Raw genomic sequence first — 144179 nt, 5'->3', positions numbered from 1 at the left:
TTGTAAAGATAACTGACCATTATGTAAGGTAGTGTTGGCTACTGTAGTTTGCAAACATTGCAGAATGTAGTTATTTCCGAAACATGGCATTATACATTTTTAAACTAGCTGCTACCCAGCAAATTACAGATGCAACAAATACTGACGATGACCAGCAAACATATGTGGCCTTTGAATCTCTAGAATAATACTTTTTCAGGCCAGTCTGAGTTTATCTAGTTCACCCTAGATTTTTGCATTAATTCTTTATGTAAATCACACAAACATCATACTGCCTAACATGACTAAAATCCGACATTTGATTTGCAGTTCCCAGTCTCCTTGTTTTAGTTATCGGTGCATATGTTATTTAAATGAGTCCACAAGAGACAGGAGTCCATATTACATGTACAGTACAAAGGTATGTATACTCACATGATCCACATCTCTAAAAGTCCAACATTTAAAATAAATAGTCCAAAATCCACAGCAGGAAAGAAGTAAACTCCCAAAGAAACAGCCAAAGCTTTCGCGAGCAGAGAAGCGAGAGACGAGTTCAAAAGCCTCCCTCCAGAAGCGGGCCTACCCGCTAATCACGTACATGGGAGGCTAAGGATAGAACGAAAAGCCCTGCTAATCACTCTGAGATTGGACTGAAATCTGCTGAGGCTTTGGACACATGACTTGGACTTCACCATTGCATAAAGGGAGTTTGACACGCTTTAAGGAAGCATTTGAAATCTCATTGACGATATATGACCAGGCATAATGGTCCCTCTTTAACCATTCATTATATGGCTGCTATTTCTCATGGGTTTTATCTTAAAAAAAACACAAAGACATGATTCTACTTGTTTATACGTTATACCTGATCAAATAGAACATGCACAATATGTGTATAGTGAGAATGAAGAAAATACAGCTCTTGACTTTAAATTGAGCTTTTATCGTCTGAAATGATATGTGTCATGCACCGGATGGTTTTATTTAATTATTCAATGTTTTGCGCTTTATACATTTTAATTGTTATTCTTGTATTAAACAAAATGGACACTGTTTAAAGCAACATTACCTTTTGCTATTTAAGAATTTAAAGAGTCAGTTGGTTAATTTCTTCCTACACTCCCTCAGTTTCGCTTATTTAAACCTGCCATCTTGTTTTCTGTGACATTTCCCTGAACTACGACAGAGCCTTCCGTTTTTTGCAGTGATTTGCAGCCAGAATATCCCTCGGCCCATTTCACACCCCTCCTTATTGTTGCTTCATGTCATGAAATCAACAAATAGGCTACTTAACAAAGAGTGGTCCAAAGGGTCAAAGCCAGATGAATGGGGAAATATGGCAGCATTTAAATTATCCATTTATTTTCCATGTCAATGTGATACTGATGGCAGAGGCACTCCCCCTGGCTGATGGGCCTGCATCCTCCTAGCCGCCTGGTTGGCAGTCTCCATTCGTGTAATCACGTGTTTCACCTGCATGTGTTGACATTTTTTTAAACTTTACTTTCCTCATTTAAATATTGCTCGGGTCAGCTAGATCTTCTCAAGGACAAAGCAACTTCCCCAGAGCACACGAGAGGTTACCCTTATCTGAGGCTCCCAGACGGCATGCCGATCCCTCCCTGTGATGCCGGGAGTTTCAAGAAGTGCTTCATCACAGGAGCACCCACTCCCACAAAGCCTACACAATCACACGCTCAGCGGGGGGCTGCCCCCGTGCTGCCATCTGTCTTCAGTCTTAAGGAGCTTGATGTGTCATGGTGGGGTGGAGCTGACTCGAGGAGGGCAGATTTATGTGTCCTGACTCATGGGAAGAAAATAGCAGAAAGACCCCCCCCCCGCTGAGTCATGACGGTAAGTGCTGAGAACACGGTTTTGTCCTCTCACTGCAGGCTTTCCTGTGCAAGGAAGACACCTCCCCTCACTCCTTCAAGTCAAGTGAAAGACTTGGCAGCACGAGTCATCATGATACATTTTGTTATCAAATGTCTGAATTCTGGAAACATTTTTCTTTCCCTTTTAAAGACTTTCCCCACGTCATTAATTAAATCTACAACTTACACCAAACATGCTCTCAGAGTAAATGAGAACCTGTAGTCCGCATTAAATTAATTGAACTTGATAAACAGGTACTTCAGTTGCCAGTCAGCTGTCCAGCCTCCACCCTGCCAATACAGTTTTGGAGGGATCACAGGTCGTCCAGAAGCTAATCCGTCAACACGTGAGCACCGATGCACAGGTTTAGCAGTCTTAACATGGAAAAAGAAAACTAGACATGGACCTTTTAACCCAAATGCAAGGTTATTTAAAGAAAATACTGTCACTTTAATGGTATAGTTGGTGGTCAAAAAAATAGAAGATGTAATGTAAAAATATGTGTTTTATGTATTGTGTTTTAATGCTGTATTGCATGTCTGTTGTTCATAATATTGCCCCTATTTTTTTTAACCTTATTTATTATATCATCAATATGGAAGTTGCTAAGTTTCTCTCATGTACTTATCGGTTACATAAACATATACCATTTTATTCTGTAAATGCATTTATTAAAAGCAAACTACAACAAAACTACACATCAAAAGATACAAATATATGCATTATTTGTTTAAGTTATGACGTACAAGTACACACAAAATATTAGCAACTTTGATTGTTACAGCAGAAAGAAGTACAAACAACACAGTTCTAGGATTACATCAAGTGTATTTCGTATTGATCGTGGTTAGGTATGTTTTTGTTGACTGCAGTTGCCTATCCTGAGCATGGATTTGAAATCATGAACCAATGTGCAACGTGCCGATATGAAAGCTGTCCCTCCATCCGTTGTTAATCTATCCTGAAGAAACGCCCTGAATAGATCAACTGTCAGCCTGTTGAGGATGAGAAGTACATTAAGGCACACCACAAGAAACAAAATCATTTGTTTAGGCTGTAGAGTTTATTCTAAACATTTAAGAACCTGTGCAAACCTCATGTTAATGAGTTCGCAGACAGACGTTATCTGTTAACACTTTACATGTCACAGCCAGGTCAGGGTGAGGATTGAAGGGAGGTAATGTAAAAATAACACAGAGGAGAAGCCTTGCCCACACACTTACACAATCGTACAGTAGCAGGCTCACACTCTGGGCAAATCCTATTATCCTTACAGAAAACCTCTGGAGAACACCAACTCAAGTGTCCTCCAATATTCATACATTTGGCTTGTTTTAAGTAAGCAGAACATTATATATATATGTATGTGTGTGTGTGTGTGTGTGTGTGTGTGTGTGTGTGTGTGTGTGTGTGTGTGTGTGGTGTGTGTGTGTGTGTGTGTGTGTGTGTGTGTGTGTGTGTGTGTGTGTGTGTGTGTGTGTGTGTGTGTGTGTGTGTGTGTGTGTGTGTGTGTGTGTGTGTGTGTGTGTGTGTGTGTGTGTGTGTGTGTGTGTGTGTGTGTGTGTGTTACAACCTGCCTTCATAAGACATGAGAGTTGACAATCCTATTAGTGAAAGCTAAAAGTACTCAAACATCCTCTTCTACAGCTTAATCAAACCAGGTAGTTACCTAATTATTATGCAATAAAAATATAGTAGTAAAGCTCTTTTTTAATTCTGTATATCTACTTTTTTCTGCACTTAATGACAAGAATGTGTTACCAGATGATAATTATTTCACCATTACTATATAGCTGCAGCTTCTCTCATAGCCACTAGATGCTAACTCACGGCATCAAGTTAGCGGAAGAATCTTAACATTTCTCTCAAATGTTGCCCATAGAGGACAAGCCAAACTAACTTCCTGAACTAAATCAATATTGTAAGCTTTCTAAATCAGTATACAGCTGTTGCTACGAGTATGATAGCAATCTGCTTGCAGCCAATCCTAAAAAAATGATTATACATATTATCATGAACTGGGTTTGAGAAGTTCCCCCCGGGCTTAGGTTTGGGTCTGACCTATGTCCTGTTCCCCTTTTTATTTTGATCTTCACTTTGCTTTCAAATAAGGAGAAAACAAAAAGTTTAATCATTCAAAGACTAGATAGAATAAATATAATTAAGTAAATCAATTATAAATATAATTGGTTTATTGAATTAAAGAAGAAATAGTTGTTCTCTTAAATGTTCACATGCCAGATGGTTGTAGTATAATCTGAAAGCTACATCATATGCTTATATGTAATTGTCTGTAGGCCTGCTCTTCTCTGTAGAATTATTATCCCACTACTAAGCAGAAATTGGTCGGTTTAGAGGTAGCATAAGTTGGCCAATAAGGTCATGGGCTATTGTAATGAATGGGGTTTTGTAGATCCTTAGTTCCAAACACATTGGGGAATCAGCACTGTGAAAGTGCAGACTAAACATTTTGCAAAAGCAACATTTAGAAAACTAAAGGGTCAGGTCTTGCACAGTGTGCTTCAAAAGTTGTGATTTCCGAAAAAGCCCAATAATACATGTATTTACCCCATATGCTGCTGTTTTTATATATGGAGCATTTCAAGTGCCAGGGAGCTTAAACGTGATATAACTGTAGCACATAATACTATTATTTGATATTTTTGTAAAATAAGCCTAATTCACTAGAAATTAGAAAAATATCAGAAAAAACAACATGGTATAGTACGTCCAAAACATCAGAAAAAACAACATAGAAAGTACGTCCAAAATATGCAAAAAACAACATGGTATAGTACGTCCAAAATATGCAAAAAACAACATGGTATAGTACGTCCAAAATATGCAAAAAATACATAGTATAGTATGTCTAAAACATCTATATAAACTATGACTTTTGAATGTAAGTGTATTAAATGGTAGCCTCTGTTTTGAAAATAATTAGTGCTCACACTCTAATGGCGCATTTCCACTACACGGTCGGCCTCGGCCACGCTCGGTACGGCTCGGTACGGCTTGGCCTTAACAGGGCCGACTCACTTCATGCTGCGCTTCCATTACAGTTTAGGAACTGGGGTAGTTACTATCGTAACGCAGTGTAGGCGGAGCCGTGACGTCATCTTCAATGAGAACTCCAGAAACACAACACAGCCGTTAGCTGTTAGCACTCAGAGCTCACAGCTCCTTATATATGTTCAGAAACTCGACAAAAGTTAAACAAGTACACACCACAGACTGCCTGTGTCATGGTGAATACAGTCGCTGCTTTATTTATGTCTGTATAGGCCGTTGTTGTGAGTGTGGACGGTCGGAGCATATACTGCGTTAGCTTAGCCAATCTCCATCTAGAAAAACACGCATTTTAAAAGGTTTTTCGCCTGCCGTCTGTCTGCAGACTTGACAAAGCATTAATTCATGGTTTTTACTAACCGGTATCAGTATGTTGTTACTTCGGCATCATTTTGAAACGTGTATTACAATTAAATCACGGTCAAATATGTCCATCTTGTTGTAGTTGTAGCCCCCTTGCCAGCGCTCCTCTCTCTAGTTTAGCATACTCAGCCCGACTCAGCCCTGTTTGTTGGCCTCGATAGAACCACAATTTTCTCGGGCCAGAAAAGACGTGAAAAAGTGGCCCCGGGCCGGGCCGGGCCGGGCCGGAACTAGGCCTAGTGGAAGCGCAACCAAAAACGGGCACGGCACGACACGGCACGCTTAAAGCGAGCTCCGCGCTGTAGTGGAACTGCGCCATAAGTGGAGGCCAATGGTCAGCGAGTTCAGGCTTTGTGCCCACTATAGGTCAGTGGATACGTGACTGTAGCTGCTTTATTTGCTTATCAGAGCTTTCAGCTATCTCTGCTCTTAAGTATTCCGCCATCTGTAATAAACATAGACCTCTACCGCTCATATCCTGTTTTGAAGCTGTCAACATATTACTGAACTCTGGGGACAACTGAGTGAGTCATTTCCATGTGTCTCATTTTTGATGTTGAGTCTTTAAGGAAGCTAGGCTGAGCATCCAGCAGGAAGGGATTCCTCCGAGCTCAGACATCAACAACATCCCGAATATTGCATCCCTAACGTAAAGGTTGGAGGAATGGGAGTGAGCGTGGAAATGATGCCAAAGTGACCTGTTGTCAAGGTCAGTCAGGAGAGCTCTTCAGCAGAACTTCTGAGTGTAAACAGCACACATCAAGGCAGCGGAAATGCTTAGAGTCATGCCTGACGTACTTTATCTCTGAATAAGCAGCTGTAATGGGGTTTGTTGTTCCAGTATGTAGGAACTTGCATCACTGATCAGTCATCTTCCATGACTACACTTACACATGTTTTCTGGCACCTGGTCGACAGAGACTTCAGTTGTAGTTCCAGAGATGTGGGCAGGATGTCTTCGTGCATTATGTGGCTCTTACCTCTTTCAGGTCAGATAAAAACGAATAAATAACAAGTTGATTCAAATGCTTTTATTGTCTGACTTACAGTCCAACACCCAAAGATATTCAGTGTTTCAAGCCAGCACATTTCTTTCTTTCTCACATTTAAGAAGCTGGAATCACCAAATGTTTGCTTAGAAAAAAACCTTATCGCTTAAGGTTTTGTGGTCATTTCCAACATACACATTATAATGCTAAGAAAAGAATCCACTGAAATAAGAAATACAGAGAGCAAATGCACAGTGTGTGTCCTGAAATCAGATCCACATGAGATAAACATGAAATCGTGTTTAAATGTCACCTTTAACATTTTCAAATATGTTAGAAAGCTGTTTTTTGAGAGCTTTTCAGTTCATGATTTAATTTATAATAAATATGCATTTTAAATGTATAGCTATATCTAACCCAGATATATACGTTATATGTGTAAGAAGTAGCCAAAGCAAGGAAATATGAAACCTTCTTTTTTTGTTTACCAAAACTATAAATAAATCAGCAACAATGACATCAAGTCCACATTTTTGTTAACGATGAAGATAGGTTAATTATTATTTCTTTATGTGCTTATGCCAGCTACAAAGCACATTTTGTCCTGTAGAAAAGGTTGTTAAACTCAATTCTACTTTTATAAATAAACGGTATCCACTCTAATTTTATGAATGATATTTGTTGAAATATATGAAACTTAATTACACTCCTTGTTTCTCTCAAGCTGTCATCAGGCCACTTGGCTGTTTGCTTTGTCTATCCTCCACAGTAGCTCTCTCACACCGCTGAACTTATAACATCACTCATCTAAATCATTAGTGCGTCTGCATTTCAGGATGCACGCTGAGTAAACTCTGTTGGTGCAGGACACCGGGGCCAGAGCCGCCATTTCAGTATGTAGACGCACTAAAATGGAAAAGATGGGGAGTGACTTAAGATCAAAGACATCCCTTTGCCCTTGAAATGTAATGTTAGGACACAGCCTTAGCTCATGCTTTTCACAACATTTTAAAAGATTACCAAAGTAAGCAGGAATTAGCAATATACTCAACAGATTTAGTGTATATCTGATCCCAATCTAGACAGAAGAAAGTTGTCAGAAAAATGAAAACACTGCACAAAATGTTATAAATATCTCAATTTATGAATCAGAGATATGCAATGCCTCTCCCAGTTATTCCCACAATACGGCATCACACGCGGAACAGATAAGGATGTTCTATCTCTTAAATGGAACAACCACATTGCAATTAGGAAGCACAATAGGAACATCCTCCTCCACATTGAGGTGAAGAGTCACACCCCCCCTGGGAGAATCTGCAGCAGTCCAAAACAAGCCAGATAGCGCTGCAGCACACAGACAGTAGACCTCAGAGAGAGAAGGAGAAGGACCAATGCGGGCCAGGGCAGTAAAAATAGGACATGCACTGCAATTTCTCATCACCTTTTTTTAATAATAATACATGTCATTTAAAAGTTTTTATACATCTGAACTTGTCAGTGCTGTTGGAATGCAGTGAAATATCTGAACACACAAGCTCTTAATAAAGTGGGGAGTTTGCTGAAATGCACATAGTTTTGGAAGACATTTCTCAATCCTTTTTTTTTTTGTACATCCTGCAGCAGAAGCTTTACCGCCTGTGCCGATTTTGGTAATCAGGCCGCGCTTATGGGTAAATGGAAATCTAGCCTTCTCCTTCCCTGGGTTGGCAGCCATGTGCTGGCCTCCCTATACGCGGTTGCCGGGCGCCTGTATCTGCTTAGAACAGGTGCCGGATCCCGTTCAGCTGCAGCATTCACAGCACAGGTACGGGTGGGAGGCCCTTGGCTGCTCACACAGTCCCCCAAGTTTTCCAGGGGTCCCCATCTGTGTCCCCGCACATCCTCTGCCACATGGCACCTGTCCCTCGACGAGTCTGGTCCATTCTTCGTCCGGCAACGTACACGCCTGCCTGCCACCCCGCACGCTGCCTGTTGTTGAGCCACAATGAGATGAAGAATAGCTGCACCCATAATCCCTTGCTGTGAGAGACGCGTGTGTGTGTGTGTGTGTGTGTGTGTGTGTGTGTGTGTGTTTTCTCCCTCCTTCTTTTCCTCCTTTGGCCAGATTTAGGGCCAAGTACAAATTGTAAACAGGTTATTATGCTGCTGTAACACACTCCAGCTGGAAATGCACTCCGACAACATTTAGTGTTTTTCTGTTGTAATTGTGTCTTTATCCGTCGCACAGAGTAGTTTCATTTGGTGTAAAGTTCACTGCGTTTACTGTGATTAGGATGCTATAATGAGTTTGTTGTTCTGTATCTGTAGGGCTTGACAGGAAAGACAGGATTTTCCCTGCAGAATCACTTAGTAAATAACTTTGCCTCATCTATTTGCAAATTACTTTTGTGATTTTTGCAGCTGCATGCAAGTATTATGTTTAAGTAAGCGACATTTCTTCATCAGAATCAGAACCAGGTTTATTACCAGGTAGGTTGACACATACGAGGAATTTGACGTGGTGTTGTGGTGCATACATAAAGGTAAAACTAAAATGTAAAACACAGATAGAAAACTATTTTAAGAAAAAGTATAGTCAAATATAGCAGTATTTACTTTGAAATAGAATGGAATAAAATATGTGCATTAATAAAAAAAAACAGATATTGTGTGCATTAATGTAATGCATAGAGTCTATGATGAATAAATAAAACTCGTACACACCATGATATACAACAACTATAGAAGGCTTAGAGGGCTATCTTTAAAGGGCATCCCAGTCTCAAGATTTGATAAGCCTTAGTCACGTACTTCAAATCAGTCCCTTCCTCTTGACCTATAGTAAATAACGTCATTTAGCACATAATGCTTGACCTAAAATATGATGTGATTGGACGCTCCCTCGCCGGCTACACAATAGATGCTGGACCAACCAGACAGTCGGCCTCCTCGTGCCTCCGGAGGATGATATTTAAAGTGATCACTGCTCACCTCGGCCCCAGCAGATGGATAATACTTTACACAGCTGTGCAAACCTCTGCACCGAGCCTGACGCTGTTACCTTGACAGTTGGTGTTGAGTTAGACCGCCAAGTTGTTTGTTTGCCCAGGGAAGTGACATGACGGCAGAGGAGGAAATAGGAAACATAACAGACTACCTGACGGACTCATTCCACAGGCTTGACCTGAGACTGGAAGTGAGCCAGTCAGCAATCAGAGAGAAATAACAAGCTCTTGTTTGTTCAGCCTATATCCTTATATTCACAAATATAGTTGTAACGGAGGTGATCTCTGGGGCCATAGATCTCGGTCTCCGTTACGTATTATATAGCTTCACTATTGGCGAAGTATATTCATTTGCTCCACGGTAAAACATTGCACAGGAAGGAAGCATTTGATATAAAAGAGGACAAGAGCTTGTGTGGCGTTCAAACCCGTTTATTGAATGGTTGACGTCAGTATGAGAACACATTCATCCTTAATGTCGGGGCTGGATTGGCACGCCTATGGGTGAACAAAGTGTGATTAGCGTTTCTAGGAATTCCTTAGATGTTTGGGCTAAGCAATTTGTCCTATCATTCCTGCACTAGTTAACATCATAACACTCACCTCCACCTGCTCTCCCGTCTCCTGTCCCAAGGTCCGTCACCGTAGAGTCCCCGGGGAAACGGCGAACCCTCTTTTATCGTTCCGGATGGGGAGCAGGATGGAGGCAGGGGTGGTTTTATATCATGAACATTGATGTTGTTGGTTTATAATATTTTTATTTTCATACATGAATTAGGTATAATTTAAGTAATGGATGTTTGTTATTCTCAACTAAATGTTTATTGTTATTTAACTGGTTTCCTTATCTGAGCTTACCATCTCTGCACATGCCACCCCTTTTGATGGTACGGTCCAATTGATGGGCCTATAAAAGGTGGCATGTAAAGGCCCGGACACACCAAGCCGATGTTGGCCGTCGGTGGGCGTCAGGCCGACGATCAGCGTCGACACGCCCTACTCAGATTGGTGTGTCCCGCACCGTCGTGTCTTTTCAGCAGTGCCGACGCCTTTTCGGCCGAAAACAGCAGTCGGCCAAAGGCAGTCGGCAAAATAAATCACTCTGATTGGCTGTTCAGCTAGCGAATCAGTGCATGAGAAGCGAAACGGAAGTGAGGGACCCAAACAAACTATTAAGAAGGCAAATCTGAGATTTCATTTAACTCCAGCTCTCGACACAGGTTCGGGAAAGCCCATGAGCTTCTCGTTGTAGAGTGAAAATGGAACGCACACGCTATTTGTTGTTTGTTTATATCACGCAGTCTGTTATTCTTCTCTTGGTTATCACGCAGTCTGTCTTCCGGTTGTTGCCTCTTTTGAATGACGAATACACACTACCGCCGCCTGCTGGTAAGGAGAGTTATTGCCACTCACGCATGCGCAGTTCGTACGTGCTTCTTGGCCGTCGGCTGAAGTCTTTGCGGTGTGTTCCAGTGCGACACATGGCCAAAACCATAGACTGTATATGGCCAAAACGCAGAGACGCGAGGCAACGCAACAGTCGGGGTCCGTCTGTGTCAGTTCTTTGGTGTCAGCTTGGTGTGTCCGGGCCTTAAGGCTCATTGAGAGAAGGGATAGTGTTGGAGACAGTCATATGGGGATATTGATGTTGTCAACCATGTAAGGATGAATAAATTCCCACACCGGGTTTTATCAGGACGTTCTGCCTCCTTACTTGGTCGGGCCGCTCACTTGTCAGCCTCACAATAGTAAATCTTGTTATTCTGCAAATGTGAAACATTCAAATAGTCAAATTTAAAGAGATGCACACACAGAAGAGGGGGCTTTACACACAACACCTGCATCGGGTTGTGTATAAAGTGTACATTTCATGCGGTTCACAACAATGTCATGGCAGTTTTTGTTGACACCTTATTTTCTCTTTTCTTTCTTGTTGATTTATTGCAGCTGAAACTGCAGCGATGGCTGTCTTAGTTTTTCTGCAGAAGCTTCTGACAAAAGGTTACGATGACGATGAGTCAACTTCTTGGGAGGAAAGAATCGAGGCTGACAAGTTGAGTGTTTTGCCCTCACTTCCCGAAAAACTTAAAAGTCACAGGATTGTCAATCCTCTGATTAAAATCCTTCAGAGCTCTTCTGGGAATTTTTACAGAAGGGATTTGGTTTATCAAAGTGTTATTATCCACAGGAGATTTGAAGTGGTCAGTTTGTTGGAAATCAGTGTGATCTTAATGTGTTGGACACCAAATGTTTATTACTCATCACTGCAGAGGTACCTTAATGAGAACGTTGATCACAAAAACAACAGGACCATTATATAAAGTTTAAATGTAATATCAAATTCATATTAATTATGGTTTCTTATAGTTGTATTGTATGTATGTATTTGAATTTGATGCGTTTGCTGTCCTGTGCAAAAATGTCTCTGAACGCCAAAAGTGGAATTGTTTTTTAAAAATTGAACAAAATGTTTTTGTCTGAAAAAGATTATCTAAATGTCACTTTGATGAAAAAGGACTGTTTTCTTAGTTCATCTAATTTGCTGTAAAGATTTTCTTAGACATGTGGGACATTAAACACTTACTCTAATATCAACACATAACACCATACTACAGTAATACAAATGCATTATGTTACAATTTACGCTAAAGTACCCTTTTCTTGTGTACACTAGTCTGGCCTAATGTGATGATGCTTGAGTCCTTGTCCGTGTCACAGTGTCCTACCCTGAGGCGGTGCATGTGATTATTGAGACACTGCAGGTGTTTACCAGGGGAGTCTGCAGCAGCACCCTGAGCTGACCCTAACAACTCTGGGGCCGACGGTGCACCGAAGACCTACTTTCTCACCCCGCAGGCCTGGGGCACCACCCGTAAATGCATCCAAAATATGGTCGCACTTGAAAGGGGACCCTTTGCAGAGTTTGGACCCCTGCAGGCACAGAGGCTAATGATCTAACCCCAAAGAAAGGAGCATGAAATCGGCTGGCTACAAACACTGGTGCTTGATAAATGTTGTGGTTCTGGTCAGTTTAATCACATTGTCAGCAAGGTGTGTCAAAAGCACACAATCATAGTTGAATGTGGGTATAAAGAAGGTATTTTAGGTACATATGTTTAACACAAGTGTTGTTTTCTGATTTGAGAAACGGTGATATGTTTGTGGTTTGTCTGTGTACAACAGGCCAGGTTGACAAAGCCTCTCCTGAAATATGGTGGGTGAGTAAAGACGGGTAAGTGAGATGCTAATCAGCACGGCAGTGTTTCCTCCCGCTTGCTGAACAGCGGGTTCCCTTCCCTCACTCTGGCTCTTTAATGCAGGGCCCAGCCAGGCCCAAACATCCTGACGGAGAGAGGCTTTTCCCTTATCAGTCAGGAAACACCGCTCCTCCGCCACATCCTCTTTACAAGAAGCACGACTCAACCGTTCCCAAAAAAATGCAGGAAAACCAGCCAGACTCCAGGATTTGTCAAAAGCCCCTGAATTCCTTTTATAAAAAAAAAGAGGGTGAGGGGAGGGGTGGAGTAGGGGGGTTACAAAAGAAAAAGAAGAGAAAAATGAGCAGGGTGTAAAACAGTCAACGAAGCCCTGGGATTTATTTTTTTATTTATTCTGCACAGATTACCAAAGGTCTGCATCAGCAAGATAGAACGCAGGGTGAGGGGGTGGGGTGGAAGAAGTGGGGTCCGGAGTGCCTAAGAATGGCACCCAGAATAAGACTCCAGGAAAACAAAGGATGGTTGAGATGGAGGCGGGTGGCGACGGCTGTGCCTGTTTTACACTAATCCTCTGAACCGGGACGAAATGCAAGCGAGAGGAGACGGAGAGAAGGAGGATGTGATGGAGGGCGGTGTCAGAATGGGCCACTTGCAGCTTGGCTAAATAGAGCCCAAAATAGAAGAAATCGTGTGACCCTGAAGTCCAAGCTGGACTAATACGACCCACCACCCCTCCACTTGTGTGTGAAATCATGTAGTTACAAACAAAATACTTTTCTTTCTTTTATTTATTTAATTCAGGACATTTTTTATTACGTGATAAATATATGAGGATAAATCTGCTTCCCAACAATACCTTAAATTATACTACATATTTATTTTGGTGTATGTTTTCTGCCGACACATTTCCAAGCAGCAACTGCGTTAATATAAAAAATGGAACTTTATTTTAAATTATTGTCTTTCACAAACCTAAATCAGCATACATTTATAGTTACCATTATTATTTTTCATCGTAGAGGTTATGATTATATATTATTAAGTACTTGGGAAGAAGTATAAACGCCTTTTTTCTTCATTATACACCATTCTGTTAAATTGCATAAGAAATGGCCAACTAAAACCTCAATCAATTACAACTAGTGAGGTAAAACTCCCACGCTAATGAGAGCGAGAACATATAATACAAACATTCGAATGGAAAGCGTCGATAATAGCATTACAGTAGCATTTATGCAAAACATCAAAGGACTTAAATTAGCTACTAAAGAGCGTCTGTACATGCCACAGTGGAAACAGTAACTGGTGACATTTACAAGTGGACAAAAAGTTTTTACGATTGTTCTTCTGGTTTAGAAATGTCATGACAACTGGAGGCGGCATACTATAGTATTTTGTGTCTGCATCCCTGAGGTGTCCATCTCCCTTTTTTTCATATTCCTCTCATCGCTCTTTGTTCTTTCCTCGGCTTCAGACAATCATATTGCTCAGTGATCACTTTAGGTTTGAATCATGGTGGGATGATGTTGCTCATGGATGCTTATACAAGATTTGAAATGACAGATAAGAGCACCAAAACTGTTCTCCGACTGGCACCCAAGTGCAACATCATCCCAAATGTCTTCACCCATTTAGACCCCATAGTGTCTCTGATCAGCCCCATGTGTAATGTGAGCTTACGAGATGCCGTAGTTGTTGTAGTAGGCCGCCGTTGCGTCTGCGAGAACTGAAATGAGGCTGGATTCTGTGGAGCTGCTGGGAGGGGCAGAACCAGCACTGGGAGACGTCAGCTGGATGTGTCCTGTAACAGTCAGGCTGCTGCTCTGCTCGGGGTGGAACCCGGGCCCATTGGAGTTCAGGTACTGGTCAAACTCATCGCGGTCCACCTCACCCAGGAGCTCGGACTGGCTCAGCTGGTCCAGAGACTCCAGGTGACCCTGGGTCTCTGGTGGGGGGGACAGCTGACCCAGGTGTCCCTGGTGGAGCCCGTGGTGGATATGGTGGAAAGATGAGCTACTGTAGTAAGACAGCGGGGGGACGGGGATCAGTCCCCCACCACCTTGGGACATGAGAGAGATGTGACCCATGTGTGCGCCCCCACAGTGGATCTGGCTCTGAGAATAGTCAGTGTGGTACGGGGGCGGGCTGCCCATGTGTGTCTGACTCTGGTGGTGGTCGTCTGGGCAGGAGGAAGAGGAACTACCAGATGTGGAATAATAAGAGGGGGGGACATGCTCGTGGTCCATGGCATCTAAGGGGGACATCTCAGGGGGGGTGGGCAGGCCGTAGGGGTAGGTGTCAAAGCTACTGCTGGAGGGGGCCGGGTCTCTGAAGCTTCTGACGCCGGGCAGCGGGCTGGGGCCGGAGAAGCCGCTCCTGAGGCTGCCCTCGTCTTTGTCCAGGGGGTGACAGAGGACCCTCTGCTCGGGCAGGGCGTTCTGATCTGGGGCCAGCCCGCTCAGCAGGAAGCCGGGGTCCACCCGCTTGCAGATGCGTTTCAGCTGTTTCTTCCTGCGAGGCCGATACTTGTAGTTAGGGTAGTCCTGCATGTGCTGCACCCGGAGCCTCTCTGCCTCCTCCACATAGGGCCTCTTATCAGGGGGGGTCAGGGCCTTCCAGGACTTGCCTGCAAGAGGAAAACACAGATTTAATTTAATTTATTTGAACTGCAAATCTTGAATGAGTTTGTAATTCAGTGTTGCACTTGTCTGTTAATTGTTTAAAGTCTGTTCTAACACAATGATAAATTACAGAATACATTTTCTAAGACACACAATTTCTACAAATTGTAAAAAACCCATAAATAAGTTTTGTGTGTATGTTTGAATAAATGTTTACACTTATACTCCCTTTTTGGATAATAAAGATACGACAATCCTATTTATAATGGTGGAATTGCAACAAGATTGTCAACATTAAACATAGGTACAATAGCACTATAAAACAGGCATTCAATTAATAATAAGATTAGACTTTACTTTACTTTCAAAGGAAGACTCATAATTGCTATATTCATTTTTCATTCACTCGTAAAAGTAAAGAAAAATCATCTATTAACTTCTACTGAAAAGCTAATAATCAGCTTATTTTACTTTAAGTTATTAATTGTTTATAAAAGGGAAATAGTGCCCTTTTTTAGGATGAACACAAGTCCCTATTTTACCCTTATTTATGAAAGCATATTTTAGATGTTTTGCCGTTCTGGAATTGGCTTTAACCTGATCTCCGATTTGCCAGATTTTGAATTTGGCACTAAATACTAATCCACTACCAGCGTAAATCCAACGCAGAATCATATATTTTCTTTACTAAGTCCATAGTCTTAACGAATGTTACGGTTTAACGGGGATATTCACTTTGAGCAACGCGCTTCATAATGTCTGAAGTTACGTAATTAATTAATTTGGTCTGACAACTAAGATTAAACACGTTGCTTTGTTGTCTTTTCTTTTTAAAACACATTTACCGATAACTGTCTGTTTTTTCAGATTCTAATGTAGGCTACTTATCATTTTTGTGTTGGAAACAACTCTAAAACTTTAGGAAAAACCTCTGAGGCCTGAGGGCAATTATAAGTGTGAGGACCGTAAAAAATAGCAGTAATAATATTGACAATAATAATAGGCTATGCAAATATTACTGCTCACTTAACAAATAAAGTTGTTAATTAACAAAACTTTAAATAACTTTTTCTCACCCAACATTTTGCTGAGCTCGGCATTGTGCAGGTCTGGGTTTTGAACCGCCAGTCTCTTGCGCTCGTCTTTGGCCCAGACCATGAACGCGTTCATGGGCCGTCTGATGCGCGGCTCCGGCGCCTTGTCCGCGGGGGTCCTTTGCGGGCCGTGTCCGTCAGACGCGTCCCCGTCTCCTGGAGGACACTCGAAGGACTCCGGCCACGACGAGTACGCGCTGATGAGGGCTGCCATGTGCGCACTCTCCTGTCCAAACTTAGGATGCGCTTCTCACTCTCTCTCTCTCTGATAAGTTTTCTTCTCTGTGGAGGTTGACTAAAGGCTGATTAAAAAAACTACAGAAACTGCTTTTATAAAATCCAGCGGTGTTTAACACTGCCTGAATCACTAGAGCTACAGGCGACAGTCAGAAGTCAGGACAGGTTTGTGGAGATATGCTCAGCTGCGGCTCCTCCTCGTGAGTTATGATTCAGTCTTTCCTGGTGGATGGGGGAGCGCTTTATATTTGAGGAGCAGGTTCCAGGAGAAGCCCCCGAGGACTCTCGGCTCCTCCTTGATTGCAAGTTGAGCCCCGTGAAAAGGGAAAAGAGAGAGAGCAGCATTTCAACACCATTTACTACTTAAACTGGCCTCACAACAAAACAACACTTTCCACTGACAGAGAGCGAGAACTCAGTCACTGTGCAGGTTTATTTGATACAATTATGTTGGGTACACTTCATAAAGGACCAGGGTGAGTCAAAATGGAACAACTGAAATAATTGTTACCTAGAAAACGAATTCCTTATTCTACATACACTTCATGTTGCTGTAGGAATTTGGCAACATTGTTTTTTTTGCTTTCCAACAAGGTTACCCTCACCTGACAAACTGATCTAACCTGTCTTGCTCAACGAGTAATACTTGAAAACTGCACTGGATACAAGTGTTTATAGATTTCCACTCCTAAGCATTAAGGGTGTCATGGTCCTGGGAAACAAAACTTTTTATTTTTAAGTTTTTATAATGTGCTGCATCTTTGAATATATTTGAAACTCCTAAGGATCGATATTATACTATTTTAAAATGACTGTACTGAGTTCTCTTTGATAGTTTGGATGCAGATCAATGTGGAACCTGCGAGGAGATGAAACCAGTGAACACTACAAACAAATCAGTTTCCTTCTGTGGCCAGAGGCTCATATCAAATCCATGAGTTCCTGTTGACAGGATACTCTTGGGCTGCAGCCATGTAGAAGCTCACACTTTTACACACAAGGGCACACACACACTGCTGGAACACAGCTACTGATCACAGGTCAGATAGTATTTTGGTTTGTAATATTTATGGGGGAGGGAGTAACCTGATAACAGCTACTGGTTTAACGTTTTTCCCCTCCTAACCTCCAATCCAATCTTAAGTTGCAGTACACATATTTTGCTCCGTTGTGATTCCCTGACCATCAAACTTAAGTGTCAGCTCTAGCTGTGTGTGAACCTTGCCCCCCCCCCCCCCCCCCTCACAGGAAGAGGATACGGCACCTGAAGCCACAGATAGTGCATAGGGCAGGCACATCAGTGATATATAGAGCCATGTTGCTCTGACATGGGCCACATTGAAGTGAAGTCAGTGTGAGTAAAAGTCACAGCAGAACAAGTGTGAGAAAACAGGAGTGAGCAAGTCTGATTGACAAAGTTAGAGTTTCATATATTTGCAATTTGGAATGAAGCACATGAAAGCTCTGAGTGGTGGGTTTCTGAAATGACTAATAGCTTTATGTATGTGTGGGTGGGAGCTGCATCAGCCTGCTGTTGTTTACCCTTTCAGAGTAAAAGACATGTGGCTACTGAAGACTTGGCGAGGGGGTTTGTCTTGATGCATGTGCTGCATAAAGAATTGTCACTATGGTAACTTAAATCAAGCATCCAGTTTTAAAATAAATTCCAGTGTTTAACGTTGTTAGGCCAAACCTTTATCACTTTTATGTTTCTGCGTCATATATAATCTGCTGTATTAAAACCTCAATCTACGGTTTTAATTTAATTTCAAAATAAAAGTGAGCTGCAACATTACGTGGAAATGTCAGTAAATGTGGTGTAACACATTAACACGGTTGTGACGTTTAAAGGGAAAGGGACATGTCATTCTTTCTTCACATTAAACATGATAGCAACATGAGAGCCAAATGAATGTGAAAACAATTTATATTTGGGTAAAATAACTGCTTGTAATAAACTATCAAGTCTCATGACTCTACAGTAAATGTTGACGTAATGGAAAAAACCACTTGCACACCTGAGACGCTTACAGTAATAGTCGGGATGTTGACGAGGAATGCTGTATTCACGTGTAAAGCTGGACATTTGTAGTTTCCTTTTTCCTCCTTTGACTCATACCACCCACTCATTTCTGAACAAGTCTGGCTTGTTGAGAGTTCGTCATTCTAGTCAAAGACAAATATTTCCTAGGTTCATTAATCATATTCCGAAGTTGTGAAAGCCATATCTATGTTTGGAGGTCTAACCTGTGAACGTTCATGATCAGCTCATATAGGGTACTCACTGCACGACTATTTCTCCTCACCACTCTCCTGTTCCCTTATAAATTCATTTCACACCATCTATGAAGGAAAACACAACTCAAATCAAACATACATTGCTATTTGTATTTATTTAAAAAGTGATGTGATCCTGTCGAAGGGCTAACGTTTGTCTTTTTTCTTACAGCTCATGAATGGGTCAGACCAACATCAACATCATATTTGTCAAATCACATGAAGGAAAACAATTACGTCGGTGTGCTTCTGTTCAAATGTACAAATGTGACTGTCTCTGTGTCGCTTTCATTTAAGAACATATCCATTGTCTGAAGAAATGGCATAAGATGGTTAAAAGTAATTGCCGGCAAGAAAATGTAATTCACTGTGAATGCTAAATAGATAATGCAGATGCTTATTAATGGTGAGACAAAGGAATTTGAAAAAAAATGAAGAAAATAATTGCATATACAGTTTTCAAAAAACATAAAAATAACCATATTTTCCTGAATATTTTGTTGTCTTTATGGAATTTATTAATCTGGATATTAATACATTCCAGATTGTATTCATTACAACAATTGCCGGCATGCATTTAATTGTTTTCCAAATTTGACTCATTTAAAAAGTATGTCAGAATATGTCTGTATGAATACATTATAGACTTAGCAGAGTCAGTCAGATGTACAGAAAGGGAGTTTTTAAATACATTAAAGGAATAGTAATTTGATTCTTGCAGAGTGTTCGATAAATTCATCGTTACAGGTCTTGCATCTGTCGGTTAAATACAAAGCTACAGCCTGTAACTGGTTTATGATGATCATGTTCACGATGATACAGCAACTTGAGTACTCGGTCCCCCAGAAGCCTAAAGGACTGTTGAATCAAATCTACCTCCAACTTCATTTCCTCCTATTCTTGATGTTTCCTTTTCTTTTTCTTGTCCTTTTTAGATTTCTTCTCTACCACCTCCACCTTGTCTTCATCGTCCACCTCCTCCAAGTGTTTCTTCTTTTTGCCAACAGCCTCAGAGTCTACACTTTGATCCTCAGTTGGCTCATGTCCATTTTGAAGCTCAGTTTCCCTATGCTGTTTTTTATGCTTCTTCTTCTTCTTGGATGGAGGCAGTTCCTCGGAGTTCTGCTCAACACCGGAGGTTGAGCTACAGTTCTCATTTGTAGCTTCTTCACTTTCTACCACTTTTCTCTTCTTCTTTTTCCCTGAACTCTCCTGCTGCTGGTCCTCATCGTCCACCGTTACGACGGGAACGGGGGTACTGTTCTCTTCTACCACTTCTAGATCATCGTTTGACTTTTTGCTCTTCTTCTTCTTCTTCTTCTTCTTCTTTTTGGGTTCTTCTGAGTCGTCAGTGGGGATGAGGATGGGTTCCTCAGATTGACCTGAAGTCTCGTCTGTCTCCATCGATGGTTCTTCACTCTCGGCCTGTCCACGAGACTTCTTCAACTGAGCCATTCGCTGAGCAAAGTACTCCTGCATAGTGAGAGCACTTTTCACAGTGTTGGTGATGGTCTCTGTATCCAGTTTGAGCGCCGCAGGAGTAACATTCTTCTCAGTCTCACCCTGAGAATCGCTGCTGTTGCTCTCCTAGACCAAAAACACACATGAGAAGACAGGGTTAGGATTTAATGCAGAATTGAAACAATCAACACAGAAATAGACGGACAATGGTGGACCGAGGAGCTTAAGTGATCGTCAATCATCACGCACAGATTAACCAGACAGATTTTCTTGAGTGAAAAGAGTCCAAATAGGATGTTGAGGCAACAATAGGTGTTAAAGGATCATCTTAAAATAAGCATCCCTGGACATAATTATCACACAGTTGACATTTATCATCATCATCTTCTTCCAACACAATGTAGCTCCACACATCCAGCTGTGCTCCTTAACTGCCATCTCCACGTCTAACCACAAACACACCTTAAATATACTAAACCATTGTGACACTACAGAACATCAAATATAAAGAATATATTTCTCTTTTCATTCATTTTACAGGGTTTAGAAATATTTACATATATATTCAATTCATTATAGTAGATTGTCACACAAGTACTCGGGCATACTTCTACTTATCTTCTCTCGGTTAACACACATTCTCTATTTCATTAGACAGTTTATACTTTGATCATCGAGTGCTTTAGGGAAATGTAATATGTTTTTAAAGCTAAACTGCAAAAACACTTATTTTTATATTTGTGCACTTAGTAGCTATGGTGTTTTAATTTGTGTTGATGAAACTCAAAAAAGGTGTTGATATACTTTATCAAAAGGAACAAAAAAAGTATGACTTCTTTGGCATTCTGCTTGTAATAGATGGTGACACTATTAGACAGGAAATGCAGGGATGTCCTAAAACAAGGAGTAAAGAGCCAAACTCATTCACTAGTTGAGTAAACTGTCTCCAATCTGGGGGACATGAGTTATTACGACACTATTAAACAGGGACTACTTTACAACTATGAGGTACAACGCAGACTACATTTTAACTCTACAGCAGGAACAATTTGTCACCTCACCCCTGCGACCCATTTGTCTTCATTTTCCTAATGGCCTACTCAATGCATAATGATTGGTCCAGAAGAATACAGGAGCTCCTCCTGAGAGTCGCTCTAAACAATGCTGCCGCTCAGAGTATTGCCTCAGAGATGGCATTATTCAAACCCTACAGATTAGAGATGAATTGAATATGCAGTGCTGTGTAGAGTCACCTCATGGTGCGGCCTTTAAGCTTTTACATTCAGATTACATTACTTTGGCCCTTAACACAGATTGAGGTAGACAAGCTAACTGATGGGCTGGTAGAACAATGTGGATGCAGATCCAAACTGTTCTTTTGGGACTTACTGTGAATAGACTGAAATGCAGAGTGAAGTTACTACATTGGTTACTAACCAGGGCTTCTTGTCCCCCCTCAATGGGGGTGTCCCAGGACTTGTCTGCTTTTAGGTTGTCCATATTAGATTTTGAAAAAAAATACATAAAACCATATAAATATGTGTATAAAACGTTTTAAAACATATCTTTCCTCACTCCAAAATGGACTACTTAGTAGACAACACCTCTTTGACCCATGCTCTCAAGCTAGCAGCTCACCCTCCATTTTCCTGCAGTTGGAAAATTCATATTTAATGAATGAAACAATATGTCCAAGGGTTGATGACTCATCACTATCTATCTACTATAAAAAAGAAAGTAAGGCTGCTTTATCTCATTAGTTGCCTTAACTTTGGTTCAATTGAAAGACAGGACAAAATGTGTCATTTGTGGCACGCAACTGGCTAATGACAGCGTGAAGCCAAGCGAAACATAACACCAGCAGGAAACAAAGCACATCATTGGTAAAGGTTAGGAATTTTTGGAGAGGAAAATTCATTTGGCACATTCAAAGAAGATCCACAGACAAAGGGTGAGGGCGTCCTGAAATATGTCTGCGCTTATCTAAGATGTGGACCACTGTGTTGCTACATATGCACCAGGTTTCCACGCATTACACATCGGTATGTCTTGGGTTACAAAATGTGCCAAACTAGCCACTGGGGACTTAAGCAAAACCCTAAAGCAATGTGTCTTTACTACCTAAAAGGCTCTACAGTATATTATACATTTCCATGAGGGAATCAACCATTGTTTATTTGGTCTAATATATTGATTATTATGGTAAGAAATGATTGTCCTGCAAATATACCCTTGGTTCAATACTTGTGAAGGGCTATACATTATGCATGTCAAAATCAAGATTTGACCAGGTATAAAAATACAATATAATAATTCATCTTAAAAGTAGTGATTCCAGAGCCTCACATTAATAAAGCACAAGATTGAGGCTTAATGAAAAGCCAGGTGTTCAAATGGACCACAAAGTTTTCCGCCACCTCAGTCCTCCACTAGAAAGAACCCCAACTTCTAACAAGGGGGGGAGAAGCCCTTCAGGTGAGGTGCTATTAAACAAAACTTTCCAACTTCCCAGAGAAAATCTATACTCCCCGTTACTGCACAATGGCATCCTCTCTGCTTGGGAGAGTGGAGATGGGGCTTAGAGCTGACAGCGCCAAACAACATGTAACAGGGATTTGGGAAGATGGCTGGGGGCCACTTTAGAACTGCCTGTGAAATTACTCTCAAGAGAGGGTGAATGAGCGAGGGGGAGAACGAGAGGAGAGTGACTGAGAGAGAAACATCTCCTTCATCAGGGGAAGGGGCTGGAATGTGGTCCGTCCTCACTACCTGGGGTCTCCATTAGACCCTGATCCGGCAGGACACACATATGTACAGTGTGGATGTGAAGCTGCTGATCCAGACAGCACTACTGACAGCCCTGGAGATCTTTGTTGGCGAGTGTTAAGGGCAACATGTTACCAAGAAACAACTCTGCTGTAATGTTGGAGATCTTATTTCCAGGTGTGTGTGTGTGTGTGTGTGTGTGTGTGTGTGTGTGTGTGTGTCTTTCTATGGCCTGGTATTATCAGTCACCATTTCTGTGTCATATATCAGTACAGCAGGCATGAGACAAAATGCTGAGATTAAAATAAATGTTATCACTGCAGGAACATTGTTAGTTATTGATTTGTTGATTTGATTTGTTTCCTGATAAAAATGAAAATTACGTTTTCTGCTTAGTATTAATACATAAAACAATAGCATGTTCTTAAGCAATTTTCTACTCAAGTATGTTGGACGTATTCATTCATAAAGATACAAAGAAATGGGCACTAAAATACATTACTGAATTGAGTATTGTTTTAAGCAGCTTCATATAGTTTGAGGTTTGCAGTCCATTTCTGAATGTTCAGTATGTCAGTCACTTGTTTACGTTTTGAACTGATAAGGTGAAGCCCTGGAAACAAAAGATGAACCCTTCAAAAGAAAGTGCAGTTAAGTGAGGGTAAGTCAAATGTGTTTATACCATAAGATGCTAATGCTACAGTGATTTATTTGTTTTCTCTTATATTGCTGAGACTTAAGAGAAATGTAACATACCTCATTAACTACTTTAATTATAGACTTCCTTTTGAAGAACAATGTTTATTTTCTTTAATAGTACATTTACTTTAAAAATGTGATCAAATCAACACCTACTGCAAGAGAAGGGACACCACTAATTTACAGTTTTACAAAAATCATTTTTTGCGAAAACCATAGAAAAATGATCGAAAGAAAAAGGCAGTCCCAAGCTGCAACACAGTGGGGTTGGAGAACACACCTATATCCAGCCGTGTTTACTCCTCCTCCACCTCCTCCACCTCCTCCTCCTCCCGGGCCCAGAAACCAGGAAAAGGATGCGCTCAGTGCACTGTGTGCAGTTCTGAGATAAGGCTCCTTCGGCAGAGGAGCGGTCTGGCTGGCTATCGGGCCCTTCCTGCTCCCCTCTCTCCCCTGGCGGGGGCTGGGGCTGGGCAGGGAACACAGGGAGGGCCCGCAGAGGGTCCCAGAGAAAAGGAGAGGGTGGGAAGACATTCAACAGGCCGCCTCCTTCAAGACACTCCAGTCCTATCTCTCTCTGCTAATGTAGCCGATGGAAAGCCAACCGAAGACATGTGCCAAGGAGCCAGAACACTGAGGCCAACACATTCAGGAGAGTCAAACAAGCCAGCAGAGGGATGGTGGAAGAGGTTCACTGCAGAGGATGGGAAACTTTTCCCCAACTAAGTCGGAAGCTTTATGCATACTTATTTTAGTATACAAGACTCCAGGGTCAATACTTTTAGGATTGTCTGTTTTAAGCTCTTCATCCCAATACACACCCTATAATAATAAGTCAAATTATTTGTAATGTTTCCCCAACACTGCTCAGCTTCAGACGGCATCATGAAGTCCAAGAATTTGTATGTGCTTCATATTTTATTTGCCCTACTAAGGGGTTACAAGTGGGCGTCTTATGGCTCGACATTAATTACTTGCTAGTTACTGCTTCTCAAAGAGTTTATTATTTTCTCCGTTTCAAATCACATTATGGTTGCGTAAACTGTTAATTTTCTGTTGGACAAAATTAGGGATCAGAAGACATACATTTAACTCATGTTTGTCATTTGTCATAACCGTTTACATTCGGATAGATACATTTTTGAAGCTGTTCTCAAGTCAAACCAGTGAACATGGTAGCTAACTACATGGGTGTTAACTGGGACATCTAGCTCTGCCTGCAGTGGGGTTTTCAAGCAAAGCCCAACAGGCCGAGGTACATGAAGCGTTACTTTGTTAGTTCAACGTTTAAGTGAAAAGTATGTCGAATAAGTAATAAACATCTTGCAAATTACCCAGCCATATTAAAACAAGGAGATCTGGTAGCGGTATAAGACTTAAAAATAATATTGATAAGAAAATGAAACCCAAAAGGATGGTTGAAAAGGTCACTTGTATTACATTTATCAAAAAGTTACGTAAACGGATGAAGACGTCTTACAGCTTTTTTGAAAATGGTATAAATTCACATTCTGGCTCACATGTTAATTAGCATTTGACAGAGCTGCAGTTGCCCATTTATTTTCTTTAAGAATTGCCTGTATGCATTATTTGCTGGGGTTTTTTCTCCAATAATTTCCAGCCAATATCGGTTGTGTCTGTAATTGCATGAGTGTGCCCTCATTGTCCTGCCACAATAATAAATTTGGCGATACTCAAGGTCTATGGATCAGGCCTTGATTAGCCAGCTGTCTCTCCCTGATGAGCACACAGGTCCAGCATCCCATCTTTCATGAGCTGACGTGGGCGGACAGAAAAACAGGTGGATACCTTATTCTCTGTAAATAAGTGAACCTGGTTGACCATTTTTTTTTTTTTTTAAAGCAATATCTCTGCCTTTAAATGTGATCCTAATATTTAGCTTATTTTTCTGCAGATATTCCATATACACAAAGTTGAAAAACTTTAAATGATGCACCATAAATACATTAAATGCCACACACGGAAGCTTCCACAAGACAATACTTTTGCTAAAGGCTTTTTTTCATGTGTAGTTAAGACAAAAAAAATGGGGTTTGAAAAATTACACTTTGTGCCGGGCGCAAACACGTTTATCATAAGCAACAAATGAAGACAACATTATGCATGCAGCATGACTGCCCTGAGCTTGTTTTACATTGCAAACACTAGCCAACAATTCCCCCTCAAGAGCATAGGGTACACCCACCCCAACCACAGAGAGAAGATACAGTGATTATTTTCCCCAGATGTGATTTATTAGATTAAAGAGTCAGTGATTAAACGGTGGTCGGCGGCAGTAAACAGCCGAGAGGGCTGGAAATCTTTGGGCGGTTAGCTTCACCAGGCGGTAATTACCCTGGTCCCATGTATTCTAGCTAAGGCCCGTAACTAAGAGACAGACGCCCTCTTTTTCTTTTTTTTGTCCTGTGCTAATCTGTAAGTGTCAGCGAGCTGGCATGGCCAGGAGGGAGCAGTCCACAGAACTGCCAGGGAGGTAGGTGGTGAATGTGTGTGTGTGTTTTTGCAGCAGGGGGTGGAGTGGGGGGGGGGGGGGGTTGCTTGGCGGGTCTTGATATTTTCAGCGGTAGAAGCAAAAGGGTCTGTCAACAAACATGCTCAAGAAAGGGAGAGCTTTTTCACTCAAAGCAATTAGATGTTATCTGAGAATGAATAAGAGCTCTCCAGCTTGACAATACGCTAAGAGCATGACTGCACTGGCCCATTCAATCTGCTCCTACAACGCAGCGAAAGCGCACGTTTACACCAGCATCCCCTTTCAATAGATCAATGCTGAGGTTAACAGACAACTGAGCCAATAAGGAAGATCTCTGCTTTGGTGCTGTATTTCTATTTATACAGTTAACTGGAAAATGCAGTGGAACTTCAGTAAGTAAAGAATAATCCTGTTAATGCCAGCAGGACAGACGCTTAATCTGTAAAGACTGCAAGTTAACAACAAAACTAATCGATACAGATTCTTTCTACATATACACAGCACCTGACATGTGTAACACCATCTAAGCTGGTCTTAATTAGATGTCTAAATAACCCAACACTACCTCACGTTCCTGTTCCCAGGCCTCAGCAGCAACCTATAAAACCCGTTCTAGAGTTGAATAGAATTTCTGTAAAAAGACATTTTGCCTCTGCGCTGTCAGCAAAGTTTCACTGCTCGACTCCGCCCATCGACTCCCTGGCGCCTAGCCGACGCATCTGCCAAACGCTCGAGCCCCCAACCCGCTCCGCCCCTGCCCCATATTCCTTAAGATGCTGGTATCGGGGGAGCCCCCGCTGACGTGCGATCCTTCATGTGGACGACGCGTGGGCAGGAAAGACTTGCAACAGGTGCCACCCGATGAGGCCTGATCCTCGGCCCCTTTGTGCCTGAGCAGGAGTGGGAGTGGGAGAGGCCGCAGGGGTCATGCTGACCCGAGAGCAGGGTGAGCCATACCGACTGTCTGACTGGAGGCTCAGACGTCAAAACAAGCCATGTTCCAAATTATATTCAACCGTTTTTCCTTCGCTGACATTTTTAAGGAGTAAATAACTAATGAATGGGTCACTGTTAGGATTTTAATGTTTCTTATATCATCGGATCTGCCGACTCTAAAACTTAAATCCTAGATAAAGATATGTACTGCACTGATAATGAGGTTGTGAGCAGTGAGCAAAATATTTAATGTTGCCGATTGCATTGAGCAACAGAAACATTGTATTATAATTATCAGACTTCTTCACAAGATCAATATATAGAAGACTTGATCATAAAAAAACATTTAATTAGAAAAAGGTTTTTAAAAAGCTTGCAAGTAATACAAATTAACAAAAAAAATAAAACAGAATTTAGTCTTTTTCAAACCCCATCCCCCCCAAAACAGGACCGTGGAAGCAAATGTAGGTGGAAAAATAAAACTATGGCTTGTTTCCACCTTTCATGTGAGCTGGCGGCTTTAAAAAATGACTAACTTTTGTTGATGTATGAATCGGCGGGGAGTCTATTTATCAGCAGGCCCTCTGCGGTCGCCCGCTCGGGTCCCTCAAGTCACAAGGCGCGTCGCTCCCCTTTGACTGATTAATTAGCCAATCAGAGGACATTTTTCACTGGGCGGCAGAATGGTTTATTTCAGCTAATGCCGGGCTTTCGAGCTGAGGCCCGTTGGAGCCTCGTCGGCTCTTTCGGCCTGCCTGAGTGGCCGGGCAGAGGGGCAAGGGAGATAAATCAAGCCGGGCTGGCCCTCCATGTGGCTCCCCTAACTAAACCCCCTGAGGAGGGCATGGTGGTGGAGAAGGAGGAGGAAGAAGGGGGGGGGGACGCAGGACGGCCAGGGGCACTGTTCGCCCGCCGATAAGCACGGGGAGCACAGGGCTGCCAAAGTGCCTTCATTTAGAAGTGGCCGGGGCTTTTTGATATCTCGGCAGAGAGAGCCTGTCGTTTGTCATGCTGTGAGTAATTGTGTTGAGGGGCGCTAGAGGAAGCAGGAGATGGAGGGGGCTCGCAAGCGTGGGATGGGTGATGGATAACAGAGAGCCATGTAGATGGACAGGTGCTCCAACACAACTTGATAACTTTCACTGGTCAGGGAGTGTAAATAATGGTTGTAAGCCATCATTTTCAAGTGTCTAGATGGTTAGGTGGAATAAGGGTTTGGGGTGAAATGGTGGTCATCTATTTATGGTGTGTGTGTGTGTGTGTGTGTGTGTGTGTGTGTGTGTGTGTGTGTGTGTGTGTGTGTGTGGGTGTGTGTGTGTGCTTAACAAATGTTTTTTTTACAGAGGTCACTGGTTTTGGGGGTGTTGTACTGGACATGAATCATATTGAGATGTGTATCAACATGTTTGACCTTCCTAAATACATGAAGGCATAATATTAGGAACCCGTCTTAATATAATGCAGCCAAACACCACCGTCACTAACTAAGACCCTGATGATAAAACATAGATACTTTTAACACTACTCGTCTATGACTAATGTCAAAAGAAGAAAAACATGATAGGCATTACAAGTAGACATTACAGCAAAGAAGTATTTGAATTGCAATAGTTGCATACAAAAAGTGCAACCTCTCTAGTGAAGTGTTACGTATGCTTTTAATATTTTAGTTCTCACTTCCATTTATAAATGGGCTTGAATAAGAAATTCAAAAATGATTTAAGCCTAACAAGAACTTTTAATGTTTAATGTCAAACATCTAGTGTACTGTGGCCTTAATAAATGTGTTGTGGTTGTTTGGAAGGAATCAAACCCTCATCTTTAAATGTATATATTTTTACAATAATACTTGTTTTTCAAAAAGGAAATGTTACACATTTTAAAGTTAAAATAAAGGTGATTTTTACCCAAAATACAGCTCTGCTATACACATTATTTAGAAGACAGGTGAATCACCAAAATGAATTAAACTTATTGGATGACTGTATACAACCAATTAATGTGCATTAGGTTAGTAATCTGTCCCATGAGCTCATTAGTCCTTTCAACACGTTGCTGCCTGTAACTAAAAGAGGCATGTGGGACAGCCGAGAGTGTGCGCCTGTGTGTGTGCGCCTGCGTGTGTGTGTGTGTGTGTGTGTGTGTGTGTGTCTGCCTGTCTGCATTTCAGGGAGCGTTGTGAGAAGCGATAAGAGGCGAACAGGAAGCCCATCACTGCGTAGGAAGGAAAACCCCAGCAGCGGGGGACTGGTGTTAGGGGGGCAACAGTGGGTGGTGGGTGAGGTGCTGGAAGATTCATGAGCCGGTAGAAAGGCCGTTCTGGAGAAGCAGATTCAGATTTGGTCAGGTCTCACCTTGTTAGGATGCAGATATGTGATAACGCAACTGGTTCAAACCCCTGCCAATCCAATCCAACACTAAACCAAAGCCCCTAATGTTGATTTGGTCACTACTTAGGAGTACAACTCTTTAGGGTACTGAGATTTCTGGATGTTTGTAAATTGTAGAGCACAATTTGTGCCGTCACAGTAATGTGGACTATGGTAAGCACAGACCACGGAGCGCAGAGGGTCACTGGCAGTGTCACAGAGATCCTGCACAATGCCTACAGCTTGATTGGTCCATCACCCTCTTTACCTCTTCCCAGCAACCTCTGATGTTGCTGGGCTTCAACACAAGGCCTCATGGGATGCCATTGTAATTGTGTTCAGTGTTTTCGATATGGTCAATGGTGTCCCTCCTGGCTGAAAAATAACAACCCATAACCAAACGATTAGGGAGAAAATGATAGTGTGTATTGCTTGCATTTCCAATGTTAATCAGCTGGGGAGAAGCAGCCATTGTGATGTTATGGCTCTGTACCTGCGTGGGAATAGAAAAAGGGTTTTCTTTTGCAATTTATGGATTTTAAGATGCCAATTTCTTCAAGCCAAATGCTTGAGATAAACAGAGGAAGCCAGCAAAAGGATTTTTCTGTGTCTCTGCGTCCAAAAGCTACATTTGTTATTGTCCTTCTGTCTCTGTATGGAGTCAGCAGAACTTGTGACACCAAAAATACTTTAACAAATTATATTTTAGTGAATCATTTCAACAGTAGATTTGGTGTACAGCAAGTTCCATTGGCAGATACTTGTTTAATTTGTAATAATAACTCAGGCAATGCTTTTATTAATCAAAGGAAGACCATCCGAGACTAAACGCCTTTTGACTTTTTATTAATTGTAATCTAGTATTTTTAGTATTATTTAGTTAGCCAAAGGAACATACTGTGTCTGAAATGCAGCTTGTCTGAGCCTCTAAGCTACGTTTCAAAAGCACAAGAGCAGCATATTGCCAAATGGTAAAGTGACGTTTGAAGTGACCAACCACCAATGCCAAGAGCAGAAAGACAACTTTTTTGCAAGCGTCATCATTTCAGATTTCTGCACACCTCGCCCAAATTTGGATTTGCCTTTAATAATGCCCGCTGGCATTCTAACACCCTTATGTGAGCGCTCCAAGACAGAAGTGGAGAAAAGGGGGGAGTGCGAAGAGAAGTAGGGGGTAAGAGTGCAAATCCCTTAACTGGATTTAGGTGCTCTCGCCGCCACCGGTGGCCTTTTGGCGGTGTTAAAGTGACGTGGCTAATCTAGGGCCACAGGCTTCACAAGGATCACATGGTACTGCAGCGACTGACAGAGGCGTCAGCACCAATGGTCACCCTTAATTACCGAGGGAGATAAGCTAAAACCACCTGGCCAAAGGGAAAGCATTTCCACCCTCAGTGCACACTTGACATTGAACGAGATCAGGAAGGATCAGAGTACTGCCCACCCAATTTAGAAAACCACTGTTTCAGTGCAAACACAGTCATTCACACCGTGGATAATAAATAGTCTCTACAGATATCTTGTTACTTGAAACAGTGCCATTTGTCACAAGACTGACTGGAAGGAATAAATATGTACATGTTTTACAGGAATTAGTCATGATCATATTACCTGTTTAGGATATTATTTTAAACACAAGACAATACTAAAGACAAGTGCATCACACATAAAACCTGACTATGTAAGATAATGGAAGTCCCAACTATTGACATAGTTATTGTGAAGAAGTGTTTTATGTGTAGGTTGCTTCATGACAGAATAAAATCAAAGCCAAACATTATTTCTACATCTTTAAGAGAACTGACGGGATTGTTTTCTTGGTTTGTTAAAAATGTGTTTGCCTTTGTTATCAGGTTAAAACATAACAATAAATTCAGCCTAAATTACATTTAAAATCAAATATCAAAAGGAGTGTTTAGCGATTGTGGATTTACAAAGAAAATCATGATTTATTTCTCTTACCTTCTCTGGGTCATTGGAAGACCCTCCTCTCTTTCCAAAGATACAGTTTAGGTCAGTTTTACTGCGGGAGGACAGGTCCTTTCCTAAGAGGGGACACAAAACAAACACATTTTCTAAAAACTGCAAAGCCTATTACAACCAAGTTAGTTTTTTGTCTCTATTATTCTTGCTTTGAAATACAATTCATGGTCACATTCATCCCCAAGACACACAAAATAAATTAACAGACATATTAAGGGCAGCTATTTTTCTAAGACAACATGTAATAGTTGAGGAGGAATGAAGGGGGGGGGTCTCTTAAGGAAAGAAAAGGGGAGGTTTGCGTAGTCTGCTTCTGGATCCAGGGATAAAATGGCAAAGAAAAATAAACCGACGACAAGGTCTTCCACGCACGCCTCCGGATTCCCATTTTCAAGCCGGGCCTCAAAGACTCCTTGAGCACACAGCGGTCTGTCTCGAGCCCAGGTCCTGTTCGTACAGCTGCATCCTCTTCCTTCAGCGGGGCTCTGATAACATTTGGTTATTTATTGCTTTTAAACCTCTATCTCCCCGACTCTTGGCTTTGAAAGCCACTGCACATGCAGGTCTGAGAAGTAAAACCAAGAAAGTATGTTGAAAAGTAAAATAAATGAGGCGGGGGGGGCTGAGGTGTTTGTCTTCTAGTGAACTCGGGTCAAACGTAAAATGATGCCCAATGTGACCTTTCTGCTGTTTGGATGAGGAAGTACCTGTCAAAAATTCTCAGGCTTTGAGGTGAAAGTGCAAATAACAATGTTCTGATAAAAAGGGGCTTTAACGTTCAAAAGGTGGCTGAATGCCATCATGCAGGATGAAGCATGTGCGCTGCTGTCGTGCAGCGGAAAGTGTTAGTGAATACATGCTGGTTTCTAAGGACACGGTTGAAATGGTAACAACTATCAGTGAAGACAACTAGTCAAACCAGACCAACAGATCACTGAGGCTCTACAGGGGATGCACAAATATGAAAAATACTAAATGATGAAAAAAGCTAAATAAGGTAGTCTCCAATAAAACAATGTAATTAGTTTTAGAAACACTGAACTGCAGGTACATGTAAGGTTTCTAAGGAAACAAATAACAACTCTATCTGTGACCTGAAGCTCTTTAGCTGCATAATATGTTGTAGTTGCTTTGTTGCGTTTCCTTAAAATCTCCAATTACAGACCTATACTGACTGAAATGCAAACATTTGTTTTGATAAAAGCCCCAAGACTGCAATTAAGCCAACAACACGGAGAAATGGACAGAGAGCTTGTGGTTTCATTCTGCATCAACCACCCCTGCTGCGGTGACAGGTGATAGATGGAGGTAGCAATTAAAACTGGGTTACTGGTTTATGCTGTGAGCCCGGACCAAAGCAGCGGAGATTTTGGTGCCTTTCCCCACAAACAAAGACCATCAATCCTCAGCGCTGGCAGTGAGGGAAGCAGCCTGAACAGGATATCAATAAAAAAGCAGGAGAGAGTAAGGAGGAGGCCTGCGCTGAGACGCAGAATAAGATGTTTGGAAGGTTCCCAGATGCTTCTGTAGCCACAACATGTTTAATGCTTTAATGTTTTTACAGCTTTCCTATCAAGTTAAGCAATAAATTAATGAGAAATGACTAGATGCATTTTAGTTAATAACCAGGATTAGACCAAACAGTAATATCTCTTACAATTGTAATCAGACTGAACATGAAATCAGGTTTTAAAGGGAGCACTTTGGGGCTGGGAATTATCCTAACTTGTTTTCTTTTCATTCTGATTTTGGCTTATAATGATTATGAAAACCAAATAATCAATATAAATTATTATAATTGTGCCAGTTTCTGTATGACACTCACCTTTGTCTTGTGTTATAAATATAGCAAACCTTTTCTCTCTACAGCCGTGCACATTAAGAACAAGTAGAACAGGGACAGCCGCTATACGTTTATGTTGCTGTAAAAGTGCACCAGATTCATGTACTTTCCTTTATAAAGTGCCCTCTTTTTAATGTAAATGCATGAGGTTTCCACAATAACCAAGTAACAAATTACATAAGCGTAAGGATGATTTTGTCATAATCAAGCAGAACTGGTTGACCTAGTTGACACATGCAGAACTATGAGGAGGACCTGACTTTTCAACCTCTCATCTAACAAGCTTAGCAACCCTAAATCCATTACCAAGCCTTAACTTGGAAACAGCTTCCCGGAGAGGAGCGCTAGTGTCAGATCAGTCAGTGGTAGCATGCAAACAGGCGTGGCCGGTTATATGTTGCCAGGTAACCCTTTGTTGGCATATGCCGATTTATACCATAAGCTGGCCAAAGTGAAGCAATGCACTGGCACTTTATGCCTGTTAGACAACTTAAGGCAGGCGGATCACCCAACTCTCATGTTTCCAATCAAGTTATGGACAAACAAGTAGTGCCAGCGTCCCTTCTGTTGCACGACAACGGTTGTTGCCTTTTAATTTTTTTAAAGAAACAAGTCAAAGTGGTGTCAGGTTGCCAAAGCCACGTCTGCTGCCTACAGAGGAACAACATGTATCAAGATTGAATTCTGGTTTCCCTGTAAATGCCTCATGTTTAACAAACAGCGGCAGTGTCAGGTGCTACCTGCTCTCCAGCTCCTGTTCCCTTTAAATAGCTGCTGGTGATAATTAAAGGGATCTCCTCAAATGGATTAAAAGTCCTGCAAGGTCAGACTAGCTGATGACTGGATGGGGTACAAATGTATCCTTAAAGAGGCCCAAGTTCACAGCCAACAAACGGTGATGAACAACAGATACATGTGGCTGTCACATTGACAATAACACTTGAGCAAGGTATTGTTTTCAGTGCTTTTCATGGGGTCAATGAGGCCGTCTTGAGAGGGGGGAGTGAGGTGGATATAGCTGGGAGGATGCAGAGATTCGAACAGAAGTGTAGCATTTCAATACGTTTGATGGGACTCACAGGGCAGGGACAACAGGAAATGCCTTCAAGATACTTTTTACAAAGATTTCATTGCAGAATGGAAATATCACCATACATTCTCATTATGACTGATATATCCTCATTAAGAATAATGGAAGTTGTGATTTTATCTATGATGCCAACGCTAGAGAGGGATTAAGCAGAGGTAAAGCAAGGCTAAAAGCAGGCCAGGTCTAGGCTAAAACACAGTATTTATAGTCACTGAGGGGACACGCAGGGAGCCTACAAGAACCCTGAAGACTTTGTTTGAATGAGACTTGCCCCGTGAGGAGACATTAACACTGTTAAACAGTCACTGGTAGTCAGGATTTAATAAAAACAGAATCTAAAAATAACATAAATAACTCACCTAACATGTTTTAATGCAAATGTGGTAAACGGTGCCATGATGTTAAATTATCATTGTGAAGTGATGTTTAGAGATGGCATGGGTGCATTAATTTTCAAACTACCCAGCAGATGCAAAATCCCAGAATGAAAACCAACTGAAGCAAAAGTGCGTCTGCAAGACTCAGAAAAGACTGTTATAATCAGTTGTAGGACTTCAACAACGTATGCATAGGGACTGAGGGTAAAAGGGAGAGCACCAGATGGAACATTATTATGTTCATAGTGACGGTACTTGTTGCCTTAATTGTGCATCTGATGCACCGGGGTCTTTTTCTGGCTCCTGCCAAATTAAGATCACATAAACAGGGTGAGAGGGTCTGGCGAAGAGACTCAGGTCATACGTTATCTAGCAGGGTCATCTAATGGGTCACAAAGCCCCTGGGAGGTGTTGTTTTTAGGGGGCCAGTAAATGGACATGCCAGATGCCCCAAACAGGAAACAGGAAGTTGCTATTGAATGACGTAAAATGTAAAAGGCTCTCCCAGGTGAGGCAAAAGTTGAGATATTTTGTTTGCTCATGTATGCTGACCTCAGGATGTACATTGAACCAAATAACAAAAACTGTTATGGATTAATTACTTCAGCATGTGTTAATACTTCATGAGTTTGCAATCCTTTCAATCCAAAAGGATGAGCAAAATGAATGTTTAAAAATGTTTATTATCGTGACAATCATCTCAAAAAAGTGTAATCAGTCTATATGCTCTATGCTCAGGCTAAACCACTTTGCAGTAAAATATGGGCTTGTGGTTATTCAGTTTGGTCTCCAGTGGTCCTGAACATCAAATTCCTCCTCTTGCCTATCAGTGTTCTGGCCTTGACCAGCAAATCTTAACTTCCTGACGTGTAAAGGAGTAATGAAAGTAGAAGGAAGAGTTATTAATAACCTCCCCTAGCGCTGACCGGGCCATCTGACCCAGTACAGGCTGACAGAGCTCAGATCAGCTTCAGAGGTCCGAGCCAAGTGCACAGGCTCAACAAGGGGCTAAAGAGACTCCTCTCTGTCTGTCTGGAATGACTGTATGAAAGGTTGAAATAAAAAAAGTGGAGGCACACAATTGAGTGAGACCTAATATCAGTATACATCTACCTTAAAACCAAAAACAGAGATATTTTCACGAGGGAATTGTTTTAACGCGATTAACGGTTGATCCAGTGATACTACAGAAACTGTTTTAGGGGTAATATATATAATGGGTGCTAAGATTGAGAAGAGAAAACACCCCTTGAGCAAATAGTGCTCTCCTGAGCTATGTGTATCCCTTGGACTTGCTGCTGTACAGACCCGTCTGCTGCCAAAAGATAGACTCACCTTTAGTGAACTTCATGTAATGGACCCTCTTTTTGCCGGTCTTGGACTTCTCCTCCAAGCTGAATCCTTTCGGCTCCTCTGACGTTAGAGGTTCTAAAAATAATAAAGAAATACAAATAAATATGGTCATGTGATAAAAATGTAAGATGCATCTTTGCACCAACTTTGATAAACCAGTATTCTAGCAGTGCAGTGTGTTTACCAGAGTAACAAGATGTTTCTGTGAGAATGTATCCAAACGTTTTTTTCTCCTAAATGTTGCAGTGTGGCACCCTCTACTGTCCGACACAGGGACCAAACTAAGACATTGCTGTCTACACATTTTGTGTAGTTTCAGACAGAGCCACAACGTTGGAAAACTTAGCACTAAAAATGAGTACACATCATGCATCAACTCATGACAATACGTAGCCAGGGTATAGGATCATATCGGATACATATTGGTGGATGGAGAATTTTCACCATCTAATAAGAATCTAATCACAAATACATATGAAAAGAAAACATCCTATCGCTAGATCTCAACTTGTAATAGTTATTTCTTCTTTCTTTTACACAACCAAGGGAACACAAAGTGCTTGAACCCAATGTGTGAACTGGGATGTAATGACAATAAAGATAATTTGTTTCATTTTTTTAAATCGAAAAACAACATTTAATCCAACAAGGACAATCGGTTTGTGACAATCGGTTTGTGAAGAATAAGAGTGAGACACTGTTTTGAAGTATCACCGCCACAACTACATCATAACCCGTTTGTAGACAGTGCATTATAAACACTTTACACATCCTAATGCTGTGGATGTACATACCAGCGCTGTTGTTTTGACCATGGTGGTTGTTCAGTTGAGCTAGAAGCTCATTGAAATCATCTTGGTGGGCGATCCACTTATCCTGTGAACACAGCAGGAGTTAAATGTAGATTTAAACACTCAGTTGACAGATTATAAGAAGGTACAGCTAGCCAGCCTTAATTATTTTTAATACAACAGTTCTGGCATTAATCCTCCCTTACCTCGATTATAATGTATACTTTGTTTTAAACCCTGACAATCTTTTTATTTGCGTCATTTAAATCTGTACCATAATAGATGTAGTTTTAAATAAAAAAAAAGACTGCAAGTTGATTGAATACACCATCTCACATCACATAAACGATTTCCATGCACTACAAACTACATTAACCAATAACCATGTTACTAATGCAATCAATATGGACTCCTGATTACTTATTCTCTTTAGGTTCTCGTAAAATGTCCTTGGTTTTCAGATTCAGAGAAACAATATTCCATTTATTCCAGTATCAAATCCCAAAGTGTTGAATGTGCTCACCTCAGAGCTGGCAGTTGTTCCAAAACCTTGGTGGTTGTTTTTAACTTTCACTTTGATATGATCGGTGGAGCCCTGCTGAGCTCTTCCCAGGCCCTTCACATGAAAAGAGAAGACATTACGTTTAACACAATTGTTTCTTTACTCATCCGCTCACTGCCAGTTTAATAATAAATCACCGCTGTTGATCTAATAAGAAAGGTCCACCTCACCTTGCCCTTGGACCAGCCCATTCGCTCCAGCATCTTCTGGCCGAATTTGGATTCATCCTTGGACCAGGCGCTGTTCCTGGGGTCAATAGACCACTTCAGTTTCCTCTTGGCTGCATAGAGAGAAGCACCAACATAACAGTCATTGAACAAAATATAACATAAACGAGCATGAAAGCAACTCACACTGCAAGCTGACACCGACAAGACCTTATGCTTACAAAGACAAATGTTACTGTGCAGCATCGTGATACAACTACCCAGTTTAGTTACCCAAACCTGTATAATAATACAGTTGCCACACAGTTAGATATCACATATGTAGCCTTATATTGCGCCCGTTTTCCTTCTAATACACATCTTTCAAAATATCAAAGTATGCTGGCCCTCCCTGGTAAATAAATCAGGTTTTGTTCTGTAAAATAATGAGGACAATAAGGTGCCCTGTGCATGTAAACACACTGACATGTCAGCATTACTGGACCTAAACAAAAGCAACGTCCGACAACATTGGAGAAAACAATGTGCAATAGAGGACAACACGTTTTTTAACAAGAGAGCAGACAAATGGATAAGAATAGATGGTCATTAACGACGATATAGTTAACTAAACTGAGCCATTGACAGGTGACTGCAGAGTTACAAGAGAAAACACGTGTTGTCATATACTGCTTTTGGTGTGCTAATGCTAATGTTAGCAAGCCGAACAGTTGTAATACGTATACAATTGAATACTTTCAGAAGACTGCCTCTCAACAGCTGGTACAGTAGATGTATGTATTAGCGAAAATAAAATACAAAAAAACGGATTGTTTAATTGAAATAAAAAGGGAAATATCCGTAAAAACAATTGAAGAAATGTACATACGTTCAGCAAGCATGGACATCCTGGGGTCCTCAAACAGCTTGACGGAAGTCGCGTAGGCTTACCAGAAATTGCCTGAAGATAATATATATAAATACCACGCTGGTTGTTTGTCGGCAACATATCCTTGTAAAATATTTGCTGTGTGTCGTATTGCACACGGGTGTAAGTATATGAATTGGCCTATTGTATTTACAATTAATATTATCGTTATTTTTATTACTATCACTTCAAGTGTTTATTTTAGCCAACAGAGAGCGCCACAGCCACAAAATAAAGTATGTGCTGGGTCACTTAGGTTCAATGAACCCAAAAAACACAGCCCAATAACATTATACATAATGTGCAGTAGATCATAATACAAATCAATTGTTATGGATTCAAGAGAAATGTAGAATAACTAAAAAACTGCAGACTGGAAAATAATGTTTTACTGGAGATCTTCCAATAAGGCCAATGGCAATATGAATTTGGGATCAGCTAACATGAGCTGATATCAGCCCACCAATGTTTTGGCCAAGCTCCTTCCAAAATTAAACTATGATCTTCCCAAACTCAAACAAAACATTGCTTAATCATTCAGCAACACATCACGCCATGTGTTTTTGCTCAAATCGATTCAGATCAAATTTCTAAATGTTTTGGTGGATAGTGGATGGAAAAAGCAAGGAAGATGCTTTATAAAGAAACAGCCAAGCATAATGTTGTACTCTCTGAACAAGGTTCAACAAAATATGAATTATTTGTGTCCTTGTTCAGTCTCTTGCATGCCAACAAGAACACTTTCACTCTGAAACACGAGCTAACACACCTCAGACTGCACCGACTGCATTTCACATGCATTTTACATTTCTCTTATGTAACTTGTTATCAACATATTAGACAACAAATTAACCCTAATAATAAGTTACAAAGGCATCAACAGATATAGAGCGAACAGAGAAAAGGACAGTCATAGGATCATCATAAGCTGACAGTGGTCATAGTAGGTTAAATTGATTTATAACAAAAGCATTGTCTTAATACAACTTGTTTTGGAATGTGAAATGCTATCTTATTGGCTGTTGCATGGGTGAAAGCCTACGCAAAGTTATTCTTGATCTTTGCAGTTTCTAAGATGGAGTTTGGTAATTGCTTTGGTCTCACTTATGTCCTTGTGCTGCTTGTGAGTTATACAAGCTTTCTGGGGACATTTATCAGCCCTCCTCAAAGGAAAACCCTGAGTCTTGATATGAGGCCAGTGTTTACATTTATTGTGTGCATAAGGATACACCTGTGGGAATAATATTTAGTTGTGCTAAAAAGCCCCATGAAGATGTTTGTTTTGCAAAAAGGCTGACTCGGGGCACCTTCAGGAGATTTTTGTATTAAAGTTTGAACGGTTCTAAAGAAACTTTCTTTCCATTTGAACATAACAAATATTCTGGACTAAAAGTTATTCAAGAGATTAAAGAGAGAAACTGTGATAATACAATACAATACAAATGCAAAAAACATTAATTTGTCTCAATTCTAGTTCAGATTTCCTCTCTTACAGAGGCTGACACCAATCTAGTCTCGGTAACACCTGTCCTCTCAGGGAAGGAATTATTTTTATCTTGGCATTGCTACCCTGTACATCAACATGTGAATCATACTGTACCACTCTTAAGAAGCGTGTATATGTCAAATATGTATCTGTTTCCAATTCTAATGAACATAAAATAAATAAATTCAGTTTTTCAATCTCACCACTTTACTTTTTAATTTCAGAAATTTAAATTAAGTTTATATGGATGGTTAAAAAAATTGGTAAATATATAGTTCCCTTGAAACTAAAGCCTGTGAAATAGTGACAACTTTCATAAAGTTATAAAATGCAATTGACAGTTTCAATACTGACATATGTATGTATCGCAGCACCTTGTACTTATTGCACATCTTTGTCCAGAAGATTAAAGTAACCAGGTAATCACATCTGCTGTTCAAGAGTCAGACATCAGTTTGTTTCTATAACAGTCGAGGCGGAGTTGTGTGAAGCTCTAATCTGACCCCAAATCTGTAGTTACAGTCACCACCTCAGGTTTGGGATTAAGGTGTGGTTATGTAACTCTGTCAGAAGCTTGGCAGGGATCAGCGGGTATTGTCAACCTGACTGTGTGCTTCAAAGGAGCTGACCGGAGGAATCATGATACTGTGGTATCACTGGAGCCGAGCTTGCCTTTTCTGTTTATTCTCTTTCTTTCAGCTAACCTAGATAGAGTTCTTTGTAATTTGCAGCCCTTCAATTCTGATCCGATAAAAACAATGCTTTAGTAGGCCATTTGAAGGTCAGATAAGGTCATTTGAAACGTATAGCTCAGGGGTCATTGAATCATATTGCATTAATGTGACCATGACATGACCCCAAAGTCAGAATTGATTTATTGACTGATCATACATCAGTTGTGTTCCAGACTACTGGAGAAAAGAAAGGCCATTACAATTATTTGCAAAAGCATTTCCTATAACGGAAGTTCTTTATTGTGCCAAAAGGGGATGTGATTTAACTACAAAAAGCAAAAAAACACAAGATATTAAAACATTAAGACAATGAAACCAGAATAGACTGTAAAAAGTGCCCAAATTGTATTGCTTCTTGACAATGTCACCTCTATCTGCGTGCAACTCTGTGGCATTATAACAAAGAAGTAAGAAAGAAACCTCAACGCTTACTACATATGATTGTAAGTAGTAAGTGACATACAGTATGCCCTAACGTTTCCATTGAGAGGAAGGTGGTGGGGTCTTAGGCTTTATTACCATGGCAACAGGTCTCCCTGAGGACTAACAGCTGGGGCACAGAGTGTTATGACGTTTCTGGCCCACCGCCCAGTAACTCCCCCCCCCCCCCCCTCTTCTTCATGTCTCGTCCTTCACTTTCCCCAGGACCGACCGCCCGAAGCTGCTGCTCGCTGTGTGAATCTTATTACACGATGACAAACAAAACACTGGGGGCCGAGGCCACCATGGAAGCCTCCTGATTGGTCAAGCCTGCAGGGGTGTGTGCACAAACAGTCTTACATAAGAGGTCAGATTTCCCTTCCTAGAAAGAGAAGAAGAAGAAGTCAAAAACATGAAGACTGTAGCCTCGTCTCAATACCCCTCCTCGACTCGCGTCCCTTCCTTGCGTCTTAGCTCCGCCTCCGTAAGATGCGAGCGAGAGACACGAGGAGGAGACGCGAGGAGAGTCCTCAGGTATTAAATGGGATGTCCTCGTTCACTCAAACGTCACTCTTAAACGACGTCTGTTAATGATGACATGTGCACAGCTGTATCCCCTCTCGTCGGGCTTAACTGAATAACCCTTTAGCACCGGCCCATTTGTTGTTAAATATTTATTTAAATGAATGAATCTTTATCTTGTTAGTCAAGGAATTCAATGTATGATGGTTGGTCCTGCTTTTGTGTTCCGTTTTGGTGTAAAATGTACATTTCAATAAAATTATAATTATAGTAATGTGAAAGCCTTTACTCTGAAAATGTGTGTCCTGTAGATCCCCACATTCACCACAAACCCACATTCAGGACTGTGCATTTTAAATAATTTAACTCCTGAATATCTTAACACAAAACAAAACAAATAATTTTTATTTATCAAGATCTAGCCATTTATGAAATAGCTTTCTTAATAGCTATGTTTTAGTGACGTTCAAGATCATTAAACATGACTTAAATTGTTAGTATAACCTTAAGAAATGAATTGCACATAATAATTCCCACGGAGCTGTGAGCACTTAGACATTTATGTGACGCTTTTCCACTCATTCTTCCAGTTCTCCGTTTTCCTGTGTTGAAATCGACCAGCTGTGAAGGTGGGGGCGGGGCTTATATACGCGAGTAGTGAAAACACTTCCGCGTAGTCTGCTCTCGTGTATCCTCCCTTTCGTCTCCTCCCGCACCCCTCCTCCCTCACCCCTCCTCGACTCCTCCGTGTGCATTTCAGCTATTGGGACGTCCTTCAAAATGGCGTGTCTTGATCGATTTCCGGGTCAAGTCCCGGAGGAGGGGAAGAGAGGAGTCGAGGAGGGGTATTGGGATGAGGCTATTGCAGCTTGCTTCCTTCTTCCAACACACCAATGAAGAAGCGTTTGTCACATTCACAGCATGCAAAACAAAATGATATGTAGGAATGTGATGCCTCGGCAACAGGTCTATGTGATGCATCACATTTGCTAGCAAGTTCCTGTATGTGCTGTAAATCCTGAAAGATATGTTGATTCTCCAGCATCAGTCAACTGTATGCCACTGTTAGTTATTTAAAACAAACTCTCACATTGCAAATGTAAAAATAATGCAAAACCAGTGCAAATATTTTCAGTGCAATTCCATTTTGCCAGACAGTTTGTAAACAGAAATGTTCATACAGTGTCAAGTCTTAATTAAAAGGAATCTCTGTTGAACATTAATATTCAACATAAAACAAAATGTGCTGCTATTTACATTCAAGGGCACATGTTTGTAATTGTGCCAGTCAGTATGACTAAGGTACTTTCAAGTCTATTTAAAGGAGGTCTTAACAATGTTTTGTCTAGCACCGTTACACATTGTGAAATCATTCCTACACAGGAAATATTGGTGAGTATTTTTTCCAGAGTAATTACTATTTTGCTCTGAAATAGTGATATTTAATCATTTTGGAGTGTATTTATTACTCATAGCTTCTAGAGTGCAATCAAAAATGCAGAGTCAATTCTATTGGAGTTAAACCATGACCACGCTGTAACGGAGGTGATCTCTGGGGCCATAGATCTCGGTCTCCGTTACGGATTATATGCTTCATTATTGGTGAAGTATATTCATTTGTTCCACGCTAAAACATTGCACAGGAAGCATGTGATTATATGTCATTTATGCATATATTTGTCACAATCTGTCTATGTTTTAGTTTGTCTGTCTCTGTTTCCTGTTTTAGTTTGAAAAGTGTTCCCCCTCCCGTCTTGTCTGTTGCTGGTGATTGCGTTCACCTGGTGCCCTGTGTTTCTCCTCCCTCCTCACCTGTGTCTTGTTGGTTTGATTAGTCCTGTGTGTATTTAGGTTCTGTTTTCCTGTTAGTGTGTGTGTGTGAGAGATCCTTGGTGCTGGTGACTGTGTTCACGTGAGACAGTCATATTGAGGCTGTGTATCCTGTACCACAAAGAGGAATAAATGCCCACACCGGGTTGTATTTGAACTCTCTGCCTCTGCCTCCTTGCTTGGTTGGGCCGCTCAATGGTCAGCTTCACACACGCCCACTCATGTTCCTTAAGCACTTTGGTTTATTGACCTTTTTTATTGTAAAGATCATTATGGTTAATTTATTCTATTCTGAGTAAAATTACCTTCTATTGGGAGTAAAATTACCTTCTATTGGGAGTAAAATTACCTTCTATTGGGAGTAAAATGGCAGTAGAGTTGTTTTTAATATACACTACATAGAGTAAATAACCATTAAGCAGAGTCAAATCTAAGCACATAATAGAGTAAAATGAACTCTAAAAATACAACTCTGAACAAAGAGTACATTTACTCTATATAGGTTGGGACCAAATGTTATATTTTTAGAGTAAAATTTTCTTCAATTTGAATCAATTATACTCAGAGAAATTTACTGTGTACTTAAAAGGATGTGTGAAGAAAGCCTGCATACAGCACACTTGTGAAAGGTTAGTTAAAGTATGTGAAGAGAAAAATATAATTTTTCATTCCCAAGTGAGCTCCTGTAATGTTTTCAGTCTGAGTGGCTCTTGATTGAGACTAAACAGAAAATATGCACAACACTTAACATTTATTTCAGTTGAATGAAGCTAATCTCTCAGGCACTCAGGCAGTCTGTGTTCTATTTCGTATAAGGCTTCGCCCTCTAAGGCTATCGCTATTGGGTAATCCCACTGCGCATGCGCAGCACTGACAGACTTAATCCACGCCCACCTATGACGTGGGCCCCACCTACAGCCTCACTTCCGTATAAATAGGAAGTAGGCCCGACCAACTGCTCCCACAGACAGCGGAGAGAGGACGCTCTCGCTGCTGCGGCCAAGGATGATTAGCTAGTCCAGGAGTCTTACTCCGTGGACCAAGACCTTGATTTATGGGATCCGAGTGGCGGGCAGCAGTCAGGCGACTCTTTCCCCTCCATTCACGGATCACCATGGGGTTCCCCCGGCCCCATCCTCCCTCTCCTCCGGACAGGGGAGACAGGGCGGGGGCTCGGGGTCAGCCCGACATATGAGTTACGACCGGCTGTGGCTGGCTCGCTCCAGGGAGAAAGGAAGCGGCTTTACACAGACGATACAGGTAAGTACTGCCGGGGATGGGAGCACGCAAACGCGGCTCTCACTCCCCAGGTGTCGTGCACTCATTGTGTCCGTCTCCCTCTGGCCCACAGACAGCAGAGAGCGGACGCTCTCGCGGCTACGGCTGAGGATGATTGGCTAGTCCAGGAGTCTTACTCTGTGGATCAAGCCCTTGATTTATTGGATCCGAGTGGCGGGCAGCAGTCACGGATCACCATGTGGTTCCCCCGGCCCCATCCTCCCTCTCCTCCGAACGGGGGAGACTGTCAGCCCGACAGCCGAGCCTATGGGTTCGGCTGCCGGGCTGACACCGGGTCACCGGGTCCCTCTATCCGCCATCTCGGATCTGCCGTATAGGCGGTATTCTCCAGGAACTCCCGGAGATCATCGGAAAGGCAGCCGCCTAATGAGATCTCCCCGTTCCCCCGGTTCAGGAGAGCTCTCCTCCGGATGACATAAAAAAGCTGTATAAGCGGCTGCCTCATAGCCTATCGGTTATTAGGCAGCAGGGCTTGCGGCACAAACCGGCTGTCTTTAAAACCTGTCGGTTGATTAGACAGCACGGGCTTGTTTCCTATGTCACAGATATACCTCCACACACCTCCGCTCATTCCTCAAGCGGGTTTGAGCGTGAACGCGCCTCAATGTCCGGTTTACGAGCCTTCTCTTAAACGGAGACATGATGAGAGCCGCTGTGACAATACAACGTGTGGAGGTGCATAAGCCAGCTGGGGTTAACCGGTCGGTTAACAGACAGCGGGGCTCGCCGTTTGAGCCGGCTGTAACCTGTCCGTTAGCAGGCAGCAGGGCTCGCGGCACAAGCCATGCTGTATTTAACCAGGCGGTTATTAGATAGCAGGGCTTGACGTTTAAACCTGATGCTCCTAACCTGTCGGTTAGCAGGCAGCACGGTTTTTTCCTCTGTCACAAACCGGCTGTCTTTAAAACCTGTCGGTTGATTAGACAGCACGGGCTTGTTTCCTATGTCACAGATATGCCTCCACACACCTCCGCTCATTCCTCAAGCGGGTTTGAGTGTGAACGCGCCTCAATGTCCGGTTTACGAGCCTTCTCTTAAACGGAGACATGATGAGAGCCGCTGTGCAATACAACGTGTGGAGGTGCATAAGCCAGCTGGGGTTAACCGGTCGGTTAACAGACAGCGGGGCTCGCCGTTTGAGCCGGCTGTAACCCGTCAGTTAGCAGGCAGCAGGGCTCGCGGCACAAGCCATGCTGTATTTAACCAGGCGGTTATTAGATAGCAGGGCTTGACGTTTAAACCTGATGCTCCTAACCTGTCGGTTAGCAGGCAGCACGGTTTTTTCCTCTGTCCCAGATGTGCCTACTACACACGGTCGTAATGAGCCCAGGGCTGTTATTACGCACTGTGTGAATAGCTCTGCACACACCTCCGCTCATTCCTCAGCAGGGTTGAGCGGGAACGCGCCTCAATGTCCAGTTTTACGAGCCTTAACACTCCTAAACAGAGACAGGGTGAGAGCCGGTGTGAGATGCAGCGTGTGGAGGCCCCCTCCGGCTCTGACGTGGCTCGTCACCATGACAACCACAGCACTTTCCAGAGCATGTCGCGCGCTCTCAGAGTATTACTCAGAGGGCGGCGCGTGTGTTCGGTGGACAGATGGTTAATATTATGCAGCAAGGCCCACCGGGTAAGCCGGCTGCCCCTAACCTTTGTCTGCGTGCGCATCTCTCCCAGATGAGCTAAACAGTTTTTTTGCACGCTTTGAGAGCAGCCAGGCTGTGGAGGTACAGAGGGACCAGGAGCTACACTGCCCTTTTGTTTTAAATAGGGCAGATGTGTGTAAATCCTTTAAAAGGGTTAACCCACACAAGGCTCCTGGACCTGATGGCATCCCTGGCCGTGTTCTCAGGGTGTGTGCAGTTCAGCTGGCAGAGGTGTTCACAGACATCTTCAACAGGTCCCTGCTGCAGTCTGTAGTCCCCACATGTCTTAAACACTCCACCATCATTCCTGTCCCCAAAAAGACAATCATCACCTGCCCCAACGACTACCGCCCAGTAGCACTCACCTCCATCATAATGAAGTGCTTTGAGCGGTTAGTCAAATTATTCATCACCTCCTCCCTCCCTGAATCTCTGGACCCCCTGCAGTTTGCCTACAGAGCAAACAGGTCCACAGACGACGCCATAGCCCTCACCCTCCACACTGCCCTCTCACACCTGGACCCGAAGAACAGGAACACATATGTGAGAATGCTGTTCATTGACTACAGTTCAGCATTCAACACCATTGTGCCCTCCAAGCTGGCCATCAAGCTCAGAGACCTCGGGCTCAACAGCGCCCTCTGTGACTGGATCCTGAACTTCCTGACGGGCAGACCCCAGGCAGTGCGGGTGGGAAATATCACATCCTCCACCCTGATTCTCAACACCGGTGCCCCTCAAGGCTGCGTGCTCAGCCCTCTCCTCTACTCCCTGTTCACCCACGACTGCGTGGCCACACACAGCTCCAACACCATCGTGAAGTTTGCTGATGACACGACCGTCATCGGCCAGATCACAGACGATGACGAGACGGCGTACAGAGAGGAGGTCGAAAACCTGACATCTTGGTGCCAGGAGAACAACCTCCATCTCAACATCAGCAAAACAAAGGAGCTGATTGTGGACTACAGGAAGCAGCAGGGAGAGGGACACGCCCCCATCGCCATCAATGGGACTACGGTGGAGAGAGTCAAAAGCTTCAGGTTCCTTGGGGTCCACATCACTGAGGACCTGACATGGTCTCTTCACACCACCACCATCACCAAGAAAGCTCGACAGCGGCTCTTCTTCCTCCGCAGGTTGAGGAGGTTCAAAATGGATTCCAGGATACTCTGCAACTTCTACAGGTGCACGATAGAGAGTATCCTCACTGGCAGCATGACGGCCTGGTACGGCAGCTGCACCGACCTCGATCGTAAGGCTTTACAGAGGGTGGTGAAAACTGCACAGCACATCACCAGGACGGAGCTGCCATCCATGGAGGACCTTTACTCCCAGCGGCTCAGGAAGAAATCACTACGGATTATCAAAGACCCCCATCACCCCAGCCACAAACTGTTCTTTCTGTTGCCGTCTGGCAGACGTTACCGCAGCATCCTGGCAAGGACAAGAAGATTCGGAGACAGTTTCTTCCCGCGGGCAGTGAGACTGTTAAAAAATTGAACTGTTGAAACAACTTCAAACATTCAACTGCTACTCAGTAGTATGTATCTAATACCTAATATATATATATCATTCCAATAACTTGTATATAGACTCATACTGCACTATTCCACATCATAACTTTATTTCATTTTTATAACTATTATTATTTTTGTATTGCTCATGCTCTTATTGTTATTATGTTATGTTATTATGTTGCATTGTTGGAGAAGCCTGTGACATAAGATTTTCAACTGCATAATTACTCTGTAGCTATGTCAGATTGACAATAAAGAACCTTGAACCTTGAACCTTGAACCTTGAACCTTTCGGTTATAGGCAGCATGGCTCGCTGCATAAATCTGCTGTCTTTAAAACCTATTGGTTTTTAGGCAGCTCGGTTTTTCTCCTCTGTCCCAGACCTACCTCCTACACACGGTTGTAATAAGCCCACGAGTGCCATTATTACAGTGTGGACAGCACTGCACACACCTCCGCTCATCCCTTAGGGGTGTTGAGCGTGAACGCACCTCAAGCTCCGGTTTACGAGCTTTCTCCTAAACGTGACATAAATGAGAGTCTGTGTGAAATGCAGCGTCTGGAGGACTCTGGCGTGGCTCGTCACCATGACAACCACAGCACATCCAGAGCAGGTTCGCGCGCTGAGTGGACAGCGCGTGTGTTCGATGGACAGAGGGAAGTACTGTAATATGCAGCAAGGCTCCCCGGTTAAGCCGGCTGCCAATATCCTATTGGTTACTTGGCAGCATGGCTCGCTGCTTAAGCCGGCTGGGTTTTTTAACTTATCAGTTAATAAAACAGCAGGGCTTACTATTCAATTCGTCTACCTTAAACCGTACGGTTATTAGGCAGCACGGATTTTTCCTCTGTCTCAGACGTACCTCCTACCCACGGTCGTAATGAGCTCACACCCCCCAGGTGTCATGCTCACTAGGTACCCATCTCCCTCTGGCCCTCAAACAGCAGAGAGCGGACGCTCTCGCTGCTGCTGCTGCGGTCGAGGATGATTGGGCAGTCCAGGAGGTTTACTCCGTGGACGAAGCCTTGAGTCCTGGGTCCGAGTGGAGGGCACAAGTCGGATGACTACGCCCCCTCCATTAATGGATCAAAGGGGCCATTATTACGCCTCGTGGGGACAGCTCTGCACACACCTCCGCTCATCCCTTAGTGGTGTTGAGCGTGAACGCGCGGTTTACGAGACTTCTCCTAAAACGGCGACATAATGAGAGCCTGTGTGAAATGCAGTGTGTGGAGGGCTCTGGCGTGGTTTGCCACCAACCACAGCACATCCAGAGAATGTACACCCGGCGCTATCAGAGTATTACTCAGGGTGGCGGCGTGTGTGTCTGATGGACAGATGGATAAGAGGCGGATGGGCAGAGGGTAGTCTCTGCAGTTCGCCTCTCCCCTCCACAGTTCTACGGGATAACAGGGAACCCTGTCATCCCAGGAACAGTGTCTCGCGCTCCGTGCAGAACGGCAGGAACTCTGTTAAAGGAAGCCTTTTTCCAGGGTTCCTCAAGGGGAAGAAAATCAGGGGTTTTTACTCCCGCTATTTTCTGGTCCCGAAGGAGACGGGGCGGGGGGAATGAGACCCATCCTCGATCTGTCAGTGTTCAACAAGGGAATGGCCTTTTCCCATGCTGACGATCAAACAGGTGCTGGAGCATCTGTCAAACCTGGGTTTTCATTATCAAATGGAAGAAGAGCTGTCCTCTTCCCTCCCAGGTTATCATTTAACTGGGAGTGGAATTGAACTCAGCCCGCAGGAGAGCGCGACTCTCACAGCGGAGAGGGGAGAAAGTGACAGCTCTCCTCCGGCGCGTCACACCCCGCGGGGCGGTGACAGCCCTCTCCGTGATACAGTTTTTAGACATGATGTCAGCTGGTCACGTGGTGATCGCCCTGGGTCTCCTTCACTTGAGGAGACTCCAGAGGTGGTTTATTCGCCTGCGCATCGACCCTGTGCGTCAGAGGAGACGCATGGTGTACATTCCTCCTTCCGTGGGTTTGGTTTTAACCTATTGGAAAAATCTCCACGTCTTGTCAGTGGGGGTGCCCCTGAGCAGAGTGACGTCACACACCGCAGTGTTCACAGACGCATCTCTCGCAGGCTGAGGAACGTGCATGTCGCAGGCAGGGGGGGGACAGTGGCCGGTTCATATGTCTCTCCATATAAACGTGCTGGAATTACTCTCCGTATGGAGAGTAATCCAGCATTTTTTCGCCCCCGTTGCGGTACAATCAACAGGTGTTGATTCGAACAGACAACAAAGCAGCGGCGGCCTACATAAATCGCCAGGGAGGTGTACGATCAGCGCAGCTGCTTCACACACCAGAGCATCCTACACAGCCAAATGGACAGCGTTCCGTTTGACATGTAGGGAAAAGCCTGGACCCCGTTACGGTCACCCTGCCTCACGTGCTGTCGGTCCTCCAGCTGTTGCTGGACAGGAACTGGCTTATAGCACGGTCAAAACATATGCTGCTGCCATTTCATCTTGCCACGTAGGTTTGGTGTCAGCACGGTGTTAGTCACCCTCTGACAAAACGTTTCTACGGGGAGTACAGAGACTCAGACCTGTGTCACGCGCTTTGGCGCCTCAATGGGATTTGGCTTTAGTGTTACGCGCACTGAGAGAAGCTCCATTTGAACCTTTAGATCAGGTCCCCCTAAAAGTTCTTGTCAGCCAAAGTAGCTCTGCTCTTGGCTCTGACATCAGCTAAAAGCGGTGAGTGATTTGTCTGCTCTCTCTGTGGCTCCGTCATGTCTCCAGATCCAAGGAGATGGCAGCTTAGCTGTTTTGCGCCCTAGCCTGGTTTTTATGCCAAAAATGATCACAGGTCTCTTTTTTAGATCAAGAGTGATAACTTTGGAGGGTTTTTTTCCTCCTCCTCATATCAGAGGAGGAAGCCACATCTCATCTCCTCCGTCCCGTGCGCGCGCTGTCATGCTATACGGCATGCGCGGCTGTGTTGCGCAGTTTCCAGCGTCTGTTTGTGCATTACAGAGAGCGCTCAATGGGGCAGCCTCTGTCTGCACAACGCCTGTCACACTGGCTGTGTGAGGCTGTGTCACAGGCGTATGTCTCCTCTGGGGCGGATCCTCCGGAGAACATCAAGCGCACGGCACCAGAGGAATTGTATCAACCTCTATGGTGTTGCACGGAGGACCGACAGTGGAAGACATTTGCACTGATGCATCTTGGTCTTCCCCCTGTTCTTTTATTCGTTTTTATTTGAGGGATGTCTCCCATTCCTCTCTGACACACTCAGTACTGAATGTCCTGTCAGAGTGAGTAATGTCGGGGACACAACTGTGTGCCCTCTCTCCTGCCTGTCGGCACTCAGAGAGCTGCCCTGTTTCCTCTCTTTTTTCGTTGTAACAAGTGGGACTTTGGTCTCTACTTTTTATAACGACAGGTATTCACCTTCATTCCCTCATGGAGAATATTCATTTTAAATGCTACATTTCCAGGGACTGTGATGCTCCATTACGCATGGCGCAATGGACATGGGTTATTAAATTGAGTAGGTGTGTTTTTTGTGCTCCTGGTAACGGACGGACCAGTGGGGCGTGGACTACATCCTGCTTCGCCCTTAACCCAATAGCGATAGCCTTAGAGGGCGAAGCCTTATACGAAATAGAACTGGGGTTACGTATTGTAACCCAGCTTCTATGAGTATAGGCGCAGCCCTCTAAGGTTCGGGCCCCACTGGCTCCGTGAATAGCTGAAGAAAAGCTGTTGGCGTGGGAGCAGTTGGTCGGGCCTACTTCCTATTTATACGGAAGTGAGGCCGTAGGTGGGGCCCACGTCATAGGTGGGCGTGGATTAAGTCTGTCAGTGCTGCGCATGCGCAGTGGGATTACCCAATAGCGATAGCCTTAGAGGGCTGCGCCTATACTCATAGAAGCTGGGTTACAATACGTAACCCCAGTTCCCTCTGTGCTCTTTTCTCTCGGCAGCAAAACAAAACCGAACAAGGTCACCCTCGAAGCAGCTCCAATTTACTGACACAGAGAAATTGAAGAAAGGCTATCAAGCGGGCGGTGAAGGACATGCTGTCCTCAGGGTTACAGTTTACGATCCCATTCGGTGAAGGCAATACAGCAGATCTGCTTTAGTGCATTTATTGATGTGCTGACGAGGGCCTTTAAAAAAGATATGGGTTAGTTTGTTGTGCCTTATGAATAGATGGCTTAAATATGAGTATATGCTTGCAAAATGAACACTTTTGCAATGTATAAATAATAAATTGGATATCTGTAATAGTTGGAAAACAAATCCAACATTTAGGTTAACATCATGCTATATTTGAGTATGCGTTAACAGGTGATTGACTTTGCAGTAAATATCACATATGAAGATAGATCTAAATACCACAGAATTGACTGTTTATCCACATTAGAAGGTTTAATTTACTTACATTCCTACACTCTATGAAGAAACTACTTTCAGGGATGCAAACTCATCAGGTATGAAAAAGGTGACAAGGATCCGAGCCCCCCGACCCCACGGAATATCGGCTTTAAAATGAGGAATAACAGAGGATTTTAGCAGTCAGAACAACTAAAGCAGCAGTTAATAATAACAGAAACGCCAAAGAGTCACATCTAATAGAAATATATTTAAGCATTTATTTTAATTGTGTAGCAGTCAGTTTATAATTTTGGCAGGACTGTTGAGCATTTTGAAAATGTATTTTCATGCCTCTGTGCAAGGCTGTCTTTCTATCTTTATAGCCAGTGGTGTAAAGTAACTAAGTTCATAAACTCAAGTACTATACTTGGGTACAATTTTTAGATACTTGTACTTTATTTAAGTATTTCAATGTTTTGCTACTTTGTTCTTCTTCTCCTCTACAGTTCAGAGGTAAATGGTGTACTTTTACTCTACTACATGTATTGAATACCTTTAGTTACTTCACAGATGTGGATGAATGATGTGAAATATAATCAAGTGTTAAATCAGACTTTAGTTCCACCTGGAGTAAATTCACAAGCTACCCTGCAGTATACAAAGTCATTCAAACTAGCTGCACCTTTACCAGCTTTGAGAACACTTTCATGATCAATCATTATAAAACATATCATATATATTATTCTGAAATGGACCAATCTGCACAATGACTACTTTTGCTGTTGCTACTTTAACTATATTTTGATGATAATACTTTTCTACTTTTACTTGAGGAACATTTTGAATGCAGGACTTTTACTGTAACAGAGTATTCCTACACTCTGGTACTTCTACTTTTACTCAAGTACAAGATCTGAGTACTTCTACTTTTACTCAAGAACAAGATCTGAGTACTTCTACTTGTACTCAAGTACAAGACCTGAGTACTTCAACTTTTACTCAAGAACAAGATCTGAGTACTTCTACTTTTACTCAAGTACAAGATACTTATACCACCTCCGTTTATAGGCTATGAAAGAAACTATTTGAAAACGAAGGCTAAAGCTAACGTTAGCAGATAGTGACAATGTATGGTAGTTAGCTAGCTCAACGATTCATTAAATAATATGGCGACAGAAACACTTTTCAGTGCACATCACGCTCTGCTGCTCCGATCACCCCGTTCTAACCAGCGGTCCAGTCTGTGCCACAGTGACTCTGGACCGCACAGTTAATATTAACGAACGCACCGTAGGTAATGTAGCTGCTGAAGCTAGACCCTCATCCCGGAGCAGCAGAGCCTTATTATACATCCATGAGTAGAGCTGACAGGCAGGAAGACTTGTGCTCGCGCTTCATTATAATATATAAAAAAAGAACACCATGCGTGTCATGATGGCACATAACAGCTCGCGGCCGCAGATTACTCCGGGTCCCAGACCCCCCCCATACCCCAAAAATATTTTTATTGCAGATCTACATGAATCACACAAACGACCTATTTTGGAATCAAAACGGCGAATTTCGCCGAAAGGTGACAAGTTTGCATCCCTGTACTTTCCAAAAACATTTGAATTTGTCTTGGTCACACGCACCATATCACATCATTTAAACTGGCTGAACAGCACAGTCGATCACCGGTGCACCTGCAAAAAGACTCTGCGTATGACTCATAAAACAGGAATTTCAGTTTGAGTCCAACTGTAAATGGCAGCTGTTGTAGTTGCCAACAGTATAATCTCTTCACAGCTGTTACTAAAACCGCTTCTCTCTGCTTATTTTATAACATATCCAATCAGACAATGCAGGTTTCAACCTGTTCAGGAATGCTGGAGGCACGATCTGACTCATAGCCACCACAGAGCCAGGGCGGGCCCAGGCACGCCCAGTTTACACATTGGCCCGCCCTGAGAAAGCTTCGGTGTAATTTGTATTTATTTATTTATTATTTATTATTATTATACATTTGTTTATTCACCCATTGACAATATCCAAGCATTCAAAGTGAAATTCAAGTGAACAAATTTCGAGTTGAATTAATGTTGTAGCCTATGTGTTTTATCCTCTGAACGGAACTAATTTCCGGTAAAAACTGGTTGAGGTGGTATGAAGATTTTCCCTGGGCGGAATACAGCGCAAGTAGGGACACGCTTTTCTGTAAAATGTGCAGACATTTCTCCAGCCCAGGAGCTGAAGGTGCATTAACCTGTTCCACTCTGAGCCTGTTTTTCAGGTCTCAGGCTCGAAAATGACATTCCCAGAACAAATGACCATATCTTCCCTTCTAAAAGGGTTAAATTAATAATCTTTGTTCTCAAAGTAATGATAAACCTGTGAGTTGGATGTAGAAAAGTCAGAATCAATATAAATGTTTTTTATTTTAAAGAAAATTCAGATTTTACATAGTAAAAAAACTGTAAATTATAGTGTCCGTCCAAAAATAATTTTTTACAGATAGTGAAAACTACCTTTGGATGATGAGTTAGTAGACTAAAAGCTTTAGGAATCCAAAGTACAACATATAATAAGTACCCTGTATCAAGATTGATGCAAAACAAGTGAAATTTGACCTTTTTAGAGAGATTTAGCCAAAAACCCCCACTTCTGGGGTCATTTGGGTGGATTTGACCTATCTCTGGCCCCCCTTGGTCGATTTGGTTGGTTGACACACCCTTGTGACCGTTAGAGCCAATAGAATCGAAGGGGGAGGCTCACATACACACACATTGTAAAGAAAAAATGTGGGCGCTTCGCGTGTGGAAATCGAAAGCAAAGTGGATGAATGTCTCCTTCTGGAATTTGGAAATTAAAAAGCCGTTTTATTGCTTATGGATTATCAGAAATAATTTCAAAGAAGGCACAGACACATAGGATGAACCTATGGATTAACTGCAGCATCGTTTTTTTATCGTTTTAATGCCATTGAAGACCACTTTTGACCAAGGTAAGCCATGTTTACGTTTTTTAGCTACTTAGCTCCACATGTGATGATGTACGCTTTCGTTTATAGCGTCGCGAATGTTTATCACTGAGTGTTGAGGTTTTTTACACAGATTCAGTGTCTCCAGGACACCAAAAACGAGTGGTTGGCTGTGCATCTAGGATAAATAATAAGGGAGTTATGAGTGAGTTTAAGTGCCTTTGTAGGTTACGTTTTTTCGCTCGAGGCTAATTCAGAGGCTGAGTGCTAGCATTGTGGGTTTTTTTTTAATTTTTTTTTTAAAAAGATCAGTTAGCTGAGTTTCTTCCCGTTACATGGATATAACACATTCATAGTTTTATTCAATATTAAGATTCCTTAGACGTTGTTTCCTGCAAATGACGCGTTTATCCGCCCGGTACCGGGGGGATGGTGTGTAACAGGTTAATGAGGGATGGATATGGGATTAGTTTTGTTTCATAAAGATAAAGCAACACTTTCTCAGAATCAAGCAAAACTAAGAGTTTAAGAGAAAAAGCCAAATAAATTTAATTTAAAAAATAAAACTATAAGTTGCAAACAAATCATTTGTGTAATCATGTAAACCAGTGGTTCTCAACTGGTGGGTCGCGACCCAAAAGTGGGTCGCGGACCCGTTTCAAGTGGGTCGCGGATGTGTGAGTGAAGAAAAAAAAGTTGGAAAAAAAAATTGCAATTTTTTTTTTTTTTTTGGGGAAAAAATGCAAACTTTTATTTTGAAGGCCCGATTTTCTAACGCTGTGCATGCAGTAGGCGTTGGACTGGAAGTACCGGAGACCATAAATGGTTTTGAAAACTTCTGTCACGTAGTGATCATCTTCTCAATAAAACATCTCTGCTGATGTTTTTTCGAGTCTTCTGGCCAATCAGAATCAAGATTGTTGCCGGAAGTCCCCACGGAGAATAACTGCGGTAGAACCAGTGGCGGCCGGTGGTCTTTTTTTTTGGTGGGGCTCTTGACGTACCGTAAGTGACCTACCCGGGGGGTCCGGGGGGTTTCCCCCCGAAATCTTTTTTCGAGAAATGACCCCTTAAATGATGACTTCTGGTGATGTTAGAGGGGGGGGGAAAGGAGAAATCGAGGCTTAAAAATATGAGAAGACTGATCAATACCTCCATAATCTTCAGTGTGGAAAATATTATTTATCAACCTGAACATCTACTACTTTACCAGGAATTTGTGTTCTCAGAACTGGTCTGTTTTTTTCTTTCTTAAAACTGTTCATGTTTTATGAACCAACACCTTCACCAAGTAGCTTTACAGTGAACTGCATGTGAGATATAAAATTAATAGCATCTTTTCAGTAGCATTAATTATAAATATTTAAGTGGTTCAATACAAGTCACTACAGCATTTCAAACTGAACTGTGAATAAATGCAATTTAAAAAAAATAACCACAGCACAAAATGTCATAAATTGTGTTTTTTCTTTGTTTCTCTGAGGATTATTTACAAACAGGCTTATTTACATATAGCAATAACTCAGAAATGAAAAAGCTACATCGTCTAACACGAACAACCAGTTAGCATAATGATAATATATGTGTTATGTACAATGTAACTGGCAAGGCTAGAGCAAGAAAGAACATAAAGTTTGCAAAAGGTTTAACCTGTTCCACTCTGAGCCTGTTTTTCAGGTCTCAGGCTCGAAAATGACATTCCCAGAACAAATGACCATATCTTCCCTTCTAAAAGGGTTAAATTAATAATCTTTTCTCAAAGTAATGATAAACCTGTGAGTTGGATGTAGAAGTGTCAGAATCAATATAAATGTTTTTTATTTTAAAGAAAATTCAGATTTTACATAGTAAAAAACTGTAAATTATAGTGTCCGTCCAAAAATTATTTTTTACAGATAGTGAAAACTACCCTTGGATGATGGGTTAGTAGACTAAAAGCTTTAGGAATCCAAAGTACAACATATAATAAGTACCCTGTATCAAGATTGATGCAAAACAAGTGAAATTTGACCTTTTTAGAGAGATTTAGCCAAAAACTGGGCCATCTGGGGTCATTTGGGTGGATTTGACCTATCTCTGGCCCCCCTTGCTCGATCTGGTTGGTTGACATACCCTTGTGACCGTTAGAGCCAATAGAATCGAAGGAGGATACTCACATAGACACACATTGTAAAGAAAAAATGTTGCCGCTTCGCGTGTGGAAAGCGAAACTAAACTGGAGGAATGTCTCCTTCTGGAGTTTGGAAACTAAAACGCAGTTGTATTGCTTATGGATTATCAGAAATAATTTCAAAGAAGGCACAGACACATAGGATGAACCTATGGATTAACTGCAGCATCGTTTTTTTATCGTTTTAATGCCATTGAAGACCACTTTTGACCAAGGTAAGCCATATTTATATGTTTAGCTTCTTGGCTCCGCATGTGATGATGTACGCTTTCGTTGATAGCGTCGCGAATGTTTATCACTGAGTGTTGAGGTGGGCACCGTTAGATTCAGTGTCTCCAGGACACCAAAAAATAGTGTTTGGTTGTGCATCTAGGATAAGTAATAAGGGAGTTCTGAGTGAGTTTATGTGCCTTTGTCGGTCCCGTTTTTTCGATCGAGGCTAATTCAGAGGCTGAGTGCTAGCATTGTGGGTTTTTTTTGAAAAAAAAAATTAAAAAGATCAGTTAGCTGAGTTTCTTCCCGTTACATGGATATAACACATTCATAGTTTTATTCAATATTAAGATTCCTTAGACGTTGTTTCCTGCAAATGACGCGTTTATCCGCCCGGTACCGGGGGGAAGGCGTGAAACAGGTTAAATAACTTCAAGTATCTGTCTTCAGATTACGTGGAGGTTTTAGTCCGATGGGAAGCAGATTTTAAGCGACACCGAAGATAAACCAAAAATGTGGTGGAGCTGCAAACCGTGTAGTGTTGCTGGGACAGAACAGGAGCTATAACCGTTGGAAAATACATCACAGACAATGCAACAAACGTGGAGACAGAACAATCACTTCTGTGATAAATGCCCACTTATTAATAAACTTCTAACAACCATGGGAAACCTCCTCTCTACATATAAAGTGATATCCAAGCATGGGAAACAAAAGACAGCATTTACCTGTTTTCATCCAGCTAGCCAAGCCTTTCTTGTGTACCAGCTACTTGTGAAGCCTCGTGTATAAATGTTGTCTTTTTCACGAGATTGCTGCGATATATTCAAATCGGGTTGGTCCGGTGCAAGGTCTTTAAGCAACAATTTATCTGCCAAACTTCTCCTTTCGAAAGGATTGGAGATTAGCTCTTGAACAGAATTAGGCGGGGACCGAGGTCCGGAGACTCCACCTGCACACGAAGCCATCCTCATCAACTACTGCGTCAACCGGATACGAGTCACTGTCCAAACTACTCACAGACTGCACTGGGCGCTGACATTGGCGCCCGGTGACCGTCATCTTTGACGACGCTGATTGGCTGAAATTATATTTTCGCGGCATAGTTTACACGTTACAGATAGCAACAGTCAGCTGCTGGTGGCTGCTGCTGCACTGGTTGAAGGCTCCTCTCTTAGCGCCCAGACGAGAGAAGGTGCATGGGCAAGGCCAGGCAGGAAACATGTGACTTATCAGTAACTTTAGACATCGTAACACAATTTTAAACGAGATTTTATTGTAGATTATACATTTTACTGATACCAATTATATAATATTTACCTTGTTCATTAAAAATAAAAATAAAAACATATATATTTTTTTAAACATATTTTTTTTTTTTTATTTTAATTTTAATTATTATTATTATTTTTTTTTTCAATATGGGAAGAGGTGGGGCGGCGCCCCTAGCGCCCCTATGGACCGGCCGCCACTGGGTAGAACTATTCTTTATACATCCATGGGTACTTCAAAATGAACACATAATGAAATATGACCCCCGGTTTGATGATTGACAAGTCACAGAACAATGGGAGCTATCTACCCTTACCCACAATTTAAAGTAAATCACACAGACTATCTCCTCTTCTCGCAGCAAGATGTCAGAACTAAGTGAAAAACAAACAATGGCATAAAATATTATTAATATGTCGGGTAGTAATAGATTTATTTATTTTCTTCTCAGAGTGTACCAGAATGCGTAGTTTATGTTAGTATTTCTAAAAATCTCCTGGGGGAGAATCCCCCCAAACCCCCCTGCTGGGGTTGGGTTTTCAGCATGTGAGCCTTTTTATATAGTTCAGCTTTGATTCCATCATCTCATTAAACCTTTTTTAAAAGCATACTTTAGTTCTGTGAAGGGATATATGCACTGTACTTCACTTTTATTAATATTGTATTCTGAAAAGCGTATATATTACAGCACGATTTTTTGTTGAATAGATTTGAGTGGTTCAAAATGTTGGGTCACGATGTATTGACCAAGTAAAAAGTGGGTCCCGAGGCCTGACCAGTTGAGAACCACTGATGTAAACTATAAGTATTTTTTCTTTGTTTTAACATATATTTTTGTTTGCAGTTCTCTTTGCTTCTTTCTCAATGATCAGACTTTTGCTCTCGCTGCAGCTCTCTCGTTTGCGCTCCCTCATTTTTTGTTTTTGATTTTGACACAAACGTCCCAGGTGGGCGGGACTTTCAGGGGTGCGTCCCCATTGGCTACTCAGTTTTTGAGTGACAGCCCAGTCCTCCAGCGATTGTACAGTGCAGCTGCGGTGCGGGAGCTGAGCGTGGATAAAACACCCCCAGAAGAACCAGCATTTCAATTATTATAATACTACAAAGTGAAAATATATGTAAGTATTGATCATTTGTGTTGTTTGTGCTGTACTATACGGTCTGTTTCTTTATTGAGTTAAGTGAGAAGTAAAGAAAAGCTGTGCTATTACACAAAGGTAGCTTTTGCTACCTTTAGATCCATAACAATGCAAGCTAAGTAGCTAAACAGCAGTTAGCTACATAGCTAGCAGTGAGTGAGCGCTCACACTCAAACGGACTTGTGTGCCTGACTCTACCAACAGGCTTTCATGATTCTGTTTAGATATGCAAGTATAAACCATGATTAGCTTATTTTATTAACACGCTAATTTGATATGAAAATCAATGGAGGCTGAGTTAACTTTGTAGGAAAACCTACCGTCCATGACTGCCCCTGAGCTGTGTTTTATTTGTTAACTTCATATTTTTAATTTCCTAAAACATTTATTTTCCTCTCATATTAACAGTGTGGATCAGTTAAGCCCTGAGCCTGTTTTTCAGGTTTCAGGCTCGAAAATGACATGCCCAGAACAAATGACTATAACTTCACTTCTAAAAGGGTTACATTAATAATCTTTTTTCTCAAAGCAAGGTTACATCTGTGAGTTGGATGTAGAAGTGTCAGAATCAATATAGATGTTTCTGTGTCAGAGTAAATTCAGATGGAACATTGTAAAAAAAGGTAAATTCTTACCTCCGCCTAAAAAAAACCCCATTACTTATAATGAAAACCACCCTTGAATGATGGTAAAGTGGACTAAAAGCTTTAGGAATCCAAACTATAACATATAATAAGTACCCTGTATCAAGATTGATGCAAAACAAGTGACATTTGACCTCTTTAGAGAGATTTATAAAAATAAAAATAATATGAAATCTCCATTTTTTACATAAAAATTAGGGATGTCCCGATCCGATCACGTGATCGGGGATCGGGAGAAAAAAATCGGGGATCGGAATTTTTTTTTTTCTTTTTTTTTTTTTTTATAAAATATTTTTATACATTTTATTTAATGTTACAAAACAAAAATGACCATGTTCACGTCTTAAAGTCATCCTGAGGCCTTAGTTTTGGGTTAAAATTACACAACATCATGTATGTGTTGCTTCTTTTGGGCTTGTTTTCATAGACCTGGTTGCTTATTTCTCTCAAATCTGGCAACAGAGTGGGCGCAGTGTCTAATAGTAGCAGTAAGCTAACAAGAGGCTACGTTCAGCTGGTGACTCGGGAGTCGGGACAGAGAAAATGTCAGGAGTTTGGAAGTATTATAAAATTGAAAGCGAAGGCAGTGTAACAGCCAGATGCAATGTTTGCAAGGCGGAGGTTCCGCGTGGTGGAAAGAACAGAGCTACGTTCAACATGACCAATCTAATACAAACACCACCAACAACAACACGACGAGTACACAGCGGCCACTCAGGTAACGGCACTGAAACAACCAACACTTTCAGAGACTTTTAAAAGGAAAGAGAAACTACCCCAGAACAGTGAAAAGGCCAAAAAAATAACAACCAAGATAGCTGAATTCATCGCGTTGGATGACCAGCCGTTATCTGTTACCTTTTTTTTCCTCTTAATGCATTGCATAAAGATCGGATCGGGAAAAATCGGTATCGGCAGATTGTCAAAATCAAATGATCGGAATCGGATCGGGAGCAAAAAAAGGTGATCGGGACATCCCTAATAAAAATGCAATGATGGATTATCAGTAATCCTTTCAAAGTGACACAGACACATTGGATTAACCTATGGATTAACCTTCAGCTGCGTTTTTATCATTTTGATGCCATTGAACACGACTATTGATCAGAATAACAGCTAATTTGAGACGATTTCCCGTGAATGTTCCGTAATTCACGTGTTGTGACGTCTGTGTTTGCTTCCCCTGTCACGAGTTCTGATCGCTCAGTGATGATACTTATACCTGTAGAATCTGTGGAATCTCAGCTTTAATTTGATATCTTGTTTTTGCAGTTACGATAAGTAATAAGGGTATTTTTACCTTGAGTTCTGTGGTAAGTGTGTTAGCATTTTTTCGCTCAGGGCTCATTTAGACGCTTCTTGTGAGACTTGTGTTTTGTTTCGGTAAAAATGGTTTGTATTGTCAGTTAGCTGAGTTTCTTCCCGTTAAATGGGTATGACACATTAATAGGTTTTTAAATATTAAGAAGCCCTGAGACACAGTTTCGTGAAAAAACACCCCACTGCCCCCTGTACAGGGAGACAGCGTGGTGTCCAGAGGTCTTATCCCGTTTTCCCACTTCCTCTGAGGGGGGGGCATGAAAAAAGACCTGCACCAGCTTCATCCACGCTGGGCGTTGCTGTTATCACTTGCTCAGTGTCATTTCATTTGACCAAATGTCTTTACATATACATTTAATAGATTTTATTATTATCCACCTTTTTGTTTTATGTCCTTTTATTTAAAGGCCCTGACACACCAGGCAGTCACCAGAGAACTGCCGACACCGACATCGACTGTTGCATCGGCGAGTTCTCCTGCGTCTTGGCCATGTGTCGCACTGGAACACACCACAAAGACTTCAGCCGAGCACGTACGAACTGCGCATGCGTGAGTGGCAATAACTCTCCTTACCAGCAGGCGGCGGTAGTGTGTATTCGTCATTCAAAATAGGCAACAACTGGAAGACAGAGAAGAAGAACAGACTGATAAACAAACAACAAATAGCGTGTGCGTTCCATTTTCACTCTCGTCCATCGAAAACATGTTTTAGAATATAAAAATACATGAATGATGAAATTAGCACATAAAGTGCAGACATACTATAAAATCACAGTTAATAGACCTGCATCTGATGATCGCAGTGTTCTGGCGGGTGTGTAGTTTATCGAGTCAGCAATGTAGTAATGTATGTAATGTAATAATGGCCACTTCTTGCTAAATTTACATTTCCATGTGATGCTTTTATCCGAGGCGACTCACAATAGGTAAATGAACAGCAGTAGACAGTATCTCATTTACTTAGACACTGTACTTAAGGACAATGTTGAGGTACTTGAGACTAATCCTGCAACTTTATACTGACAAATAAACCGATGAGATGAAAAACCGGACTTGACCAAACAAATCACGGAGCTCTCAGCAGAGGACAGCCGGGGACGCTCCCGCCGATATCAGAGATGTCCCTGCTATGTGTGGGAGGTAAGAGAGGACATTTAAGGGCTATGTTTGATGTCTTTAAGTATCACTTGCTGGGGTTTAGCTGCTGTCCTGTGCCTTCTTAAATTGTTTGTTTACGTCCCTCACTTCCGTTTCGCTTCTGATTTGCTAGCTGAACAGCTGATCAGAGTGGTTTCTTGGCCCGATAGCTTGTGTCCGACAAATGGCCGATTCAACATGTTGAATCGGCCATGTGTCGACCGTGAAAGGCCAAATAAGGCGTGTCACGGCCGAGGGTTCGGGACACACCAAATTGACTTTGGGCGACAGGGCACGCTTTGTCGCCAGACAACCGAAGACGGCCGATATCGGCCTGGTGTGTCTGGGCCTTAAAACATTCTTTGAGACTTCATCTTCTGGTTCAAATTTCAATAAATGTAATTTGTATAATCACTATTTTGTCTTTATTCTACATGAAAATGTTAGAGATTCCATTCAAATCTGTTGATTATTCATACCTTCCTCAGGAATAGTATGTCGAGTTTTTAATGCTAAATGTATATCATTTTCTCACAGGATATAGAATGAGAAAACACAGTTTTTATCCATTGTGTATGAATGATTCAGCTCTTCAGACCAACATAGTAAGATGTGAGCATGTTGGATATGCTACCTAGGTCTGGTCTGTTTAATAAAGCATATCTGCCACTTTTATATTGTAGAATTTGTTAAATTAAAGCAGTCTTTAATTGTTTGTCCTAAACATAGGTACAGTATACAGTTTATATTGTGTATCACCTTTAGCTTGAAAATACATAGATGTGTTTTTTTTATCTATAAAATAAATAAATAGACAGACACTTTATCAATCCCAAATTGGGAAATTATTTTACAGCAGCAGTGTGTTCAGGTATTAAAATATTTAAAGTTGGAATAAAGTATAAACTAAACAACACAAGTATAATGCAGAGCAATCCATAAAATAAATCCGATATTTTCTGAGAAAGTGTTGCTTTATCTTTATGAAACTAAACTAATCCCATAGTTATGTAGACTGGAAGCACCTGCATAACTCGTTGAAGAGATATAAAAAAAGCGAGGACCACTGCAAGTCCATGAGCAGGTTTGAATGCTACAACCTATTGTTGCTGTTACCTAGTGCAATAAAAGAGTTACATAACGATTGTAAATAACCCAATTTGTGTTCTGTGAAACTGAAAAGGATATTACATTGTTTGTGTTACTTTCGTTGCAGTTGTAAATGTGTCTTAAATGTAATTTAGGTTAACTTCCTGTGTTATTTAGATGCATTTATTTTGAAGGCGAGTTTATGCTGTTGACAGGAAGTTGTTGTTGCTGTGGAAACAACGTGACGGAGAAAAGGAGCGGAGATTAATCTATATAAAGACGGAGAAAGTAAAGGACAAAGTTTATGTTTAAGTTTAGCACCCCCCGAAGAGGCACAAGGTTGGTATTAACTATAATATAAAAATGTGGGTTTTGTCCTAATTCGTTTATATGCTGTTTTGTAGCTTTGCTGTCTGTTTACAGTTAACTTTTGGTAGTATGCTAAAGTGATTCTAGGATGGAGCCTACATTTATTTGTTATTTGTGTGTCTTTATAGCTCTTATGCTGATATTGGAGATTTCAATAAATTCATATCATCAGTCAAGTCTTCGACCATTATTCGGAGGGAAATGCTACAACGATGCTTGGCAATGGGCATTATTATTATTATTAGCGGCCAGGCCTACCTTAAAGTCATTTTTCCCCCTGGAAAAAGCTGGCCCACCCTATTTTATACAGGCCCGCCCTAAAGTAAATTTCTGCCTACGCTACTGATCTGACTTATTGTCAAATCAAGGGCTTATTTAAGGTTCTGCTCCTAGTACTAGACTCCTGGTACTAGGATGGGTTAAAAGCAGAGAACACATTTCACTGTGTGTGCTGTGTGCTCTGCATGTGTGACCATTAAAAAGAGGGGTTCATCCCTCCCAATGCTATCTATCTAATTATATTCTATTCTATCTAAAAATTGCATTGAAGAGGGATTCTGCATGTCACAATATATGAAGCCTGAATCTACGGAACGACCGTCAAGTTCACTTAATGTATGCTCCGATGCATCTGCTGTGGGTTACACAAGAACACTTATGCGGGTGAGGTTTATCCAATGCGCGACAGCCTGCAAAAAAAAACACAACTCATTCCTGCTTCTCAACTTTTGTATTCGATGCTTTAAAACATTTATTTTAGATATGAAAATAATGACATCGCCTTAAGAGTAGACAGACACACCCTTGTTCTAAGGAATGAAGTCACCCCTGTGTGAGGACTTGAACTCAAATGTTTGCCATGGTATGTTCCCAGAGGGTAAAGCACTGAGGCTACAAGGCTTACTCTAAATTCATGAGAATGAAGATGAACCATTTTAGGGTTAAAAATTATCTTGTGTGAAGTTGTGAAAATGACCACAGATGCAGAAGTATGTGGAAAAAGATTTTATTGTCAAAGCTTGTGTGATTGGAAGAACATAATTAACCGATTTCATTTAAAATGTCCAAATACAGAAACCACTACATGTGTCAAAACGCAAAAGTGGCATAAAGAGAAGCATTTTCCCTTTAGTGTCAAATTAATCCAGCATAGTTGATGAAAAAAATAAAATATTAAAGTGGACAGGTAGAACACTTAAGAAATGCTTTCACTCTGTGAAGCTCCTTGATGTTTAAGACAAACGCAGGGTGTTTCTCAATGTCGAGGACGCTTGCTTGGTAGCACATGTCTTCCGAGTCACTTGCTTCAGAAGCGAGGCAAGAATCCTTCCTAGCCTCGGAAAACAAAGAATTGTGGAATAGGCTAACAGGTGTGCGTCATATGAGAGGCCCCGCCTTAAATGGAGCGCTATTTCCGCCAAAGATTTGGAAATTGGTCCGTGCGCAAAGCATTGTGGGGATTTTAAGACCGCAGAGTCTACACATGTGCAGCCTCGAAATTTCTCGCTACGAAGTACGCCGGGCTCGGTAGAATTATGTATGCAAGTATGCTGGACATTGGAACAGTCCTTCGGCGGCACGTAGTATGCTTGAAATAGTGGCTCTGGAGCAGCTTTCCTCGACATTGAGAAACACCCAGAGAGAATAAATAAAGTGGAATAAACAGAAGAACAGTTCTTTATAATAATAATCGCGGCACACTGCTCAAAATACAGATTCACTGCCCCCTGCAGGTGATAAGATAAGGTCAGTCATTTTAACATAGGAATCTGTCTAAAGTGCATCAAAGGACACAACAAAAGGAAATCAAATTAACTTGATTTAAGCCGCAGGAGCTTTAGGCCCAGAAAACCTAAATTTTGACATTCCTTTAAAAGCAAAACAATTTGGATCTCCAAAGAATAACAGGTGGAAACACTTACAAAAGATTGATTTTTGCAACAATTCATTAACATGCAAGTCATCTTCTTCTTAATCCAAACAAGTTTTCGCAGGCCACGTTGTTATCCTTGACACTGCAGACAACATTCCACCGTCACACTGCTCTTCACCCAGATTTTCAAGCAGAAAAAATGAGGCAAAAGCGAAGCAGGGAGTAGACGGGAGCGGGAGGAGTGTCTCCGTTGCACTGACCTTTTCATTCATTCTGGAGACACGGTGTGCCAGGCAAGCAGAGCCCTTCTGGTTTTACAGAGAAGTGAGAGAATGACTATGTACAGGCCAGGTTTCTCTTTTGTCAGTCTTTACATTATGTACAATGAATACTCGGACCGATGGTGAGCGTCCCTCAATTAGCGTCCCTCAACTAGCACGAGCAACTCGCGTCTCCGAGCTTAGGTAGTTCAGCATCGTCTGGATGAGCTCTGGGAGATCGTAATCGTGCTTCCAGCCCCACTCCTTCCGTGCATTGGAGTCATCGAAGTTCATCGGCCAACTGTCAGCTGGAAAGAAGAGATGAACGAGATATAGAATTAAACTTCAGAAAGAAAACATGCTAGTAACAATTTAAGGCATTGTAGTTCCAATTCACAGCATGCATTGGTTTAACTGAGTAGTTGCCATTGACCACTTTACTTTAGATAATTATGTTGATCTAAAGTAAAACAAATACCAAATTAGGATTAATAAAGTACATTTTATCTTGTGACACTTTTGAAAAGGACAAAAGAACAACATTCCTCTTGCATAGGAAATGTATAATTGATAAGAAATAAAACACACCCTTTCTCAGTTTTATACATGTAGGTTTTGCTTATAAAGCTAATTCCTCTAAATGACCAGTAGCTTATGGGGGCTAACTTTATCTAACTTAACAAAAGATACTGCTGTGTAACCAACATAACTTAAACACTTTGAGCACCATTTGTGCATCAAAAGGTGACGTACCGATGGCCTGCCGTACGTGGTCCACGTCGTACGTGACCTCCAGCTCGGGCATCTGCTTCTGCAGCTCCTGGGCCAGTTCCTCGGGGGTGAAGCTCATGGCGTTGATGTTGTAGGTCCTCATGCTCAGCGTGTCAGCGGGGGCCTCCATCACCTCCAGCGTGGCGCGCAGGCAGTCGTCGATGTACATCATGGGCAGCCGCGTGTCGGGTCTCAGGTTGCACTCGAATTTCCCACTTTTGATCGCATCGTGGAAAATCTGGACGGCATAGTCTGGATAGAGACAGAAATTAAAACAAATATATATAAATTTTAAAAAGCAGTCCAGGGGTATTTGAAATAAATTAAGAGGCTGTGGTTATGAAAGTGAAAGTATGGCGATAGTGCATCAAGTTATCAGCTGGTCTAAAAATAGAACCTGCGGCGTTAACTTTCAGGAATACATCGGTTACATAACATACTTGTGACATGACAGGAATAGACGTCCATTAAAATGGAAACCATGTTACATGTTCTGGATTTCATCTCTCTCACCTGTTGTCCCACCCCCTGGCATGGAGTCGGCAGAAATGATCCCTGGGTAGCGGAGACAGCGGAAGTCCATGCCGTAACGGTGGTGGTAATACTGTCAAAAAAAAACATTGATTACAAATGGGAAAAAAAACAATATGCTACATTACATGTTACAATTTGCAAAGTTAAATATTGGTAGAGAAGAATAATGCGATGTCAAATCCCTAATATCTAGGCACCTGTTTGGTGTGTAAGGGGTTTTACTTCGAAAGAAATAAAGAAATCTGAATTCTCACCTCTCCCATCAGCTCTGCGTGCACTTTGGAGACCCCATAGATGGTGCGAGGTCTCTGCACACACAGATCTGGAGTGGGGTTTCTGGGAGAAGTGGGACCGAAGGCTCCAATGGTGCTGGGGACAAACAGACGCAGGCCGTGCTCCGCTGCGATATCCAGGATGTTGTGAAGCCCTAACAACGAGAAAAATAAAGATAAGGACAACACACTTCACCTACACTTCGACTCAGTGTTTTGACCCAAGAATATGACGTCCTTACCGGTGATGTTTACGGAGCGCGCCAGGGCCACGTTGGCCTCTCCAACAGCACTGAGCAGGGCGCTGTAGTGAACCAGCCAAGTGATGCGGTTGTTCACCACAATTTCCCGCAGGTTCTTGTAGTCAAGGATGTCTGAGTAGATGAAGGGGCCTGAAAACGAAAGAAATTGTTTTATAAATCAAACGTTCACTTTAAGTTGTATAAAGTATCTGAAATCTGCCCTTCCCTTGGAAGATTTTTTAAACGTATAATATTTTTTCATGTATTTTTACTGCACTTTGAGCTTGCATCCAAAGTGCTCTATAAATTAGGCTTATTACTATTCATCATTATTTAGTTTTATTATTAAAACCTGTGACATTTTGTCCAGTTACACTGTTCTAATACTCAAAGTCCAAACGTTCATTACGTCTTTGGACAGCTCATTACTTGACTAGGGCGAGGTCACCATGCGTCACATATTGACTATTAAAAAACTAAATGTTTCAGGAACTGTGACTTCCTCGTGTGAAGGAATGACAGAAAAATCAATAACTGGACAGGCCTTATTTGCAAACACTGTTTGTTGTTTTTCTGGCAATAAAGTTTAGTACGTTTGTAAAACATTAACACATTTTTAAAGGTTTAATCTGGTATTAAACAACACTTACCAGAGGAACAGTTTGATGTGATAAAAGATTGTCTCGACAATCAAGAGCGTGGATGCTCCCATTTGCCAAATTAACTAAATGTCATCAGAAACATCCAGGCTTTTCAAAAGTAAAAATAAAAAATAATAAAAAAGGTGCTTTGCGCAGACCAGATCTGATCAATTTCAGGAAGCAGAATACAGTACAGTATAAACACAAGTCGACTCACCACTATGGAAAACGCTGCTGGGAGGTTTCCTGATGTCGGACAGGATGACGTTATTCTTTCCAAACTTCTTTCTGTGAATCGGGGAGTCAATGTTACTCAATTGGAAAAAACACCTTGAAAAAGAGATCTATGATCTCAATGGGACCAATCTGGTTAAATAAAGGTTTGAAATTAAATTAAATGAAATTGGAAAATGTACCAGAAACTCCCACATGGTGGGAAGTATTTGACAATAAGAGGTTTTCTGGCAAACCATGTGATTTTCGATAGTTACTGAGAAATCTTACCTCAACATTTTGGCAAGCCCCACCCCGAGCTGTCCCAGACCACCTGATGGAGAGAGACAGAACGGCGTCATTGGGGGAAAACACAAACATCAGCAGCTAATAATCATCAGTGTTTGTTTCCATGGAGACTAAGGTAACTTAAAGAGTGGGCCTTGAGAAAAAAAAGGTCAGAGTACTTAATCTGTTAAGCCCCAAAGACCCCGTCGGCGGGTCCTTTTTTTCCCTACAAATTAAATAAAAAAAAAAGAATATTTTTATTTTATTTAATCTTTTAATTTTAATTTTTTTTATTTGGATGGAATGAATACCTATGGTGATAATTCAATGTAATACACCATTTTTATAGACTGGTACCTGAAAAAGGTCAAATGGCACTGATGGAACCAGATGTACCCAAATGTGCCCAAAGCCTATTCCGCCTGGACTTTATTTTGCTAAACCTCTCCAAAAAGGTCAAATTTCAATTGTTTTGACTCAATCTTGATACAGGGTACTTATTATATGTTATACTTTGGATTCCTAAATCTTTTAGTCTACCATCCCATCATTCAAGGGTGGTTTTCACTATAAGTAATGTTTTTTCTTTAGGCGGAGGTAAGAATTTACCTTTTTTTGCTATGTTCCTTCTGAATTTACTCTGACTGAGAAAAATCGATATTGATTCTGACACTTCTACATCCAACTCACAGATGTAACCTTGCTTTGATAAAAGAAATTATTCATATAACCCTTTTAGAAGTTAAGTTGTAGTCATTTGTTTTGGGCATGTCATTTTCGAGCCTGAAACCTGAACAACAGGCTCGGGGCTTAACAGGTTAACGCCTACGTGCTTGTTTTTTTTACTGTCATTTTTGTAATGCTTTCACTGCCAAACTTGTTACAAATCCTGCTGGTCTTGAATAATCTTATTAACTACCATGCGTGTACAAAAAGCTGTTGTACCTCTTTAAAAAGGAGTGTGGTACACTATGTTTAACAGGTGTGTAATATACCAAATAAACAGATGCTGCATACCTGTGATGAGCACCTTGGGGTGGTCTGTTTCTGAGAAGGACACAGAGTGGAAGCTGGCATCAGACGTCACCTGGCGAGGGGAGAAGCTGATGTTGCGCACAGCCACCGTGAGGGGCTGGCAGCTGCACCCCGGGGTGCCGAGCAGGGTCTGCTTGGCCACCTTACTGAGGGCTCTGAGGACAGGCATCCTGGTACCTGTGAAGGAAGGAAAAGTGTGTTTACGCTTTAGTGTGAAATGTGTCAAATTCCAGAGACACAAGTGAAATTCTGTCATGAGTTTTTTTTTTGAGCTGTGAAATTCTCCTTTTCCCACCCACAAATATTTTAATAGCACATTTGTTTGGCCAAGGCATGAAGTTCTATGTCAAGACATTTTGGGGCTTCTCTCCAGACCTCAGGCGCCAAGAGACAGACTGGTTACAGAAATGGCATTGAGGGAGTCGATTTAGTTTACTTAATTTCAAATGCATCTGCGGCAAAATCGTAACAATGGAACATTGAAAACGGTCTGAGAGTTTGTAAAGCAGCAGGGAAGACACGTGAGCTTCAGTTAAATGCAAATGACATGCCATTTCCAGTGGCGCAAAGGAGCTCTCGAGCGCATAGCAACCCAAACACCAAACATTTTGTTTCACTCAGTTAACTTGTACACAACTTTGAGACACCCGTAGACATATATTCATATATTTTTTAGAAACGAACACGACTACAGAAAAGATGGAGAACTGAGTCAGCACATTGAAAGCAGTTCTCACAGTGCAGCCTCATAACTTTTAACGAGCAGAAGGTTTAATCGCATTATAAAGAAGCCTTCCTTTGTTTATCACCGAGCTGTGCATTATTTTCATAATTGTACTTACCGAGAGTGCAGCGATATTTCAAAAAAAGGAAAGAAGAGAGTAACATAATCTCTTAAAATAATATATCATGTAATAGATGAAAGGCTATTATTATGACACGGCAGATAAATGAACAGCCAAGGTTTCTGTTTTATATTCTTTGCGCAAAAAACGCGCTCTTTTTCCATCTTGGATGAAGTATTTCCCTTGCCGCATCACCAAAGGCCAATTCACTGCATTACAACCCCGGTTTTACGCCCAGGCAGGCGGGTTGTGTAATGTTCTTCGTCATGGTGGATCTATATGCAATGTATGTCTTTAATGTGTTCCATAATGAAAGGGTTAATTACCGTGGCTGCTTTTCCACGTGGGCAATGGTGGTGATGAACAGTCAAAGGAGCTTGAAGATCATTTTCAATTAGTACAAATAACCAGCAAGCTCTCGCTTTCTTACTAGGCTATATGTGAAGTATCTTTTAAAATGTGTATCGGTGAGACACAGAGTGAGCCACTCGGACAGATGAAACCTGGTCATTGCACCGGAGTCAGTCTGTCTCTTGGCTCAATTACACCAGTTTTACACTAGTAGTCTGAAATGAAGACATTATAAAGCATATAGAAGAAGTACGTACAGGAAACACGTGGTCGGGGTGTTGAAATTAAATAAAGGATTGTATATATTCTTAAACATGTTAAAATGTCTTAAAACAGTCTCTAAACTAGAGCGGAGTAATACAAACGAGGGGCGGCGGACTAATACACCGAATGTAAGTTTACTCACCGGTTATTCTTCTTCAGGACTATAAGCGGTAAAAACTCCTGAGTCGCTTTGTGAGGATGAGATGCTGTTTTCTCCTCTGAGCTGCAGTGCTCTGACGTGATGCTCGTTGCATCAGCTTCACTATATATCAGCGGCCATCTGGTTTCAGTGGGAGCCGGCTTTCTCTCGGATTGGCGGAGGCTCGGAGGTGCGGTCCTCCCTCACAAACCACACCCACTGACGGTCCACTGACGGTCCCTCCGTTGACGATCCTGTCAGTGAGTTCATTCACAGAGCACCGTTTACGCGATTCTTGGTGTCGACGACCAGGGTTCGAGTTGTGTGGGAGCCAATGGGAGCTGAGCTCCCATAAGGAGGGGTCTGAGCTCCCACGGACACAGTGAAATCATACATCTGTGGGGGTCGCTAATACATTACCAACAACCATTATTTTAATCACAACTAATGCATGTCATGTGTCAATGTAATGAGTATTATTTACGTTAACCAGGTAAATAGGCTAAAAGAAAAACATGTTTTCCAAAAGAACTACGCATCGTATTCTCTCTTGAATGACAATATGCCTGCCCTGCACCTCCAAGGTGCGCAATACAGGTTCAACTGTTGAACCTTATCATATTTAAGTTTGTAGCAAGTAGAGGGCTGTTGGTGTGTGTGTGTGTGTGTGTGTGTGTGTGTGTGTGTGTGTGTGTGTGTGTGTGTGTGTGTGTGTGTGTGTGTGTGTGTGTGTGTGTGCGTGTGTGTGTGTGTGTGTGTGTGCGTGTGCGTTAGTTTTAAAGACCCCCATGGAGCTCAGTTTATAACTCGAACCCTGGTGTAGACTGGTCAGAAATGTCACATTTAGAGGATTTAAAAATGTTGAAGAGGTGCAAGGCGAAAGAGTAGGCTATATGCTATATTATAAAAACGGCAATTTGTTGTTCTTTAAATTAGGTTTTGCTTTCAATTGTTTTTTTTTATTGTTAAAAATGTCAAGATATAGTTTTGTTGATTAGTTTGTTTGACAAGGACAGTGCATTTTAATAACATTTCTGAACATTTGGCCAGAAAGGCCAGAGATGATCGTTTCTATCATGAGTTTCAGGGGAAAAGTGTGATTTCTCTGGGAAATAATTTATTTTCCAGAGAACAAAATATGTCTTTATCAGAAGCTTGTCCGGTTGTTATGAAAGACAAATCATTTAAAACCCACCTTTTTACTGTCAAAGAAGGCTACAAGAAAACCAGCAAATATTCACATTTAACAACCTGATGCAGATAATTGTGTTTTGTATTTCTTTTTTTGATTGTCCAATTAATTCATTGACAATAGTATGTATGTGTGTCCAAATGTAGGTAAAACTATATATAAAGTTCAAGTTTACCCTATTTTCCACTTGGAGCTGGACATTAATTCTACTCCCAAATGGCAATATATTAAACTTGCATAAATGAAGATTATGAAACATTGTACAATTGCTTTAACAAAGCCTGAGATATAACTTTGGGATTTTGAATTTAAAGTGAAGTTTTATTGGTTTGAAAGTGATTATTATACCTCTATGTCCGCTGTAGTCTAAGCAAAACCTCACTATAGTACAGCAGAAGCGCTGCATGTCCTTGAAATCAGCAGGACGGTAACAGCAAGTAGGACAAAATGAGTTCACATGTCGACGTCTATAGTCAATTATGTTAAATAAACATAGCTGCAATACACTTAAAGCTAAACTCTTTTATTTTAACAGAATCATCAATATTCATGTTTATCAGAGGAAAGATATGATGTGCACACAGTCTGTCTGACATTGACGTTTGTTTGCAGTAGATAGGAGAGGGCCAAATTGTTGACAACATGTCTGAGCAGGGCGAGTAAAGGATGGCTTTAAATCTGTGCTCGCCTGTGAGTGGTCGACGAGTGCACACCCCCACGCCTGTAATCACTGAGCGGGAAAACAAGTCAATATGTAAACTGATATACTGTTGCTAAAAAAAAAACAGGTTTTCTTCAAATAAGAATAAGATTACTTCTATTTTCAAAAATCACTGATTAAGAAAAACTGATAACTGGGAGATGACACCTTTTTTTCTACTGTAGTGTAATAATAAACCATTGTCTAACCCTGGCTGAGAACATCTGGTAGAGTGAGAGTACATACTGTCGTCCTTTAAATTAGTGGGAAACAAACCCAAGGCCACATCAATAAGGAGAAGAGTGATGGTTGTACGTAAGCACTGTAAGCACTGTAAACACTGGCGGCCATCACATGCCTCCGTCAGTCAGCTGATCCGGGGCTATTTATTCCCCAGGCACAGCGATGGCAACATATTTTGTGAGGGGGTGGGTTGCCGTTTACTAATCTTTGGACGAGCCACAAGGGGAAAGTGACCTGCCAATACATTGGAACTGGCTACATGTCACTAAGCAGGGGGATAGAATGAGACATTTAATAGATATTTTATGTAAAAATGCTGTAGTGTTTGGTATTTGGCCAATAAAACGTTATTTAGTCACCATATAGAGTTGTAATGATTAAGGTATATCTAAGTTCAATTGCTGCTAAATGTTCCACTTGCTAACTAAGTACAAATATAGTAAAAATAGTTCAATATTAAAAGAATCAAACATGTTGTTGAGCTATAATGTTTAATGACTTGAAAACTTAAAAAAAACATTTAATCTTTTAAACAATAATAGTTTTACAAACAACTGATCAGCAGTAATACAATTACTTATTTTTTATTCTGATTTTGCAGTAAGGCATTGCACAAACACAGTAGAGTTTAGTTGCAAAGCTACAATCAATAAACAATAACATTATTCACATTGGCAAGCATAGGAAATGTGTAAAAGTGTAAATCTAACCATCAGCTTGACTTAATGGTTCCACTCATACACACCAAAGCAATGGAAGGCAAGGTGTTCTCTTTTTCGGGCAGAAGGAAAACATGCAGCTTTAAACAACGTTCCCTTTACAAAGCAGCTTAATGTAGTGGCTGGAATCGGTTGTGTTTAGTGTGAATATAAAATAATTCTTAAAGCAAAATAGATGAAATGTATGAAGATGAGATGACCACCAGCAGAGAAAAATATATATCTTACTGGCAAAACAAACACAGTTGGCCAAGGATGACCACTGTGGATTTGTAACATAAGAACTGCCATTTTTTGTATTTTTTTGTATTTAAAGTGCAGCAAAAAGCTTTCTTATTAGTCTAATGCTAAGGAGGCTACCTTCACCCATGGACAGCATTGAAAGACGAGCTGTAATGTAACTTTGCAGACACAAATTATTTGTTGAGAAAATGATCACTTGGATAAAGCCTTGATAAAGTCTGTGTCATCTGCTACAGTTTGAGTTTACATCATTTAGATATATTGGCATGTTTGTTTTTTTAAATGTGTTATAATAAAAATACATATACTTTCTAATGTTTTCAACTGGTGAGTACTGACAAGCTGACAACAAAAAGTATGCTCATTACAAGAAATATATTATATTTTCCTAATTATTGATGAGGCCTTTAACACACATGACATTAGTTATGAACTAAAAACAGCTGATATGCTTTTAGTTTGAGAATGTACTTGAAAGCAACAATTACAACATAACTTAAATAACCAAAATGTAGATTGGTCTTTAAAGTAATATATGAAATTAAAATAATATTCTAAACCTCCATCAGCTCTGTTAAGTCTTGCTTATATTAATTTGACCAACATGGCCAGCATCACTGTGACAACAAGACCTTTCAAACATATTTGACTAATATTACTCACACTGAGTTTGAAAAAATGCTAAATTTGTATAAGCTTGTGTTAAATAAGTCTTTCTCAATACCTCCAGCTGTGCTCCTCACTGGAATGTCACGTAATGACCATATAACTACACAAGATATTTTGGTCAGATCCTTATTAACATACAGTAGAGTAGGCGCTGACCCTTCCTACGCTTATTATATCATCTCATCGTGCAGCAGTCACATGCCGTCTTATAGCACCCTATATGTTGCCATAGTTACTCTGCAGTGCTTTAGTGGAATATACATTCAGCAGGATGTTTGGTGAAAACGAGTACCCTGTAGTAAATTAATGAACAACAACAATGCCCAGAAATTCCTAGGGAATGATCAGTTATTTTCTGCACACACAGCTGTGCACTAATTATTCAGTGAAGGTAGTTTCATTGTCATTAATCTTACTATGTTTTTAAATCATTTAGGTAATGAGATGCCAAAAAGGGAAAAAATATGCCTTTACAAATGTCCAAGACCTCAAGATAACTTCTACTTGCCTGACCAACGGATAATACATTTACAGTGATTCATGACATGGAAAAGCAGCAAATTCAAACAGCTTTCAATTATTTTTTGGATGATTGACTGATTGGTTTATAGACTAATTGTTTCAATCTATTTAAGGGGACTCTGAGATTATGTGATTTTTGTTTCTGTGTCTTACCCTCTCACTCCCGCTTAACTTAAATGACAATACATGGTTAAATTAGCATGAAATTGACGCTTTATGAATGTAATGCTTTAGGGCACTATTTCAGTCTATTCCGTTATGTAAGCTGGGTGACATAAGATTATTGCATGAGTGGAAAATCTTAATTTGTGTTTAAGGCATTTTTCATCTGTTAGGAAACCAAAATGTGCCATCATCAATCATGCACAAATTCTCCTAGATATAATGGTTTGACTTATATACTCTCAAACATGTGAAAATAATGTATAACTGGCCTGTTATCTGTTTAGTTATGTTTTCACATTTTCTACCTCGTTCTCCCTTCTCTCCCCTCCCTCCCTCTCTCCTCCTCTTTAAGGCGTCTGCAGCAGAGGGTCCTCCGTCTCCAGCTGGGCCAGCTGCCTGCGCAGGCTGTTCACTTTGTTCTGGAGCTCCTTGTTGTATTCAATGATATGAACCATCTCCTCATAGGCCTCGTCCAAACACTTGGAGGAGCGGTTCCAACGAAGAAACACTCCTGCGACAGAAGAGAGGAGAGCACAGTGAATTATCTATGAAGTATTTATAAAGTACAACATGTGTAACAAGGAAGTGGTGTCTCTTTTCCCTGTAATGCTCAAACAACACTGAGTCTACAGTTTTGCTAGCGGCTATTTGAGTGCTTTGAGTTAGATGGATACAGAACCATTTACCATCATAGTTTAGCATGATTGTCTCAAATTTTGTACTGGTGGATTAGATTCCAGATTAGTAGAAGTAGAATACACATATTATAAAATAAAATTGGGGCAGGGTACTGGAGCTCAATGTGTACATTTGTGGAACACACATTACTGAAACGATGAAACCATCCCTGTTTCTGAAATGCTAGGCAAAGACACGACAGTGAGCCAACATGGACGACACTGCTCGGCCTTTTTTTGTAAAAGTGATCAAACTTCAGTACACATCTAATCATAGCTCCAGTCCCTCTTTGTGTCAGCATGAAGAGCTACAGATATGGACGTCCATGGGGCCTTTTTGGTTGGCCCCTGAGTGTGCGTCACTCTCAAAGGCTCACATAAGCCGGGTGTCTGTTGAATTTCACGTGCTTGAGTTGTTCTCGTACTTCATATAGAATCAGGGGCTGAGGCTTTAAGCAGGAAGGGGGCCCCTCTAACAGGTTCGCCTGAACCTAGTAACCCCTCCTCTGTCACACACACCCCCCATCCACACTGCTTTTCTTTATGAATGGCGTCTGCTTTGAGCTGATGAGTCAGCAAATTCAAAATAGACTGCACTGGGACTTTTTGGAGTCAATTTAACTGAACCCACAATTATTGTAATCTACGTAATCCCTTTGAAGTTTCAAAGAAAAATGTATCATTAAGTTCACATTCTAAACTAAAGCTCCCTATAGGGACAGTTCAGCGAAATAAAAAAATAAAAATCGTATTTTCGTTTTACCTGTCGGGCTATTTATTCATCGAGACTGTTTTTGGTGTGAGTTGCCGATTGTTAGCTATACTTGAGACATCTCCATCCTTTAGGAACTTCCACTGTCCATCTTAAATATAGCAATTTAGAAAGCAATGATACTAACTTATTCAGACTTTTTTTAAATGTGTGTTGTGTGTAATGGATTCATTGTATATCCCAGAATTCATGACATGTTGGGAAAGCAGTGGATACTCAAGTCGACCATAAATCACTAGAAACAAATCTGAAATCTGTAATGAGTGTAGGATGAAAAAGCGGTGTGATATAATCTCATTCTCACTGTGTTTTTTATGGAGGTTAGTTTAAGGCTTAAGGGCACTAAGAGAGAAAAGAGCAGTATGCATACACTTCGCCAACGCAGAAGCATAATGAAACCTCACTGTTTCACTGCTGGCTCCATCATTTGGTGCATTGAAACACAACATTTATTTTAATTAAAAAGGTGGAAAAAGTATTTCGCATAATTGAAATCAAGTTAAGAGCATAAATCAAAAACCTGTCCCTCAAATAAAACTAAAACAAGTTGACATTGTTTATTTGTTTGAGGGACAAAATATAGAGGTGTGCCACAGAACTAAAATTAGCATGCACATGAATGCTCACTGCTAACTTGTAGTAAAATGCAACTGATCCCAAGTGCCAGTGAGGGAGGACACGTTCTGTGCGAACCTATAATAAGACAAACATGGCGGGCAAACATGTCAACGAGGTGCCTGCGAAGCTATCTGAGCAATGTCCAAAATGTTAAGGTGTCGAGAGCCAAACGAGAGGGAAAGTCATGTGAGCCAAAAGGCCACATGCACCTCTTCATGTGATAGTTCAGGAGGCAAGGTGGATGTTCACTGCTGGAAGGTTAAAAACAGCTCGCACAGTATTTCAGACTAAAAACCAAACATATACTTATTTTATTATACCTGTGTGCTGAACAATATTAAATATTAATATCCACAGAGAAAAGTTTGTTATATTGATAGTTCATTCTCACAGAGGGAGTGGTGACAATGTCATGTTGTGTCGGAAGGTCATCTAATTGGATAAGTATTATAGAAAAAAACTAAGAAGAATTTAAAAGTTTGAAAACTCTAATATTAATAACAATAATTAGTTATTTGTTTACGTTTTTGAAAAGAAAATGAAAATCGGTAATACAGTAAAAAAGATTATGAATATTAAGTTTGTACAGCAGTGTGGATTTTGTTTGTGACTTTTGGATATGGTTGTATATGATAATGATATACAATAATATACCATATTGCCTACACTTTTTTTAAGCAACTAAGCTTGCTTTGGTTTTCACTTCTTCAAAAGTAGTGATTTTTGTATCTATTATTATTCTCTATGTGTATATAAATTACATAAATTGAAAACGTCCCAAATAAAAATAAACTTAAACACGGTTTATTGTTGCTTTGACAAATCTCCCATTAAACTAAAAATATGCGCACAGCTGTAATTATGTCTTCAACATAGGGCCCAAAGTAAATGGGACATGTATGTATGCTGCAGCATTTAACAGTGGTGAAACCATCGACTAGGGTGAAACCAATAGCTCTCCCTTGTGGTGGGATTACAGAAGGCCTGCCTGAGGAAAATCATGGATGAGACTAAGGAGAATTTAGGGCAGATTATCTGTAGTTTTTCCCAGCTGTATTCACACTAACTGTAACATTTTTTAAGATCTGTGATATATTGGGGTATCTGTCTCCTACCTTCCCACAGCAGCAGGCTCTGGGGGGCCACAGAGGGCCAGATGACCAGGCTGTTGGCCTCGTAGAGCGGGTTGGTCAGACGCTCCAGCTCCTGGGGCCGGTTCACCCAGGACCAGAGGGACACGGTCTTCTCAGGCAGAGACAGTTTGGCTCTATGGAAAGGATGAGAGGATGTTAGGTGGTTGCAACAGATTGTAAAAACTGGGCTTGAAATCTGTACAATTACATATTCCTCGATGAAAAAGTAAAACATCTTGAAAGGAACAAGACATTACAAGGAACAAAAGTCACATAATCCACAACTGTGTAGCTGCTTAGAGATCCATAATATGGAATAAAGGCTACATAAAATATTTGATGCTTTGTTACATGAAATTAAGTGAAACCACACTTTACAAACATACTGCAAAAGTTTTATGGACACTCTATTTATACATTTTCAGGTCTAGCATTAAATAAGGCATGTGTACCTGGCAAAAGAAAATCAATAAGCTAATGGCCGACGTAAGCTGGTGGAGCAACCTCACCAGACTTCAGACTCACCTCTCAGCTGTGCTGTTGCCCAGGAAGGTGCCGAACTGAGAGGCATAAGAGTGTTCGAACACCAGCACCAGGAAGCTCTCGCTGAATTCAAATGAGCACGGAAACTGGCGCAGGATCTGCCACACGCAGTCCAGGAAGAGCAGGAACACCGGAGCCTCTTGGCGAGGCTTGCTGTTGGAGTAGGCCGACTGAGCGCAGCGCTGCTGGAAGGGGTGACCCGCCTGGGACGGACAGTAAATAGGTTAGAGGTGAGGAGAAGGAGTGCAAAGACCACACCTATCATGATGATAAAATGCTTACTTGATTAAGGTGCAAATGTTTCTGTAACCCTATTTGTGCCCATATTGTTTATTGTATAACCGTTGTATGAATAACAATTTGTATATAAGAACGGTGTGTATTTTCAAGCATTTAAGATGACATTCCTTATAAATTGCAGGTCTCCCTTGAAAAAGAGATCGTTGATCTCAATGGGATTTTTCACCTGGTTAAATAAAGGCTACAAACAAACAAACAAATCTCAGTAATTTAAAGGTCACCTATTATGCAAAATCCACTTTTTCATGTCTTTTATACATAAACATGTGTCCCCTCTGTGTTAAGAGATTCTGGACGTTTCAGGAAAAAAGATTCGCTCACTTTTTGTCCTGATCCATTTATATAAAAACCTGTCGGAAAAGGAGCTGATCAGATTTTATGATGTCATAACGATTTTTGGCACTTATTTTCATCTAAAGTAAAAGACAGAGAATCAGCACTTTTGAAACAGGGCTGAAACTGTTTGGTATTTTGAGCCAAACACTTCAGAGACATGTTTGTATACATCTGAGACCTATAACATATTGATGAAAAACAGAATAATAGGGGACCTTTAATACATCATAAGGGTGATAAATATTTGGGCGGAGGTTCCATGAGTGTACCTGGAGCCACTCTCGCTCCACCAGGCTCTGGAAGCCTCTGATGGTCCTGCAGGCCGGATCCAGGATGATCTGAGCCAAAGAGGTGACCTGCAGGGTGGAGTCTGCCCCCTCTGTGCCGTGAACCAGCACTGACGCCCCTTCCCTGAGACACACACACACATGAGTGAGTCAGAGTGAGTCAGTATGAACAAAGAAGACTTATTGTGAAACATATTACTGGTGATGAAACATTGTTCCCTGACCTGTCGATGCACTGAGCAGCCAGGCAGGCGGTGGTGAGGATCTCCTTCACGTGGGTCTGCCAGTTGGAAGCCTCTAGTTTGCTCAGCCAGCGGTCCATACTGTGCGACTGGTCGTTACACGCCTCCACCAGCTTTATCAGGCTCTCCTGGAGGACGTTAGATCTGCAAATGAAACATTAGTCGCAAAGTTAAAATAAATGTCTAATGTTTATTTTTGAGGTTTGGTCTGAAGTGAAGGTCTTTCTAGTGACTCATTTTATCACTGTTGAAAAAAAGAAATATTGAATACCAAAAACGTTTGATTAAATAATATATATTTTAATATGAGTTTTCGAATGTTGAAAATCTTGATTTTTACAAATGGTCAGTATGCAATGGTGTTAGTACACACATTTATTTTTAGAAAAGTAGCTAAAAAATAAAATAAATTGTAGAAATATTGAGTTACAAGTTAAAGTCCGGCATGCAAAATCTACTTGAAGTAGAAGAACAAAAGCATTGGCATCCAAACAAACTAAGCAAGTAAAAGTACTCCTTATGGGTAATAGCTAATTCCATAATCATATTAAATGACTGGATTATGACTATTACTGCATTAATGCGTCTAACACAGCTGATGAGAGTGCAGCAAATTTTAATTACTTTATTTACCGCTGCTGAATATCTTAACTTTACTTATATATCATACTATGTTTATTAATAAAGTGTATTTTGTAAAAGCTAAAAATCTAAATCTGGCTTCCAAAGCATAGTGGAGTAGAAGTATTAAGTAGCATAATAGAAATGTAAATACTTACTTAAGTATCTCAAAGTTATACTTAAATAATCGTACTTTGTTACATCATCCCTGTCAGTATCACATTCCATTCAAACACAGTAGCTTGTAGAACTCTGCACATATTATTTATCACTTTATGGATCAAATGGAGCCCTTAATGGCCGCTCACCTTTCGACCGCCTTGTGAATCCTCCTCCACTGGGGGTAGTTCGCCTCGGACTCAATCCCTCCACCTCGAGCTTTGGCCTGCTGGGCCACGTTAATTGTGCGCGTATCAATGATGTAGCCACGTTTGCCCGGCCGCAGGGTGGCATTGATCAGCTTCTCGTCTTCCTTACACCTCCGCCCGTTGGTGCCTGTCAGAGGCTGCCCTGAACGCATCATCACCTGAAAGTAGATTCCGTACAATTAAAACTAAAACATGCCAAAATAAATCCACATTTTTCTTGCAGCAGAAATCATAAAAACGCAATTCCCCAGGTGCTCACCATGCCATTCTTTTTGTGGTAGTAGCTCAGTACTGGGAAACGGCCACCGTGACGGAAGCTAGCTACTTTCCTCAGCGTGTCGTCATCAATATCTTTGGGCACTGCCACCAGAGGAGGGTACGATGGACACACACTGAAGTCCTTGTTGACTTCACTCAGTCTCCACTCATCTGTCTGTTAAGAGGAATGGTGACAATGTAAAAGACAGATGTTGGGTACAAAAGATGACTTGAAGAATATTAAGTGTGAACATTTTTGCCACTAATCAAGTCCATACCATCGTCTCCAAATCTTTAAAGGCATCCAGGGGAAGAAATGATTTCCAGCCGTCTTCTATGACTTCAAACATGGGCCGATAGAAGAAAGGGTACATCAGGGAGAGTATATCAAGCGTGGACAGAGCCTAGAGAGGAGTAAAGGATGTGTTTCAGTTTAACACATTCAGAATTGACATTAAAAAAGGTAAAAGTTAATATTTTGCCGTTGTGTTTCTTTACCTCAATAGAGTTGGCAATGTTGAGACACTCCTCCATGCCAGGGATGTCCAGCTGGATCACCCTCAGGTCTTTGCATTTGACTATGATGGTTCCCAGAGACCCTACAAATCTAATAGGGAAGTCGGAAGATTTGATTAAAAACATGAACTTAAAAATGAAGCGAAAAAGGACAAAATGTCCCTGTATAAAACACTGTAGGGGTTGGGGTTCCTCCTGGAACTTAAATATATTCTGTACATAAAGATTTGTGTGCTTTAAGTAATACTCCAATCTAAATTCAACCAAGGCTCAGGCCTCAGCGCTATAGTTTGTCCCTTGAAATTGCTCCTATAGTTATGTTGGGGATATAGAGGACTTTTTTTGTTTGAGATTCTTAACAGCTTAAGTTTAATTCTTAATCTCTTGCCCTTTTTCCCTCATACAAAATCAACTCTCAACCACCGGAACCCGAGTGTACGGCGCCATCATTGCAGTGACAAGATACACTCAGATTGAAACTTCTAGCACAGCAGTTTCAGATCCTCTTTCCACTTTAAAAGTAGATAAAAGTAGAGCATAATGGTAAAACCGGAAAAAACAATTGCGGTGAAATGCCCATATTTGTTGCATGGAATAACAGAGTCGCATTGAATTGTTTTTTTTTTAGGGTGTTTTCACAGCCGGATGTTTCTCTGAAATTACTTCACCAAATAGTTTCCTGGTGACCTAGATGAGTGTTCACAATGGGTGTTATAAAGAGGTCAAACAACAATACAATATGCACTGCACAACACAAACCTTTTCATGTGATTGTCTTTTTAACATAACTAATGAAACTCTAGTGTGAGCATTACATTGCCTGAATCACAAATTAAAAAGGTGTAAAATACCCAAAACAGTAAATAAAAAGATCACCTTTTCTCTATAGAGTCAATGTTTGAGTGAAGCAGCCACAGCTCTTCTGTGTTGTCCTGTCTGGAGGAGAGAATCAGGTGATGGCCAGTCAAACACAGAGTTCCCTCCACAGTGGGCATAAAAGGCCGATGTAAGACCACCCCGTCCACCCTGGGGGTCTTAATCAGCTCTGCAAACTCCATGATCTGACCTGAAGAAACGACAGCAGACACAGCAGAAACAAGATGATGGTTTTCAAAGCATACTGACAACGCTGCTTATTAGTTAACGTCACTACTGCTGAGACAAGCTAGCGTTAGCCCTGCTGTGCTGCTTCTAAATAAACACATCATGTAAGTCAATTAACATTAACATTACATGATTTAATGCGGCAATAACATGTCAGCTAGCTCAAGTTAGCTAGACTCAGGAAATGAAGTGGCTAACCTTAGTTAGCTAGCTAGCCGTGTCACACCGTATACATCGTCCGACATGTTTATATTCACGTCGAAATTATAACATTACACACACTGTAAGTGTTCGTTTAAGATAAAATTATTAATCGTACAATTACCTGAATCTCTTTCGTTATATTTGTGAATGGGCGAGACTGGTACGTTCACATAAACAAGCCGACAGGAAACAACTGACTTGTGACACTCAGGATAATCTGCATACAGTAGCAGATCCCCATATTATTCTTTATAAAATAATAATAATACTTTGTGCATCCCAGTCACTTTGGATATCAACGGTACTGTTAAATACGCGTTTATAAACCCAATTCTGGACTAAATGGGACCTAAAATATATATGCAATAAAATCAAAATGTCAATGTATGTAGGTATGTAACATGTAGGTTATACTCAATTCATCCTGGTAGTCGAATCTAAATTGCCCATAGAATTTGAAGTTAAAGAGTTGAGTATTTGTCATTAAATAATCTCGTAGATTAGTAAATAGCTGTACTTAGTTACTCTGTTTAGGGAAATATAGATATTTATGTAATGGAATTATTTGAAGAACAACATATTTCCTCCATGGCACTAAAGTCTCAAGTTATGTTGTTTATATGAAGCTGCTTTTACATTTTAGGCTCATCCATGTTTTCCTCCCCAGCTGTTGGAAACCCCTAGCAATATTAAAAAAGGACACAAGGTGGTGACATTGAACAATCTTGAGAGATTCATAGTGTTAAAGGACTTATCTGAATGTCCCCATAATTCAATAACACCAGGATGTCTGAAAGGTGGGGTTCATCTGTATGAGAAATACCCCCCAGATACAAAAGCAGAATCTTCAGGCAAACTGAATGATTTAAAAGCTCTTGGTTGGTCAGACAGGCCGCCTGCATGATGACAGTGACCTATCGATAACTATTGGGAAGCAGCAAACCTGGCAGTCCAAATTTAATTAAATCAGGTTCATAAAAGGATTGAGCACTGGTAGGCAAACATATCATGGCCACAGAAAAAAATGAATAACAACAAATGACCAATTACAGTATTTTTACAATGTTACTAGACCTATAAGCAATTGCAAAGCAGCATGGAGAAGGTATAACATCTGAACGGGAGATTACAAAGACTTAAGCCTCCTTGCATGGCTTGGGAAACGGCATTAAATGTCAGATAAAAAATTGTATTAACTGTAAATCTAATGTTAAGATATCTGTTAAATCAGTCCAATGATACAAGACCATTTTCAGCTCTTTACAAAGCAGTTCCAGGTAGAAAGGTGGTGTAGGGGTTAAAGCAAACCCTTGGTGGATATAGCAGAGTATACAGCTTGGTGAAGATGAGGGTGTGGTACCCTGAAAAAAGGACTTACCCTGTCATTTCTGTATTAATCTAAAGTCAAATAGAAAGCTACGCCCACTCCTAAAAAGATTGAGTTTGAGTCTATTTGAAGATCATAGGAGAGCCGGCTTCCCTAATAGCAGCTGGGAGTTTATTTGTGAGAAAAAAGTTTTTGCCTGAGGATTTTGTCTGTAGTTCTTAGTAGAGTGAGGAGGCCTGGATGCTGAGATCTTAACGCTCACACAACCCTTGGATGGGAGACTCCCTGAAGGGGGTAGCACTTTTGGAGGGAGAAGAAGAAAAAGAGCAGATGGCTTGGGTTTGTTTCAGACACATCTTTGTGTGTGTGTGTGTGTGTGTGTGTGTGTGTGTGTGTGTGTGTGTGTGTGTGTGTGTGTGTGTGTGTGTGTGTGTGTGTGTGTGTGTGTGTGTGTGTGTGTGTGTGTGTGTGTGTGTGTGTGTGTGTGTGTGTGTGTGTGTGTGTGTGTGTGTGTTGCATTGCAAAGCAGTATTTGCTTCAGCCTGTCTGCGCTTCACAATAGATGGTTCGCTCTGGGCTTTCCCAGCCCACATCATGTACAGACGCCTGAGCTCAATTGAAAATGAAACCCGACGTTGCTTTACAAACCAAATAACTGCCCTTCCTCTGAGGAAAAGTTGCTTCGCTGTGGCTTTTTAAAAAAGGAAGACGCGCTGATAAAAAGAAAATGCTTTCATAGCAAATATTCACTTCACAGCCTTACGCAGGATACAATAGAGTAACCCAACCTCTATGTTTTATTTAACAGGGTGCTAAAACAAATATGTCTGTGCAGGAGGAGATGATTTACTTATAAAGGCTTCAGTGATAAAATGTTAACTTTCATGTCAGCAGATGAATGTTTAGAGAGATAACACTTCACAGCTCTCACTGCCTTGGAGGAATTCAAGGAAAATATTAATAATCTTGTCCAACATGAATCTACATGTTCCATTCAAAGTATATTCATAGATCTGGTGGAGTAACTACAACATGTCACACTGATCATGATGTTATCTCTGAGTTTCCAAATTTGAATGCTCGCTTACATCACACAGATCAGATTTTGACATATTTGACGAGCATTTAGGAACATCATCCAGCACATTTGAAGGATTGACAGCTTGAGCCCACACACCGAAACCATTACTCACCCATGCTTTTCATCCTGTTTCTTATAGAGACAATGTCTCATTCAACCTTCTGTTGTGGATGGTTTGCTTAATGTTCATTCTCTTACATAGTGCGATGTTATTTCGGGCATGTCCAGTGAATCAGAGAAGTCTGTCATCGCGGAAGATGACATAAATGTGGGTTTGGAGTCTAATTCCAAAATGTGTTGCGTAGGCTCTCTGAGAAACGTCCTTTATTTCTTTAATTAAAGCTCCATCAAGTGTTCACAAATGGTATTATGTATCTTCCAAGCCTTCCAAATAGTACATTTATTTTTGGTTCAGATTTGTATTTGAATAGAGCTGTATTGGCTATGGTACTGATTGTACTTGTTATGGTTTACAGTATATTTAAATTACAGCTTGGCTAGGTTTGTTCAGCGTTGTTTGTGTCACAGAAAGAGTTTTTTATTGAGACATTTACAGCTACTGTTAACACTTCTCAAAAATACTGTGAAAAAGCTCCTAATAGATTTATCACTTATTTTTCCCTCATTAATATGAAGCACATGTAGCGCCTTCCACAGACGTGCTGCTGTAAACCTTATGTAAGCATGACAGCTGTTTTTCAATTTTCATTTGTTTTTTCTTATTTTAAACACAGGCAATATCATGATCCAAGGTTTGTTTTTTTAAAAGGATCAATGAATCAATTGTATTTCATTAGCCCACAAATGATGTATTTAATATCATCTTCCTCATTTTAGCCTCTTAGTTTTTTTTTTACTCCTGCCTCATCTAATGTGTGCTTCTGCATTTGCCCTGCTAATGTTTGTTTGTGGCCCTCTAAGGCGGTTTGTGACAACTTGCTTAAAAAGTGCTTTATAATTTGAGTTGATGTCAACTGATTTGATTTTCTTTCATCGCTGCGAGGCCTTTGCTGCATTTAACAGCCAACCATCTCCTGTGGATATTAGATCTAAGTGTGCTGCACAGAAGGCATTGAGGAGGCCTAACTGATGTGAAAAATTATCTTGCGTGCATTAGATCATATTTTAGGATTGTTTTCCTCCAGTATCTTCCCGGGAGGAACAGCCATACCCTTATTATTGTCATGCTGCTCACAGTGACTTTTGATACATTTATGAAACAAAGCTCTTTCCTCTTCCACTGCTTACCACCCTTGATAGAAATGAAAGTAAGAGATGTGACATAGCATGTTTGTAGATGTTGGTAATTTCTGCAGGAAATCGGTAATCATTTTAATAGAAAAACTAGATTCAGTGTAGCTCCAAACGAGTGTTTTAAAGGTATTGTAATGCTGCCTTTAACAAGAAAACATATGGGTGATTTGATGTGAAAACCAGAGAACTGGTCCAATGAACCCAATGAGAAATAATTAAGTGACTTAATGTAGCTCTGGGCTCCTCCTCACTGGTCCAATAGCATTTCTTACCCTGGCAGTTCACACCAAGAGAGAGAAGCCTGCAGCTAGTCACTTTACCTCTCTGTAATGTGTTGACATTTCGCTCCAATGTGATATGTCATTACTCACAAGACCAGCAGAGGTGAACATGTTGATAATGTTAGGAACTCAAAAAAAGATTGTGGTTTATTATTCTTCTCTTGGATGTTTGAGCTTCACTGAATGATGGGTTGGCACATTCAACTGCGGATTTATATTTCAAAAAAATATTTGCATATTTATAGATTTTATAGAGCATTGGGGGAGTGAGGGAAGAGGAGTTGGTGTCATTTTTGTTACAAATGAAATCATACTTTTTGCAGTAAAAAATACACACACGTCTTTCTGTATAACATATTTTGTTAAATAATTTTTAGATTAATACAAACAGGAACACTTTGTAGAAAAGTAAAGTACAATAAATAGCTATAAACATATAATCAATTGAAATGCATACAAATCTAATTCTTAATCCAGGCATTTTGTTGGTTTATGGTGGCATGATGTAGTTACTGTAGTATACTTGATTAAAGACATTTTAGTTACAGTCTTCACATACGTTTGGATTGGAATTCATGTGAGTGACCAAATGAATCCGACTCAAGTTAACAATATTATCACAATAAACCTGACAGTTAAGGTTGTGGGTTGGGGTGTTTCTGGTCAACTTTAATTGTATAAAACAAACGTGTCAGTCACTCTGATTATGATTAAGAAATGATCCTGTGCTTTTTAACTGTTCTTTTAACACTGTTTTAATCTTTCCATTGTCTTGGGTTCAGCACTGCTTCAGCGCCGGACAGCTCACATCAAATCCTGCATCTGAGTAGGAGAGCAGAGCAGTGGGGGGGGGGGCGGACATGATCCAATCACTCTCACACTGGATGTGACCCTGCATGGCAGCTCAGTGGGCTCCGTCTAATCACTGTGTTGTTGAGCCTGCAGTGGACTTACTTTACTTTGAAATGCAACCCGAGGGGAAAATGTCCCTTACAGCACATCCTTAAAGCCTGCTGAAAAGATGCTGCGGAAAAAGAGGGAAAACCCAACATGTCTCTATAGCAACCATTGATGGATTCACCTATAGATCAATTTTTTACCCAGAGGACTTGTGGAAGCTTCCTATAGCTTTAGTGTCATGCCATTAAAGTTACTTTGAACTAGGGCTGGCTGATATGAAGAAAGCCATATCACAATATTGTCCACCACCTTTTTTCAACACCTATATTTGATTCTTGATATTCTAGGGTTGACTATAGATGCTTTTACAGAAAATATACATATATATATCATGTATTGCAGAGATCTACTTCCAACATTCACTTTGATAGTTCATTTGATTCAGATTGTTAAAAGGTAATTTATGTTTTCACAACTACTGACAATACAATTACTAAAAAGCACAGTAAGGTAATTATAAACCCTTTATAGAGCATTAAACTCAGGGTGGAATGCTTTTTCTCTTTTCAGTAGCACAGCTTTATGCTTTTGTTCCACCTTCTACAAAAAGTGTCCCCACAGTGTGTCACTGTGGCTGATTGAAATGCTCAAACAACAGGAAAGACTCCCTTTGGTGGAGATGAGGCATGTTGCATTACATCATGCAGTCTCTCCTGCATATTTTGGGGGGCTTCAAACGAGACACTAGATGGCAACCATGGTGAGAGGGAGAAAGTGAGAGAGGAGGGAGACAGAGTGAGGGAGGAGGGGGGAAGTGGGGGGGATGAATAACGTCGGGGTGGGACAGTGGAGGGACGGTCTGTTCATGGCACTCGGCTTGCAGCTGGAGGAGAGCTGCAGAGAGGGAAAAGACTGCGCAGTGGGAAATTAGATTAATGCACAGGTACACAATTGGACGACCCCAGACGGATAAACGAGTTCCAAAATAAATAGTTTGAACTTTTAGATTGGATTATTGCCAAAAGTAGGGAATAGATCTGCAGTAGAGGGGGAGAGGAAGACAAGATGTGCTGCGTCCGTGGCGCCACTGGTGCGCTATCCGGGGACGGCGACGCACAGACACCCCGCGTTTAGATGGCTCCAACATTTGGGGTGCAAAACAGGTGTCAGGGAAGTGTCGTCACGAACCCCGGAAGCCGGAGGAGGTGGGAACATCAGAGGGAAAGATGGCAGCGAAATCCGATGGTCGCGGGGTCGTCACCGGTTTCGCCCAGCTGCACAACCTGGACGAGGTGGTGGGGACGGGAGAGGACGACAATCGGAACAGCAGCTCTTTCCATATCTGCCACTGCTGCCACACCTCGTCGTGCTACTGGGGCTGCCGGAGCGCCTGCCTGCATTACCTCCGGGGAAAGGGGAAGGGGAAGGGGAGAGATTCGGCGCGGCCACCGCAGGAGGAGCGCCTCTGGCTGGACTGCCTGTGGATCATCCTGGCGCTGCTGGTCTTTTTCTGGGACGTGGGGACCGATTTGTGGCTGGCCATCGACTATTACCACAAGCAGGAGTTCCTGTGGTCAGGCCTGACCCTGTTCTTCGTGCTGGTGCCCTCGGTCCTGGTCCAGATCCTGAGCTTCAGGTGGTTTGTGCAGGATTACACTGGAGGAGGACTGGGCTCAGTGGAGGGGCTGAGTAACCGGAGAGTTTCAAGTCTGCAAAGAGACAGGTGTTGCCTCCTCTCTGTCTGGGTCTGGCAGACCGTCATACACATCTTTCAGTTGGGACAAGTGTGGAGGTAAGACAAACTTCAAGTTTTGGTTCACCTAAAAACGTCCAAAGCACAATGTTCCCAGCTCCTCTCACTCTATCCTTTCTCTCAGCCTTCTAACCTCCTCCTGACTGTCACCTGGTATAACCCGCTGCTGTGTACCTGACAGGGGTGAAAAGCAGCACCGTGGTGATGCCATTACGCTCGCCTCTCCACTGTGTGTTGTCAAACATGCATGCGTTTAAAATACAAAATCTACACGCTTTGCAACAATTCCCATGCCCCTCATCCAAATGTGTCCAGACCAAACTGCTACAGCTGCACAGATTTAGCACCGCTGTGATTGTTTCATCACAGTGCGCCATTGCGCTTGTGTGGGAGGGAAGAGGGCTATTTGTTCAAAGACAGACAGGTAGTAGCCGACAGCTTGTGTGTGTGTGTGTGTGTGTGTGTGTGTGTGTGTGTGTGTGTGTGTGTGTGTGTGTGTGGTGTGTGTGTGTGTGTGTGTGTGTGTGTGTGTGTGTGTGTGTGTGTGTGTGTGTGTGTGTGTGTGTGTGTGTGAGTGTCTGAGTGTGCGTCAGGCGCGCCGTTCACATCGCAGTGCACACGGTTGCCTCATTTCACCCCCTCTCCCTCCCCGCGTCAAATACTCCAACTCTGCAACTAGAGGCCAGACGAGCATCTGTTTTCACAGCTCACAAAACTACATCTTCCCCCCACAGACATGATGTCATCGACTCCTCGGCGACGCTCGACATCTATAGTCCCCAAATCCGCTTTTTGACCATACACATTGATGCGTCTGGGGACCGAGGGGATACTCATGGTGTACGTGTCTGCGCGTAATCTGTGGCATGTAGAGGCTACAGCCTACTAGTGAAATGTGACAGTGGTGTGCGCAGCTCTTCTACTCCATTTGGGCTGCTCAGTGGAAGCTGCGAGTTGTTTTTGGTGCAGACAGACGCAGTGGCTGGCATTTAATGGAAAAAAAGTAACGCATGATGGCTGCTCTGAGAGGACAGCCAAAGGCTTAACAAATGTAAAACAGCACACAGTAAGACTCATAGGAAGGGGTCACATCATTCCATCTGGACTTTTAGCTTTTCAGTCGACGTTTATAGTGTATTGTAGTGTTTTTTTGTGCAACAGACTGACCACTGATTCTGTTGTTTGTGTTAGGTAGCTGCCTCTGCTCTTCATCAGGCGAATGGCTTGTGTATGCCATGATTGTGTTTAAGTATAATGCACAAGAACATGTGTGCCCCAGGCTAAATTACTCACATGCATAAACTGGGAGTAAAATCCGAACTGAAATTACCTTTTAAAACTAAAAGAAATGCCACAAGCCTAAATGGAATACCTTATCCAGTTTTACATATCCACTCTCACAATTTAGTCTAAAAATAAACCTAATATCCTTTTGGCTGAAAAGAACATCTCCACTCTTATGTTCCGGTTTAATTTAGTGGATGACCGTGCATCCCCTGTCAAGATGGGTTTTCCCAGAATGAGACTACTCTGCATTCCTCATCAGACTCATTTTAATCTGCACCTGAAGGCTATTATATTGATTTCCCTGCAGTTGTATTGGCTCAAGTTTATTTACTCCAGTGTGGTTCAATTGATTACTCTGCTCATATCTGTAGTGGTAAGAAGATATGGGGCGTGCTGGGTACTGTTGCACATGTCAAAGTAATGTGTTGTGTTGGTGGTTACGGTGGTTGGTGAAAGTAAAGTGAGAGCATCTCAAGATGTCTAACCTCTCTCGAACACAGATAGTTCAAACATTTTTGGTAAATATTTGCTTTCTGGCAGAGGCATTCAAAGATTGCCTCTCTCATGTCGAAAGTAAAAGTGAATCTATAGCAACAAGAAGGATAGCTATAGCTTACCATAAAGACTGGACACACCAGAAAACAGCTAGCCTAGTTCTGTCCAAAGCTAACAAAATAAATCTAATAGCCTTTCGAGATGCTCACTAACGAACACGCTTTATTTGGTTTGATTAAATCTGTACAATGGCATTGCTTTTTTCTAATTCAACAATTAAATAACATTTTAATCATTGAGTCCTGGAGGTGCTGTTTATAGGAGAATAGTGACCTTTGTACAGAGAAGCTGTTTCCAACGTAATGCTAACATTGCTAAGTTAAGCCAGCTGCTAGCTGAAGCTATACATAGAAAGCTGTTAACCACATTTCTCAAAGTGTCAAACTATTCCTTTATGAAGGTTGAAAAAAAAACCGACTTTGTTGTGTCTTAGGTATTTCTGTGTTAACATTACACTTGATCAAAAAAGCTGGCTTTAAGCAATAGACATTTTTTGTGGCATGAAAATGTATTTGTAATGGACATGAATGCTATTCCATTGGTGTGAGCATTGAATCGGTTCTCCCTTGCCTTTTGTGGTTTGAAATATTTGTTTGATGTTGTTAAATTACAAACTTTTGTGTAGTGGGACACAAGTAAATGTTTTCCAGGATATTAGAACCATGCAAACCACAGTACAGCAGTTGGACTAGCTTCAGATTTACAGCTATACAGTAGTACATCTTGACATAAGATAGCGGCATAGAAACCTGCTCATGAGGAACTCTAAGGAAAGATAATGTGTTGGTGTGTATGTTGTGACAGCACCAAGCTTTGGGCGCGGGATCTTTGTCAGGCCACTGTCTCCCCTCGGACATCCTCTGCCTGGATGCTGGTTTGGGGTCGAAGGTCAAAAGCTGCTCTTGTCAGCTTAGTGAGAGTTCACAACCTACAACACTTGATATGGAGATTGTTAGTCACTGTGAGAGTCCAGAATAACAATAGGCAGCATCTGCTATCAACTTACATTGTATTAATTGGTATGAATATATTTATTCAACAGTACGTTTTAGTTCCAGTATATGGTGCAATTCACTATCTGAATCTCTCATATTTTTTCATCATGCGGGGAATGACAGGATTTCAAAGGAACTGCCAGTCCTCAGCATTCTTAACAAGATGCCACAGTATCTGTTTTTGAAATGTTTTGCCATCATTAATATAAGAAAACAAGATGAAGTGCTGACAGGAGTCCAAAACACTGCCTCATTACTCAAGCCTATTTTCATTTCTTCATTCAATTTGCTGCCTTCCCTCTGTGCACCTGAGGACCGAGCCGATGACAGGACCGCAGAGCTTGTTTTGCAGTTATTTTCTTGTTAATTGCTGACAGAACGGGGAGGATCCCTCTCTCGTCTGTAATCCCGTTCTGTCTCTGTCTCTCCACACCTCTGTCCTGTCATCCTCTCAGACAGTGTCCTCTTAAGCTTTACAGATTCCACTCACATATGCTCAGGCACACAGTGGATCACACATACAAAGAGGCGACACGATGGACAGCTTAATCAGTGCAAACCCAAATTAGCATCTGACTTAAAAAACAAATGCATCCGTCTTGGCTCCCCAAGGAAGTCCTTGTAGAAAGTTTTGGAAGCTCTTTGTTGTTAGGAAATCCCAGCAGAATTGGGTTGGGTGTTGTCTTCTGTAATAATTATTGTAGCATATTTCTGGCATTCTTTTGTTCAGTGGCTTCTGAGAATCGACATCTATTCAGTAGACTTTATATTTCTCTGTATTATTAAAAAATATACTGACAACGTCCTGCATTTAAAAAAACAGAACAGTAACCAAATACTTGAATGTGGTTAAACTACCACAGAATTAAAGAGGCACTCACTCATGAACTCCATCACACTTATCACAGTGAGTAGTACATCTGGAAACAGCTGTGTAATTTTCTCTGTTGCTCTGTAGGAGTTTAAAAGACAAAGCTGGTGATGACATTGGCTTGAGCTTGAGAAGTGGGGTATTAATGAAGGCTGTATTAAAAATGTATTATAGGAATGCATTGTGGGAAATGTAGGATCCAGTTTTTTTGGAGATTTAAGTCGGGATCAAGTTGGCCTGTGCTCGTGTTTTGGTATTTCAATTGTTTGTTGAAAGTCCCTCAACTTTATGCAAGTGCAATATGCAATAAGTGCAGTTATTCTGACCATACATCGTTTGCGTAAAACATCCCTATCTATTATTCTATTGAAACCTTTTCTTTTCAGCCTGGGCATCAATAACCATTTTAATGTCTTTTGATTAGATGTCAGTGAGGACAGTAGTTTGCAGGGGTCTTTGTAAAGTGGTCATTTTTGGATTACCCAGTTTATGTTTGTTTAAAAACTCAACAGATGCAATACGTTGAACAAGACTCGGGAGCTGTCTGATGCTGACATTCTGGCTTTATTGCATTTCATTGGCATTTTCGACAACATGCAGCCTCATACCAGCCTAATGAAACACACAGGTTGTGTACATGAGAGTTTGTATTGATTAACTCTGACTCATTGGGTGTCATAGGCCTGAGGCAAGCACATCACTGTTGTGCACAGCACCAGAGCCACAATGAAATCTGATAGATGTGGGTCTTGTTTTGATATTTTGAAATAAGATATAAGGCTTAATATTATGTTCAGTGCACACTTGGTTGTTTATTGTATATTGAAGGGGTGGAATCAACTTATATTATTGTTTGGTTATAGTGTATTTTTGGTTTGAGTTAAATTAAATCCAAAAAAAAATTAAGTTAAATCATTTGAGTAAAGTTGTCAATTATAATGAATAGAGCTGGCAGTGGGTTTCTGGAGTTACTGAAAATGTGTTTGTTAATTACTGTTGTTTTTCACAATGCTGGCTTCTGTCAAGGAGACAGTGTGTGGGTTGTGTTATTGTTCGATTTAATATATTCCACTTAAGTGCCAAGAAGCAATGCACTTCAGTCTATTAAATTGCTAATCTTCCATATGTGCAGGGGTTAAATGACACCACAGTGATAGTATTTCTGGTGAATACCTTCTTCTTATTATAACATGACTGAAACTGTAAATCCATCTTGGCTCTTGACGAATTCTCCAGTTCTGCAGCAGCCAAAGAAATGGGGACTCCCCCCCCCCCCCCCCCCTCTTGCAATTGTACGAAATGTTTGACACCACAAATCTGATGCTTGGATTACACGTTAATCCAGAACACGAGTGCGGGCTCACCGCCGAGCAACGCGAAGAAAATCGCCTCATGGTTGACATCTGCCTCTGTTTCCCAGCCTGGTAAATATTAATTCAGACTGGGAAGGAGTCGACTAAAGCCTCTCTTGGCTGGCTGGGCTGCTTGTAGTTGCCAAAAAAGGTTTGTACACGCAGTGAGGCGAGACGTTGAGATGATACAAAGCAACCAGCTGCCCCGTATATGAAAAGAAAAACAGCTGACGGGGTACAAAAGGGAAAAGATGAAGGCTTGGATAAATTGGTGACATTCCATATGATTACGTATTGAGAGTTTAAAATGGCGAAATATGAGAACATCTTGTTCCCTCTACTTTAGAGGAGAATGGGTGATAGACGGCTGGGACTGGAGTGGGCTGCTCACTCAGTTTATTGGCAGAGTAAATGAGTGTGGGAATGTCTCTTAATATATCCAATTGTTTCCCATTGTTGTAAAAGCATATGAGGGAAATGTGTTTTACAAGTTCCACACTATAGTAAAAACATTAAAATACCAGTCCCTCGAATGCATTTGAGAACAAAAGATGAGAAGAGCACACAGGCACAGTCAGAAGCCATTTATCTCTATTAAGGTACACATCAGGCTACACTGTGTGTTATTTACTGACAGCACATTAAACTTCCATTGTAGCTCTGGAACATATCTGTGCCACACTACTCATTTTCTCATTAGCACTGATAACAGGGGACAAACCTTTAAAGCTGGCGTTTAAAGAAAACCCCCAATTACGCGGCAGAGGAGCCTATCAAAATGCGAAAGAGAGCCCGCTTTCTCGGGAACGTTTCACAGCTGGGGGTAAAGAGACAGAATAAATGACACAGAAATATGTGCTCCGGCTTTTTCGAGTAGCAGAGGAAGAGAAAAAGGAGATTCAATTGCTGTTTTTGGTTGAGAGTCATCAAGATTTGACTTCAAGCTGAGTTATTGAATCAGAGAGTATTGCCAGAAAACTGATTCAGGTTTGACTCAGCATGCTGGATTTATTTGAAATCAAACACGTTTCAGTGCTTGATAAACAGGCAGATACACCTTTTAAACTATCATGGAAATCATAATGGAATGTTTTTGGTGACTAAACCTAAGGTAAAAACCACTTCAATAAATGGGTAGCTAACATGCGGGCGATTCTAATCACATTTCTGGTGCTGCAGAGACTCTTAAATCCAGTACAGGGAGAATAAATGAGGATAAACACACGATGATGATGCTTAATTTAACCGCCTCAGGCTTGTCTTTTAAACAAAACAATATGCTGTAGTAGAAGCCTGAAGCCCCCCGATGTTGCCCCCTTGCTGTCTCTCAGCACTGGTCAACAGACAGAGACAGGCGGCCTCATGATGGAATATTAAGCACATGAGCAGATGGGTTACCAGACAGAGATTTGTATGCAGGTCACACAGATATGTGTACGTGCACACACAAAACCAAACCTCAGGGGAGTAGAGAGTAGCTGTTTTTTCATAAACCTCCTCATATGCAGTCTCACATCGCGTCCGTGAGCCTCTTGCTCACGGACACAGAAACACACGGAATAATTAGAAATGTCCATGTCCTGTTTCTTCAGGCTCTTAGATGAGAGAGAGGTTGTGCAGCCCGTGGACGAGGAACTCCTCCCACCCTCCCCCTGGCTAGAAAAACGAAAAAGTCATCCATTGCACACTTTCCCTCAGAGCACACAGATTCAAACTATTAAAAACACATCAGTGAGCCACACCACTGCACCGGGTGACATGTTTGTTTATTATAATAAGCATGGGCACCGGAGTTTACTTTGATTGAATCCCACAAACACAGTCTTCCTGCCAGAAATACTCACCAGAGCATTACATGTGTATTAATCCACAGCTGAAAGTAGCCCCCCATAAAGTCTGTTTAGTCCTGTGTTTGTGATGTTTGATAAAAGCTACAGTGCCCAGTTTTATTTATATTTGTTGGCGTTTTTTTAGGAACCAATGTCCCAAAGGCCGAATGCACTGACATAATATGGTAGTCTGGAAGTGTTATGGATGTTTAAAACGACTCACTAAGGTTAGGCTAGGTTAGAATTGTAGTGGCCTCTCAGTATTAGAACAAAACATCTCTCTTGTGCCAAAAAACGATTAAAAGAAAAACTATGGGTTGAGCAGGAAATTGTAATCAAGGCAAGCTGGAAATAAACTTCTGTGCATATTCAGCAGGCCGCATAACTGGGAAATAAAACCGCAAAATTCCAAACTTTTTCTACATTTACGCAAGATGAGTAACAGTCACTGGGCAGAAAACAGTTTTATCTTTGGGCCGGGTATCCCCTTCTTGTGATTCTTCTTATTACATTGTTGACTTTTATCACAAACTCTGTTTATCTGACGCATATTAACCAGGTTCAGAGTATTTCCCTAATTGCCTCTCAGTATGTTAACATGTTTGCTCTCTTCTCTTCAACTTGCTACAGTTGTAGCTTGCATGCTTTTGGAACTTGGCTGATGTCGCGTTTATTGACTTTCAAGTCTGTTGTTTGTTCATTGTGGCGTGGGCCTAGTTCTGTTTGGCAATTATATATTGGCTGCCTCAATTCAATTCTCCCTACAGCTGTCTGTTATTTCCATTCTCCTCCGAACAAAAATCAAATTCTGCCCTGTTGCAACTTTTCCTTTGAGCTGGTTCTGAAGCGCTCACAACTAAAACATTGTGCATGTTGTGTGATTAATGTTTTCACATTATGCTGCTGTATATTCTGCTTAGAGAAAATCATTACCTGGGCCCAGAGGATATCTAGTGTGAGGGGAAAGGCTATTTTTCTTAATATGTATTCCTTATGTTTCCTGTACTCTCTCCTGAATAAGGTGGTGCCCTTACTCCCAGATGGACAATTTGAGACGATCATGTGTTCCCTCTGTACTCCTCTCCATCCATTAATGCTCTTTGCAAGCTCAGGCAACACTATTACCATCTGCCCTCCCTGTGAAGTTAACATATATTTTATTTTTATCCCTCCCTATCACTTACACTTATTAATGTTCTTAGGCTCCTCATACTGTAAAGCCTTTTATCCTCCTCCATCCGTCCTGGAAGGAGACACCACACTGCGCCGTCTTATCCTCTCCTTATTTGCAGTAGTTAGAGGGGTCGGGCCTTCTACTCTGTGAGCTAAAACGCTGTGTCCCTCTCCACTAGTTAAAGGCATCCTCCCTCCCTCCATCTTTTCTCTTTAAGGCCTCTCTCCCTATGTTGCCTTCAAATAAAGCTGCACTTGACCTCCCTTTCTGTCAAGGAAACTGGAGCATCTGGCTCCTGCCCCATTACTACTCAACACCCCTCCCTCTTTCCCTTATCCTTCCACCCCGTCCATCTTTTACTCCCCGCTGAGCCCATTTTCAGATCTCCCACATTCAACCATCCTTTTCATTTCTTCACTTCTGCCCCTTATTTCTGACAAAACGTCTCATTTCTGCGAGAAACTGTTACACCTTGATTCACGAGTCAACCTGTGGCTAAATGGCTCTGCTTTCAACGCTTCATGCCATTCTTTTGGATTTTCAGCTTTTCACAGGCTTATTTATGGTCTGTTGAAAAGATACACACAATGGAGCGAATCAATACCAAATGGTGCAACATTTGATGGGTTAATACCAACATTTGAAGGTGGATAAAATAAGATTTTGATATAGCTACTGAATCAAATAACTCATTTTTTTGTGAAAAGGGCTGCTTGTACTGCAGGTCCCACTGAGAGTTGGCCCCACGACGCAGCGCAGTGCGGCTGTCAGACACTTTTCAGCTCGAGTCAAAACAATGTTGGTTCACATACATTTGTGGGAAGCTGCACTCAGCCCAGGAGATCACGTACAGTGGCTGAACACAACCTACCAGAGAGGAGAGGAAGGAAAACAAGCAGCAGGCAGAGGAAGTCAAACAATCAGGAAATGAAAAGGACCCGGATATTTTCCTCTGGAGCTGTATGCTCAAATAAAGGCCTAAAAAGAGTAAATAGTGAGGTTATGATGAATATTAACAATATATTTTCTTTAAAAAGTTTCAATGTGCCGGGGGACAGAAAAGAATAATAGTTGAATGCAACTTTATATATGTTCCAGATAATTAAAACACAACTTGATTAGCAAACGTAGTAAAACACAAACGCACTATGTGGGACAGTTACTGCATGTAGGCACTTTCATATTGATTAAGAAATAATGTCAGTCTTTTGCAAAAAATGTCATAAAGGCCGACCAAATAAAGGATTTTTCATCAGATTACCACGAAGTATCTGTTACTGGTAAAATTTCTACAGGCGAAATGTATATACAATGACAAAGAAAGCATCTTAAGAGTTTCACAAATCCTAATTCAAAGGATAATATATACAGTCATGTAAATACTGTTGTCCCTTATCGACCAGATGTCACATCGTTTTGCGCGACTGAATCTATTTTCAACAGGAGAACAGCACAGACAGATATGCTTCTTGCAAAACTGCAGATTGACTGTCAAAAACCTCTATTAAACTAAAGTTATTTTCCTTGTGAAATAATCCGCTGAATGTGGTGTTGGTTATTTGATTCCTCTTTGGGCTATAACATTTAAAAAACAAACTCTACAGTTTCATAAAGGGTCATTTCCGTATGTCTCTTCATCTGACAAAGCAGCAAAACCTCACAATTGAGAAGCTGGATCGAGATCATGTTCAGCATTTTGCTCGAGAAATAATTTGTTATAGCACTAAAACACACTCAGAACATGAAATGCTAATGTTACTTGATGTAAAATGACCAATTGAAGCTGCTTTTCACTCACTGCATGCTCGGGTAACCTCGACTTTCATATTCTTTCCTTTTTAATTTGAGTTTTTTCAAGAAATGGCTGGCAGTTCAAAGGTTAACATGTCAGTTACAGTAATATCACTGAATTACTTTCTCAAACACACGGCACATTACAGCTTGTTCACAGCTCCTCAATCTTAACACACACACACACACACACACACACACACACACACACACACACACACACACACACACACACACACACACACACACACACACACACACACACACACACACACATGCACTTCTCAGCACTTTTCGAAGCCTTCTGTGTTTTTTTTTATATCTGGGCTGTGTGTTGGAAGCTGCATCAGCAGAGCTCAGAGAGGACCACCATTGTTTTGAGTCTAATCATGGCCGACGCTCCAGGCGTCAGCTTGATAAACAGACAATCTCTGCTTATAAATAATTGAACAGGCCCGTTAGTTATCTCGCTCTCACGGTGTCACACTCACAGGGATTCACAGTCGTTTCTCCTCATTCTCGTATCTGCATGGTGATACTCTGCTTAGTGAGCGGTTACGCTCACTGAGAAATGAGCAATATGAAGATAGGCCTCATGCAAAGTCAAAAGAGCACAATCCTTTCATAAAATCTTAGTGTGCACGCCGTCTCAGCTCACTAAGCCAGGTGTCAATTAAAACCTAATATGGGAATTAAAAAAATATTATGACAAAACCATGACGACACTATGAAACAACTAAGTCATACATGGCGCTGTAGCTTTGTCAGAACTTGGTTGAAATGCAAACATAAACAAAACAAATTGTGCTATAACATTAAATATTAATATCTTTGTTTTAGGTGTAGAATTATATCTACCATGCAGAAAGTCATTTTCTAAAATAATTGTTTATTATTTTGGGAAACAGGGACAGTTATTTGCTAACATGTAGGACGTACACTAAAGAAAATGTCATGTTTAAAATAAAACTAAAGCTGGGAAATGGTTAGCTAAGCTTAGCAGAAAGACAGAAGATGTCCTGCCCATTTTACTTTATTTTTTAAACGGATGAAACACAAAATATAACATGTTAATTTGAGATTTGTGATCAAATAAAGCTAGCTGTTTCCCATAGATTATAGTTTTATAGCAAAAAAAAAAAAAAACTATAAGCACTATAGGCCAGAGGTCACACTGTAGCATAAAAAAAGCCAGTCATCTCCTGGCTCTAGCTTCATCTTAAACATACAGATACAACACTAGTATCAGACTTCATATCTATATATTGGTGACAAGGCGAATATGCGCCTATTTCCCAACTATTGCCTTAAAAATACTACATTCTGAAACCTCATGTTTTGTTGATTCCCAGTTTTCATTTCCTGTAAAGACAATCTGATCTGGCCCACATGATACTGGGGCCTCATCATATTTAGGACAGCCCATATTCAGACAATATCCTCACTGTCCTTCCCCTCCTCTCTTCCTCATGATCGTGTCTGGCTGGCTTTTTCCTTTCTCCAGGTGACCGTGGCAACCCAGGAGAGCTAAATTGGGATCTTGAGGGAGAGCTACTAGCATCACAGTAGAGAGGGCATCAGCTCAGAAATATGGGTTCATACCAAATTGGGATTTTAGTTTTCTGGTTATTTTTTCTAATTCTTAAACCTCTTTGTGACCCTCTGTCTTTTTCTGTTCTCTCGTTTCTTCCCTTTTGTTCCAGCTTCTCCTTCTTCCTTTCCTCTATCACTCTATTCTTCGTTCATCTCTTGCTTTCTTTCCTCCCTCCTGTTTGAATTGCAAATGAACTGCCTGCAAGCTTCGGGCCAAAAGCAAGAGTTCAGTGATATCACTCCTCCGTTGATGCCCCAACTTCAGCCACCTGCCTCTCAGCTAGAATACGTGTACATGTGTGAGTGTGAGTGCATAGGAGGTGTGAATGTTCTTCTGCCTTATGCTACCATTAGTTTTGACTCATCTCGTATGGTATAGTGTAAAACATCTGATGCTTTGGCGCATAGTTCGGCTCTTCAGTAGGACATGGTGTGAGAGTGTTGATCGGATTATTATAGATTCAGATCCTCATTAGTGGAAATACATTTTAAAGGAATGCAAAGTTGACTTGTATAACACCTTTCAAAGCAGAATTGACAAACAGAAAGAAGAAACGAGGGGGAAACAAGAGACCAAGAGCTGAGCAATTAGTAAAACTTACCAAATAATAAGGTATAAAATCCAGACAAAGCCAAAACCAAACCAAATTCCAAACCAACCATTTTTTTAAGATGGTATTAAAACATTGAAAGAGGTTGTTTCCTGAGTTGAGATAAGGTAACATTAATAATATTAAGAAGATAATAATAACTGAACACTAAGTTTTTGCAGACAATCTTGACCTTAAATGCACAGCACATACATGTACACATTAACTGAATTTTCTTAATGATACTTGTATATGTACACATAACAATCATTTTTCTAGAATGCTCTGCGTGTCATTTTGTGTCCAGAATGGGGATGATCATTGTTCTACGTTGGACTTGCTCTGCAGTGTTTTCACCATGAAATGGAGTCAGTGAGATATTTTCAGCCACCGTGTCTGAGTGGATTAGTCCAGTATTCCTTTAAGGGACATAACAGTTTAAAAACTGCTGCTGCAACTCCATCGCCTCCATATGAATTACAGGTTTGGATAAAAAGCCACAAAAATGACCAGGAATAGCTCTTTAAAGAAGCTAAAGCTGATTTTTAAGAGAGAGAAGGTTGTTTGGAAATGAAGAAAATGATATAAGGAATGCAAACATAGGAGACAGTTTACATCTGATGATTGATTGAAATGTATATAAGCCTATTTGCTATATTATATATACTGCTCATTCTTGAACAAGGACAAACAAACGGAACAAACTCACTTACATAGTCTTTCTCTTCCTTTTATCTCCCACACATGCAACATTTAACTTCTCTCAGTAGATAAAGGCAAACACATCTTTTCACACTCTTTATAAAGTTGCCCTTTTTACCTGAACACTTTGTGGCAACCCCTGTGTCTACGTTTGACTCTCCTCATATTTTGCAATAAGAGGATTCATGCTCTGTGCAGTTTTATGCAGAACGCGGCAAGATTAGCATGTTGTTTTATCATGGAGCCTTTTGAAATAAGCTTAACATTTATCTGAGTGTTTGGCACAAAAAAACGACAAAGTGCACAGGAATTATTTTCGTCTGTTTGTTTGTTTGTAGCCTTTATTTAACCAGGTTAAAAAATCCCATTGAGATCAACGATCTCTTTTTCAAGGGAGACCTGCGCTACATTAGTTACACATAAAAACAAACAGAAAACAAAAGGACATCACAACATAATTACAGGGGTATACATTAGCAACCTATTTACATTGACAGGTATCCAATAACATTTCATCCAGCCGTGCTTTAAAACGATGCAAGGGAATCAAAATGCTCAGTTTCAATATTTTTTGCATGGTGTTCCAAGCTAGAGGAGCAGCGCACATAAAAGCTTTAGTACCTAAAACAGTCCTAGCACTTGGCACATGTAATAAAAACACATCCTGGGATCTCAGGCAATAGCTACTTGCCACTCTCCGTGAGATCAAAGAGCATAAGTCGGTAGTTTACCCAGCATGGCTTTATATATGAACATGTACCAATGACTGAGCCTCCGACCAGTAAGTGAAGGCAGACCTGCCTTGGCATACAGGGTACAGTGATGAGTAAGTACTTTACAGTTAGTAACAAATCTCAGAGCACTATGATAGGCGGCATCTAACCTTTCCAGGCAATGGGCAGGTGCATTCATATAGATCAAATCACCATAGTCTAGCACAGGTAAAAAGGTCACAGTGACTAGCCTCTTCCTGGCTTCAAAAGAGAAACAGGACTTGTTTCTGAAAAAGAAACCTAGTCTAACCCTCAGCTTTTTAAGCAGATTAGTGACCTGAAGTTTAAAAGTAAGACAATCATCAAGCCAGATACCAAGGTATTTATAACAGCTAACCACTTGGAGTACTTGTCCTTGCATAGTCACAATATCTAAAGCAGTCTGTACTGTCTTTTCCTTGGGAATACTAAATTAAGCAGCACTATCAAACGTTTGAGTGTCTGTTTATTGATTTATTTTGGACATTTTTTGATATTGTGTTTTCAGTGCAGGACTTTGAGGCTTTCCCCAAACCGTTAATGTTCAAGAGAGAGGTGGTTGTTTGTTTTTTGTCCTCTGGCTTTTTTCCCTCACTGCCAGAAGAGATTCCAGACTGGTCTTTGTCTTTGTTGGCATGGTGGAGCTCTCCTCTCTCTCACCTTCCCACTGGGCACAAAGCTCTGCTCTTTGAAGACAAGTGAATGTAACAACACATGGAGCAATACGCAGAACTGTCATGCTCCACCGGCTCACAGCAGACATCAGATCTGCACAGTGATGGGTTTATGCTCGTATGTGCAGTCTCAACCTGGAGGACGTCACCAAAATTGAGACTTTTAAGGCTGCTTTTCATCAGGATTTTAGTTCAGAGGATCACATAGCTACTACTGGAACAGGCCGCTCTAACCAAACTCTTATAAGCACAACTACATGTGAACCTTTTCGTATAGTAAAGCTGCTGCAGGTGATCTTAAAACATATCAATTGTTATTTTCTCCTCATCTCACCTCAGCATTCTGGGTTGAGTGTAATAAACACTATAGTATTTCTGCCATCCTCATTCAGTGCTTATGTGCCTTGATTCTTGGTTTAAATCGGAGCTAGCCTAAAAAATATTGGCTATTTTTAGGTATATCGGCAAACATGAGTCAATCTTTTCACAAGATTGTCAGCCGATCGTTCTAAGCAACTATAGGCCAGAGGTCACACTGTAGCATAAATGCTCAATTTCCCATATTTCTGAGAATTTTCAGAACTTCTCAAACAAGTTGGCTTTAAAAGTTGAAATTGTGCAGTTTCCAATCGGTAAGGAATACATTTTTAAACCGGCATGAATAACAACATCTGAAATGTAAGAGCGATACTAAATAAAAACTTTTCACTGTGAAACCGTCTGCTCTAGTCTAGTTTGGGACGATGGATCAGGTCTATCACGTTGGTCTGTCTCACTTTCAGGATCGGACGGACTCAAATGGTTCAAACATATACGGCTGTACCGACGCCATTGTAAAACTGATGTTCCGCTCAGAGCCGAAAAAAGCACTGTGTTAGACATGGGCGGAGCCTCTCTGGTGGTTGACTAATCAGAACAGAGAGGCCAAGCTGACCAATCGGAGCACACTGGGCTCACAGGGAGGGGGGGGCAGGAGCTCCAACAAGCCGTCTAGGACAGAGAGTGAACACCGGTGAATACACATACTTTACAGAGGTGCTGTATGAGAAACCAATGTGATTTTGGAAAATTGCACAGTATAAATCTATTTTAGTATACCTCAACAATGGAATTATGATCAGTAGAAATGGCCATGACATGGGCCCTTTAAAAGTAAAAGGAGTGTTATAATTAAACTAATAATAAGAGGGATAATAGCAGTAGCATGTGTTGGTTATGGTTAAGGTTAGGATAATTCTCCAGGAAATGCATGTAAGTCAATGTAATGTCCCCTGAAGGGATGTAAACATGGTGTGTGTGTATTTGTGTGTGTGTGCAGGCTGGCTTGTGTGTTTGTGCGTTCTCTTCCCTGGATTTGGACGCTTGATGATGATTTGATGCGTCAGGTTTCATTTACTCCTGTCCTTGCCAGAGACACTGTGAAATGAATTAAGCCAAAACATTTATTTGCCCACGGTTTCCCAAAGTGTCCAACTAGTTATTAACAAGCCTCACATTAAAGCTTCTGGCTTTTTTTCAAAGTCTGTGTACGATAGAGAGAAAATAATCATAGGAAAATATCTGTGTATCATTGAAGAAGAGAAAAACAAAGAAAGGACGAAGAGATCATAGGAAAGCGATCGGTGGATGTTGATTATGAGGATTGTAAAAATGCGGGACTCTCTGAATTCATTTCACCTCATACCTCAAAGACTGCACCTACAGGGTAACTTGGAGAAGGTCCGAGTCCGACCCTTGTCAATTAACTACAGGGGTCCCTCAGGGCTCTGTTCTTGGTCCCCTCCTCTTCTCTCTGTACACAAACTCGCTCGGATCAGTCATTAGCCCGCATGGTTTTTCATACCACTGCTACGCTGACGACACCCAATTAATTCTGTCCTTTCCCCGCTCAGAGACCCAGGTTGTCGCACGCATCTCTGCTTGTCTAGCAGACATCTCTCAGTGGATGTCTGCTCACCACCTCAAGCTCAACCTTGACAAGACTGAACTGCTTTTCCTTCCGGGAAAAGATTGTCCCACTCTTGACCTAACAATCAACATCGGCACCTCTGTTGTTTCCCCGACTCAGACTGCAAGGAATCTGGGTGTGACCCTAGATAACAAACTGTCCTTCACTGCAAACATCGCTGCTACAACCCGCTGCTGCAGATATACTATTTACAACATCAGGAGGATACGTCCCCTCCTGACCCAGAAAGCGACGCAACTTCTGGTCCAGGCTCTCGTCATCTCACGCCTAGACTACTGCAACTCCCTCCTGGCTGGTCTACCTGCATGTGCCATCCGACCTCTGCAGCTCATCCAGAATGCAGCGGCTCGTCTGGTCTTCAACCTTCCTAAATTCTCCCACACCACGCCGCTCCTCCGCTCCCTTCACTGGCTTCCAGTAACTGCTAGAATCCACTTCAAGACACTGGTACTTCCGTACCATGCTGCAAATGGATCTGGCCCTTCCTACATCCAGAACATGGTTAAACCATACACCCCAGCACTTGCACTCCGCTCTGCATCAGCCAAACGGCTCGCTGCACCCTCACTGCGATGGGGACCCGAGTTCCCATCAGCGAAAACACGTCGGTTTGCTATCCTGGCTCCAAAATGGTGGAATGAGCTCCCCATTGACATCAGGACAGCAGAAAAGCTCACATCTTCTGGCGCAGACTGAAAACTCATCTCTTTCGACTCCACTTCGAGCAATAAAATTACTAACAAAGCACTTATATACTAACTAAGCACTTATATACTAATAAAGTACTGGCTTATCTAAAGCCAGTTGAGTATCACTTGAAATGTTTTGGCTCTATGAAACCTGATGTACTTATATGATTCTGTTTTCTTCAAGTTTGTATCTTATTGGTCGAATGCACTTATTGTAAGTCGCTTTGGATAAAAGCGTCAGCTGAATGCAATGTAATGTAATGTAATTTGTTCTACAGTGAGAATTATTAAACAGATCATCTGAAGCTACAGTAATAATGCAATTAATTATTCGCCACTGAACTCCGGGTGCAGTTTTAATTAGCTCTTTGCACAGCATCTGCCCATCAGAATTACAACAAAAAAATCTGACACTTCATTATCCAAGTGTCTGAACTGTGAGGGGATGAATCTGCTGGAGAATATATGATCTGTAAATGGAGCTGTTCAGTTTAAATGTAATAGATTTTTTTGACATTTTGGGGGGATTACAAAGAAGAATCTTGTGGCAAGTGTCCTTTTGTGTTTTGGAAAATAGGTGTATTGCATTCTTCATCTTTCTATTGGAATATCACTTTGAAAAAGATTTGGTACAGTTTTAAGACATCCTAGAATATGACACATATTTTTGTAGTCCGTTGTACAGACTTGAGTACTTTGTAGCTGGATTGGAGTGGATTGTATTTTTTGGGGGAAATAATTGTGTGTGCACATAAACCTGTTGTCATCTTCCAATATACTAATTTATATAAATAGTTATCACCGCAATAAACCGTATTTAATTTAGTCTTAATTTACACTATTTGATTTCATATTCTGTTCTTGTACATATCCCATATTCTATTGACATGTATATCGACTTTTTGCATTACTTTTTATTTTGTATTTTTGTATTTTATTATTTATGTTGCATTGTTGGAGGAGCTCAGGTCAGAATAAATTCATTGCCATTTCTACACTGTAGTTTTGTGCATATGACAATAAAACCTTTGAATTTGAATTGAATTTGATTAAAAGTAGTCCTATGTAAAAAAATCAGGTCCCACAGATTCTAGATGCTTGTGGACGTTGATGATGTAGACCAAGATGAGATCAAATAGCACACGTATCTAGGTGAATTTGCACCTGTTTTTCCACAGCGCACGGTGGCAGGTGCGCCCTGTTGTGTCCGGTGGTAGAACACACCGCCTCCTCAGAGCCGTCCACCTGTCTGCTGACCTGATGCTACAGTCTGCCTTCTTGTCACACGATGACCTCAGTGACTCACGGCGGTCTGAGCAGTCTGTCTCTGCAGCCCACTGTGCTCCTGCTCACCCACTGACATAAGTTCTGTCTCACTGTGCATGTCTTGCCTTCCTTCTGTATGCTCACCACGCTACAGCTTTCTCCCCTCCAGGGCCTTTTTGTTTTTTTTCTCTCTCACTCATTTCTGCTCATACAGTCACCTCTTTCTCTCTCTCTCTATCTCCCATTTCCCTGCGTCTTCTCCCAGACCTACCCCCGGTGGGCCTTGGTGGGCAGCAGGCGCTGACAGTTGTATTAGCAGTCGATTGCGAGGTCACTTTTGCTCATCCCCACTGAGACTCAGCAGCACAGTGTGAGCCACAGAGACAAAGAGAGGGGGAGGTGAGGGGGGAGTAAATGAAAAATATTGAAAAACAGATAAACAGCAGTATATATACAGTACGTAATGAAATCTAAAAAAGAAACTAAGAGGCTAAATGATTTCAAGCCAACTGAATATTTATTTTTTTACTTAAATAAAAAACAAATCCTTTCCATCGAGCATGGATGATTTTCCTGACATAATCAGTGACCTCCAGTCCACCTACGTATGTTTATGTTTATTTGCCTTGGTGCTTTAGCTTGAATAAGGGAAGTGTGAGACTGAGAGCGGCTGAATGTGGGTGTCAAATCTAATGCAGAGCCCCTGCCATTTCTTGATTGACATTTAATCGCCATGGGAACGAGTGGGCTGAGTGTGACTGCTCCCCTGAGAGCTTTTAGTCGCCCGGTTGCACTGACGGAGACTAAGGAGTTTCTAACTGAGCCTTACCACTGTCGTTTTCCACAGCTTTTTGGTCCGCATCCCTTATGCAGATGTTCACCCACTCCCAAGGAGATCCCCTTGCCCCCCCACAACCAGATGTTGCCTGATATTCAAACGCATTAGCGAGTCGTGCATAAGTGTAAGACGACCATGGCTGTTGCAGCATTTTGGACGCTTAGTATCAGCTTCAACAGGAAACATGTATTTATTATCCTTGCAAGAATGGAAGTATCATCACATACAGAACATATGGTACAACTAGTTCCTGAACAGTGTCCTTCACATGCTTATATACAAGAGAGGGTGTTACACAGTCACAAGATGCAGGAATACCGGTTCAAAGCAATATTCAATGTTTAGTTCAGATTAGCTAAAGCCCACGTCAGAAATGATCATGCTTGTCATATGCCTATCTCCATAGAGGCTGAATCATCATGTTAATCGTTGTCACATAGCTATCATATGCCTAAAACTGTGTGTCCTGACGCTCTTCTAGGTAATCATACATCCTGTCATGTACACAGTTACGGACCGTCCACACAGCAGCGTTAAAAAAATCTTGGAGGTGGGCGTATCTGAAGCTTGGGGATTTTTTGCGAGCAAGGCACCAACAACCAATCACATGAATCTTTGAAGTAAACTGGATATAAACTCCCCAAACAGGCGAAAACATACCACTGTCTCTGCCACCTCCCTCCATGCCTGGCTCCTCCGGTTTATATCCCGGTAGGTAAATAGGGACTGGTCATAAAGCACCGGGTGATTCCCTACCGCTAATTTCTCCTCCATTTTTTGGAATATGAGGAAATGAACTGCGGTATGTCTCTCCCAGCATACACGCCGTTTGATTGGCTAGAGCTTGAACTGTCAGATTTGCGTACACGGGATTTGATTGGCTGACGCTTCCACCTCAGCCTCAAAAGTTGAACATTGCTCAACTTTGAATCCTGAAAATCCTGAAAATCTCCGCTCGCCTGCCCACAATGCAGTTCGGCGAAAAGTGACGTCACCCCATTCAAAGTGAATGGGCAGAAGCGTTTCAAGATTTTTTTAACGCTGCTGTGTGGACGGTCCGTTACAGTTGGGCCTTTGTTATCATGTGCTACTCTGATATTGGAAAAGTACATTCAGTATTTTCCCAACACTTAGCTTCATCGATATTCTTTACTGTCTCAACTGGACGTCGGCTTCCATCGGCATCATGTGGATTGCAAGGTTCTGTGGTAGATCTCTGGTTTACAGGAACAACACGATGGCGGCAACACTCTCTGGCCTCCAGACGCTGCACAGTGTGGCTCATCCCACCTTCTCCCTTACTTCTGCCCACCCCTCCTTTTTTGCCCCGTCTCTGTCAGACTCTTGTCTCCTTGCAAGCTCCGAATAAAGTGTGGAAGCAGTGTGAACTGTTGAGAAAACAGCTATACGAGCAGTCTGTCTCACACTGGTGGAGGGAATAAGAGAGAAAGGCGGGTAGGTGGGAGGACAGGGAATCCCTAAGAATCTCAACTATAATGCACTCTCTGTGTTTTCTTTGTACTGTGTGCACAATAGCGTCTCTCAGTCACACTATCTCATGTTCTGCAGGTATCATTGGATATCATTTGACGGGTGTTCAAAAAAACCTCACATGTAGTTACCATAGCATCCACTTGCGAGTATAATCGCCCCCCCCCGCTGAGGTCCAAGTGAGGGGGCGTTTCAAGCCCTGTGCAGATGGTGTCATTCCAACGCGCCACACAGCAGGGGGGCCACTCAACTTATTGGAGAGTCAGTAGTGGGCGGATTCTTGGTCGGTCGTTTTGTACAAGACGTTTTGTCTCAGTCTGCTTATTCTGAAGGGTGATGAGAGGCATGAGCCCCCCACAGAGCTGCTCTGTGCAAAAGTTTGATGGGGCAGATCTGCTCTGGATAATAACGTCATGGAGTTTTTATAGCACTTGTTTGACAAGACTCCTTAGTTTTGCTTTTCATTCCACTCGGAAAATAATGAAAGGTCCCCAATTATACTGTTTTTCATCAATATATTATAGGTCTCAGATATATACAAACATGTCTTTGAAGTGTTTGACTCCAAATACCAAACAGATCATGCATTGTAGCATCCCATAAACCCATTTGTTTCAGCCCTGTTTCAAAAGTGCTGATTCTGTGTCTGTTATTTTAGACGAAAATAAGGAGCCACTCCCCACGCCCCTCTGAGAGATATTTGGTTAAAAAGAACACAATGGTGCTCTAGGAGGAGATTCAGGTGATAAGGTGGGGGGGGGGGGGGGGGGTTACCTTGGTTGGTGATTGGCTAATGGTTACACAAGCCAAAAAATCGTTATGACGTCATAAAGTGGCCAAAATCTGATCAGCTCATTTTCAGACAGGTTTTTATATAAATGGATCAGGACAAAAAGAGAGCGAATCTTTTTTCCTGAAACTTTCAGAATCTCTTTACACAGAGGGGACACAAGCTGATGTAGAAGAGACATGAAGAAGTGGATTTTGCATAATAGGTGACCTTTAAAATTAAGCAATCTTATAAGGAAAATGTACTGTTGTTGAACTGCTTACAGCTCATATTGAACATGTGAAGAGGGGTCAAACATTTGCATTGGTCTTTTTGAGGGAAAAAGTGATGAATTAAAATGCAACAGGACCCAGGAAGATATTCTAGGGATTAATTGAAACTGGTAGTACTAAAAAGCACTAACACCCTGTTTTGGTGTTACAGCTCAGGGAATATTAATCCAATAATTCTTATTAAAACAGCTCTAAATCAATCTGAAACGAAAGATGCCAGATACGTTTGTTGGCCTCACTATAGCTGTAGAAAATACATATTTTATTGATCAAATCTTAAGTCTATAGGTAAATCGGTACACTTGAAGGTTTCCTGCTTTAGATTCACTGAATTGTGAAAGTGTGAGAAAGATGGCAGGGAGAGCAGCATTCATAGAGTCATGATGCAAGATGGGTTTGGTGTAATCTTTGACATTTGAATGATGGCCTGTTAATGATGTGCCTCCTCTGGATCAATGCACAGAGGATGACTGGCTATATTAATGACCTATAAAACACATCCCAGCAGCTCAGTCCTATCTTAGTTCTTCCTGGAGTACACTGCAACCAGAACCCAAGGGTGGAGGCTACATGTGAATATCTTGTGACTGGGCTCCACCCACCATTAGGCTTCATGGCCTTGCTTTTTCTTTTGGCCCGTCAGGTATGGTTCTGGTTACACACAGCTCCTCTGAGAATTGGGCAGAGGAGCTGTGTGTCAGGCCCCAGGCTGTGCCGTTACTGAGACAGTTTCCTCGCCTCTCCCTGGAAATTACAGTTTCTCTCAAAGTCACTATCTGGTGGAGACGGAGGAAATTGACAAGGGACGGAGGGATCTCACGTTAGAGGGATGATGGGGAACCTAAGACAGAGGCTCTGGTATCAGATGCTTTACTTAAGAGTAAATCTAGCTAACCTTAGTTCATCCAGTTTATTGTAAAATTGCTTTGCTTATTATTACACTGATGCAGTTATTTATTAAAGAAATGTAGTTCTTATACATATAATTACAGTACAGCCTTTTATAGCTTGCTAACATCCTCACTCTCACAAGTTTGTTGATTTTTTCAATCCAAAGTAAAATATCTCAACACAAATGGTAATGTTGTACATGTACATGTATGAAATGTGGTACTTTGGATAAATTGCAAGGGCTTTAGTAATCCTCTGACTTTCCATCCAACACCACCATTAGATGCTACTTCCAAAATAACATTCACCAAGTATTCGGTTCTTGGCTAAACGTTGGGGAAGTAGTACTTCAAACACATTGGCTGCCTGCACAGAAAAGTCTTATCTGACTGCCAAAGAAAGGATGGATATACTCCAATTCAACCCATTCTTGTAAGCAAAAACAGTCCCTGGTTGTGGATCATTGTTGCTCCTTTTAACCTGAATTAACTTAAGGCAGAGCTTTAACCAGAATCTCTTATGTTTGAAGCGCAAATGAATAAACTCTAATTGTCTAATTGTCTGTATAAACTTAAAAGTGTATGGAAGCTATGCATACCCCTCCATTCTCACAATGATTGGATTATGCACATTGATTAAACACAGTTATTTAGAAAAGTTTTAAATAGGTATATATTGTGTGCAAAATAAGGGTTGGTAGTCCTTATGTTATGTATTGGGAATGGAAAAATACTTTAAATCGTTAACATCAACGTCATAACTTGATAATGTTATTCCTTTCTACAGAAAGAGGATTTGTATGCTGTTTGTTTGCTTCTACGAAAACATTTAGAAGACATTAAGTACAGAAAAGCGACATAGCATTTTGTCATTGCACTGGCAGGTTTTCTTTGTGAGTGTATTTTATGATAAAAGCTTGAGAGTAGAAAGCAAAGAAATAAGGAATTGAAGTTTGAAAACACAGACGGGTTCAGAGTGGGTCACAACGAGAGGAGCCATGAAAGAGACTTTTGAAAGCGTCTGTGCCCATGAACTATGCATAGAGGTTTGGATCTCAGTCTCCAGGCCTCATGAAGTCCTACTGATCTTGCTGTGAGTTTTGCTTTAAAATCTTGCCATCACATATTTTTACAATGTCTACACAGCGTGACTTGACCCGGTTAAAGCTATTCCTGTCTTGGCTGCAGTGTGAGGTCTTTCTTTCTTTATTTGTTACATTACTGGCCTTGAATTGCACTTGTAAGATAGAAAGGACTTCACAAGGGCAAGTCTCCTGTAGTAGTATAAGGTTAGATAACATAACTAAGGATGTGTCAATGCTTTTCACATGAATGCTTCTGTGGGGATGACAGTGATCTTTACAAAATATTGTAATAGCTTGACCTACTTGAGGGGAAGAAGTGCCAGACTTCCCAGACTTGAATGTTGATAGCACTCTCATGTCTGTATTGTAAATACAAAGGCACCAATAATGATGCTTAGCTAAATCAAAGGTAACTCCACTGGTTCAATAGGAAGTCCACTTCTATAGAAGTCTATGAGAAAATGAGCCTATTTTTCACTTGATTTATTACCTAATGAAAATGGTCCTGATAAATTCAATGCAGATTGATGTTCATTATGTAAACTGAAGACCCGTTTCAAGTAATAAAGAGAATAAAACAGGTCATGCTTTGAGGCGGGACTACCTTGTGATTGACAGGTCACTACCAAGAAGTATTGTCATTGTAAAAGTTATTTCTTTTCGGTTGTTTTGTACAAAATAAAATAATTTGTTTTCAACATGATGAACATGACGCTGATGACGATGACCTCATCTTTTATTTTCAAGAAAAATTTACGCTAGAGGGGGTAGGACCAGAAACGTTTTTTTAAGCTTCTTCTTGCCCCTGTTGAACATGACAGAGACTATTTGAGATTCTTTTTTTTTGCATCTCTTTGTTCAAATTATTATTATTATTTAAAAAGAAAAAAGAAAACGTCTTATTGTTATATGTTTTTTGTTTCTGACATGTTCAATAAATTGACAAAAAAATCTATTTAAAAAAAGTATTGTCCGGTCTTGGTGTTGTCTGCCTTTGCGTGTTAAAACTTAAACTCTCCCAAAGAATACTCAGTTTACAAAAGTTAATTGTAATATTTAAGTTGCCTAAGACAACCACAATGCAAAACGTAAGACTTCAAACCACAGTCCACACACAAATGGAAGATATTAAGTTGACTACTATGTCTACTTCTCATATTCAGTCTTTGAGCAGAAGATAACATGGAAGCCAATACAGAACACTAACCTATCCTCTAAAGACATTTTCTCATTCCTGTTTGTCCTTCTGATCTGTAAGATGAAGTGTACAGAGTGGCGCGCTGGTGGTCCCTCGTCTGACTCTGGGTCAGTGCACAACCTTACACGATGAGCAGCTGCCATTAAAGCCACCAATAATGACTTATTGACTGAGCGCAACTGAGCATGCTCCATCCGGGGTGCTTCAAAGGTAGAGCTGGCAGGCCTGTGAAGTGTTGTTCGATGGGACAAGACTGTTTGAAGTCAACGCTGCCTTGTCTTGCACTCTGACACAGGCAGTCACTGTGCAGAATACAGTCAAAATAGGAAAAAGCCAAGAAAACACAAGCCTCTGAAGATGTACGAAATACTTCAAGGTGAATGTTCCTGTCATAGCACCGATGTACAGGGAGAAATCTCGTTTTAGAAAAAGCTTTATAAGCTGCATATATATTCAGCCGTGGACTGTTCTGCATTATTTTGAAAAGTCCTGTTTTTGTTACTGAATACAACTTGTGTGTGTCTTTTTTTTTAACCTTGGTTCCATTTCCAGCAGTGTACTTTGTGTGTATGTGTGTCATGGAGTGTGCTTTATGCCACTTATATCCTGGCCTGTTTTAGGAACGCAACTCGACCGGAGCATATTGAGCCTTTCTGAAGACGGTTCTCTCTCTTGTGTGCTGCCTTTGATGGAAGTGTGTCACAGACTTGAGATGCAGCCGTTTGATGTGGTCTGATGCAAATTGGGGCGGTGACCTGGGTGCAAACACAGATAGGCATGCATATTGGCTAATTATCCACCCCCAGATGTTTAGTTTTGGGATGCTTTGCAAACCTGGCACGGTGGGAATTCCTATAATGAGACACCAACAAGGAAATAAGGTTACTAGCTGGCCTCCTGTTGGCTGTGTGCTAATTTGATCAAGCACAATCTAGAAACTGATTTTGGTTAAAATTAGGGGCCATATTGGATTTTGTTTCTGTACACTGCTAACGACTCAAAGTTTGACTCAACATTTTTGTGTTTCTCTAATGGAGGGAAGATCTCCATTTTCAATAATGTATGGCAACTTTTCTTCTACCTTCTTATGAGAGATTATCGGGCATAGTTGGAAATTCTTGATGATGTGGAGTAATTGTTGGAGTAGTAGGACTTAAGGTTAGATAACTTAGTTCAGACCCTTACCCCAAAAAATCATTGATTTGGTTATACGGATGGATACTGAAATTGCAGTTATTATAATAGCAATATACTACATAATGACACAGAATGCACACACACCATGCCCCACATAAGATTCATTGATGTTAATATTGTGCTATCAGTTGTATTGACTCCTACATTTGACAATAGGGCTTTTGGATAGAGAATCTGTAGTATGTGTTATCATTAAATAATCACAGAATTAACTTGGTATCATTTTTACAAAACAGAAATCTGAATAATTAACTAAAGCATACAATTCCGTCAATGACCAACAAATGCAAACAACTTTCTGTGACAAAGCAGATAGCTATAATGCTGTACAGCAAATTATGACGCACAATTGTATGTAGATATCAAACAATGTGGATGTTGATGTACTTAACATATGCTGAGGATACACAGTGTATTTTCTCTCAGTAAGAAGAAAATCTTGCGATACAGTCCTATAACAAAATTGTAATGGTTCAAAACCTCACAATCAACCAGTTTCACTCTCCAAAACGTCCAAGTGTCTAATGCAAAGGGAGTATTTTGTGGGCTTTTCACCCTGCATGGCCTCCTGGGTGAACATGAGCTCCTTTGGTTCAGCTGTCCACTTTAGATATAGATCGACGATTCCTTGTCAGAGTCTATAGCACCTTAGCCCACAGCGGGGCGGGGGGGGGGGGGGGGACAAAGACGTCAGCGTGTCCTCCAGCTCTTTCTGTTTCTGCATCTCTGTAACTGTCTGTCTCTTTCAAGTTTTCATGTGCTTCCAGGGTGCTCGTATTGACAGCTTGTTTTTCAAAGTGCTGAGTGTTCGAGAGACAGTCGCTTCCCATTTGCTGTTTAATATTTCAGTGTGAGGTGTTTCTGGGTGTTTCTGCTGCAGGGATTAGGGCTTTGGTGACTTGCATGAAAACAGTTTGTGTGCCGATAAAAGTTGGTATGAAAACTTTTTGGTATCTTCATTTAAACTGCTATATAATTTGTGTCGCTGGTCAAGGTTTTTCAACTCATTAAAGGTCCCATGTCATGGCCATTTCTACTGATCATATTTCCATTGTTGAGGTATACTAAAATAGATTTATATTGTGCAATTTTCCAAAATCACATTGGTTTCTCATACAGCATCTCTGTATAGTATGTGTATTCACTCTCTGTCCTAAACGGCTTGTTGGAGCTCCTGCCCCCCCCTCCCTATGAGCCCAGTGGCCGTATGCGAGACAGCGAAACCCAGCCCGAAACCCAGCCCGAACACACACACACACCCGCAGCCTGGCTGGGAGTTTGTGTGTGTGCTCACACACCGACTCACAGCCTCGCCGCGTCCCGCCGTCTCAGGGAGGAGAAATCGGCGGAGCTGCAGCTGAGAAAAGATTAAGTGTGAGTGTGTGTGTGAGGAAGTCCGCGGATTGGTCCATTTGGACCAATCCACGGACTTAACTTAACGGCTCCGCGGACGTAACGTAACGGCTCCACGGATTGGTCCATTTGGACCAATGGGTCCATTTGGGTATGGACACGTCACTGTACCCAGGAAGAAAAAGAGAAATCTCCAACGAGGCGTTCTGGGGCAGCATAGACAGGTCTTTTCTGTGTTAGAGTTTTACTCGCTACAGGGTGTACTTTGAGGGTTTGTGACTCTGCAGACCGTTTACATGCATAAAAAGCTACATAACACACAAGGGGACGGGTAATAACCGGAAAGGCATGACATGGGACCTTTAACATTGTGGAACCCCCGACCCCCATAGTTTCTTAAGCTATGCCTAACAAGCCAGCAACTAAACAAGCAATAAGGAATATATTGTGCGTCCCCAATCATGGCAATGGAATATCAGGAACCTAACTGTGCTGTGTTTTGATGAATCCATGGCGCTGTCCGTGGTGCTGAAATCGCAGACGGACTCTTCTTTAACAATTCTTTCTCTGAGTCATGCCCTTATTTCTGTTTCATCGATAGTATTTTAGCTAGGGATGCAGGGACAGAGGGATAACAAACAAAAAACAACATATTGAGCGAACATGGGTGCGTCCCCCCTGTTAAAGATCAACTCATTTAATTCTGGTTTAGCTAAGATGCTTGTTCGTTATATAAGACAACGTTTTCATGTTTAAACTTAAAAAATGAAAAAGAAGAAAAGTTCTCAAGTTGTGATGTAACCATTGTGTCGGCAAACTACCTTGGCTAACAATGGCTGGGGTTGCTGAATTTGAAACTTCACCTAATCCAATATGTGCAGTACAGAATTGCTAGCGATAGCCTATAGACTGGTAGCATCCCAAACCAACTTCCACACATTAGGTAAATACTTCAACCACAGTGGACGTGGACTCGCACATCCAATGTGGTTTTTTGTAATCTGAATCTGTGAACCCCCCAAATGGCGTGTGACATGCTTTCAGGCTAAGTTGCTTCTGTAGCTAGTTAAGTGGACATGCTAACTTTTGCAGCTTACCAGCAGATAACCACAATGTTTGATTCAGTCCCTTACATTTTTTTTAATGTTTGGTTTCATCTCTTCTACTCCCAGGCATGCAGTTTTGGCATGTTGAGAAGCCCAAAGCTCGACAGGCCTGTTGAGAAAAAAGGCTTAGATCTATCAATCTCTACTATTTGGTTGAAATGTACAGTACTGAAAAGAAGGTTTTTCATAAATTCCACCCTGATCCTCTTCATCTGCAGATCAATATACCAAATAATGTACAGCCCTCGCCATGTCTTAATATAGCAAGACAGGGGAACATTCTGTATTTACATTGATTCCTGTGAGATTAAGATTTCCCTCCGTGATGTTAAAGCATGAGTAGGGTTTTGCCTGGCCTCCCTTAGAGAGCTGGAGTAATAGCAGCTGCTCGGTCCTGATTAGAGCCACCGTCCTTCCAGAGCCAGGCCCACACATCTCTGTCTTACTTTCTCCCCCTCTCCCCCTCCTAATCTTCCTCTCTCCCTACCCTCTCCTAAAGTCATGCTCCAAGCCTCTGCTTAAGAATCACAAAATCACGCTGCATACAATTTTTTCCTTGTTGAGCTTTGTGCCTTTTCTTCCAAAGCCCATGTTGGTTGTCCACCCACCCATTACTCCTTATCGTACAAGAATAACTAGCATTTTTAACTTGTGGGAAAAATCCACACGTACATATGCATCAACATGTGCACAGGCCCACATAATGGTAGTATTTGGAAACAATGCGTCTAGATTTCTTTTCTGATACACCTACATACACACCCACAGACATGTATATAAACACACAACTGTAATGAGTCATTGCAATGCAGGAGGTATCCCTTTATCCTTGAACAACCAATCTATGTTGAAGCTCAGCTGTTTGTACTTTTTGTAGTCCGCTTTGTGAGTATCAGCTGGCTGTGGCTCTCTAAATATAAAATACCAATTTCAAAGAGTTTGCTCCTATGTGCTTTCAAAGAGTTACCTTCTACATGTCAGTGGAAAGTTGCAAGCTGTACATTTATACATGCTTTACATTACTACATCTGTTTGGTTTTGTATTTGTTAATGAAAAGTCTTCAATATCTCAACCATAGTGATGTCAATTATAGTTTCATCTTTTACAAGCATATATTTCTGTGTGTGCTGTTTTTTTGTTGTAAAAATGATGACCAGACAGGCTGAAGAAACTCCTCTGACTCAAATGACCACCCTGTCAGGGCGAGTTGAGCTGCTAAATATGGGATGGGATGCTTTTTTAGGAAAAATGTAAAACTGCATTCTTCAATTTTGGAGTCTGCTGTAACCTAAGTCAGGGGGTAATATCGGCACTCAGATTTAAGTAATTGGATTCAGTTAATAACATCAGTTACACAGCCCTGAAAGCTAATGGTCAGACTTATGGCAACATCTTATGGGGAAAGCATAATAAAGGAAACAAAAATAGAAAAATAATGGTGAAACTGAGGAGAATAAAAGCGAGCAAGAAGATGCAGGAGTGAGAGAAGCCTCCCCCCCCCCCCCCCCCCCCCTCCTCCCCCGGGCTGAGTAGCCGCAGATTGTTCCGCCTGAGGTTTGACATGCTCAGGGGTTTTGTGAATGAAATGGACGCCTTGGCACCTGGCCCGTACATTACGCAGCTCGGTTCTCTCCTGTCTCCGCTCCCCCCCCCTCCCCCTCCTCCTCCGCTGCCCTCTCTCTGTCCTATTCATCAGGAGACTTCCCAGACTGCAACATGTTGGAGTCCAGTTACCATCACTTAGCAGCTCCCAGGAGTCACCGGCTCTCTCTCTCTCTCTCTCTCCCTCTGTATCTTTGTCTCATTTCAACTCAAATAATCTTCTAATGGTTGGCAAAACACAATGTTGTTGAAGCGGTATGTGTTTATCCATGTGTATTCATTTTATACTGTAAAGCTAAAGGTAAAACTCATACATATACTATAAATATATACTTTCACGGATAGTATTTTTATGATGTGTGTACATTTGTGGCTATAAAAACAAAAAATCAATTTTGCCTTAGATGTATCTTTTTCACTCGGAACATTACTTACCGCTGCTTGTCATTCACTTACTCTGCCCACAGACCCTCTCTTCCTTTTTCCCATCTCTCTCTCCGTTCACCCACTGAACTTTAAGTGCTCTGTGGCGGTAATGGCCAAATTGTGTTTCACTTTGTCACATGACATGCGGAAAACAAGCCTTAATGGAGCGAACGTGGCTCCATTCAGATATACAAGTATACTCTTTAAGGTAAGAAGGAATGCGTCATTGGAGTGAAAATACAGTGTTCATTTCAAAATAATAGCTGAACAAACGCTACTTAAAGCTTTCCACTTAACAGGACGGCAGAAAGCAATCAGGGTGAGTCGTGCAGTCTAAAAAGTACTTTGAAATACACCGAAAACTGCGTCACTAATACAATGCATGATTGTCTTTGCCATCGTGCTAAATTGATTAACTGCCACCCTGAAATCCACAGTTATGATAAGCCAATAGACTGTGAACAAATGACTTCAAATTACAAAGCATCAGACAAATAAAAACAACAACTGGCAAAGATAATGTATATAACGCGATGTATTGACTATTCAGCCAAAGCCGCATGATTTCTACTATAAACATAAAAGATGTGTGCCTGTCAGACAGTATTTATTTACCTCAGGTTACAACACTATCTTGAAAACGGTTTAATAAAAAAAACACACACATCCCTCTGGATATGTTATCTTTACATCACTCATTTCCACACACAGTTTGCGTGTTATCACACATCACAGCACTTTCCTATCCACCCAGAGCCACAGACAAGGAGCTGCTGCTGCTATCATACACACACTTCTTTTATCGATAAGACAAGTATTACCGCATGAGGGATGCTTGTGACTGCTCAAACTGACGAAGCCCCCTCAGATGGGGCAGAGGCCTAGATCAGGTGTCTAAAGGGGGTCTTTGTCCTGTCAGCATCCGATCTCCCTGCATGGATTCATGGAAGAAAGGAAGAGTTCCCAGGACACCTCTATCGATCTGGTCCCATCCCCCCACATCTCTTGTTGCCTTCTATCCTCCGTCTAACCATCCCCCAGCAAAGAAAGGTAGAGCAGACCCAGGAGTTCTCATCCTAGCCGAGTGTGTTCATGTTGTGTCTGCCTGTAGTTGTGTGCGTGCGTTTTTTTAAGAGCTTGAAAAGCTGACACCATGATTCCAGGCTGCTGTCCCAGAGGATTTCTATCATATTGTGTTAGCCGGTGTTTGGGTGATGGGAGGAAGCTGTTTATAGGGCTGGAATGGGGAGGAGAGATTTTTTTTTTACACCACATCTTTGTGTGCGTGTATTCCTCAAGATGATGATGACTCTTAATTGTGTGCCTCATTGTCAGTAACTAAATCTCCCTCAGTCTGCTGTGCTGTCCGGCTGCACTAGCGGCGCCTGTGACCTGAAAGGACCCTGCATAGTCAGAGCACCTCTGGATTAGTTGTTATGGAGGCCACTTAATGTGCTTTCTCCCTCTCCGTCTGCCTCCGTCTCTCCCTCCCTGCGCCTGCCAGGCTGACATTTTGATCTGTCACAACAGCTTTTGCTCAGCATGCCTGTCAGTGACTAGCAGTCGGGGGCTCACACATATGTTTTGTGTCATTGAATCCCCTCAGGGTTTTCCCATCGTGACACTGTCTGATGGTGTGAAGCCTTGTGTAAAAATGGGACTGTGGGTATTTCATTTTTCTTTCACTTGAACAGGAAGGAGTCATATGATCGCAAGTGTTTTTAGTACGTTGTGTGTAATGAATGTTATGAAAACTGACATGTTGGTCTGTGCTGAAGCCTGATATGGCTGCGTTTGTACACATATGTTATATATTCATGTGTGTTTGTGTGTGTTTGACAGGGAGAATGTGTACGAGTGCACATTTGATAAGCTTGTTGAGATCAATCCTTCAGTCTGTCGCTTTGTTTTTCACTAAGAGTGTGTATGTGTGTCCCAATAAGCCTCAACAGTTACAGCAGTGGCACTGATGTTGGAGGTGACATATACTGCATGTCAATAAAGAGACTTACCCTCATACATTCACACTTCTCCTCTAGAGCCACTACGTTTCAAATCAGCACGCTATGTGACAAATCTTCCTCTCAAGTAAGTGCGCAGAGTGAAAAAATAGGGCAGTTTTGAGGCTGCTGTGTGCGGGAGCTTTCCGCATTTTCCCGGGGGGAATATTTCGTAAAGAGGAAGATTAATATATCAATGGATGACTTGATCATAGTCAAACATATGCATATGCTGGTTCGTCTGTGCCGGTGCGTGCGTTTGTTAGTGAGAGCATGTGCGCAGTTCTAGGGAGCCGCCTCCTTCATTTGCATGTCTGGAGCGAACATCTATCATCATCATCAAGGCGCTGCAAACAGTGCGGAAGGCAGGCGCCGCGACGCTCTCGGGAGAGAGACTGAACACACTTTCAAACCTTTGCTGCAGCGTTATCAAACGTTTCCTAAATGCCTTCACCTCGGGGGGAAAGGCATTCTACACACTAGATGCAAACAGACGGCATTTCTCTATATTATTTGTGACTGTATTTTCCCATCATTCACCTTGTTACACACAAACCCTAAAGACACCGCTCATATGAGAACACCTGAAGAAACATCAAGCACTAAATGATAATAATTATTTCAAATACAAATACTCCTTTTCAAAACGTTATTTTCCTTCATTTACAGCTTTTTTTTTAATGCCGATAGCCAGAGTGGGTCAATCCATTTTTGGGAGCCGGAGGGTATTACTGGGCAGTATTAAGAGAGAGGAGAGGGGGGTGCTGAAATGGTACCGCCTGATAGATAGAGGAGCGAGAGACGGTGTGTGTGAGCTGAATAGTAAAAAGAGCCCCCGAGACGAAGAGGGTCGGTGGGAGGAAGGGAGGAAGCAGAGGAGGGAGGAGTGTGGTGGAGTGGAGGCACAGAGCCAGAAAATTGCATTGCGTGCTCGGTGATTAGTTTACCTCCTGGGTCTCATTCTCTCTCACTCCCCTCTTCTCACTCTCCTCTCACTCCCCAGGTTCTTCTCCACCACTAGTATCTTTTCCTTGTGTCTTTGTCTTGCCAAGTTTGCCGCCTCTCGGCTCTTCCCACTTCCTCTGTCACTACATCACACTGTCACTTCTCTCTATTCTCCTCTCGCTTGCTCTCCTCCACTTTCTTGGCGGTTATCTCCACCGCCTCTATCTCTGTTCCCCCCCCCCACCCCCCCCCCCCCCCCCCCCCCCCCCCCCCCCACCTCTTCCTCTTTTCCTCCTTGTGTGCTGACTTGGCTCTCGTCTTTATTCTTGTGTTATCTTCCGGGCTGGAATAAATACTAAATGCCAACTAACCTGCCAGCTAGCCAATCAAACCTCAAGTAAAAAAAGAAAAGAAAAACGCAGTGAGGTGATAATGTGTTTTTTGTTTTATCCATTCACATGGATAAAAAGATATTCAAACTGAGAACTTTCATTCAGTCGGTAAATCAGGAAAGCATTTAAACATAAGCCAGCCCTGCTAATTACAGTCTTAAGAGCAATAAACACAAGCTTCAAGTGTCCCTCGCAGCACAACACAAGTGCCGACACTGAATGGGAGCCAGCTTCCAGGCGACCCCTTTTTGGTTTGGTGCTCTTTGAAAAGCAAGTGGGTCAAGCCTTTTCTTCTTAATCCGTACATAATCTGGCCCTTCCTCCTAGTTAGAGCAGCCACAAAACAGTACAGCAGCGGTGGGGAGATGAAGGGTGATAGGAAGGGAAGGGGGAGAGTTCACTTCAGGCTAAAAAAGGCATTTCACTCCAAGGAAAGCATTTAAAGGAAGCAGAAGGCCACAGAGTGACACTTTGCTGCTACTGTAATAACTACCTATCTTTATATTTTAAAGTGTCTCAGTGACAGGGGTGTGTGTGTGTGTGTGTGTGTGTGTGTGTGTGTGTGTGTGTGTGTGTGTGTGTGTGTGTGTGTGTGTGTGTGTGTGTGTGTCGCAGGTTAAGATTGAGGAGCTGTGAACAAGCTGTAATGTGCCGTGTGTTTGAGAAAGTAATTCAGTGATATTACTGTAACTGACATGTTAACCTTTGAACTGCCAGCCATTTCTTGAAAAAACTCAAATTAAAAAGGAAAGAATATGAAAGTGGAGGTTATCCGAGCATGCAGTGAGTGAAAAGCAGCTTCAATTGGTCATTTTACATCAAGTAACATTAGCATTTCATGTTCTGAGTGTGTTTTAGTGCCATAACAAATTATTTCTCGAGCAAAATGCTGAACATGATCTCGATCCAGCTTCTCAATTGTGAGGTTTTGCTGCTTTGTCAGATGAAGAGACATACGGAAATGACCCTTTATGAAACTGTAGAGTTTGTTTTTTAAATGTTATAGCCCAAAGAGGAATCAAATAACCAACACCACATTCAGCGGATTATTTCACAAGGAAAATAACTTTAGTTTAATAGAGGTTTTTGACAGTCAATCTGCAGTTTTGCAAGAAGCATATCTGTCTGTGCTGTTCTCCTGTTGAAAATAGATTCAGTCGCGCAAAACGATGTGACATCTGGTCGATAAGGGACAACAGTATTTACATGACTTCTCAACAAACACTGGGCAAATAAAAACAATACTGCCGGATGAAATTCAGGGAAATGGGAGAGTTCAGGCTGAGGTGACGACAGGGTTGGAGGTTTTATAATCTTTGAAATCAATCATTTAATCAAACCTGTCCTTCATTACAAATCGGAATATTGAAGAGTAATGTTGATAGCAGCTAATGATCAGTTGAAGTGATCAATACTGTTCTGAAAGGCAAGACAACATCCCGCCTCTTCAGCACTGATACTGAATCTGCACCTCCTTATCATGCTTTAGCCCATTATAACTCCAAATGATCTTAGATCAGCCTCAATCTCTGGCTGTCCTCCATCTAAAGGCAAAGAGGCCATGATCACATGACTTGACTACACCTCTTCGCCCCTTCACCTACACCGTCCACTCTTTCCTGTCCTTTCCTTTATATTCTTCTCTATCCTCTATCATCTCTTACCCTCTCCTCCTGCTGTTGATTCTTTGAGCCTCTTATCTCTGCTACCCACCCTCTAAGAGGAGGAATAATGTCACGTGGTCACAGTGCAATGAGTTTGGGTACCTGTGGACCGTTGCTAATGGTGACAAATGACTGGCTGTGCAGAGAGAAACAGAGAAGGAGTACAGTAGAGGAGCGCCACTAAACATGCTGGGGGATAGTGTTTGTGCGGACTCATTACAAAAGGATTACACATTATAGCTTGCCATTACATCAAAGACAACATTCATTAGCTTCCACAAGGGTGGTTAAAAATGTCAGCTCGATGTACATTGACACTAGGTCAAAGTTGTCTAGAACGTCAGTAAGCTAAACTCAATTGTCTTACCTTAACCCTAAACTCAATAAAGTTACCTTGATAGGATCTAAGGTGGTAACCCCCTCTGTCATTCACCCCTTTCTTTGATTTAGCCATTTGGTCAACCAACAAACTGGCTTGCATCCAATCGCCATAGGTTTGATGACACAATTTGAGTCATTTTCACCAAATAGGAAATATCGTAGCTCTCAATATCTCTGACTGAATAACAACAATGAGGCTGACTTGAACTGCACATTTGTCCTTAACGCCATCTTCATCACAGCTGACATCCTGACAAGTGATTGTAATAGTATTTAAGCCATGATAGTGTGACAGGGCGCCAACATGCAGAATACCAGGACCCTGAAACTGAAGAAGCTAAATGGAATCCAGCCATCATTAATTACATTTTGTGCACGTTTCTCCTCCTGCGACTTGCCTTAGTCAGTGCTTTCTGTAAAAAAAGGTTGTAACAAAGTTTATAATTGAGAATCAAAAGAATAATCACTTCTCTTTACAGACCCCATGAAATGTTATTTACGTGTTATAATTACAGTGATAATATTTAGTCAAGACGTCAGAGGTGGTTAACCAGTACACACTCTGAGCTGACAGGGTGGAGCAGACTTGACACAGCGTTTCTCATCTCGGCTTGATGCGTCCCATCGCTTTCAGCTTGCATCATGTCAATCCCGTCTCTGTTCAACATTCCAGCAGCTCTCGAGTAGCAATCGCCCAAAGGCGCTGGTCACAGATCGTTGTGTGTTTGTATGCGAGTGTCTGACTTGCCTGTGGGACTCAGATCTCCACTCAGACAGCCTTTCATCCAGGGCTATTCACCGCCATAAGGAGGATAAAGACATATCTGATGTAGGATCAGTGCTACACTGCTGAAGGGAAAGCCCATTGAGCCACAAAGTGTTTCTGGAAGTAAAGAAAACCCCTCATCGTGACATACATAAACGTTAGCATTTTCTTAAGACACAACGGTATACTATTCATTCCTGTTACTCTCAGAGACAAGCTACAATGCTAAATACATGTTCACTACAACAGTTTTCTTTAGCACTGTTCAGATTTGAGAATGATGAATAACACAACAATGACATAACTGTTAAGCTCCCGCTGGAGCTGTGATACTTTTCATTCACTGTGAAGGGCGAAAGAATCGCACATTTGTGAGACGGCAGTCAACAACAGTGTCCTTGAGCAAGACGCTGAATCCCCGACAGTTTTTCTATAGCTCACCCATACTGCTGACCGTACTAGGGCTGAGTGAGAAATGACTTTCTCCTCCGAATATCAGTATCACAAGAAACACTAAAGCCAGCTATCTGTGATCCATCCCAGTGAGGTTCCAGCAGACTGGAGAAATCCCATCTCTGATAGAAAGCCACAAAATGAGTTTTTGCTGGCTGCAACAAAACATACGAGATGGCAATATTATGTGTGTATTTTGTACTAAGTGAGTATGATTGGTACTTCAAAATGCTTGTAATTTCAACTTAAAGAAGGCGACCTGATAGGAGTTGAAAGACAAGAAAGAGAAGTTTAAATCCAGAAATATATCTTACCTCTGGCCTCCTGTTTAGTTTGAAGCAAACTGACTCCCTCAGGCCGGCAGAGGGCTGTGCAGACCTAAAGGGAAGAATTGAAAAATAAATGATACACTAGATCCCGAGAAAGTTATATGGGCATGGACATGGGTAAACAACTAGATTATAAATGATTACATAGAGGAATTATATATATCACAACGGTAACTCAGATAGGACCCAAAGATAAAACTTGCAGAATTGCTCATCTAACTAGGTAATGAGTTTAAAAACCACAAGCCAAACAGAACAGGTAGAAAATAAAATGAGCCAAGTATCTGAAGTACCTGCTGTAACTGCACTCCCACACACCCTCCACCAATTTCCTCAGGAAAAGACAGTATAGAAGAAGAAAAATCTCTGCAGCAGACAGAAATTGAATTCTGTTCTGTAATCTAGGCGGAGTGTTATGGACTTATGAAAAGAGTGAGAGACACAGAAGTAGCAAAGACACAGAGAAGTGAAAGAGGGAGACATTTAAATCTCCCTGATAAAGGAGGTTTGAACCTCATTGAGAGTCAATGTGCAGCCCCACTGAGTGACTCAGGGTGTGACTCATCGCAGCTGGCATGGACTCCACCTTACACACACACAACCTCACACTTTTTCATAAACCCTCAGGCCTTGTGTATGCTATGTGTCCCCCATGCTTAGCGTTCTGTTGGATTCCACCTGTTAACAGCCAATGCATAAGCTCTGCTCCATGCTGCTGTAATGTTACATGTGATCTTATGAATCAGCTTATGACAAGATATGAATGCAGTCTGAGCCGCGGAGCCTTCCCACAATCGGCTTAGAAGACAGATGCTGTCAAACTTGGCAATGTCCGTCGATGGGATCCTTCTTACCACCCACTAAATGAATAAGGGTAGTTGGATGACTCACCGGTCAATTACTTAAGAGGAGAGGGAGAAATAACTTGGAGAAGGAACCACATGGTGTGTCGCTCACTGCGGCTCATTCTCAGATCTTCAAATGTCTCAAAAACTGGCTACATTTTGCTCATTTTAAGATGTTGTAAAAATGTTCTCAAGATTGCATGTATGTGTTTTGGGGGGGGGGGGTTACTGGTTGGCTGTGTATCGACTGCAATGGCAGACGGCTGATCTTGGAACACGGCCCCAGCACAGCGTAGAGCTGTTAGGCCATCCGTACGTTGCTTAACGAGCCATGAGCGATCGCTATGATCTTGCCACAAATAATTCATGAGGAGCTCTGTAGTGGAGCTATGGAGCTAAAAGGGAAAGGGGGGGTGAAAGCATCAAGGAGTGGACCACAGCCTAAGTGGTGCATGGCCGAGAGATGAAGGGAGGAAGACATAAAAAGATCCATCTGACAAATGTGTCTGGAATAGAAAGGAAATCCCCCATTACCTACAGTTCTGACAAGACTGCGTGTGAACGCACGCATTTGTGTGTGCTTATTTTTAGACAGCCATTTGTGTTACTACATCTGAAAAAGGCACAGTGGGAGTGTTAGAAGTGTGTATCACAATCACAGGATGTGTGTAAGATTCTTGCTAAGGCATGCGCTATGTGTGTGTTGGAATGTGACGGAGTGAGTTCAGATTTTTATGACAGCTGTGAAACCCAAAGTGTTCGACTGCACAAGTTTTTTCTGCTGAAACCATGGGAATATGAGCTAATAAAGTGTGGCCTGGTATCAAATGAAAGGGCCGCTTGTAAATGTGTAATGGAAACCATACTTTCTAGTTTTTTGTGCTTGAATATCAGAGCTGAAGTCTAGATTATTGCACCAACGGTATAGGTACGGTAAGCTACTGTTGGTTTGTTTAAAATAGATTATAGGCGATAACAGAATTACAATTAAATGCCTTTTGGATGGATTTCAATGCAATTTGGAACAAACACCTGTGTTGCCCAGACAACAGATTTTGGTGACTCCCTGATTTTGAATAGAGTGCCACCGGCAGGCTTAAAGTTTTCACTTATTCTCTCAACATTTACTTCTCTTAATGACTTTAGTAATTATATGACTTTTACTGTAGTGCCACCATGACATTTAATATCTAAACAACAGTTAAACATTAATTGGCTACTGGTTGAATTTGAACAACTTCTCATCTAGTGCTTTTTCTGTTTGTCTAATACTATTGATATAGCTGCAAAACGAATGACACCCATCAGTTGCAGCTAGCACTTGCTAAACATCAGCATGTTAGCCTTGCAGTTGAGAGCAGTGTAGCATGCTGCCATTAGCATTTAGCTTAAAGCACAGCTGTTCTTGGGTGCAGCTCAAGTGAGACATCTATGGAGACAATGAAAATTACTTTTTTTTACGGAGGCACTACAGACCAGTGAGACGCATCACTGGAACACAGACTAATGGAAATAGGGGGGATGGAGACAAAGAGTCGGCGTAGGTCTCTGTGGCATGTCATTAGTGAGAAAGAGGGGTTGACTTGCTTCATCTGACATTTACCAGTCCGACTGAAAATGTCACGGAATGCCAGCCTTTACCTCTGGATATAATGGTGCCTCTTACAGCCTAGAGCTATTGATCCCAACAAACTTTTGTCCATTTTGCCTCCTCTCTTGTTCCTTCTGTCCACTGTCCCGAGGAAGACCGCCGTTCCTGCTCCCAGCCAGAGCTTTCATCATTTCCGTTTACTGCGTGCATTAGCAGATTTAGCTCAGTGAGTAAATGATGCCAGAGCAGTGCGGGGGACAGAGTAGATCCTCCTCGGGGGATATTTTAAGTTTGTTTTGTCACACTAGTGTGGATAATAACTGTCTGACAAAACATGTGAATGGTTGTTATTCACCGTCTATTTGACAGGCAGATCTTTGAGTCATCAAGTTTCCACACTAATATTGGCTGTATGTGGGAGTTTTTCCTCCATTGATTCCTTTCTTCAGTTTCTTTCACACATTGAGGGGCACTGGCTGTCTTTTAGGTTAGCTAACTGACTGACAGAGTTGACTATGTAGAGGTTTGCCAACAATGCCAGAAAAAGAAAATGAAAGCAGAGGGAACATTGATGCAAAATCCAATTTAGTATCCTGCTCTACGTGCACAAGTATATTTACATATATTAATGTCACATTTTCTAAGTCTTTTTTGGCATGCTGATATTCTTAGGCATGAAATAAGTATTAAGGATCACATAAAAATAACTTTGCACAATTCTACAGAAATAATAATGTCAAATCTATAGGTCAAGTGATTACAATAGTGAAAGTTATCCTATCAAAGCCCCCACCCAACCTTCAACTATTTATCATTGTTGTAGTATAAACCTCTATATATAGTTACAATTATTTTGTGAGATCAAGTAAACAATGGGAGAGGAGCAATGTCCTCTCCCTTGCACTTGTACCAGATGTATTTCACACTCCCATTATCACATTTAGCTGAAGGTCTACTGAGTTGTATTGTATGTACTGTGAATAGGAAGTGGTTCAATCAAAGCAATAACAAAAAGCAATCAGAGCCGACTAGATGATGCATTCTTTACAGTGCACTGATCTCAACCTCATTTCAAATTAAGCAGTAATCTCTTTCCCCATAGCTAATGCAGAAGCTAATTATGTTGAAAACCACTCATAAGCATTTTCTGTCTTTGTTTGCTATGCTGCAGTGGATTTCTGTCTCTTAGGAACTGATTTGAGATCCATGGCCTCTCAATTTGTTTTGGGGGGTGCTACTGTCTAGTCTATTTCTGTCCTTGCTACACTATTGTCCTCGGTTGACTGCCTTCACATCAAGTGAAGGATTTATTTGGCTACTCTGCCAGCTCAGGCAGATAGGCCCTGCGGTTACAACACAATATGAAATGTCTGAATCCACTCTTAAGATAACTCTAACTGTCGTAATGGTTTCGGTGATTGTTTTCTCTCTGAGTTAACATGTTTGAAGAGCTGAAGTTGTTTACAGATTAGAGAGGGTAAAAAAGTGCCAGGCTGCAGTTTTATGTCTTTTTGTTGCCTTCTTTGGAGATGAATGGATTGATGTTTTTACCAAGGATTTTGGGATGTTTCCTTCCAAGGCTTAGATTCTGCAGAAATGTTTTCCTCTTAATCACTTGTGGTCTTCTTCCATGCATGTTAATTGGCGGCTTTGACTGCAGCGTTACGTTTCAAAATCCATACCCACAGAAGATTATGATCTTAATTAGCTATATCACAGCCCTGGGCCCATTACATGTTTGCCCAGCATTACACAATGCCATCAAAGCAGTGGTACAGCTTGGATGGCAACAGGAGCTTGATTCAATTAGCCGGCCCTTCTCAGCTGCATTACCCACCACTCCCATGGCTTCACCAGAATCACTTCACCGTTATGAAACTACACAAATCATGAAAATAGCCCATACAGCTGACAATAAGGGTCATGTGGTGACAATGATCATTGCCATGCTTACTGCGGGCCACAAATATGTTTTAAACTGTTGTTGTAGCTGTGTCACACAAGGCAGTGATACTGTGGAATAAAGCTGCTATGCAAGTAGTTACTTGGTTTGACAGGAATATATTTGTAGTATATGTAGAATAGTAAAGGACAGTTCATGACTATGTTTTATTTGTACCTTTTAATTGTACTACATTGGTTTTCTTGTCTTTATTCTTTTCAGTTGTATCACTACAGCTTCCTGCAATATGTTTTTGTTTGACAAAGATTATGTTGTAATCAAAGTCCACACATTTTCTGTAATTAAATGTTTATTTAATTGGTAAAGATATGAACATCTTTATCCCTTATGAATGCAAATTACAATATTTGAATTGTGCTATTAAAAGTGATAGCTACTAAGTGTGCTAAGGTTGTCAAAACTCAACCAAACTCAACCATGTGATGCAACAGTTTAAATTATTAAAACGTGTTATTGTGCCTTTTGTTTCCATAAGATAAAGAAGTTATTATTAGATTGTCTAACTGTCCGCCCTTCCTTTCTCTGCAGGTACATCCGCACCATGTACCTCGGTATACAGAGTCACCGGCAGAAGGAGAACCAGCGGCGTTTTTACTGGGCTATGATGTACGAGTATGCCGATGTCAACATGCTGCGACTGCTGGAGACCTTCTTAGAAAGCGCCCCTCAGATGGTGCTGCAGCTCTGCATTATGATCCAGAGCAACAATGCTGAGTGGCTGCAGTGTAAGGACTTCCATATGGCACTATACAGGCAACACACAACTCTCATTATGTTTGTGTCTAATTCCAGACATCTTTCATATCCTTCTTTTGTGCATTACGTCATGCTGTTGTCCCATAATGCTGAGATGGTTTCGTATTTTAAACCTGACAGTTCATTTTCTGTGAAGTTCACATATCGCTTTATTTACAGTGTGCAATATTCTCCACCATTGTATTCAATTTCAAACATTCATCATTTTTGAAAGCTCTTTTACAATTCCAGTTTCCACGTGCAAAACAGCTCCCCAAGGAAGGCAATTCAATCATAACAAGTGATACCCTCCCTGTCTGGGTGTCTATAGAAATGCCATCAATACATTTGCTGAGAGGCACCATGCTGCTGCTCTGCAGATAATCCTCTATCATTTTTCATGTAGCAGGTTACTGCTCTGACATATCTGCTGTCTCTACTGTTATACAAGTCCAAAGGAAACTGAATTGTTGTTGACTGAATGACCTATGATGATCTTGGTAATAATATGGCTTTCTAGAATGTGATAGATTGCTTTGGCTGAAATGAAATGTACTGTAAGTGGAACGCCAGCCAATTCAAGATAAAAGTATTTTTCTTTGGATTATGCTTTAGACTAGAAATAAAAACTGGATTTTTCTTTACATTTCTGGTGCTTTGAAAACCATCTCATAGCATGTCAGTGTATCTCATTCTTAGTCTTTCTCTTCTTTCACACTCTTTCTCCGTCTATATTCACAGGTCTTTCAACCATGTCCTCCCTCCTGTCCCTGGCCTGGGTGCTAGCCTCTTACCACAAACTCCTGCGTGATTCACGTGACGACCAGAAGAGCATGAGTTACCGAGGTGCCCTGGTGCATCTGTTCTGGCGCCTTTTTACCATCTCCTCACGGGTGATCTCCCTTGCCCTATTTGCCTCGGTTTTCCACATATACTTTGGCATTTTTGTGGTGCTCCATTGGTGTGCCATGGCTTTCTGGGTCATCCATGGCGGCACCGACTTCTGCATGTCCAAGTGGGAGGAAGTACTGTTCAACATGGTGGTGGGGGTGGTCTATGTCTTCTGTTGGTTCAATGTACGCGAGGGCCGGACGCGGTACAGAATGGTGACCTATTATACAGTAGTGCTGTTAGAGAACGCCATCCTAAGCCTCCTTTGGTATGCGTATCGTGACCCAGTCACCACTGACGCCTATGCCGCTTTTGCCCTCTGTGGTGTCTTCCTGTGCTTTGCCTCAGGTGTGGCCTGTATGGTTCTCTATTACGGGGTCCTACACCCCATGGGCCCCCGGCTGAGGGTGCTGGCCAGCTCATGCTGCGCTGAGCTTCTTTGGGGCCTTCCATTACCCCCCGAGGCCGAGCCCATGGCTCCCACACCTGGACCGCGTGGTTCTCAGGCTACCCCCACACGGGGTCTGGCAGGGGAATATGAGGAGTCAGATGAAACACCCACGGACACCTGCCTACCGGTTTTCCAGGTGAGGTCCACAGAGCCTGTGGATGCCGCTGGCAGGCCCATCCAGCCCGAGGGTCCTCTCATTAAGATAGACATGCCCAGAAAACGCTACCCAGCATGGGATGCACACTTTGTGGATCGGCGCCTGCGCAGGACCATAAATGTGCTGCAGTACATTAGCCCTAACGCGGTGGGCATCAGGTATAGGGACGGTCCACTTCTCTATGAACTCCTGCAGTATGAATCCTCCCTCTGAAGGCATCTTTTCCCACAGCTCTGCCACGTCCTCTTACACACTACGAGGCACATACTTATCCTTTCTTGGACTATGCTCTTCCTCCTCTCCAGATATTATCTCTTTCCATTTGACACACTGCTATCTCCTTCTCTCCTCTCTGATCATTCTATTTTCCTGCAAGAGATGTGTGTCGAGACGGTCGAAACACACAGCCATGATTTATTTTTGGAAAAGAAACATACAGTACAGAGATAAAATCATGAACCTCCAATATCTGTGATATATACAGAAGAATCATGTAAATCCCTCTACATTGATATAGGAGGGTTCTGTATGCGTGTGTAGATAAAATATGAATGTTTCATTATGAAATGTGTTTAATGCATTATACTGTATTGGTGATTCAACCTGTGAATACTTTTGAAGGGCATATTGTATGTCCCTGTGACATGGGACTGGCGCAAAGCCTGATGGGAATGATGGAGGAGAGTCTCAAAGGGGGCAGGTCTTTGCACATCCCAACATTTACTGCCATTCTTTATGTAAATTATTGTACTGTATGATAATGTTTACTAATTCCTTAGCCCGTGAATTGAAAAGCACTGAAATTTCTATCGCGATACTGTAAATAACAAAAAGGACACAATCAAAGATGTGTCCAGAAGAAGCACTTCAAAATGGATTATCCCTCTGTGAGCCATACGTGGCTCAAGTGGAACCTGGCCGTACTATTTTTGTTCAAAACCCTTAATCATAATCGCATCATGTATGGAAGGAAAAAGAAGCACACCGACCTTCAATCAGTTCCACCCACATATATAATTTCAACAGTGCAGACTGCCCTCCAGTGGAGGCGAACTGGAACAGCATGCCTTACATGGTTATTTTTGCCCGTAATTGTGACAGCACAAATATTAAAGAAAAACACAATGAAAGGAAAGTAGAATGTAATTGAAATGAGCACAACATTTTCTGAATTGGTGGGTAGATCATAATTAAACATTCCAATGACTTTTTTAAAGATTGTAGGGGTTTAGTAAAGGGTAGAATGTGTTAACACCATTTTTTGTTTGAATTGCAAAGACAGCCTTCAAGGAATCCTCCACCATTCCCTTCTGAATCCTAGAAAGTACAGCCTCCCTATTTTGTTTTCTAATCAACAAATGTTAGGGTTGATAATATATGCTTATCGGGTGCAAAGACTCGTAATAAGTTCTTTAAAAAAAAGACAACTAGGAGAAGATATTTCTATACTATTATACTTCAGTGCGTGTTTGTGTCCTCATTTATAGTCATTGATACATTGACATCTATATTTTGCCAGAACACAAACTTTTTACATAAAAACAATTGTTGTGCAGTGCAGTGTTAAAAGTTATACTCCTCAACATCAGTGTGCCCTCAAGAGGTTATACTCTAATATGGGTGTACAAGTCAACTGTTTTAGCACTGCTAGTGCAGTTGAAACAAAGCCAAATCGCATCTTGCAGAACTGTCTTTCCATCGTATCTGCCCCCTTGAACCAGTAGAATGAGTCCTTGCTAAACATTAACATATATAGGCCTGCTGTAAAGCGAGTACACACAACATCTCCCAGCTGAACCTGCGGGAGTTCTTCACTACGGATACACTTGGGACGGCCACTGTATTTACTCATGACAATAATGAAATCAAATATTTAAAAAAAGATGCCTTCTAGGTCAAAGGAGTTTGACTAAAACGTTCAGAGGGCTACTAAACAATTTATTTAAAAAATGAATGCATTTCATACTCCAATTGTATCTATTTACTCAATGATTCATCCAAATATATAATGTGTGTTTTCTACATTGTTTGGCATGACGTTAGTATGAGGCATTAGTACCAATGCACCCAACCAGGGATGACCAAGAGCCCTACGCAAAGCAGAGATTCCTTTCTCCTGGCTCACAGGCTTTCTGCTTAGCTGTGGCCAAATGTGCCTGCTAACATCGTACTGTAAAAGGCAGATGCCACGTTAAGTCCAGGCCAAAGGTGAGAGGGGGTTTTTGCCAGGGATGGAAATGAACATGAGGACAGAACTTGAGAAAGGTCTTAACTGAATTATGCTGTATGACTCTTCGTATGCTTGTGTAAGAAAGATGGGTGTTTTATTGTTAGCACGTGCTGTACAACCTACAGTTTGTGTTTGGGATTTAAGTGTGTTTGCGTGGTGGTGTGTAATGCATGCATGTGTATCTCCTGAGCCCTTTTCCACAGTTCTGTCCTCTCGCCGAAAGTTCGGCTCCACCCTTGGTTGCTGCTCTGCCCTCTTCCCAATCCCTGCGTTGCTGGGCCTTGGTGCACTCCCATGACACACTCTCACACTTTCTGGTAACTGAACAACGGGGTTGAGGCTGAACAACTGGAGATCCTGGCATGAGAACATGCAATGAGGTACACTGCCATAACCAAGAGCTTCAACATCCAGGGTCTGCCACCCTTCAGCTTAAAGCGATGTTCAGCCCTGAGTAATATTTAACTGTTGGGTCAGCTAGGGTGGAGCAAACATCCAACACCCCATATGTTTTGATATACATGAGTATGCAAACAACCAAGTTGTTCATTGTTTACCATAGTAGCCAGTAGTTCTCTTTGTTGTAGTGAATTAACAGCCATGTTAATAGCAAGCCAATTCATGTAAAAAAATATTGTTGGACTTAAAAAAAACAACTAAGCAAAACAGCCAATACAGGGGTTCCTCAGGACCAACAACCAAGACCACTAAACCAGCTGACTCAGGGGTGTCTCAATGCAGTTCTCATCCCCAGGCATGTCCTCCATTTTTTCCTTACAAAATTGCATCCTGGACCACTATGTGGCTGGGATTGCACCACTTAATTATGGTTTGCACATTTGTTTTAATGGGAATGGTTACTCATTCTTATTATTGGTGGGGGGATAGGCAGTTTTTTGTGGTAGTTGGCTGCCTGGCAAACACTGCTGACATTTTACAGACATGGACATAAGTCCAAATCAGGTGCAAATACACTGTGATTAATTCATTTTTGTGCGGGTGTGTTTGTGTGGGAGGACGGTAGTATATATTATAAAAAACAAGATTATGTACAATTGGGCTGCATTTCATCTTGTGGTGCTTAATGTCGTATAATGCAGAGTATTTATGCTTGCTTAGCTGTGTCATATGAATAAAAGTAATTACAGTTAATTACATTGTTGATTTTAATTAAGTATGTGAAGAGTCTAAATGTACAAGTCTAGATTTTTATGAAACATGCAGTATATTTTACTTATTTCTACAGAACAATCACATTATTGCCACATTCTGTGTATAGTTAAACAAATTAGCTAGAAGCCCAATAAGTGGGTTTTAATTTAGTATTTGTAATGTTTTCCTTAATTATACACAGGTTTCAAAAGCTAAGCTACACAAGGGTTGCATTTGGAAACGTTACCATACAATATTATATTTGGCCGCCACACTTTACAATATGAACAAGGTCACAAATAAATCCCCTGTTTCTATCAGGTTACAAGCCCACATCTTTCAACAGACACAACACACAGCAAGAGTGTTTGAGCAGCAAGCTTGTTCTACTCAGTCCTTGTTGTGCCTTGTTACTTTGGGTGCTTCAATCCAGCCATGGCAGCCAGGCCCGCAAACAACAATGCCAATTTTTTTCTTTACTTGTTTCATGTGCCAGCCCACTCATCAAGATGGTGATAACACCAAACAATATTCTTCCTGTTTGTCTCTCCAAACCAAATCAAGCCAAGTTCTCAATTTTGTCACCTCATTTGACAACTCCATTTAATCTTACTATTTCATTCAAGTTGACATCCACAGTTGCACTGTTTCCTCGTTACAGTGTTACAACTAATAACAGAGTGAAAGAACCAAGTGGTGGGTATGTCAAAGACATGGGAGGAGAAGTAAGGCAATACTGAACACCTTCTGTACTTGAACGTAGGGTTCCTCATCTATATTACGTTGGAGCAAGCTGAAATACAACAGCCCCAGTTCATTCAGCAAGTTACAATTAGCAGTTTGGACTGAGCTCTAAAGTGTTAGTTTTGGACTGTTTGATGGAAACTCTTAACAGATGCCAGCCACGGTACCGAGCGATTTGGTCAATGATTGTTTTGTACTTTTGTCTATGCCTTTACATCTACTTCTGTCTTGCAATGATGAATGATTTGTGGTGCCAAGACGTAAAGTTTCTGTGTCGTTTGTCTTGTGTGAAAAATACATCCTCTAGCCAAAACAATAATGCCTGCAGTTGGATTTGAACGAGAGTCAATGATGACAAAATGCGCAAAAAAAACATTTATGTTGCATTTTTCTTACAATGTAAGGATTAACAGGCCTGATCACTATTTCACTTTTAAATAACCTCATTTTCTTGTTTTCCTACCACCTCCCAGCATGCCTTTGGAAGTCATTGTGAGGTGACCCTCAACATTTAGCATGTAAGTGCTCTCGACTGCACAACAAACCCTCTGATTTCTGCATTAATGTGTAGCAGCAGGTCATTGTAGTGTTTGACTTGGTTTTAATCTGTACCTTTGTGTCATGACTCATGACCATCTCTTTGACCACTGGAGCAGTATGTTCAGATGATAAAATGGTGCATTTTCTTCTTTTATTTTTGATTCCGTTTTGATTTATGTTAATAACCTGGTGCTGAATAAATACATTTAAAAAGGTGCTACTACTGTGGACTGCAGTCCACTTTTTAGCTTTCTGATAGCATAGCCTTCCAGTTGACTGAGAGGGCCTGCGCCCCACATACTTGCAGTCTCAAAATGCTCGAGCGCTAGCACCTTACAGCCACATAGTTTACAGCGGACTTCAACTCTCAATGGTGCCATTTTGATTTCCTAACTTGCTCAAAAAACGAGTGACTCTCTGCATTTAATGTTTAATATACTGGTTTAAGCATAGAGTATGTTTTTCGTCTACTATGATTCAATCTGCACTAGGATGTTTTTATTTCTTTTCTCTGAGAGAGAATGAAACTGGCAGATAAATGCATCTTTATGGCAGACGAACAGGATCACAAATGCTACTGGAGTTTGGGTTAAAAAAATAGAACGTGATTGCTGTGTTGTAAATTCCTGTCATCTATATGTCCTTAATCTGTGTGTATCTACTTTTTGTTGTTATTGTAGAATTGGCTGTAATATTTTTGTTTAACATGGATTTGATATTCCAATTAAGCGACTATGGTTGTTATATTAATTGCTGCTGATTTTTGAAATAGTTATCAAATGGTGTTGGGAAATAATGCTTTGTTTATATTCAATCAATTTCTAGATTGTGTTAGCTTGTTGGTGTATTTTACAAATCAGGATATTCCCTAGACCATTATTATTTTTTCCAGGGTATTCCAAACGTTGGCACAATGTCAGAAAGCAAATTTGCTACAATCTGTAGCATCTTTATGAAAGTGTACTCATACAACCAATGTTGTAACTGAGAACATAAAAGGAATGGTTTCTTTGTTGTTGTTAAATATAACATGCAAGTACACTGTTTAATGGAAACCCTGTTCTTTAAAAAAAGCAAAACTGATGTCCTTTTTTTTGGGAACAATATGATTTTATTAATAACATATGGTGCTACGGTTCTTTTTGTATGTTTTGGTTTTTAGATGAAAAGAGAAATATTATGCTGAAAATGTAATGTTAAGCCTTACTGTAGATTCATATATCAGACTGTTCATCCCAGAAGAGAAAAATAAATATAGTATTTAAAAGTGAAACATTTTAGTACTGTATTCACATGCACAATTCACATTTCAACATATGAAGGCAGATGCAAAGATGTAAGCTACACACCTTAATTGTGTTCTAATGTGATACATTGCAGCCTCTGATGGGTATATTTAGCAGATAAAAGGCCTCCACACTCACACAGGTGTTTTCATTTAATTTGAATATACTTATTCCGGTTGAAGTTGTGGTGGGGATTACTGTGATAACACCAAACACAGAATGATGCATTAATAAAAATAATGAAAGTGAACATTTTTAGAGATGACGATCAATCTGAGGAAGGTGTAATCAGGGACAATAAGTGAAAACACCTGCGTAGTTTGACTAAAGCTGTTTAAGATCTTTTAACATGAGTCCAATACATCACATCATTTTTGCTAATTATTTCACTATACCAACAATAATTATTATGGAATATATTTGGCACATTGGAATAACAGTTCAAATATAGGTGACATTTTCTTAATTGCAGTTGTAATTTTAGAGCCAATTTAGAAGGGTGTATTATTTTTATTTGAAAAGAGACCTTTAACATAAAGTTATTATTCAGACCTGATTAAATCACAAATGACCTAAAAAAAGCCATCAAAGCGACATTTCAGGACCATCCCAAATCAATATTTTTAATGGCAGTTATTTTTATCTTTTTATTTTGTCAGAAGTAAAAAGAGTAGGAAGAACACGGCTGAAACTGATTTTATATTTGTATTAGTGAAACAAAGCAAAGGTACGACTTACATTGGGGTGATGTGAATAAATACACACGACAACACAAAACAAAAGAAATAGAGCAAATGTTAGGTTAAATGGTGTATGGTGTGTGTACTGTATTATCAAAGGTGCACAGCAGTGTTACTACAGTGGAGTCATAGATGGTTTAAAGGGGGAAAGAAGGAAAGACAGAGAGAGTAGTCAGGAAATAGCTTTCCTGACAGGGTTGGCTTATTATATCCCACTTTGCAACCATTTACAAATATTGTGTTTCATTTGTATCAGCATTTATTTATTTTGTAAACCTTTTTTCAGTAGGTACCTTTTTAAGCATCCCCCAGGTGAACCTCGTTTTTTTAACCATTTCATCAATTACACCTGTGCTTTTTGCAGTCAGCCTGTTGCAGTCCTGCGTGTACAATCATGTCCTAGTAAAATAGGGATATAAAACAAAAGCCGTAAACAGGCTGTCAGACATTGCTTTCATATAACATATTTATAGTCTCTTAGTCAGTGAAACACCTGCATTTGAACAGCTCAATTGTGATTTTAGACTTAACCTTAACAATAAGACTGAAAGGAGTCAGAGCCTTTCCTGTTATTTAAAGTGAAAATGTCAGCTGTTGAAAAACAATATTGTATAAAAAGTTTCAAAATAATAAAGTAAAAGTGAGATTTGGTGGATTTAATAACGAGAATTGAGGCAAAAGTGTCAAGTTCTGTCAACATTTCAAAATCTTCTCAAATGTGAATCTCCATAAAGTTGTTTTAAAAAAGCATTTACCTTATAAAATAAAGTATTCAACGTTACAGCTAATGTTAATACAAGTTAAAGTAGTCACCTGTGCAAAAGCCAACCCATGTCTGCAGCTGCACTACAATCACCAAATATATACTCTGTCTGCATTAGGTGCTCTATAATTAACAAACATATTTTTTGGTCTGAAGTGAATCTCTGTCACTCAATACATTGCTTTTCTGTAATTATAATGTATATATTATATTACCTGAAATGATGCCTGTGAAGTGATACTGAAGAAGCGCCTCGTCAAACTGCCTGGGCGGTGATCTCACTAACAGTAGCAGCTGTTTTGGTTTGTGCAAAGCAAAGCATGCTGGACCACTGTTCAACGCCCAAAATGGCGGCACGATTGAAAAGTTTTGCCTGTTTTATCCGAGTTTGTTTTCTTAACAGTCTACTGCTTTAGTTGTGTTCGCGGCACTGAAGCACACCATTCGCACACTGGTGTCACGTCGGTGTTTAATCTAACACTTGCGGAATAAGGCAGATCATAATGACATTTTGCTATCAGCTCAAATTCGGACATCACTTTATCAATGCTAGGCTAGCCTAAGCTAGGCTAGCAAGCTAACTACTTTCAGATGAGTGCTGGTTAAACATATTCTGTAGATAGTTATGTGTTTTCACACCTTGCTCCCCACGCTGAGCTGAATATGAAGAGGAGGACCTTTACATAGAAATGGAGGATGATGTGAAAAAAGTGAAAAAGGTAAGTCGGGCCATTGTCACAGCTAGCATTACTTTTTACTGCAAGTTTGCCAGCTAGCATGCTAACTTACTAGCTAGTCATACCAGACTAGCTTAACTGTTTGCTGGCTAAGTTTATAATACATATGGAGTCAATGTCCGCGAGCAGGGGCCAACATATCACGATAACACACTGACACTTTCCCGACTTTTCATTTAATACGTAGAGTGTGTAACTTACAGAATGAATGTTACATAAAGTTATCTTCAGGATGTGCAACAGATTGAACCTAAAAAAACAGAGCGAAGTGTTACAAGATCAGTGTAAAGTGTCTTAATTTATAATCAACATGAGCTTCGTGATCTGTTGTTGGTTCATAGTTCTCTGAATATCGACTTTGCATTGTTAGTTTTGTAGTCCAGATGTGCTATTTATAGTAACGTCCTGAATACATCGGCTACTGGTGTGTTACTGTGGCTAATTGTGCGTTTGTTTTGGGTTGTGTTAACAGTGAGGCTATGGCTCAAAGAGAGTATTCCCCTAAACGTAATGAAAGCACAACCATGTGTTTTTCAGAGTTAGTAACCCTCGTCGTTATGTGTAGGCGTGGGTCAAAGAGGATCTGTGTGCTCAACAGCTGTCAGAGGCAGCAGCTATCAGTGTCAGTCATGCTAAGGGGAACCAGCATCCTTTACCCAGCTCTCACAGACAAACACTACAGACACATACTGCCTAATGATCCCGT

General features: G+C 41.3%; 6 protein-coding genes across 6 annotated transcripts in view; 2 read left to right on the top strand and 4 right to left on the bottom strand.

Moving 5' to 3' along the window:
• Nucleotides 1-13261: 13261 nt before the first annotated feature.
• Nucleotides 13262-16661, bottom strand: sox7 (SRY-box transcription factor 7). Its single transcript, XM_034144160.1, has 2 exons — nucleotides 16181-16661; nucleotides 13262-15109 (listed from the first exon to the last, which is right to left on the bottom strand). The coding sequence occupies exons 1-2, from the start codon at nucleotides 16410-16412 to the stop codon at nucleotides 14160-14162; spliced, it is 1182 nt and encodes a 393-aa protein (XP_034000051.1). The 5' UTR covers nucleotides 16413-16661; the 3' UTR covers nucleotides 13262-14159.
• A 2148-nt stretch (nucleotides 16662-18809) lies between these two features.
• On the bottom strand, nucleotides 18810-38520 carry pinx1 (PIN2 (TERF1) interacting telomerase inhibitor 1). The gene is made up of 7 exons (XM_034144025.1): nucleotides 38472-38520; nucleotides 37607-37716; nucleotides 37398-37490; nucleotides 36878-36959; nucleotides 36066-36158; nucleotides 31400-31482; nucleotides 18810-20299 (listed from the first exon to the last, which is right to left on the bottom strand). Exons 1-7 carry the CDS (start codon nucleotides 38488-38490, stop codon nucleotides 19607-19609), a joined length of 1173 nt encoding a protein of 390 aa, XP_033999916.1. The 5' UTR covers nucleotides 38491-38520; the 3' UTR covers nucleotides 18810-19606.
• A 27910-nt stretch (nucleotides 38521-66430) lies between these two features.
• tdh (L-threonine dehydrogenase) lies at nucleotides 66431-72606 on the bottom strand. The gene is made up of 9 exons (XM_034144166.1): nucleotides 72356-72606; nucleotides 70736-70930; nucleotides 69722-69764; nucleotides 69435-69505; nucleotides 68577-68726; nucleotides 68317-68489; nucleotides 68042-68132; nucleotides 67511-67780; nucleotides 66431-67065 (listed from the first exon to the last, which is right to left on the bottom strand). Exons 2-9 carry the CDS (start codon nucleotides 70920-70922, stop codon nucleotides 66926-66928), a joined length of 1125 nt encoding a protein of 374 aa, XP_034000057.1. The 5' UTR covers nucleotides 70923-70930; nucleotides 72356-72606; the 3' UTR covers nucleotides 66431-66925.
• Nucleotides 72607-74964: 2358 nt separating this feature from the next.
• Nucleotides 74965-84990, bottom strand: mtmr9 (myotubularin related protein 9). The gene is made up of 11 exons (XM_034143176.1): nucleotides 84906-84990; nucleotides 84353-84542; nucleotides 83459-83567; nucleotides 83239-83364; nucleotides 82962-83135; nucleotides 82643-82860; nucleotides 81696-81857; nucleotides 81454-81595; nucleotides 80531-80751; nucleotides 79988-80139; nucleotides 74965-77316 (listed from the first exon to the last, which is right to left on the bottom strand). The coding sequence occupies exons 2-11, from the start codon at nucleotides 84532-84534 to the stop codon at nucleotides 77153-77155; spliced, it is 1650 nt and encodes a 549-aa protein (XP_033999067.1). The 5' UTR covers nucleotides 84535-84542; nucleotides 84906-84990; the 3' UTR covers nucleotides 74965-77152.
• A 5698-nt stretch (nucleotides 84991-90688) lies between these two features.
• Nucleotides 90689-135871, top strand: xkr6b (XK, Kell blood group complex subunit-related family, member 6b). Its single transcript, XM_034143345.1, has 3 exons — nucleotides 90689-91419; nucleotides 133576-133772; nucleotides 134524-135871. Exons 1-3 carry the CDS (start codon nucleotides 90854-90856, stop codon nucleotides 135492-135494), a joined length of 1734 nt encoding a protein of 577 aa, XP_033999236.1. The 5' UTR covers nucleotides 90689-90853; the 3' UTR covers nucleotides 135495-135871.
• A 7198-nt stretch (nucleotides 135872-143069) lies between these two features.
• Nucleotides 143070-144179, top strand: part of ccm2 (CCM2 scaffold protein) — a 9081-nt gene continuing 7971 nt past the window's right edge. Inside the window, exon 1 of the mRNA XM_034143344.1 lies at nucleotides 143070-143455. Coding sequence (XP_033999235.1) covers nucleotides 143426-143455 — 30 coding nt within the window. The 5' untranslated portion in view covers nucleotides 143070-143425. The remainder of the gene's footprint in view (nucleotides 143456-144179) is intronic.

This window comes from Trematomus bernacchii, unplaced genomic scaffold (genome assembly GCF_902827165.1).
Source record: "Trematomus bernacchii unplaced genomic scaffold, fTreBer1.1, whole genome shotgun sequence".
Lineage (NCBI taxonomy): Eukaryota > Metazoa > Chordata > Actinopteri > Perciformes > Nototheniidae > Trematomus > Trematomus bernacchii.
This window is presented reverse-complemented; position numbering and strand designations above follow the sequence as displayed.

Coding starts and splice junctions, on each gene's coding strand:
- sox7 (XM_034144160.1), bottom strand. CDS start 16,412: ATGGCAGCCCTCATCAGCGCGTACTCGTCGTGGCCGGAGTCCTTCGAG. Junction 15,110..16,180: donor CGAGCTCAGCAAAATGTTGG/GTGAGAAAAAGT, acceptor TTCCTCTTGCAG/GCAAGTCCTGGAAGGCCCTG.
- pinx1 (XM_034144025.1), bottom strand. Junction 36,960..37,397: donor GAACAACTGCCAGCTCTGAG/GTGAGCACATTC, acceptor CTGTGTTCACAG/GATAAGTGGATCGCCCACCA. Junction 20,300..31,399: donor CTTCCAATGACCCAGAGAAG/GTAAGAGAAATA, acceptor TTTTTGGTCTAG/GAGAGCAACAGCAGCGATTC.
- tdh (XM_034144166.1), bottom strand. CDS start 70,922: ATGCCTGTCCTCAGAGCCCTCAGTAAGGTGGCCAAGCAGACCCTGCTC. Junction 67,781..68,041: donor GCCAGGGGGTGGGACAACAG/GTGAGAGAGATG, acceptor GTCTCTATCCAG/ACTATGCCGTCCAGATTTTC. Junction 67,066..67,510: donor CCACGTACGGCAGGCCATCG/GTACGTCACCTT, acceptor TCTTCTTTCCAG/CTGACAGTTGGCCGATGAAC.
- mtmr9 (XM_034143176.1), bottom strand. CDS start 84,534: ATGGAGTTTGCAGAGCTGATTAAGACCCCCAGGGTGGACGGGGTGGTC. Junction 82,861..82,961: donor ACCACAAAAAGAATGGCATG/GTGAGCACCTGG, acceptor ATCTACTTTCAG/GTGATGATGCGTTCAGGGCA. Junction 81,596..81,695: donor GCTGCTCAGTGCATCGACAG/GTCAGGGAACAA, acceptor TGTGTGTCTCAG/GGAAGGGGCGTCAGTGCTGG.
- xkr6b (XM_034143345.1), top strand. CDS start 90,854: ATGGCAGCGAAATCCGATGGTCGCGGGGTCGTCACCGGTTTCGCCCAG. Junction 91,420..133,575: donor CAGTTGGGACAAGTGTGGAG/GTAAGACAAACT, acceptor CTTTCTCTGCAG/GTACATCCGCACCATGTACC. Junction 133,773..134,523: donor CAATGCTGAGTGGCTGCAGT/GTAAGGACTTCC, acceptor CTATATTCACAG/GTCTTTCAACCATGTCCTCC.